The 119,185-nt window shown below is 36.6% G+C and overlaps 9 protein-coding genes and 2 long non-coding RNA genes across 30 annotated transcripts; 5 read left to right on the top strand and 6 right to left on the bottom strand.

Moving 5' to 3' along the window:
* Window positions 1-1,799: 1,799 nt before the first annotated feature.
* On the bottom strand, window positions 1,800-2,906 carry LOC137734175 (uncharacterized). Its single transcript, XM_068473484.2, has one exon. It carries the CDS (start codon window positions 2,583-2,585, stop codon window positions 1,995-1,997), a length of 591 nt encoding a protein of 196 aa, XP_068329585.1. The 5' UTR covers window positions 2,586-2,906; the 3' UTR covers window positions 1,800-1,994.
* A 28,739-nt stretch (window positions 2,907-31,645) lies between these two features.
* On the top strand, window positions 31,646-37,526 carry LOC137734658 (acyl-CoA-binding domain-containing protein 6). 3 transcript variants are annotated; one of them, XM_088697745.1, is made up of 15 exons: window positions 31,683-31,957; window positions 32,447-32,534; window positions 33,017-33,142; window positions 33,598-33,675; window positions 33,758-33,871; window positions 34,030-34,096; window positions 34,215-34,276; window positions 34,365-34,504; window positions 34,588-34,714; window positions 35,561-35,675; window positions 35,803-35,891; window positions 36,178-36,261; window positions 36,368-36,685; window positions 36,765-36,824; window positions 36,949-37,526. In XM_088697745.1, the coding sequence occupies exons 3-15, from the start codon at window positions 33,026-33,028 to the stop codon at window positions 37,120-37,122; spliced, it is 1,545 nt and encodes a 514-aa protein (XP_088553871.1). In that variant the 5' UTR covers window positions 31,683-31,957; window positions 32,447-32,534; window positions 33,017-33,025; the 3' UTR covers window positions 37,123-37,526. The 3 variants fall into 3 exon arrangements, with proteins under 3 accessions (XP_068330015.2, XP_088553871.1, XP_088553873.1); XM_088697747.1 differs by having other exon boundaries at window positions 31,757-31,957; window positions 32,447-32,545; XM_068473914.2 differs by lacking the exon at window positions 32,447-32,534 and having other exon boundaries at window positions 31,646-31,957.
* Window positions 37,527-38,487: 961 nt separating this feature from the next.
* Window positions 38,488-42,757, top strand: LOC137735621 (protein ROOT PRIMORDIUM DEFECTIVE 1). Of its 3 annotated transcripts, none has more exons than XM_068475066.2 (3): window positions 38,488-38,660; window positions 39,350-40,994; window positions 42,276-42,757. In XM_068475066.2, the coding sequence occupies exon 2, from the start codon at window positions 39,523-39,525 to the stop codon at window positions 40,783-40,785; it is 1,263 nt and encodes a 420-aa protein (XP_068331167.2). In that variant the 5' UTR covers window positions 38,488-38,660; window positions 39,350-39,522; the 3' UTR covers window positions 40,786-40,994; window positions 42,276-42,757. The 3 variants fall into 3 exon arrangements, with proteins under 3 accessions (XP_068331167.2, XP_088552372.1, XP_088552371.1); XM_088696246.1 differs by having other exon boundaries at window positions 38,512-38,660; window positions 39,347-40,994; XM_088696245.1 differs by having other exon boundaries at window positions 38,512-38,660; window positions 39,295-40,994.
* A 916-nt stretch (window positions 42,758-43,673) lies between these two features.
* LOC137733656 (beta-phenylalanine coenzyme A ligase-like) lies at window positions 43,674-45,901 on the bottom strand. The gene is made up of 3 exons (XM_068472802.2): window positions 44,395-45,901; window positions 44,188-44,293; window positions 43,674-44,098 (listed from the first exon to the last, which is right to left on the bottom strand). Exons 1-3 carry the CDS (start codon window positions 45,867-45,869, stop codon window positions 43,970-43,972), a joined length of 1,710 nt encoding a protein of 569 aa, XP_068328903.2. The 5' UTR covers window positions 45,870-45,901; the 3' UTR covers window positions 43,674-43,969.
* A 1,150-nt stretch (window positions 45,902-47,051) lies between these two features.
* LOC137734676 (disease resistance protein RPV1-like) lies at window positions 47,052-52,097 on the top strand. 2 transcript variants are annotated; one of them, XM_088697742.1, is made up of 6 exons: window positions 47,052-47,704; window positions 48,557-49,655; window positions 49,739-50,038; window positions 50,167-50,952; window positions 51,045-51,657; window positions 51,766-52,097. In XM_088697742.1, exons 1-6 carry the CDS (start codon window positions 47,202-47,204, stop codon window positions 51,963-51,965), a joined length of 3,501 nt encoding a protein of 1,166 aa, XP_088553868.1. In that variant the 5' UTR covers window positions 47,052-47,201; the 3' UTR covers window positions 51,966-52,097. The 2 variants fall into 2 exon arrangements, with proteins under 2 accessions (XP_088553868.1, XP_088553867.1); XM_088697741.1 differs by having other exon boundaries at window positions 51,045-52,097.
* LOC137734677 (uncharacterized) lies at window positions 51,229-81,105 on the bottom strand. 11 transcript variants are annotated; one of them, XR_015964591.1, is made up of 9 exons: window positions 78,334-81,105; window positions 77,547-77,613; window positions 77,297-77,396; window positions 76,545-76,647; window positions 76,343-76,438; window positions 76,151-76,183; window positions 75,538-75,655; window positions 51,793-51,917; window positions 51,229-51,716 (listed from the first exon to the last, which is right to left on the bottom strand). It is a non-coding gene; the product is annotated as an uncharacterized LOC137734677 (long non-coding RNA). The 11 variants fall into 11 exon arrangements; XR_015964589.1 differs by lacking the exons at window positions 51,229-51,716; window positions 51,793-51,917 and adding exons at window positions 73,682-74,424; window positions 77,695-77,836 and having other exon boundaries at window positions 74,502-75,655; XR_015964588.1 differs by lacking the exons at window positions 51,229-51,716; window positions 51,793-51,917 and adding exons at window positions 73,682-74,424; window positions 77,695-77,787 and having other exon boundaries at window positions 74,502-75,655.
* On the bottom strand, window positions 53,698-54,444 carry LOC148695495 (uncharacterized). Its single transcript, XR_015964595.1, has 3 exons — window positions 54,195-54,444; window positions 54,014-54,086; window positions 53,698-53,772 (listed from the first exon to the last, which is right to left on the bottom strand). It is a non-coding gene; the product is annotated as an uncharacterized LOC148695495 (long non-coding RNA).
* LOC137734675 (TMV resistance protein N) lies at window positions 67,322-74,921 on the top strand. Of its 4 annotated transcripts, none has more exons than XR_015964583.1 (7): window positions 70,156-70,667; window positions 71,139-72,237; window positions 72,318-72,617; window positions 72,743-73,588; window positions 73,699-74,073; window positions 74,114-74,365; window positions 74,475-74,921. XR_015964583.1 is itself a non-coding variant. In XM_088697739.1 (7 exons), exons 1-7 carry the CDS (start codon window positions 70,156-70,158, stop codon window positions 74,672-74,674), a joined length of 3,588 nt encoding a protein of 1,195 aa, XP_088553865.1. In that variant the 3' UTR covers window positions 74,675-74,921. The 4 variants fall into 4 exon arrangements, 3 of the variants coding, with proteins under 3 accessions (XP_088553866.1, XP_088553865.1, XP_088553864.1); XM_088697739.1 differs by having other exon boundaries at window positions 74,110-74,365; XM_088697740.1 differs by lacking the exon at window positions 70,156-70,667 and adding an exon at window positions 67,322-67,833 and having other exon boundaries at window positions 73,699-74,365.
* Window positions 81,106-82,060: 955 nt separating the features above from the next.
* Window positions 82,061-87,035, top strand: LOC137733353 (malate dehydrogenase [NADP], chloroplastic). The gene is made up of 14 exons (XM_068472505.2): window positions 82,061-82,444; window positions 82,570-82,675; window positions 83,212-83,298; window positions 83,811-83,895; window positions 84,797-84,978; window positions 85,061-85,131; window positions 85,234-85,324; window positions 85,427-85,501; window positions 85,585-85,686; window positions 85,779-85,901; window positions 86,274-86,342; window positions 86,426-86,494; window positions 86,629-86,682; window positions 86,762-87,035. Exons 1-14 carry the CDS (start codon window positions 82,281-82,283, stop codon window positions 86,813-86,815), a joined length of 1,332 nt encoding a protein of 443 aa, XP_068328606.2. The 5' UTR covers window positions 82,061-82,280; the 3' UTR covers window positions 86,816-87,035.
* Window positions 87,036-87,329: 294 nt separating this feature from the next.
* On the bottom strand, window positions 87,330-92,407 carry LOC137733352 (NAC domain-containing protein 78). Of its 2 annotated transcripts, XM_088697743.1 has the most exons (7): window positions 91,827-92,254; window positions 91,422-91,699; window positions 91,097-91,324; window positions 88,400-88,969; window positions 88,283-88,319; window positions 88,166-88,243; window positions 87,330-87,966 (listed from the first exon to the last, which is right to left on the bottom strand). In XM_088697743.1, exons 1-7 carry the CDS (start codon window positions 91,990-91,992, stop codon window positions 87,554-87,556), a joined length of 1,770 nt encoding a protein of 589 aa, XP_088553869.1. In that variant the 5' UTR covers window positions 91,993-92,254; the 3' UTR covers window positions 87,330-87,553. The 2 variants fall into 2 exon arrangements, with proteins under 2 accessions (XP_088553869.1, XP_068328605.2); XM_068472504.2 differs by having other exon boundaries at window positions 88,166-88,319; window positions 91,827-92,407.
* A 3,630-nt stretch (window positions 92,408-96,037) lies between these two features.
* LOC137734795 (uncharacterized) lies at window positions 96,038-102,347 on the bottom strand. The gene is made up of 4 exons (XM_068474077.2): window positions 101,813-102,347; window positions 101,291-101,574; window positions 100,224-100,994; window positions 96,038-96,958 (listed from the first exon to the last, which is right to left on the bottom strand). The coding sequence occupies exons 1-4, from the start codon at window positions 102,054-102,056 to the stop codon at window positions 96,320-96,322; spliced, it is 1,938 nt and encodes a 645-aa protein (XP_068330178.2). The 5' UTR covers window positions 102,057-102,347; the 3' UTR covers window positions 96,038-96,319.
* Window positions 102,348-119,185: the final 16,838 nt, after the last annotated feature.

Raw genomic sequence — 119,185 nt, 5'->3', positions numbered from 1 at the left:
CAATATACTTTCTTTTTGCCATTACTATCTTCAAGGCTTAATTAATAGTTTCAATATTATGAAAAGTTTGGAGAGTGTTGAATTGATGATCAAAGTAATTCTGTAGGCAAGAATAATATATGAAATTGTGTACTATTCACTCAAATAGAAGAACTCCAGCACCTTGATATATTATGTAGAGTGTTTGATTTGTAGGTTTAAGAAATAAAATTATCCATGTTAAAGTGGAATTCAGTGAGATAGTAGAAGTAGATCAGGTGAAGTTATCCTAGGATTTATGTAAGATTTTAATCCTTGAAAATTAGTATGGGTTGACATTGTTAGTTAGTAGAGGATTAGAAAAGTGATAATTTGAAATATTGGTTCTTCAGTGGCATCGTGAAATTAGTTTCAAACTGACGTCATAAAGCGATAAAATAAGTTTTAGCTTCTTGGTATGTGATTAGTGGTTCACAAAGAGTTTAAATATTTTGGACAACAATGCGTGTATGAATTTACGAAATTACTTGGAAGAGTATTAAAATTAAGTTGAAATCCTTTGAGAATGTGGAAAAAAAAAATATTGATGACATAATATTTGAAAGATTTTTCTGCCTCGAACTAGTACTATTGTGACAGACTGCGTAAGATAAAATATTTTATGGTTGATATATATAAAGTGAGTAATGCATTTGTAGAAAAATTTGACATTAAAAATGGGGATTGTTGATGTCGAAGAATTTCCTTGAGCTTACCCTAGTTGGGGATTTTTGATAACTATTGCATTGGTGGAAATTGAGAAGATTACTTGAGCAACCAAGTCAGTTTTGGAAGATAACTGATCTTTCATGGTTTGTAGTATTACTCTGTAAGATCGGTATCTACTAGAATTGCCCATTATAAAAGTCATTTATTTAGATTTTAGTGAAGAGAATACAATCAAATTTAAGGTCATGTTAATTACTATATAAATCCCATGAATTCATGTGTGAGCATGATCATAGATAGAAAAGAGTATTGTCAGATGTTGAAGTTCTGCATATTAAGATAGGGTGAACTGTTAGAAAGTTTAATGTCACGTTTGAAATTAGAATACAAGACCTAACAAATTCCTAGGACGAAATTTCTTTAAGGAGGAGAGATTGTGAAACCTCATATACTTAAGTTATTGTTATTATTATTATTATTATTATTATTATTATTGTTTTGTTTTATTATGGAAACCATGCTTATGCGTGGTCGTAAGTTTATAAGGTGGACGTCGAGTGGGTCTTGTGCGTTTTTATGTTTTGGTTCCACAATGGTTTTGGTGAGATTTTGATTTTTGAGTGCATGTAGAGGTGACCTACGGCTGTTTCGTTGGCAGCAAATCATTCTCAGTTATTCAAGCTATCCTGGGTAAGAGTTAGGTCGAGAGAAAAAATTCACTCGTGATACGCAAGTTTTTTTCCGACAAATATATTGTGTACACATTTCTACGAAGGAGGTGCTTTATTATTGTATTTTTAAATTATTTTGTCGTTGCATGGTTTGTGCTTTACGCATTTTAAAGTGTGTATCTAATAGGGTAGGCAGTGGCACCAATCCAACTTACCAATCAAACGGTCTCAAAACCTAACCAAACGTTTCATGCATAATGTATGACAAAGAGTATTTTCACTCAGGGTGGAATGGAGTTGAAGAGAAATACCCTATTAAACAGGAATATTCTATCCATTAGAACAATCTACCACTTAAATAAATATGTTTACAATAGTGAAATGTAGTTTTACTCTAAAACAACAAAAACGTTCAAGAAAAGTCGAACCTAGTCTAATAAGTTTAACAAAAGAAAATTGAGCTTTTGTATTAGTAGTATAGTAGGAGTAACAATGTGATTAATATCGAAGGGTGACATATCCACCACCGCGTATGCATAGTGGTGTTGAAGCTGAGCATTTTATTTCAATCACGAATGGACAAAGATGATGAATTATCTAACAATGGAATAGTTCACGTAATTAATGTGATCATGTTCATGGTGAATCATCCCCACCTCCTTCACCATATCCAGACCCATAACCCTCCCCGTAACCAGAGCCACTACCACCACGATGGCCACTTCCACCACCACCGCCGCCACTGCCTCCTCCACCGCCCCCACCACCACCGTCCTTGCCACCTCCGCTACCGTAGCCACTTCCACTTCCATAACCTGACCCACTTCCTGTACTTGAGCCTCCACCACCTCCTCCCCCACCACCACCACCGCCGCCTCCTCCACCTCCACCTCCACCTCTTCCTTTCCCACCACCAGATCCATAACCAGAGCCACCACCAGACCCATATCCAGACCCAAAACCACCGTATCCACCACCACCACCGCCTCCTTCACCTCCACCGCCTCCGCCTCCACCTTCAGTACCATACCCTGAACCACTCCCATACCCATGCCCCGAACCATACCCAGACCCGGACCCAAAGACTGAACCACCCCCTCCACCACCTCCACCGCCACCACCACCGCCGCTACCACCCCCAGTGGCCTTTAACGGTCTAGAAGCAAAGGAGAGCTCCACAAGCAGCAAAACCAAGAATGCAGCACCAATGACCCTAGTCCTGGCCATATTCAAACTTGAAAAACTTAATGTCCGTTGGTTAAGATTGTTTTTGAGATCAATGTGATTCTTTAGTGTAATGTGTTGGTTGAGACTTGTGAGTGAAGTATCTTGAGAAACCAAATACTTTGTGAGTAGACAAGGTTAAGGGTTAGTGTCTATATATAGGCATCAGAAAGCTAAGGGCACTATCCGAACTTTGTTGACATTAATATTCTACTACCTTCCTTTTGCACTTACTAAATTATAATCAAAACGTGTATGTGTACGGTTTTTTATTAGTGGCATTGGCGGTGGTGGTGGCTGGTGGGTGTGACGGTGGTGGTATTGTGGGTGATACCTTTGTTCCTGTCCTCATGCAATTCCTTGCTGTTGAATATAAGTCCACTTCCACTTTTGACTCCAATGGTCCTAAAGATATACCTAGAAAAAATGGGACCATGCCAATAAGATGCAATCACACTTCAATTCTGTGCTGGATCGATACACGAATGCCACAACGAGTACATGAGTTTTCTATTAATATAATGAATCAAATAGTAGTGTTAGTTTGTGGTGATGAGTTTTACATGTGTCTTCTTAAGCAACATTTTCACTTGAGAGAACCAATCATAATAGCAAAAGATATGACACCTTACGCGGTGGGAATTCTATAGCCATGCAACAGTTTTGAAAATTAAAAAAATATATGTAGAACACCACTATTGGCATAAACTATTATTCCAAATTTTTAATGCCAATTGATTAATGTGATGATGTATTTAGATAAGGCTAAGCTATACCGAATAATAGTTTATCCATTAACTCATCTGTTGGTTACCATATTGACTAACTTGGTGTTTTCTATATTCAACAATTTATGGAGTATTTGTTAGTCTTATAAGGTTATACAATTAAACTACAAACGAAGGAGTGACTGACCTGATTCCAATGGCGGGCATGGAAGTCGAACACAAAAGTAGTAGAGCACGGCAACACCAAGATCTTCTATAAACACCTAGCCGAATACAACTACTCTATGGGAAGCATTATGTTTTGTGTTCTAGGGCTTATAGGGGCCGGTGTGTTTATATAGGCTAAAGGCTAGGGTTTCCATCCATAAAGGAAACCTAAACTTACTTTATTAGCCTCCAAGTGAAGTATCATAATCATATTCAATTAAGGATTCCATCAATCCTATTTCCAATATAAGACACCTTATTAGGATTGATATCTTTAAGAGATCAAATCACAATTAACATTATTCTCCAATATTACATTCCTATTACATGTAGTAGACCATTTAAAGGTTGATTTATATTGGATAAATCCAACATTCTCCCACTCGGTCTACAAAATGTAATATTCACGTTTATACTTGAGATTGTATATTAATGTCACTTTAGTGGCCATGTAATAGTGATTACATCTCGTCCTTAATGTAGCTTCTGTCAAATGCATTTCTTAACATGGAACTAACAAGGTTGTAGGATTGACACAACCCAGAACCTTCATAATCACACATGCTAAGATCCTCATTCACATGAAACACAAATTACGATCAAGAGATGAAACTTTAAATTAACCAAAATGTCTTACTTTATATCATCTCAGGTCCACCTTATTGTAACTCACAAGTTACACCTTATGCTTCTTCGAAGCCTTAAATCTGCCAATGCAGATATCTTTCATCTAATGAAACCACCATAACCTACAAATGTGAATACATCTCCAAAACAATCATGCATCATTTTCATTAGACCAATAACAATACAAACAATGTTTATAACCAACGAACACAACTGAAAATACCAAATAGGCACATGTCCAAGTAAAATATCCCAAAACTTCATAAAACAAATTAATTCAACACTTGTGAGCAAGATGAATTAATATGTTTTTGACACTGATCTATGCACCATACAAGTTACTTTCATAGTGATTTCCAACACCTGCGGGCAAGATGGAAATCCTCACAACTGAGCCAGTGCACAAACCATGCCATGCCATTTAATATGCAATTTGATAACAACTTGATATCTGATATATATTTCATCAGATGATTGATTAGTACACGAAAAATATGACTTAATGAATCAAACTGGAGATTAAAATGAATACATGGATTCTATACATACCTTATAGGTCATCTGCAAATGTAATGCATTGCTAACACGAAACTCAAACTCCCACTGGTTTGCAACATCGTTACTTAATTTGCAAATCAATACTTAAATCATATTTTTGAAAATATGCCTTTGGGAATAGCCTTACTCAGTCAATGAATGCATATTACCTCAATGAAAGGTAAAACCAAGCACGAAAGCATTCACCACTGTTACACAAAACATGCATCCAACAACCATCTTATATGTATTAATAAGTCCACATTTATGCTGAGTCCTTATGAGCCTCAAAACAAATGATCAACCAAGAAATCCAAATGATTGCAAATAACAGAAAAATGTACGCATATATCAAGTATCCATTCGTGCAACTTAAACATATTATAGACATTCGAGTAACACAAATTCATGAAAGATAGAATAATGCTTTAATAGATTCACGCAAGTCGACTTAATGCTCAAAATTTTAGAACAACTCCTACTAAGTTTTCAGAGTTTATACTTGCAAATAAGTTAATGATTGTGAAGTCCAATTTTCGTTCACTAATTCTCCCACTTGGGCAAACACTCTTTCAAAGATGTACCTAAATAAAACTGCTTTATATTTTGGACATAATAAAATAGACATTACAACCAACATAAAATTGTCAAACAGAATTTCAGCAATGAGTTACACTTACTTTAGAATTTATCATAATTAATTTACATGCTTGATTGCTACCAATGTTATACTGATCAAAATACACATACTAATCTTCATAAAATAAAAATATAGAGCCGTTTTGGTTCAAAATAGTAGTCTAAAGTCACATCTCAAAAAGACCAACACAATCTGCCAGTAAAACTGCCTACACGAGCATGGGTTACTAGTAAATTCACCATAATTAAAATACATGGAAATTTTTTTTGAAAATTTGCAGACACATATTAGACATCTGTATGTTAAACATATCCAATTGGTGACCATTAGACATGTCATTCACCCGATTTCAATCAAGATACGCAATCTACCAGAAACAATTATGTGCATCTATCATGAATTTATGCATCCATAACAAATTCAATTTCATATCATTTCAATTTCGATGTCCAAAGGAAACTTTAGTAGTCAAATTTCATCCTCTAAACCGACATCATAGTTCAAATTGAAAAGATTTACAAGCATAAGATTAAAACAATGCGTATCTTAGCAATCTTTGATTAACCTTCATGGGTCCAATACTTTGCATCAACAAGTCTCATGAAGAGATACAAAATACGTCATGATGCAACTGATTTCCATGCCTTCAAACCACAACCTTTTATAGGGCTCATTGTGGAAATATTTGTCACTAATGGCATGGAACTTTATCCCAATAAACTTCATGAAACTAAATTAATTTACACCTGTAGGCAAGAAAATTAACTAGTTTCTAGTTCTAGATTTTATGTCACAAAAGTACCTTCATGAAAAACTTCAACACATGTAGGCAAGATGAAGATTTTCACAACTTCGGTGAAATAAAACCCATACGCTGCCATCTTAATTAAACTAAAAGAAGTAATCCGCACCTGTAGGCAAGAAGATTATCCCTTTTATTCTAATTAAGATGCAAAGTTGACTGAAGTAACTCAAAAACATAGTCCCATCGTCAACTAAGCCATTGCGTCTTGCTTAGTTGAAAAGGCATTGGTCAACTCCACCCTGAAACAATACAAGAAGTCACATGGATTAATTAATTGTAAGTGACAAAATTATGATAACTTGATTCGAGCTTCGAGTCTTGCCAACAAACGGCACTAATTCCTTCATGACTCCCTTTGACATTAAATTAATCTCAAAAACCTGACAACATACTTGAAGGAGATTAATCACATATAGAACAAGTTTTCACCACAAGAATGTCAATACTTATCATTATGGAGTCAATTACTTAATAGAAATACTTTATGTAATGGGAAAGAACAATACATTCCTTTAATTTAAAAGTTAAATCGCTCAAATGTTTTCTTAAATCAAACATGTTCCTTTCCTTTTATATATTTCTTTCTGTAACACAAAACTACTAAACATAGCATTAAAATCATGCATTAGCTTTGTAAATATCAAATTAAATAAAAGGAACAACCAAAATTATTTTCTTCCATAGAAAACATCTCCAATATGTGCCGTACATTAGCCTTGAGAAGTTTCTTTTCTTCTCCCCTCATGACACATAAAAATTTACTAATCAAAGCACTGTTTAAATTCTTTAGGCATAGGAAAAACCACAAACAATAATACATGTTTGAAATTCATGCTTATCAATTAAGTCACATATTTTGAATGGATTACATACCTCATGCCTTCATATGTTCACCACTTCTTTGTAAACATATATATAATCACACGACCAACCATAATTCTTATATAAAAATAGATAAAAATACAAATGAGAATTGTCACATTACTACAAACCTTATTCATTTGTATAATACCCTTGTTCTTGTCACTAGATGCTTTCTGTCATTCTCAGTCAATCCATAAGTTATGCATCAATATCATGTACAATTAAATGACTATACTGAGATAGGAAAGCAAAATTGTAGACAAACCTAATTGATTAGTCACACATATTTCTTGTGCTATTAATGGCATAAAAGTTTATTCACATATCGTGAATATTAGTGGAAACAAAACTACAATTCATTATAGTCCAAAACCCACGGCAATATTAAAAATATGTCATCTCATGACACACCCTGACCAAAATCAGGGCGTGTTGGCCGTCACATGAGAGTGACGTAACCATGTGCACAGTGCGGAAGCTAAGAATAAAAATAAAAGTACGAACAAATAAAAACCAAGCTACACACAAGGTAGTTAACATACATGTGCAAGCGTAAGTATGAAAAATAATATTCAGAACACAGAAAACCTAGTGCAGTCCAGGGGAACAAACACTAACAAAACACACCCAGAGGTGGTCCTACACTGGTGATAATCTGTCAGATATGCCGTGAATCCCTCGAGAGCCACCAAAAGAGCAATCCAAACTAGAACCTGGAGGGGCGCAAAACAGAAAGTGTGAGTGGACAAAAATAAAGCTTTTCAAATCATTTCATTAACAAAAGTTCTAACCTTTCGCCATAAAATCTGTATAGTTTCCCAGAAATAGAATATACACATATATCCAAAACATGCTCAGAAATATGCCATGTCGAATGCCTCTACATAAATTGTAAATAACCTAGGTAATGTCAATCAATGCAATGTAATCTGTCAGCTGGAGTCACCTAACGTGACCTGTACGGCTGAATCTAGAGCTCAAATCTCCAACTTACTAACTATACCTGCACACGAGTCGGAACCACCTATAGTGGTCTGTACGACAGGACTGGGTGTAAATAAGTATGCTCAAGTGCTACGATCACGTGAAGACTGGGCGAATAATCGTGGGTCACCTACGAGTCGGAACCATCTATAGTGGTCTGTATGACAGGACTGTGCACCTAACTTGGATCCAAGATGAGCGTGTGGTGCAGGAGATAAACATCACGTGAAGAACTGTGCCTACTTTGGGCAGGAGCACTAACACCGGGGGTACAGGTTATGAGCTCTCTATGTATCTCACATCACTACTAATCACAACATAAACCATAACTTACCTGGCACTTACCTGTGCGTCCGCAGCACCAAACATACATATATGCAACTACTAATGCATAATTAAATAGGCAAACGCAATGCATGACATTTAAAACATATAAACGTTTCATTTCATTTTCTATGAAAATCACAAGTATATAGGTATATACGGAAAACCAAAAGCCCACTCACTGGTAAGTAGAAGGGTCGTAACCCCCTTGCCTTGAGTGACTGCGCTCGTCCTCGCGATAAGTCTCACCTATATGCGAAACAACTATAAAAACATTAATTTAAAGCACATAACCAAAACTAGGTAATAACTTCTCATACAATGCTCAAATGGGGTGTATGAATACACCAACGTGATCTACTCAACCTCATGAACATCCCCATATTTTTAAAATAATTTTTCGACGTCACAAGCGCCCCACGCGCCGGCCAAGGCACGGCCACATGTGCTGCCCACACGCAGGCGCGTGCCTGGCACACTGACGGCGTCCATTAATGCCGTTAGGAATATTTCGTTAAAACTAACAGATTCTGTTAAAGTTAACCTAACGCCATTAGGAATATTCCGTCCAAACTGACGGAATATTCCATCGTCTTCTCCGGCCAACCTCTGGCGCCGTCGCCGTCGCCGGAAAACTGGAAAATTTTCTAATCTTTGTTTGTCACTCGTTTTTCAACCAAATTCCACAAAATTGGTACCAAAATGAAGCTTACAACAAATAAAACAAAACCTTACCACTTTCAAGCCCTGAAACCAACGAAATCTCGCTGGAGAAACTTCGCAAAATCCTGCCAAACCTGCAACTCACCAATCCTGACGTCCAAAACCTTCAAACGAACCACCCCGAGCTTCCTAAGGACCTCACCAAGCTTCCTATAACCCTGAATTGAACATCTCGGGTTTGACGTGAAAACAAAGGTTTCCTTACCTGAAATGGGTATGGTTGAACTCGTATGAACCTCACGAACACAAAGGCAAAGTTCTTTACTTCGATCTGTAATGTTTTCGAGTGTTTTGATCCTTGTCCGTACGAAAAACGTAGAAGGGAGAAAGAGAGAGACACGGGACAGAAAGAAGATAAGGATGAAGGTGTGGGTGTGTGTGTGTGGTCCAAATGCTGCCAACCAAAACACCAAAAACCAACACACACGAAACATAACCACTAGGGGCAAAACCGTCATTTTATCCCTACGGTACGAAAAATCCAGGACGAGCTGTCACATCTCATGCTTGAACCAAATTAACCATACAAGCAACACTATACGCGCCATTTGCTTAACAAATGTTGCCAAAATATGTATGACTTACTTTCATGTATAGGAATTTTATCAAATTCATTAACAGACATGTACATAATTGACATGTATAAAACTTAGCGTATGCTTCCCTGCAACACAACTGTAATATATGTTATTACAATCATAGGCATAACATATCCCAATAGTATTGATAAATTATAGGATATGACTAATTCTGTCTCCTACAATCAGAAAGACGTCACGACATGGTTGGATTTTGCAAGAACAATATAACACTTCATGAATCCAACATAACCATTCCTTATATAATTTATCATGAAGACCAAAAGGAAAGATCGTACCAGAATTTCATATACCGATGTAATACTAACCTCTTCTTTGGCCTTGTTCGACTGAGGGATCTTAAGAAATTCTCCAATGCAAGGTTAGAACAAATGTAAATACATACACAAGCTATGCGAACTGTAGATACATAATTGGCTTTAGAAAATTATGTATACTTGCTTGATCAAACAATTACTAGCACTTATGCAATTGTTTCTTGTCACATTAACGTATCACCCGTAGCAATTCATGGAAAATAATATTAGTTCTTAATCAATAAGCATATGCCCATGTAGATACGTATTGCCAAAATATATAAAAATTGGATCCATATTCATGACATACTTAACCAATACATTGTAATCAATGTATGTACATGCTCTACAATAATTAGCACATCACTCATTCAATTATATCTTTATCTTATTACCAATTTAAGCTTTCAGGGATCAACCCAAATATATATAAACCAAAATACCATAAACCATTATGGAAATCAAAAGTCAATGAAACAAACCATTTTGCTTGGTAGATGACTTCGTTCTGCTTGCTAATCGGGGGGACCTCTTCAGTAAGGTCAGAACAAATATAGCATGCTTACAAAAATTGAGATCATCAGTGGCACATAGTAAATCAATTCAACCAAAACATTAGCATGAAGATTGAAATAGAACAAAACTGTTATTCTTCTCAGTGCCATGGTTTCCACTGTAAAATACATAATATAATATCACGCCTTACATATATGCTTCTTTACGTTCCTATATGAATATAGGATCCAATTCCTATATGGTTTTTTAAATTTCATGCTTCAATACTATAAGAATATTATATAAATTCTATGCTTCAATTCCATAATTTAATTCATGCTTGATCAAAAGCGCCTCTAAGCGTAGTCCAATTTCCAATTGGCAAGCAAAGCTATGTGGTTATATGTAATACAACCGCATACAATATTGTGGATTCGTGTGCTATAATCAGGCAACTTGTCTTGCTGATAATAATCAGGGTATCAATTAGCATAGTTCTTAATAAATTTCCCTTGACTGCAACCATAATATTAGTGAAAATTATTCTTGATTAAAACTGAATAATTATGCAACCTGATCATAATCAACAATTGAACTGATTCAAATAGCATGGTGATGTTGCCGAGTATATGCAATGACAATTTGGATTAAACACGCAGTTCAAGAGAATATTATATAATCCAACATTAAACCTAATAGGTTTTAATTATATAAACAGTGGCTCTAATACCAACTGTTAGCCTTATAAGGTTATACAATTAAAACACAAACGAATGAGCGACTGACCTGATTTCAATGGCGGGCATGGAAGTCGAACACCAAGATCTTCTATAAACATCTAGCCGAATACAACTACTCTATGGGAAGTATTATGTAGTGTGTTCTAGGGCTTATAGGGACCCTTGTTTTTATATAGGCTAAAGGTTAGGGTTTCCATCCATAAAGGAAACCTAAACTTACTTTATTAGCCTCCAAGTGAAGTATCATAATCATTTTCAATTAAGGATTCCATCAATCCTATTTCCAATATAAGACACCTTATATAGGATTGATATCTTTAAGAGATCAAATCACAATCAACATTATTCTCTAATATTACATTCCTATTACATGTAATAGACCACTTAAAGGTTGATTTATATTGGATAAATCCAACAATATTCTTTTGAGATGATTAGATTGTTAAAAAAAAAGCATAAATTGTGAATTGTTTTAACAGATAAAGTCTTCTTCTTCAATCAACTGTATTCAATATTAATCATTTTCTCACTCTTCTTAGTATAGATTAAAGTGGTACTATTAGTTGTAATAAAACAATTCAAATGACCAAAAAAAAGAGAACAACCTCATTACAAATGCTGACTATTATTTTATTGATTGAAAATAAATAAGAGCACTTCATATTTGTCAAGAAGGCTACATAATTTGCCAAAATTTCTTCTTACACAAAGAATGAATCCTAAACAAACAAGAAAGCAATCGTAAACCTAGTAAATAGTAGGAAAATAATCATTATTCGTATCCTTATCAGATAAAAAAGCAATCATAGCTATATTGAGTTGAATTATGCTCGGAGCCATGTCAACTAACAAATTAACATAAAGATATAAGCAATTACAACGACATCATACTCTGACTTTGCTTTGCAAGCTATAAGCAATTACAACGACATCATACTCTGACTTTGCTTTGCAAGCTATAAGCAATTACAACGACGTATCATGCTTTTGGAAGATGCTGAAAATCTCAGGCCACAAAATCCCACTACAAGATTCATTCACCTACCCCAAAACATTTTCCTTCTAAATCGATTGATATTGATCTCTCGTGTGTTAGTGGGGCAAGAGGCTTTGTCATCTTTCTTCAAATATACGCTTCGAGTGACAAATGGAGTAATTCCTACATATACATATAATCAATCATATATGCATGCTTCCCTGTCTACTTTGTGTGAGTGACCATTTAGAGCTTAGCTTGCATGCACTATGGCTCCCTTAATCATATCAATCTCAGGAAATTGGATCACGAACACGAAGACAAAAAGAAGAAGACAAAGTGGTTCAATTTATGAGAGAGAAGAAGAGAAGCAGTAGAAGAAGGTAAACATGTAAAAAGTATGACTGGACATTTTTATCACATTTTTATCCTTGCATCTAACAAATCTGGAAGTTTCACTTTGGATTAAATTTGCTAACAGTATGTTACCACGAGGGTTTAAATCTTAATTTTTTAACACAGATAATCTTGCGAATTCTCTATTACCATGAGGATCATTAATCCGATTTAACCTATACATATAATCAATCATACATGCTTCCCTGTCTACTTCGCGTGAGTGACCATTTAGAGATTAGCTTGCATGCACTTTGGCTCCCTCAATCATATCAATGTAGGTGTGACGATCTCATCTTACCGAAGCAGCATCAGCATGGGATCTCTCTTTGTGTTACGTGCATATCTTTTTTTGTTTTGTGACAACAAATTTTTTCATTTTATGCAACGATATATTTACGTTAAAGGTGGAGGAATAAATTGGTATAAATTTGTCATCCACAAGATTTAAACTTAAGGTCTCTCCCTTTCAAGGTGAAGACATATACTAGTTTCAGATAGGGCCAATGTTCCTATTAATCGAGTCAGTATTGTTTCAACTTAACTGCTTGCATAGCTCGTTAGGTGTTCACAAAATGCATCAATGTTATTAGTAGTAGAATCATATATTTATAAGTAGTAATACATTATGTCAAGTTTCCGAGCTGAGTTTACATTTTTAAACGAATACAACTAGAATGTAGGATTAAATGGCTTACAAAACGATATTTTAAACAATTTTAATTTATTAAAAGGATGATTTTAATTTGTGTTAAAGAGAAAAGACGTTGTTCTGATCAACTAACATAATTTACGTGTTATTTGCATTAGCTGGACACATGGCATATTTAAAATGTAATGATTATGACATATGACTAAATGTTATACTTATATATGTAGTTAGTGCACTCATATGAAGGATGCAAAATAGACGGTGGAAAACTTCGTGCGTGGCTAGGCCTTACTTAGTGCTATACGCCTAATCATCAATCAATCATATGATTCATTAGTGTGTGACGTTCAAAATACGTGGCATGCTAATACATTCTTATTAATCCAGATGCAGAAATATAGGTTGCCATTTGGAAACGTTTTGGGCATGAGTTGCAGGGAGCTTAAATTCCACTCAAACTGTAATTCTGGTTAAATAACGACTCTAATTTGTAAGTACGAGGACTTCAACTTGAGTGCATACCATCCTAAACTACTCAACTAACCATTTATAAGTGCGTAACTTAATCAATGATCTTTCTGTGTGATCGATGTGCAGTGGAAATCAACATCAACAAGAACATACTCTGGCGAATAAGCAGCGAATATGCTGCGACTGGCTAGCTAGAGCAACTTGTTTTTAACAGTGCTGAAAGTATCTATAATACATATTTCGAAGGTTACCACACGCACAAATTTCTTGATAGGCTTTTTATCACATGCGCAAAAGGGTTTAAAATACCTATAATACTAGCAAGAATGATAAGGATGTTGCAGTATAAATAGTTCTAGCTAGTAAGGTCGTTCTCCATAAAGATTATTAAATAATTCGTATCAAACCAAATTTCAGTTAGGACTCGTTTGGATGTACTTTTAAAATGATTGAAAGTGTTTTTAGAGAAAATATTTTGACGTTCCAAAAGCACTTTAAGTGTTTTTTACACGAAGCACCAATTATGTGCTTCTTCTAGGAAGCACTTTAAGTGCTTTTCTAGGGTTTGTTTACTAACATTTTTACTAAGGATTGTTTTCAAAAATATTTTCACCAAACATGCTTTCAGTCATTTTAAAAGCACATCCAAACAAGCTCTTAATTATTGTAAAACAAAGATTTAGGATGATTGATTTTATGACCTAATTAAATAAAAAACGAATTTAATAACAGAGACTAGAACAATCTACAATGTTAAAGATGAGGAAAAAGAAACAGTCTTTAGAAACCAAATTGAGAAAGCACTAGGAATCCGCCGTCACCTTAACAATCCTATATAGTTCTTCTAATTACTTATGACCTATACATGCATATTTCGAAGGTTAGGTTTTCCTAATATATGCCTACTTGGACCTCAAATATAGAGTGTATATCAAACATGCAATCCGTCTGTAGTATTCAGATCAAATCTAAACATGCATGACTCATTAAGTTTTGTGAAACCTTTTGAAAAACCATGCAACCCTTAAGACGTGGTATTCATCCTAAGTGAATTTGCACATATTAACCACAAGAAGCCTTTGTCAATTTCAGGGACCGACCTCCGACCAAAATTGCATCAAATTACTTTTCTAAATATCCTAATGGTCGCGAATCATCAAGACACTTAGATAGTTTAGACTGATGATTAATAATTCAAAGACGTGCATGCACATAATCATAAGCAATTGAAAAGAAACTACATATTCATGCCAAGACTCGTGGCCTCACCCTAGCAAAAAGAGAATTAGTTACACATATTCATAACTAAAATCAACATAAATTGTATTGAAATAATAAAAGATCGAAAACACCTTGAATGTAATAGTCTGAAAAATCTCTACGCTAGGCCAATTTCCTCTCTCAAAATTGCACGGAGAAGAAGTCCAAGAAAAATAAGGCCGGCCAAGCTGATTTAACCTACTAATTAAATTAAATCCTCCTAATAAAAGGTCTTCCAACAAGACTAGGAAACCAAATAAATAAAATAAAATAAGAAACATAACCCTAAATTAAATGGTAAAATTCACTTGAAAATTTGCATACCCACATTTTGGCCCAAAATTCGCCTAAAATTCGCCTGAATATCTGCTCCAAAAATGGCCCAAAATAGCTAGATTTAAAGTTTGGAATATTCTGAACACTTCTCCAGAAGGCCACGAACCCAGAGGTCATCTTGGGTTCCAAAAATTGCAATTTAGCCCAGAAACGTCACTTTACAATACCATGCATTGCTTCTTTATTCCATCGTCAGGAAATAACCATTTGGGAGAAAAATCTTAAATTTTGACATGAACAGGCCAAGAGACACATGAACGTCCACCAATTTGAATCATTCTAAAATTCGTCCATTTGATCACGTTTTGCTCTAAAGAAAGTCGAATATTCTATATTGAAAATATAAAGTAAAATATCAAAATTCTACCAAAATAATTACCAAAACATACTAAAAATAGAGTGAAATATATAATATGAAATTACTCATCACTGGCTAAGCTAGTTTAGACAGAAGCCAGAACATAGGCAGTGGAGTGGTTGACTGGACAGGGTATATGTTTGGGACTCAAAACAAAAACCAGTTACCTACAAGCTCTCTACACTTGTGTTCCTTGTATGCATGCAACACTTACATTTTTCTTTCTCTGAAATTATTAGTCTTAAACATGAAAATTAACTTATTGAAATCACCAACACAACTCAAACTGCATTCTGACCGCACATCGTTAAATTCCAAATATTGAGTTCCACGTAGATACTTAACTAACAAAAATGACCGTGTGGTGCTGTTAGTTTTAAGACCTTTTATATAGTTGATATCAAATCCCATTTAACAAAAGGATAACAAAGTAGCTAATTTATGATAAAAAAAAGAAACGGTATCTAGACCCAAATGAGAATACATGTTGCTGCCAAAAAGTGTTAGAATACTCAATTGTATTCATAGATAGCATAGATGACAGAAGTAGATGAAAATTAGTGCATGCATAAAAACTGTTGTAGCAGTTGTTGATCATTTCTAGTTGTCACAGCGCAATACATTCAAGTATCCAGTCATTTATTTCTTCTCCCATTACCCAACTGGGCTTTAACATTTTCACGTCCACATGTATCTACGCAAACATGGCCTGAAACAATCATCTGCTGCGAATCAAAAAGGAAACAGTGGACAACTAAATCCAATCGGACATCCGGAGACGGAAGGCGGAAGAAGAGCAAAAAAGTGTTATATTATATGACAGGACATGTATGCACGTTCGAGTTATTTGTGCTGACTACAACTTTCTGCATGTTGTGTTATACATATCACCCTTTAAGTTACATAAAAATAAGATTATACTTATTCCTCAGCCTAGAAATCATGGAAATCCTGCAACAAACTCTTCTAGTAAAAATTTTGACTCTCTCCAATCTTTCATAGATGGTTATGGATTGATTAATGGTAGACAGTGCACGATGATCCAAGGTCTGACTAACAGTAAACTTTCTTTACTCATAAGTTTTCAAGAGAAAATGCAGTGAATCAAAATCATATGGATTTTTCAGAAATCCAAATCGTAACCTAAATCCCAAATCACAGCCCCCAATCCAGATTGAAATCCAACTCAATAGAATGAAAGTTCAAAGTAGATATTCGAACTCAAAATCGAGCTCAAATCGAAATCAAAAGAAAATTCAATGTATAAATAAATAAATAAATAAAGTCACATTAATCATAGTTCAAGAAGTCAAGTTTAGGTCATTAAAGGCTACTAACTGAGCTTAGTGACCTGTTAGCAAAATGGTCACTAGATTCATAGCATTAGTGACCTTTTTCATATGCTAAGAAATTAGTCACTACAGGCCTGTTTTCTTGTTGTGATTGGGTTCTTCTCTATGCACATGACTTGACATAAATTTCATGCCCTAATAATGTGATTGAGTGTATTGATTTAGAGAATAATGTATTGCATTGTAATACCAACTAAACAAGTTCTCCGCCTTTTCTACTTAGCTTGGGTAGTCATGACATACCGTTAAGTGTTGTGGAGTCTAAAATAATTCTAAAAATTCTAGAGGCGACATGTGGACTTTTACTCTAGAAAGACAAGATTGCCTTCATTAAATGGGCAGACTCCTCAGATACTCCCATGTGCAACTCACACCCTTGAATATCCATACAATTGAATATGACTGCTCATACCTGCCCTTGGCAAGAAAAAATCAAAGCATTAATATAATTTTTAATTACTCAAATCCTATCTTTAATATATTCCCGATTGAATATTGACTCCATTCAAGTAATCCATATTTAAATCAATTAGGGATATTTACTCCATTATCTCAAGATATTATTTCTTATTTAATATCTTGAGAATGTTTCTCCATACACCTTGGCCAATAAAATGCCTCCATCTCTACCAAATTTCGTTAAGCTTTTGCTACCCCTAAAAGCCCTAAACACTTACTTTTTCAGAGAACTAACTTAGGCATCAAAGATCCATCAGCCTAACTCCCCCCACCCCACCACCTCGTGGGCGCTTAAGGCTTGGGTTTTTGATCAAAGGTGTTGATTGTTTTGCAGGTGCATTTTCTTCAAGACTGAAGATGGTGGAAATTTGCATCGACATATGTCACTCAGGATTTGTGGAAGCCCTAAGGATTAACAATGATTAATCCTCATTAAAGGGAGTATTAAAAAAGGGTTTTATTTCATAAATTGATTACTAAAAGCTCAAATCGCTCACTATCTCGCTAAGAACTTAATGGATCGCAGACTGATAAGCTTAAGTTTTGAGAAAATGGTGACATCAATTAAATTAGTTAATTGAGCATGTTCAAATTAATTAAGTTAGTTAGTTAGTTATACGCACATAAGACATCATACTGGGTCTTAAAAGGGAGTTTTAGGTTCCTAGGTCCATTAGGCCTTGACACTTTGGGCTTATAACTCAAATTGTGCATGACAACTTAAGTCACTACAAGAAAAGTTAACGCTAGTCACTAACATTAGTTGTACAAAATGAGGTGGTTTAAGTCTTTACCAACTCATTATGTACAACTAATGTTAGTGATTATTACCAACTTGTAGTGAGTGAGAAATCGCGAAGAGGCTACCCACAGTATAAGGCCGGTTATGGTATCACACGTGTAGTCACCTATTAAGCCACTTTATGGCTCTATATAACCGAAGAGTTTTTAAAGAGCAAAGAGTGATGAATAACCACCATTCTCTTTGTTCTCCCAACAAAACTTGGCCACCATGGTGAGAGATGTTAGCACTCATCTCTCTCTCCATAGTTATTCATCATCCCAAATCAAGCTTGGTAAAGAGATTTAAAGATCACCTCTCTGATGACTTTTGGAGAAAACATTCAAAGGTGTAGACTTAGGCTCCATGAACCAAAGTGGAACTTCAAGGGTAATAATCTATTTCCGTTTCTCTTTTGTTTTGGAACACAATATTGGTTTAGCAGCACTTAGGCTTTGAAGATTTTGGAATCCAAAAGTTTAGAATTAGGATTTTAAATCGACACATAAGATATGACAATGAGGGATGAACATAGACTAAATGGGTTTGTGGAGAAATTCAGTTTTTCATTTCCTTCCCCGATGAACTCCGACAACCTTGTGATTTTTCCGACTAGGTAGGGACTCGCACCACTTCGTCTCGTTTCAGTTTTGTTTTCTAGCTCATTGTTAAGCTTAAATGTGAGTTTTGGATGACGTTTTGTGACAGAAGACACCTTGAGGAGACTTCCCTAGTTTTAAGCGAGAACCCGAGCCTTCCAGGCCATTTTCCGACCAACTCCAGCCACGACACATCTCCAAATTGGTACAAACTTCTTCGTCTCACTCTAAGCTTCATTTCCATAGCTAGAACGTTGAAAATGGTGAAGAAATGAGCTCAAACGGAGCTCTAGAACCTCTGCCCAAATTTCGACCGGCCCACGACCAAAAACCGGGTCGACCCGACCTGCAACCTAGTAATCGGGTCCAACCCAATAACCTGGCCCAACCTAACAAATCAAGCCCAACCCAATAACCCCGTCCAACCTAGCAACCCAGATCTGACCCGACCCAGACCCAATTCCCAATTTCCATGGTTGGTACGTGGATGCGCGTGGAAGACTGTCATGGCCGACGCGTGGAGCACATGCGCCTCCGCCAGAAGTACTATGCTCTGCCACCATGTCGGCGAATTTTCCGCCACGTGGACATCTTGAATCTGTTTACGACGTCCGTTTTCCTAAATTCAATCATTTTAGTTGAGTTTTATTAATTGTTCCCTTTATGTGCTTAGGTGCGTTTGTTAGTGGCGTTTCCGTCCACCCTAGTTCGAACGGCTCTTCGGCGACAGAGTATTTATGAATGGACCCCTTCCAAAATGCATGTTTTAATTACTAGAAATGCATACATGAAAAACATGATTTTATGACTACGTTTTATGAAAACTTTTATGAGTAAATTGGATTTACGCTTTATGAATTATCATGCTTTATCGAATTTATATTTACTGAGATATTTATGATTATGATTTATGATATGATGTTTGAGCTATTGAGCTCCAATGAGATATATTTTGGAAAGATTATGTTCATGATTTTCTGTGCTTACTTAGTGGTTATCATACGATGTTCTTACAGGTGAATGATACTTATATATAACCCTCGTGCGGGCGATGTAATGCCTTCGGGTGGAAGATACTTATATATGACCTTTGGGCGAGCGATGTAGTGCCTTTGGCGGAAGATATTTATATATGACTTTTGGGCGGGGCGATGTAGTGCTTTTGGGGGATTGTGATACCACTATTAAGTACACTTTATATGATATATGGTTTACAAAGGTTTTATAGCATGCTAGGGGTTTCGGAAAACCTATTACTTATTATGCTATATGAGTTTTCTAAACTGGGGGTTAGTACATTGAAGAATAACTATATTAGCATTACATATATATAAACTTGGTCTACTCATGTTTTGTTTTGTGCCCCCTCAGGACCTAGGAACGAGGCATATGACCCGAGCAAAGAGGCATTCCCATATCAGTGAACTTGTGTCATTCTTTCTGCGTAAGACATCTCTTGTAATACTTTCTAATATTGCTTCCGCTTGTACTTCGAATTAGTTGCATGCTCTGAACATGTCATGCATTATGACTTTTAAATTGTTGGCAGTTGAATATTATATTTTATTAAGGTTTGTACGTGATTTCTATATTGCGTTGTTACATGCGAAATTTTATATGCATGTTTGACATATTCTTAGCATATGTATTCATTAAATGGCTCGTCACCCTCAGGTGTCGGCCAGCACATGGTCATCCGTTGTTATTCGGACACCGGGATTGGGGCGTGTCAACATTATTGCATCTACCAAGCATTTTGTTGGAGAAATGGGTACAGATAAATGTGTAGATGATGGGAATGCTATATTACCCTGTGACGATTTAGAAAAGGATTCATATGTTTCGTAATCTGGGGAGATACCCATGTCTTGGATAGATAATGCCGTTGAAAGAATACTGAGAGTGAAGTTTGTTGCAAGTGTTTTCAAACATCCCTTCACTGATAAATCTTTATAGGACGCAGTTGGTTGCAAGGTAGTTTTCTAAGTTCAGCACATCTTACATTCGACTTTTTCTAAATTTGACATTCCTTGCATGTTATTAATTGAAAGTGCACGATCAATGAAAATCTAATAGTACCAGTTGAATCATGTTATATTACTACTTAATTACTTTTTACTTCAATGATTCTTGTGTACAGTTGCACAGAGATCTAGCGAGTGAAGCAGTCCGCAGATTGTTAGTTATTTTGAAGAATGGAAAGCACTCGACGAAACCTTTTCTTCAATAAGAAAGAAATGTCAAAGGAATACTTGTTGCTGGAACTCATGTTGATGATATTGGACATCAGTGTGGAGGATGGCAACTACAAATACAGTTGCAGTGGTAGGATAACAATCAGTATAGAATTATATCACTATTTCCATTTTTTTTACAATAGATAGACTGATTGGACATCAGTGTGAACTCTTTTTTTTTGAATTTTTTTTTTCAATTATTATTATTAAATAGAGGGGGAGAGTTTCGAACCATAATTCTCCAATCTTTTCGAAAACCATTAGAACAAGCTTTATAAATGTTTTCTTGTGCTTGAAGAAATCTAGCTTTTACTAATCGGATACTATACTCTTGTGCAGAAATTTGGTTCGAAACTTTAAACTGATAGATGGTAAACCAGCATTGTGATATCTTTTTAAAGCCTTCATTGCCCTAATTAATTAGATCATGTACATATTTAGGGATAACCATCTTGGAAGTTATTAAGAAGGCAGTTGGAGATGATACAGAAAAATTTTATGAGAAATATCCCTCAGCAGACGCTTTAGCAGCTTAGCGCGTCAAGATTTCTCTTTCGCAATTTATGGCTGTTGGTGGAGTACCATACGCATAAGGCAGGGGTGACAATTTGGAACTTGTGATCCCATTGAATGAAACTAATGTCATATGCTTGGTTGCTGATAGAATTTCTGTTTTGGCGATTATGATTTCCGAAAAACCTTAGGTCATCTCTAATTGAAGGAGGGCCAGAGGGCTCCCTTTAGCCCTATAGCCCTCCAAGAAATTAATATTTTAATGAATAGTGACAGGACATATTTCTTACCATCTATAACTGAGGGGCCAAAGGGTCATAGGTCAAACATAGCCCTGTGACAAAAAACCATCTCCAACTGAGGGGGCCAAAGGGCCATAGGCCAAACATAATTTATTATTTCAATTTAAAGACTACGACAACTTAAATTTAAAAACTACTATAACTTAAATTTAAAAATTACAACTTAAATTTAAAGTCTATAATCATCATCATCATCATCATCCGCCATTGTAGGATTATAGTCGGATGTAAACAACTCTTGTCGGGCCATAATTTCCCTCATTTTCCTATCAAAATATGCCTTACTCATTAGAGTGTAATCCGAGATGATCCTTTGCATGTTCCTATCATCCATCTCTTCTTGAATTTGTTTTGCCCGTTCTTCATGCCTATGGCTCCTTTCTTCCGTGGCAAATGCATTTTGCTCTGCCATTAATCGCAATAAGGACGCCATTTCTTGTTGAAAGGCGTAATTATCCTTTGTCTTGCCCTTTTCCTTCAATTTTCGAGCCTTATTTCATCCCATAGCACTAGATATGGAACCTTCACCCGAAGACAGATTTTCTACCCTTGTTTCTTGAAAGGTAGGAGATCCATGTTCATCCCCAACTGCATTTGAGGATGCATTTCCAAACACCGGAGTAGGACCAACTCTTTCTTGAGGTGGATCTTTAAATAACACCTACCCTTTAAAAATTTCCCAACAACTGTGATGATTAAAGGGTTTTGAGTTGCTGTCCATGTACAATTCCTCCGCTTGACATACCTAGAAAATATAATTACAAAAATTAAAGGAAATTAATTTATGAAATTAAATGTAATATAATTAAATATTTAAAATAACTTGTGAAAACACTTACTTCGTTGCAGTAATTGGCTCTGCTTTCATGTCTACTTTCAGCCTTTATCACTGCTTGATGCCGTTTATTCAAACTTGGATGAAGATGGTTTTTCCATCTTGAAGAACAACTCTCGTGGTTTCAGGAATTCGATGAAGTGGTGTTTTTGTAGAACTCATAGTACTTTTTGGATGTACGAGTCCAAACACCTTCACTTGTTTGAGAACTCCCCCTCACACTATATTCCGAGGCCCATCTATAAGCCCTGCAAAGAGTTTCATCTTCTTTTTTAGTCCAAGCCCTACCTTTCATTGCAGATACGACCATTTGAAAATTCTTGAAAAAATTGAAGGAAAGATTATTGGAATAGGTAAGAGAATAGAATGTGAAGAATTGAAATAAAATGAAGTAAGATAGTATAGAATGGTGAAAATTATGTGAGAAATGGTGTGGGAAAGATAAATGCTCTTATTGTTGCTTGGTTCTCTGGTACACAAGGAGAGGGAATTGTAGATGCAACCTTTGAGATTTCGACTTCGAGGACCAACTCCTAGTGACATGGTTTAAAAGGGTTGAACTGCTGCCTATGCGTGCTGTAGACACTTTATGTCCTCTTGGCTTTAGGATGACATACAATAAGGTGTAGTCTTTGCGCCAAGGAATTTGAAGACAAGACTGTTTTTGTTTTTTGAATATGAGTTTATTGAACCGGTTTTAGTATAATATTTACTCATGAATGCATCCTCTCTGATGTGAATGTGTCCATAAATGTAACATTAAGGGAATCTGTATTATGAGCACTATGTGGTTAGACTTGTAAGGCAGTCCAATAAGTCATCACTATTTGAAGTATCATTGTTTTCTTCCCCAGGCCCTTTCTCTGTCATGAGGATAACAGTGAGGTAAAATCATTTGTCATGTTAGGGACTCTTACATGTAATTGGTACTCTGCCATATATATGTTTTAATCTCCCCACAAGGCATAGTGTGATTGATTTGATATACTGCCAACTTGGCATCTCAACTGCATGCAAGTTTTTCTTCTCAAGAAGAAATGACCACAATGAACTGAGATCCCATTTAATTTACCTTATTCTCTTTAATTTCTTTTTGTAATTTCATATTTTATGTTACACAAACCTCCTAAGAGTTAAGATTGTGCATCAAACTTGAAATTGACCCTATAGTTCAGGGGATTCAACGAGCTTATTGCTATTTATAAGTAAATCATTACAGGACACTTCATATCTTTATCCACACGACATTATGTAACAAATTCGTTTGCCTAAAGAGAAGGTTTTGTCCGGTCAAAAATTTTCAAGTGCGCCTACAAACACACATGGAATAAGGAGTAGTTCTACATTACAAGCTTGATGCAACTCTGAGCAATGACAAAAACCCCTGCAGCATATTCTATTGCATGTTTAAGTTTCAAATACATTAGTGTGCGCCTTTGTCGGACGAAAACTTGATGCACAATGAATCTCTTGCTTTGAGAGACATATTTTTTCTTTTATTGATAATGAGTCTATTATGCGACATTTTCATGACATGAAATATTGCCAACAACAATTGTAACTTGATTCTATTGCTAAATTATGAACGATATCAACATTGTCTACTGCCTAAAATGATTTGGTTGTTTATTTATTTTTATTTTTATTTTTTTTTGTATGTCACTATGTATTTTATTTGGGGTTCATTAGTAAATCATGTCCCAATTCTAAATTAGGGCTGAAAGAGAAACGAAAATATTTTAGGAGGTGAATGGGATAACATGGATGAGTACATAATTATTTGGTGTAGGAGTAAAATGAGATTAAATGTAGAGCATATAGTAAAATAAAAATATATTTTTTTTCTCTAAAGCATATCTTTGAAATGGTTAGATCTTCGTAAAATCACACAATTGAAGCCGGAACCCTAAAATAAGGGACATGTTATAGGCATAATTTATTGAACAATGATGGAGGTCATGGAGAGAGAGAGGCGCGGCACATAGAGAGAGAAGAGAGAGATGTGTAATTGTGAGGTGTGTTCTATTCCACCCCATTGTGCCTTTATTCATAGTAGTAGAGAAGATTAATTCCTTACCCTAAAAGGATTACAACTCTAATAGGATAATATCTAACCCTAGATAATATTCCAAGATATCCTTAGATACACTAGGATTTACACAATCACGTTCTTAATCTAATAGGACTGCAACACTCCCCTTTAAGTGTGTAAATACTCAAACAAATGGAGCATCAAGTCTTCAGCAATGAAGCAAGTACAGTTGATGAAGTCGGCGGCACAATGAGCAAATGTTAATCTCAAATCAACAGAAGAATGCATAAAAGGTAAAACTCACAAAACCTTGTTATGGTGAAACCCAAGGTAGGAGAAAAACCCATAGACTAAGAAGAAAAGTGAGAACTTGCATTAAGTCAAAACTATACGTCTTTTGGACACAAGTAGAAAAGCTCGTAAGGGTAAGGATGGGTGTCTTGTCAAAACCTAGTTAGGTAGCAAAAACCCAGTGGGAAAAATGCTCCTAATCGTAGGGAAAAAAAGTACATTAAGATCAAGTGAGTATACTTCTGGACACTCCCCCTGAGTTTGACAAATCTTCCAAATGAGAACTACAAGCATTGCATACGAATAGTTAGGCATACCAATTCCTTGAACAAGCTTCTGGTAGGTTGACTTTAGCAGTGACATCGTGTAGAGGTCGGCAAGGTTGTCTAGGATCGGCTTGCATGACTTCAATTTCCTGATGCTTTACTGATGTAGATGTAGACGCAATATGTCTTGGCGTTAACTTTGTTAATGTATCATGTCTTGGTCAGGTTGATACATGCAGCATAATCTTCATGGATCGTTGTTGGGACTCAACGATGGATAAAAACACAGCAAGTACTTCGAATATACTCAACAATAACTCATAACCATGTCTTACGTGTGGTGTAGTGATGTGAGGTAAGTCTTGGATCGATTCAAAGATTTCGCAATTAAGGTCATATCGTGGACCTCCAAGATATTGCGATATCCCTTAACGATAAATACATAACCATTCAGGGATTTGCCTTGTGTGGGTTTGATAAGTAACCAACATCAACATAAAAATCAAGGCAAGATTCATTCTGAGGATCAGGGGGTCGAATTTGCTCAAGATACATTAGGATTAACCCAAATCCAAAGTACCATTCAGGGTAGCGAAAAAACGTCTTTAATACCAATTTAGTGGTTGCGTGTAAACGCGGTGCTTCATCTTTACCTATATCAATAGCAAAGGAGATGTCCTGTCTAATACAATAAGCTAAGTACAACGAAGCACAACGTTGAACTCAGACATGGAATTTCGGATTCCATAACCTTTTCAAGGGTCTCATCTACATATAACATATGGAAGATCATACATATACTCAAAGGTAACATCTTCAGGGTATAGTTTGACTGGTAAACCAAAGTACCGTCAGAACAATGCTTCAACTTCAAGTTAAGGCATAAACGAGTTTTCCTAAGATCCTTCATCTCAAATTCCGTCTTCAGGTGTGAGACAATTTTCTCAAGTTCTTCTAAAGTCTTAGTGAGATTCATGTCAGCGACATAAACTGTAACTCTAGCAATTCAAAATAAGACTTTAGAATTTAACACACAAGGGCATTTATTCATATGCTTGATTGATCAAATAATCACTTATGGGTATTTCACATCCGTCAGATTGCTTCAATCCATAAGTGAACACCTTAAGCTAGTTGAGAGGGTGTTCCGTGGTTTGGAACTATTTGAACTAGTCCATGTAATTCTTCGGGAACTTACATGTAAATCTCCATATCAATATCCCCATGGAGAAAACACTAACCACATTTCATAATGCTGCTATTAATCATAGGGTGTTTGAGAGAAACCTTGCGCCGTAAGGCATGCATTATATTGCATTATTTCATTCATCTCATTACGCTTAATCAGTTGTCCAATCACACTAAACCAAAACACATTTTCGTAAGGACTTTGACCTGGATTGTAATTTCAGTTGTCCAATCAGTTCTACATTGTCACTTTATCAACGGAACACGATTTGATATCGTTACTTCTCATTTATGTCAGTAGCTACCATATAAATGAAAGCATCATCGATGGTAATCTCATTTCAATTCCATTAACTCATCCAAACTAGTATACTAAACCAAGAACTTTAAGTCTCGGAAGTAATCTGGATTAATCTTATGAGATGGAAATGATTTGAGATAGCAATTAGTATGGATTCATTGTTGTGTCGTGTCTTTCTCTTCTAGGGAACTAAATCCTATGAACCGAGTGATCTATCGTGTTCCAGGCCAAGACAGATTAATTAGCTATTTGCCAGTGTACCGAACCGTCCAACAGGGGCAGCACACCTTCCAGGGACATTGACTCGACATCCGTTAAATATGTCTATCCTTGCAGGCATGTTTGCAGCTGGTATATGATCTTGTCATTTTAGCTAAATCAGAGGAACAACATTCTGAAAGTTAGAATTCATTGCACTTGCTTAAGACACTTGTGCGGTACGGGGATTGAGATGAGACATAGTGGGCAACGACCACGCAAATTTGCGTTATTCTACAGGAACGTTAACGTTCTTATCTCCCCCTAATGGCAGGAAGATTGCCTCATTGAAGTGACAATTCGCAAATGAGCGGTAAATAGATCGTATGTAAGGACTCTAAGAGAGCTAGTGTGAAGGAAAATCATAATCAACAAAGATTCACTTCCTTTATTTGAGGACTTATATTGGTATGTTGCGGCAGCGCAACTCAGCACATGGAATACACACCCAAATGAGTAAATACGAAATGTTAGGTTCGTAGCCAGTAACCTACTATAATGTCTAAATGGTTGGGTGGCAATGGGCCTCAAGGCGGACCAACATAACTACGTATAAGATTGCATAGCCCTAGGCAGAAACCGAAAGCTTGGTGCATTCACCAAGGTCTGAGCGATTATTGAAATTGCGTTTTATGATCATTATGTGAAGCTATTTGGGGTGAACATGGGAATTCAATATCTAATTATAAACCCAAAAGACATGCAATACCTATCGAAAACTGTCGATATAGACTCTCCAGCATTATCCAGTCTCCCAGACTTTATAGGATAAGTAAGGTGGTGAACCCTTAAAATAGGCCAAGAGGTTTAGCAGCAATGTGTGTAGACAAACATGTGACCAGTTTGTTGATTCATTAACCAAAACCATAAGTATTTTTATGGTCTGCATTTTGGTTGGATTAGTCCACATATATTCCCTTGAATCCACTGTGAAAAAAGGTGATTTCGTATCTTTGCGAGGGATGATTTAGAAAATCAATTTCCCCAATAAGCAGGCTTGGCAAAGTGTGCTTGTCGGCACAAGGTCCTTACTTCGGGTAAGGAGATGCGTCGTGACATCATTGTTCGACCAAAGTGTCCCAAAAGGTCGTGCCAAAGCAAGTAAACTGCTCGAATCACCAGGCTTTAGGTCGACCACATGTGGCGTGTTCCCGATTGGGAGACAACCTATTGGCCCCAAAGCAAAGCTTCAGGCTCATTTGTGGAGGTGGTGCAAAGATATTTCACTTTATTTTCTTCAGTGGTTTCATTCATGATCATTGTCATCTTGAATATTGTTTAAACTCAATGACATTCTTCCGAAACGGGGAGAATATAAGGTCTCTGACATGGTAATTCAGTACCATTCATTTAATAAGAAGCGTGGCAATGCTTTTAATCAGGTTGGATAGACCTAAAGTCTTTACTAGAGATTGGATTTAGGCATAAAGTTTGTGTGCGTAGTATCGCATTCATCTAGATAACTAACTTTCCCACGTTTGTACCTAATCACGTGTTTAATTGAATTCAATAACATGTATACAAGAAACATGATTCAATTAACTCATATTCAAGGACAATATCAATAAGATTATCTATAATGAAAACAAACACCAAATGTGAATCCAAGAGCATTAAAAAAATGTTCACAAAGTAAATGGTTTAGTGAGGGGATTCGGCTAACAAGGCCATCTATGTCAAAATTCTGCTCTTCCAATGGTATTCAGTGGAGCAAAATCAATCTCACTTATTAACTACGAGACTGATAATCCTCAATGACATTGGTAAGGGCACGAATATATGAATAACCAATGATCTATTCCATCAAGACGGAAGTAGATTCTGCAAGGTTAAGGTTTGAGAATATTATCCCTTATTCTTGAAGTTTTAGGTCTTAGGTGCCAAGGATCACGCTTCAAGCATGATGCCACACCTTGGCAGGCCTTAATTCTACCATATGTTGTAAAAACAAACTTGAAATTGGATTGTGAAAGAGATAGACAGATCCAGACTTGGGTTCAGTAGGCTCTAACCGAAGCTGGAGGGGTCTATTCAGTAGGCCTCTGCCAAAACAAAGTAATACCATTCAGTGCATTTCTGCCGAAGTAGAGAATGCCTTTTGGTGCATCCCTGCTAAAGCAGGGTATCACCATTCGATAGGCTCTGACTGAACTGGGTTAAGCCATTTGGTATATTCCAGCCGAACTAGGTCTATACCATTTGGTAGACTTTAACCGAAGCTGGGTATATACCTTTCTATCACGTTTGTGGTAGTAATCAGATTCGAGAATTTGGTAAACTTCTGCTTTCTACACTGCTACTTCAAGAGTGAGTAAGAAACATGGAAGGCTGAGAAAAGTATTCTCCAGTCAAAATTCGATCGGATTTATAAGCCTTAGAATTGTACTTATTCATGGACGTAATCATGGTGTACTTCACGCAATGTCTCACATGATTAGACAGTCTGTAGGAATGAGCCAAAGAGCCACGGAATCCTCGTTCAGGAGGTACTTCTGTTTGTAATGCTTCAGGCATAAGTCTTCGAATGAAGATCATGGCAGGGGCTTATTCAACTCTTCTATGCCATTGTTGGTTTCAATGGTTTCTCAGCTACTTGATAGTCAAGTGGAGATTCACGTCTTATACCACACATAAAGTGGTTTCTATTAGAAACGTCCAAATCAGGAAAATCGAACTTATGATGTTTCGACAATCCACTAAATTGGAGGGACCAAGATTGTGATTGGTGTTATAGGAATGAATCATCCATAAGCATCAAAATCAGAACATTCGGTTCTAAGACATGGTATTGATGAAAACTTAAGCATCAAAATCAGAACATTCGGGTTCTAAGACATGGTATTCATGGGTGTATTGTTTTATGAAAACTTCGGGTTCAAAGGCACTAATTTTGAAACTACAGGTTCAACTTAGTTTACGAACATTTAGTTCATAAAATAAAGGCTCCCGCAAGAACACATAATACAATATGCTGATTTAAGTGTAGTGGATTTGAGTTGCTTCGGGAACTCAAGTGTGAGCATTTCGAGACTACGAAATGAGGTCAACGGTTCAAAGAAGAGAATTAAAATATTGAATCGTTAATGTGCAAAAGTGAGATTTAGGCTAACAATTTTGGATTTCTTGTCAGATTAATAGACAGCTGGTCACTTTTAATTAATTCAATAAATCAGGACCATTCGGGTCGATCGTAAAAGCAAAGAAATATAAAGATTTAGGCCACATTTTGGCTAGATGGCCACAGGCCATGCAAAAGAAAAGCCCTAAAAGTTAGTTAAGGCCGTGAAATCGGGCACCAAAATAATATGGGTGTGGGTTGAAAAAAAAACAAGCCGAAAATGGCTTTGGGCCGAGAACAAAAGGCAGAATAGCAAAGGATTGCTGGCTGCTATCCAGAACAGGGCCCTGCAGCAAAGGCTGCAGACTTAGACTCAGGCCAGGCTGCACGAGGCAGCCCATGCAAGTAGGCAAATTGCAATTGCAGCAGGGAAGTAGGCGAAAGGGAAAAGATGGGACCAGCAACACATAAGGCTGTAGAAGGCAGGCCAAAACGTGGGAGCAGAACCCAGAAGCTCGAAGGTTGCTGTTTGGTGGGCCGTGGCTCAGGATAAGCCCAACGTATGATGTCTTTGGTTTAGAGCGAAAAGCCCAACGACGTGTTGGCTTCTTGGGATGAGACGCGGGCGTGAAGCCCAACAAAAAAGACTTAGGCAATCAGGCCTAGTCTAAGAGCAGCAAGCCCAAATAGAGGCAGTTGATGCAGGACTGAAGTTGGCCGTGTCACTGGCTCAAGCTACCAGGCTTGGTGTGGCTGAGAGCCGCGGCTTTATCGTAATTTTCCCCAAAAATAATTTTTTTTTTCTTTTTTTTTTTCTTTGAATTCTAGGGTTTGGAAAACCCAAAAGTGCTTCTAATTTCTTTTGATTCTTTGACTCACAAATTTCACATAGCAAAAATTGTGTAATGCATGAAACATATATATATATATATATATTGGAAGGTAAATATAAATGTACGGAATTCATGCATCATGAGGAATATTTTCATACTTCATGGTCGTTTCAAATATCTTCTTTTATTTTAAGCGTATCTAATTGGCAAAAAACGATAAAAGCCTTTGAATTTGTAGAAGATCCTTCTCGGAAAGCCAAAATTGCATCTCCAATGCGTTGTATCACTTTTAACAAAGAAAAATTAAATTGAATCAATAGCATGTAGATTAATTTAAAATAATAAATTAATCATAAAAAGAATGATGAAAACGTAATATTCCCCTGATTGAAGAATAAACTCTCTTTAGCGCAACGTCAAAAGTGTGCTGATAACGTGTTGTAGGCATAATTTATTGAACAATTATGAAGGTCATAGAGAGAGGGGTGCGACATATAGAGAGAAGAGAGAGATGTATAATTGTGATGTGTGTTTTATTTCACCTCATTGTGCCTTTATTTATAGTAGTAGTAAATGTTAATTTATTACCCTTTAGGATTACAACTATAATAAGATACTATCTAACCCTATAGAATATTCCAATGTATCCTTAGATACATTAGGATTTATATAATCACATTCTTAATTTAATAGGACCGTAGCAGGGCAAATATTGTATTATTTTTTCAATTTTTAATTTTGTTCTGCTTTAGGAAGAAATCTTCATTAAGTCCAAAAGTCGACTTTAATTCGACAAAAAAAAAAAAAAAAAAAACGTCGACTTTAATCTTCTACTGATTCCGTCGGTCAGTACGGAGACACTGACAAAGCCAGCCAAATGATCGCCTGACGATACAGAAACAGATCTTAACGGTGGTATTCGACTCTTCCCTACGAATCAATTAATCGCCACCGTCCGATCTCCTCCACATTTTCCTTCAGATCCAACTCTCCGGCCGCCCATCTCCTCCCTGATCTCCTCTCGATAATTGTATTTCCCTCGCAATTTCAAGGTGCATAATCCTCTCTTCCCCTCATTTTTATGTCAAAATATGAACTCATTTCATTAATTTGGTTCTCAGTTTACCCCGTCGATTGAATTGTCTGTTTGTTGACTTATGGATGAATGTGGACATTTTTGTTTGGTTGCTGAGGTTCTCGAGAGAGAGATTGGAAATTCAATCTTCATCTGAGGTGAATTATGATGGATTTTTTTTGGAATTCAGAAATGTGAAATGGGCAATTGCAATTTTGTCACAGGATTGAGTCTTAGTCCTTTTCTTTTGATTGGGGTTAAAAACAAAGATTATGTCATGCTTAATGGTAACTGAATTCAATAAATATTCAAATTCAGTGTTAGATAAATTCTTCGTATCAACCGAATTTGTTCGCTGTTTCTGTTAACTAAATCGAAATGTTTCACATTCCTTTTCCTTCTCTGGGGTCTTCATACTGTTTATTGTAAATCCTTTTAATGAGAAATGGAATTGGATTAATTTTAGAAAACAGTACGATAGGATATTACTGAAGACAAGGTGGGCACTGAAGCGATTCGGAAGGCTGGTAAAGGAGCCCTCTAATCTTGGGAAGGTAGCAAGCAAGTAAAGGATTTTAAATAGAAAATGAAAAATAAACCTGCAAACTGTAATAGATCTTTGTTGTTCATGAACAAACCACTGTAATTGCTTTGCGTCATTCTCTCCACAGCTGTGCTCTGGGTTTCGCAGGATTTTTTGTTTTTTCATCTAGTACTAGTAATTTTTATGTTGCACATTTCAAATTGCTCTGCTATTTACTAGCTAGCTACATTATAGTTGATTCCTTCCGGTAGGCTACAATTTCAAGTGGGTTTTTATCATAGTATTTCTGAAATGATACATAGTGGTGATTTTTTTATTTTTTATTTTTTTTAAGTTTATGCTTTTTAAGTTTATGCTCTCAAACAGGGACTTTGTTTATCCTGAAATGTTGGTGGAAGTAATGTCTGTTTATTTTTCTAGTTCTTTACTCTTTTGGTCATTTAATATTTTTAATATTTTAAAGCGAAGTTAAATCAATTGGTTCACCTGCAGACAGCTTCTATGGGAAACGAAGGGATTGTGAAAAATGTTGATACCAGCAGTTGGCAAACAGATTTGGCCTGTGACCAGTGGATAGCACTCCCTGTTTCTGGTCCACGACCACCTGCTCGCTATAAGGTACGCATATATTTTTATTTTAGATAAGCTTAGATTAAAACCAAAGAGAAATGTCTTGTTAAGTTCACATTTTTTCTCCTTTTGTGATTCCTAAAGTCACTTTTTTGTTACAGTAAGTGCAAAATCAAACTCTTTGTTTATATTTTTGTTTTTTTTTTTTAATACATAATGATATTATCTACATTAAGGGGTGGGGGAGTGGGCTAAGGCTCAAAATGGGCTAGCCATAATTATTTGGTTCGAATTTGCCTTTGGCAAGAATTAAACCTAAGACCTCTCACTTACACGTGAAGAGGAATACCACTAGAACGTAGTACTAAGTGGCTGAAAAATACTTTTTGTTTATATTTAATTTAATACTTTAATTATCTGTCAGCAATATTTTCTTATATTTTTTCAAGAAAAGGAAATTGATCAACCAAAGACTTACCATGCTATTTCTATTTTAACTGTAGCATGCTGCTGTAGTAGTGGATGAAAAATTATACATTGTTGGTGGGAGTCGTAATGGTCGGCACCTATCTGATATTCAGGTATTGTACATGCTCATGTACTTTTTGACTTTGAGGTTCTTCTTTTTTGTGTAATGTATGTAGTACTGGACTCTTCTTGCAGGTCTTTGACTTTAGAAATTTGTTGTGGTCTAAAATTAAACTGAAATCCAATTCCGATAAATTTGAAGACAGTGGCTCACAGGAAGTTCTTCCAGGAATTTCTGCTCACAATATGGTAAAATTTCATGAGACCAGTAAATCTTTGCGTTTATACGTGCATATTATTTGTTTGTATATGTCCAATTCGCTTTTTGTCTTGGCTTTCGTCCCCTTCATTTATGATTCGACATGGTTTTCATATCCAACTGAACACTTTTGTCTATATCTTGGCAGGTTAGGTGGGGAGACAAACTTCTTCTTCTTGGTGGGAATTCGAAGAAATCGTCTGATAGTATAATAGGTTTGTTACTAGAACAACCATCTTGTTAGTTCATGGACAATGTAGATCTATCATGAGACATATGATAGTGCACTTTAATTGGTGTTTAAAACCTTTTGCAATGTTAATGGACTTGTAGTTTGGTTCATCGATTTGGAAACACACCACTGTGGCATCATTGAGACCTCAGGAAATGTACCGGTATGATGGCTGAATCCTTGTTTTTCCTTGTGCTATGTGCTTTCAACTGTAATTAACCTGTTTGGTATGCATGCAAATTATTTTTCAGGTAGCTCGTGGGGGGCAGTCCATGACATTAGTCGGTTCTAGACTGATAATGTTCGGTGGAGAAGACAGGACCAGAAGATTGTTGAATGATGTTAATGTTCTTGATCTAGAGACAATGACTTGGGATATGATGAAAGTAACGTAAGTATCCATACACTTTTATTTTGAAACTTTTGTGCCATGCTTTTAGAAGAGTTCTGCATTACTTTTTTATGTTATGATAGGCAGACACCTCCAGCTCCTAGATTCGATCACGCAGCTGCAGTAAATGCTGAACGCTACCTTCTAATTTTCGGTGGTTGTTCTCATGCTACTTTCTTCAATGATCTTCATGTACTTGACTTGGAAGCAGTAAGTGCTTTACTGATTACATCAGATCTAGTCTACAAATTCTGCAGTCTGTTCAAACACACATGACATAGATGTGCATTACTTAAATGATTTAATTTATTAATTTACTGTTTAAAAGATGATTTCTGAGTTATAAGCGTACTGAAGTGATTATTGAAAACTTACGCAGAAGAATATAGTTGGAATTAATATGTTCTTTTGTAATGAAGGCAACAACTATTATCAACAAATATGAGTTTCTGAGAACATATTTCATTTTATATTTATAAAATTAAATAGATCCCTCTTTCACATTTTTAGATTTGTACCAAAAGTGCTATTCATTGTAAGAGCTCCTTTTTGTAAATTAATGAGTATCTTGTGTTTTTTACTTCCATCCTGCTGTATGCCTAGAGGCCTGAATTGAGTGAGCTAGGAACATCTTTATTTGTTTTATTTTTTATTTTTAAATTCTTTTATTGTTTGTATTTGTATACTCTCCTTCGGTCTTGAGATCAGAAAATTCATACTTCATTTGAATCAGTAGAGGACTGCATGCATCAAATTTATGATGTGTGGTCCACTTGCCATCATGGAATGTTAAAGAGTTTTTGGTGAACTTTAGACATTATATGGTTTCGGGAGCATAACTTTTGAAAGTTTTTTGTATACCTTGAAAGATAATTATGCCATCCTATACCAACAATAAGAATAGGTTGAATGAAAAATTACTGTTAGTTGTAACCGAAAAATGAATCATTAGTAATAGTATGATATTCCATGCTTTTTAAGCTGTACAGTTTTCCAGTTAATTGCCGTATTTTCTCTTTTTATGTTTCTTGCCCACAATTTGCCATTACTTTTCAGATGGAGTGGTCCCAACCACAAATTCAGGGTGATCTTGTTGCTCCTAGGGCAGGTCATGCTGGTATAACCATTGATGAGAACTGGTATATAGTTGGTGGTGGAGATAACAAAAATGGTATACATAATTATTGCTTACTGAATCTTACTATGAAACTATGCCCACTAAATATGGAACCGTGGCTTTTACCTACTGTAAATGTACTTTTCTAGCTTTTTATGACATAGACTATAAAATTATACAGGTTGCCCCGAAACTCTGGTGTTAAATATGTCTAAGCTAGTCTGGTCAGTCTCAACCAGTGTTAAGCAAAGGGATGCACTCGCTAGTGAGGTCTGTTCATTTCTTTGATTATATATGTTTCTCCGAGAAGTTTCAATCCGAAAGAAATTTGGTTGACTGCATCCATTGACATACAGTTCCATAGAAATACTAAAAGAAAATATACTTGTGACGTTTGGTCATTACTCTAGTATGACTTGTGCACCACGTTGTTCCATAAAAGGTTTTTTGCTCCAGGTGTAACTGAATATCGTTTATGGGTCATGCCTTTTATGACTAAACATAAAATTCTAGTTTATTGGTTTGTACTTGAGCTATGAATGTGATTTGGAAATAGGGACTCACTGTCTGCTCAGTGACCATAGATGGAAAGAAGCATTTGGTTGCCTTTGGTGGGTATAATGGGAATTATAGCAATGAGGTATGTTATTCAATGACATATTTCATGTTCATTATTTACAAGCCTATGTTGCATGAGGTATCTTGTGCATTCCCTTATATGGTTCTTTGCCTTTCTTTTCTTACAGGTTTTTGTAATGATGCCCAAACCGAGGGACTCATCACAACCCAAGATATTCCAGTCACCAGCAGCAGCTGCAGCGGCAGCTTCTGTTACTGCTGCATATGCCTTATCTAAAATAGAAAATTTTGATTCCAAAACAGCAGAGCTGAACTCCAAGGGACCTGAAAACCATCATTATGAACAAGATTTAACGGTTGAGGTAGAGGCCCTTACAGAGGAGAAAAGTATGCTGGAGTTGTCACTTGTGGAAGTCAAGGCAGAAAATTCCAGGATCGGGCAGAATATTGAAGAAGTCAACAGTACTCATGCTGAGTTGTCCAAGGTATACTTCTTAGAGACACTGGTTACTAGGGTGATTATTGTGTTTTGGAGTTTCTCATCCTTGCAACCTTCCCTTTCAGGAACTTCTTTCAGTCCAAGGACAACTAGTAGCTGAGAGATCAAGATGTTTTAAATTGGAGGTTTCTCCTTTCATAATTTGTTTTAACTTATTTGGGTTGGGTTGGGTTGTTTATTGACATGCCCTGTAACGAATGTAATGTGTTCTATGTAGCAGCTGATTTTGTTCTTACATTGTTTTCCTAGGCTCAAATCAGTGAACTTCAAAAGAAATTAGAATTGGTGCAGTCCATTGAGGATGAGGTGCAAGCACTTCGGGGTCAAAAATCTGCATTGGAACGGGATGAGCTCTCCTCATCTGCTCAGAGACAAGGTTCTGGTGGGGTTTGGCGGTGGATTGCTGGGGGTGGTGGCAACTGAAAAGGGTCGCAAGGTCAGTTCAGGAAAACATGACAAAAAGAGAAAATGATAGAAGTCAGTGACGAAAGATTTAAATGGAGCTCATACACCTGGTTATCTGTCCTAGCTCCGTCAAGAAGGTGAGGCAGATCCCAGCAGCGGCCAACTGGAAGCGGTGGCCTACAGAAAGCGTTCTTATTACGATAGCCAGTAAAAGGATGAAAATTTAGTCTTAAGCTACAGGATTTTTACAGACCATGTTTGATTGTAATTCATGAACATCCATTTGATCATTTTTTTTTTCATCTTTCTATTTATATTCATGTTTAAATCGGTAGAGCCGTTGGATTTGTATTGTGTATGTACGACACAGTTCAAAATCTTTATGTTCTAGTGGTCTCAGAAAAAAATTGATTGATATTTAATTTTCTTGGCCAACAAGTTACTTGTACCTCAGCCAACCTCAATCATGCGGATCTACTTTCACACCGTCAAAACCAAGGAGGCCCACAAACACTTCAAGGACAAAAGATCAATTCCACGGCAGATCTTACTCAAATCCAGTACTAAGACTCGGTGTTTGTTTGCCCTTGTTTAGTTCCAATGGAATGGATTGCCTTAGCTAAGACCGCTAGTCTGTGTTTGGTGCGATCACGGACCAACTTAAATAAGATTAAGTTGGACTCGCTCTGACTAAAGGCTTTGCTAGGTCAGTTTGGTACAATCACAAACCAACTTAAATGAGATTAAGTTGGACTCGCTCTGACTAAAGGCTTTGCTAGGTTAGTTTAGTGAGACCTCCAAAAGGTATGAGATTGCTAATTCTAGATTCACTCGAATTGGCTCGAATTGCAAAACCCATATTCGAAAATGACCAAAACACCATGATTTTGTACCTAGCATTACTCTTCACGAAACTGACCAAAACACCATGCAAGAGTAAGGACCGTACACAATGTCAAATTCGGGACGAAAATGAAACAGGAGGTGAAGTTGGGGACCAATAAAACATTACATCTCTCTACTAAGTATTAGAGCCATGTGGTATTTCACTTTTTGCAAGTGAGAGGTTCTAGGTTCGATTCTCGTCAAAGATGAATTTGAACCACATTATTGTTAGTCTATTGCGAGGCTAAGCCACCCCTCCCACTTGAAATTTTTTTCAATGTGATCGGAACACAGGTTGGTATACTACGTATCACTATATAAATAATGATGTGATTTGTGTGCTAAAAAATTAATAACTTAAATAAAATTTCTTATCACTTACATAAAAACACGTGATGTACCCCGTGTTCCCGTCACAATGAAAATTTATCTTTTCACTTAGTGTACGTGATATCGTTTGGTTAAAAAATAAAAAAAATAAACGTTTCGATCTCTTTCATTGGGTTGGAAAGTGCGAGCTTCTCTCTTGTATTTGCACTGCCGAGGTTTTCATGCTCCTCTTTTGACTGCAACTTCAAACATGAATGCATCAATTTGCAGAGCTTCTCCATAAATACACAAGCGTCGTCCGTCTTCCAAGCTCACAACGACGATGAACGCTCCTATAACCGGTCAGTCTCTCTCTCTTGACAGCTCTCTTTGTATGGTAGAATTAAGGGTGTAATTAATTGTACTCGGTATTTCTCCCAAGTGATTAGTGATAGGGAAGTATTTGGAAGATTGGGTTATGAATTGCATCCCCTTCGATTTTTTTTTTGTTTTTGTTTTTCTTTTGCATTAGTGAAGAAAGTTTATCTGCATTTCATCAACAAACAAGAACGCATTTGGCTAATTATAATATTCTCTGGGCACCCGATAAATCTCGGCCGATAAACTGCAGAATGGGGAGGTTTTAAGGACATAGAAAGAGGAGAAGAAACGCAGAGAAAGGGGAGGAAAAGTTGTATTATTAGGGTCTAATTTATCCTTTACCGCGGCGGGTGCCATTGAAGCATGGTAACAAATCTTTGGGGGGATATTGATGCAGTTGAAGGTTTTGGGTTTAATTTGATTATCGGGCAATAGTTTTAGGGGGATGGTAATTTATAAGATAGATGAGGTTTTTAATTTCGGTTGGAATCAGCCAATATGGAGTTAACTCTTTCAAAACCGAAGGCCAAACTCGATTATTCTTTATTTCACATGTTACTCAGATTCTTGTATCGTTTGTTATGATTATTCAGATTATTGTAATTTCTCATACAGTTAGGTGGCGTGTTTCTGATTGATTCGTTGCATTTTGTGCCTTTGAGAATAGCAGGCAGTGGCAGATGTACAAGCCAACCAGAACCTTTGATGAGGGCTGTGTAAGTTGGTCATCACTAAATATACAGAAAATGAATTTTTTTTAGGTTCAAAGAGTTTGATTCTTGTGGGACTTGAGATGAAGAAAGTCAAACAAATTTGGAAGCTTAACCCACCAAATTAGACCCCATGAGAATATTCGAAAGCTCCAAACTCAGCCTCTTCAAGTTCAGAGCTTCTATATTAAGCTCACAAGTGACCCCTTTTGGCCCCTTCAATTCCTTTGTACAAAAAAGATGGCTAAAGCCTGTAATTTCAGCCCGAACACGATTAGAAGACCGAACCAGGGACTCAAAGCTAGACAAACTCACAACCCACCTCAAGAAGCTCGATATCATCCTAAAACTCCACGACCTCATGTCCAATCGGAAACGTGGACCCTTTGTGTCCTTGCAACTAATGTCTCGATGGAGGAACCTTGTGGGGCTTAATGTAGGCATTGGTGCCTTTGTTCACAAATACCCACATATTTTTGAGGTGTTTACGCATCCGGTGCGGCGCAGTTTGTGTTGCAGGATCAGTAAGAAAATGAGGGGTTTAATAGAGGAAGAGGTAATGGCTATGAAACAATGGGAATTCGAAGTTGTTCATCATGTAAAGAAGTTGTTGATGATGTCTGTGAGTGGCACTCTGCATGTCCACGCTTTGAGGCTGGTCAGGAAAGAATTTGGATTGCCCGAGGATTTCAGAGAATCCATCCTTGGTAAATATTCAAAGGATTTTAGGTTGATTGATTTAGAGGTTGTAGAACTGATTAGTAGAGATGAGAATTTGGATGTTGCTGAAGTTGAGAAATGGCGAGAGAAGGAATTTAGAGAGAAGTGGTTGAGTGAGTTTGAGACAAAGTATGCATTCCCTATAAATTTCCCAACAGGGTATGAAATCCAGGCAGGATTTAGAGATAAGTTGAAGAATTGGCAAAGGCTTCCTTACGTGAAGCCTTATGACAGGAAAGAGGTTGTCAGCATTCGTAGTTGTGGAGGGATAGAGAGGTATGAGAAACGGGCGGTTGGTATTCTTCATGAGTTCTTGAGTTTGTCAGTAGAGAAGATGGTTGAGGTTGAAAGATTAGCTCATTTTCGGAAAGATTTTGCTATGGTCGTTAATGTGCGGGAGCTTATCTTGAAGCACCCTGGAATTTTTTACATATCAACCAGACGTAATACTCAAACCGTTTTTCTTAGAGAGGCATATAGTAAAGGGTGCTTAATTGAGTCTAATCCGATATATGATGTTCGGAGGAAAACTTTAGACCTTGTTTTCCTTGGGTGTCGAAATACTAGAGGAATGCCAGCTCCAGAGGAAATTAAGGCGTTCAAAGTAGATGGGGATGCCAAAATGGATGGTGACTGGGTTATTCCAATGTTAGAGAACTTGGACAATGGAAGTTGAAATTGGTAATTCAAGGTTTCATAAATACAATGCGACTTGAAATTAGTGAAATGGATATAATTATTGAGCGATGGAAAATGTTAACCCCTTGATGATGATCCATATTTTTCAGCATGTGTCATCTGCAAAATAACTTAAGTTGAACCCTTCAATGAAGACTGCTTGCCCCCAACAGACCACTCTAGCTGACTCAACCTGCCGACGATGTGGTAATGACACTTCCCTCTTAAGAAATATCTGTTGATATTTATTTTATCGCAGATGATCTTAAACATATGATTATTTTTGTGTTCAAAAAAAGGATCTTCTACTTGGTCTGATAAATTTTACTATTTAGTTTACAATGCCGCATCATTGTTTATTCGTATACTTAATTTTGTTCTAGTAATGGCTCGCTAACCACCAATATAACTTTTAGAGGATTATTTATACCATATTCACTATCCATCTCATAATTTGATCTAGTGCTGAAACCAGTATATGTGAGAACATGAAAACCTCAGCTGGTCTTGAACTTTAAGAAAGTCTGGAATACTTGCACATGCCATATTAACCTTTATTTGTATGCTGGAGAGTCGTATCTTCTTTCTTGGGAAATACTCTGTCCTTTCATGTTTACTTTATGCATAGATCCATATGAAATTTTTGTTGGTCCAGATGCCAAACTAAGATAGTGAGCGAGGAAAAGAGGTTCAGAGTTAGTAATTTTCCGTTTTATAATATCTTAAGAATGGGGAAGAAATTTCTTCAATAAATTTTGTAGAAATATTACATTTCCACATAGCAGATACAACCCAAATGCTGAAAGTACATTCTTCAATAATTGCATTCTCCAATAAAGACATGATGTGGTTTCTTTTCTTTTTTGGTAATTCGAATGATACAACAGGATGGTGGTCTCACTCTATGGACGAGTTTTGTTGCCTTTTTTTCTCCTTCTAACATTAAGTGATTAACACTGTCCATCTGGTTAAATAGTTGGAAAAACTAATTCTCAGAAAGGTTGGAAAGAGATGATAAAAGAGGTCCAAAATGTTGTGGTTGATACTTTTAGTTTTGTACTGCAAACTCTCTTTGTACTCATATCCCTTCATGGATGAATTGTTTGATATTAGAATTGCCTCATGTATGCCGAAAAAGACTTCTTGCCTTAAACGACGATGCCTTTGTATCTTTCATAAAAGCTTAATGACTTTTGCTGACCAGATGAATCCTAGGGGGAGGGGCTAGGTGTTTGGAGGACGACTTGATATTTTACTATATCTTGTTGAAATGAGTTTTTACTTTGTGTGTTTCTTGCTTAGTCTTTGTGACTTGTCTGATCTGTTTACTGACGGATCTGTCATCTGTTCTACACATATAACTCCATTTTGCTATGTTGTGAAAACAATGATGTGGTCATATTTTTATATATTTTTATCATGTATTTCCTTTGGATTTTGCATATTTGAATGGGTTACATGCATCAATTTTATTGTTTCAATTTGTAGGCATTCGATACTGGAGTTAGATGAAAAAAAAGTGGAAAATTAGATTTTCGGATATCTAGAGTAATTCCAATGGAGCAAGAGGCTAATTCACTGCGCAAAGACATATGCATTACAATAAGAAGATGAAACTACATAGGTTTTGGAGATCAAATTGACATGGGAATGCTATCAATTGACTTCAGGAGAGACTTAATAGCTTGCCGTGGGTTTATATTAAGGAGATTCATTCTCCTTGTGAAGACTATATTGCCACCAAAACTATCATATTCACAAGGGCATAGGGCTTTTTGGCACAACAAGGAGGAAGAGCCTTTTTCTTTTCTAGGGGTACAATGTAGCTCTGTCATGAATATTTAATTTCCTTTTGGCATTGTTATTATCAAGTTTTTCTTCCTTACTATCTTTTGCTATTTGTAATGTGCTTAATTTTTATTTAGATGCTTGATCACCATCGAGGTTTTAATTTAGTTGATTTGATGCCAGTGAGAGTAGATATCATACTTAACTTGGGTTTTAGCTTCTTGCAATTAGGATTTATGTGATTTTCCAACGATTTCCATATAGCTAAATGGATTCTTGTTTAAACTCGTCTAGATGTCATAGAAAGTTAACATGTAAGGATACTTTTGATGAAACTAGATACCATGTCCATTAAATAATTTAGGGAAATCGATCACCAATATTAGAGAATTACTTGTTGATTACATATTAAGAGGAAAGAAGTAGAATTGGTTACGGTGAATTCAGATGCCTTGGGTCTTGTTTTCCATGTTTTCAATTCATTATTTCAATGCGTTTATTTTTCAAGCTTAATTTAAACTTTCAGTTTAATTAAAATTTTCTCTACTTTCCGTTAAAGCTTCTCAATTGTAATTTGTTTCAGTTTAGTTAGTAAAACTTTTAGAATCAATTCGATCTCTGGTGGGACGATATTCGTGCTTATTTGCCATACTATCATCCTATTCATATACTTTCGGGCATTAAAATTCGAGACTTAATGAGGCTAATTTTGGTCATCTAATTTTCGCAATGAACAACTTTGCAAGAATGCCTTGTTTTTGGTGGATGAGAGAGAAGTTAGGCTAGAAGTCTGCTTGCCCGATATATGAGGACAGATTTCAATGGCTCATTCAGGTCATTAATCATCAGGACCTCTCATCGAATTACTTCAACTCCCATAGTTGGGTCACCATTCATTTTCATTTGTAAGTGAGAGGTCTTTAAGTTCAATTCTTGTCAAATGAGAATTTAAACCACATTGATTGCCCATTGTGAGGCTAAATTATGGAGGTTTTATTTTTTTATTTTTTTTATTTTTTTTTAACAAACGATATTATCTACACTAAAAAGTGAGGAAGTTGGTTAAGCCTTGCTATAATAATTTGGTTCGAATTCACCTTTGACAATAATTGAACTCAAAACCTTTAACTGACAAGAGATGCATATCACTAGACTACAGTACTAAGTGACTAAAAACTCCCATAGGTGGGTGTAAAACATATGATGAGTGAGCAATACATGCTAGAAAAACATGGGTTGGTTCTTGGAATGGAGAACATGGATCGTTCTTGAATGGAAAAAACACAAATGTACAATTCTAACGACAATTACGTGCTTCGTAATCTCCAACTCCTTCCACCTGAAACTTTATTTTTTGATAACTCGATTATCCCAGAATGGTAGATAAAAAGGCATTACAATCTAGAGACTATTTGCTGTTTGTTTTGTAAAGTAACCAGTTCCTTCCTTAAGATTTTACTTGCTGGTGACCGAGGAATGGCAGAGATGAAGTGCACTCTTCTTACTTTTTTGTAGGGAGCCACCTGAAATTTTCAAGTACAAAAGTTACAAGACTGTTTCTCAAGATTAATGGCTACTGAAAAAACATGCAGAATCAAGCTTTAAGACCGACCTGGCCGGCAACAAATTGGATGACTTGGTCTTCAGTGAGTCCATCTGGAGTAGCTGCTCTCACCACATATGCCATCGGTATTTGTCCTGCTTCTTCGTCTTCAACACTGCATTCTTTAATCATATTATATACACAGATAGATATATAGATATGGATACAGATAAGCCTGCTCATGAGCATACAGAAAGAGGGAGGTAAGTTACGCACGGTATAACAGCTGCATCCAGAATTTGAGGATGACTCAATAGTATGGCCTCCAGTTCCGCCGGAGCAACCTGGTATCCGTTATGCTTGATGAGCTCCTTGATCCGATCGACGATGTAAAGAAGTCCTTCCTCATCAAAGTAACAAAGATCACCAGTTTTGAGCCAGCCATCTGAGTCGATAGTTGCAAGTGTTGCTTCCACATTCCCCAAATACTCTTTCATAATAGTAGGGCTCTTCAGCCACAGCTCTCCTTCCTTATAGGGCGGCAAGGCCTCCCCAGTTTCGACATCCACTATCTTAGCCAAAAAACCCGGCAGCAGCTCCCCACAAGAGGCGGAGTGAGCCTTAGCCTGCTTGTCTGAAATGAAAAAAGTTGCTGCACCACAGCTTTCCGTTAGGCCATAGCCTGGTCTCATCTCAACCCAAGGAAACCGCTTTCTAAACTCATCAATCAATTCTTTACTCAACGGTGCAGCCCCTGAGCCCACCCTCCTCAGAGACGACAAGTCGCAGGCAGTTTTGCTCGCATGCTTTACTAGTCCAAGAATCACTGGAGGCACAGCTGGTATGTTGCTCACTTTGTGAGTTTTTATAGCATCCAACATGTTGTTGAGCTCAAACCTTTGCATCAAAACAGTGGTGGTTCCTCCGCAAAACAATCCAAGGCCGAAGAAAGCGAGCCCGTAGATGTGGAACATAGGAATGAAGCACAAAAATACATCGTCTTGCGCTGATGTTTTGTCCACCGTCCATCTGAGCATTGCGATAATGGCAATGAAATTTGCATGTGTTAGAACTACACCTTTACTTATCCCAGTAGTCCCAGAGGAGTACAAAATAGCAGCAGTGTCCGACTGAGTTGGACGGGCTTGCATCAAGTCGGTCGGAATGGGATCACACCCTTCAATCAACTCTTCAATGGTGAGTGAGGTATCATCACTCAACGGCCTCGATGTTAAGATTGTAGGCACCCCAGTTGGGACCAATTTGTGAAGCTCCTCAGGAGATGAAATAGCAAGCTTGGCGCCCGAATCGCGAACTTGCTTGCCGATTTCTGACTGGGTGTTGACCGGATTTGCCGTTGTTAAAATTGCACCAATTGACAACACTGCCATGCATATGGTTGGGTACAAAAGTGAGTTAGGGGACAAGAGAAAAACCACATCCCCTTTTCGAACACCAAGTCCGTGGTACAATCCTGAAGCGAGAGCATGAACTGAATGACGAAGCTGTTCATAGGTAACTCGCCCGTTGGTGGCCGAGTCAATGAGTGCAACTCTTGTCTCGGCCTGATGACGGGGTGGAAACTGCGACAAAACAAATGTGGCCGTGTCGAGGTTATGCCTGGTGGGGACTTTGTAACGGTGACCAAGGTTGAGAACGGAGTGATATATTCCGGTTTTTGGATCGAAACCATTTGTAGTATCTCCGGCAACGTAGACTCGATCCCCGCCGGAGAACTCTTCGAGAGACATTATGCTGTTGGAAATTGATGTGTTTGCAAATGTGGTACATTAAAGTTTGGTGTAGCATAATGCAAATAAATAGGACAGTAATTAGAGTTAAATTAATGTTTTTCGAAGATGACAAGATCGAGGCTTAACATTGTTTAAAACGTCAATCAAAGTTGGGATTATAGTTAATTGCTTCAAAAATTCATATGTTCTTACACTATCTCTAATCATTGTGCTAAAAACTAAAAATTTTAGCCCAAAAAATTTAGGTTTTTTCCAATCCTTCTGGCCTAAAATTTAGCCCACAGATTATTAAATAATGAATTTAGGCTAATTGTTTTTCTTCTTAAAGTAACTTTTTTACAAGAAAAAATAATGTAAACTATCATAATTAACATTTTAACCTAAAAATATTTAGATTCTGACATTTATTGAAAAATCACAAACCGACACCATGAAACTCGTTAAACACTATGAAAAAAAATATGAAACACATAAAAGATTTTTTTTTTAATTACTTTAGCCGTTAGATTTAAATTTGGTCCGTTAAATTTTTTTTTTTTTTTACTGTTGAATTTAATGAATTTATAAATATAAAACTAAATAAAATACACATATATAATGGCCCAGCCCCACTAATCCTGAGCTAAATCTGGCTTTTTTTTAGTTTTTAGCATTTAGTCTACACATTTAGCATGAATTAGGTTGGATTTGGGAGGAGTAAAACCTAAAAAATAGCATTTAGCCCAGGTTGGATTTGGTTTTAGTGGCCGGCAAAAGAATTCAAGGGAATCTTCATTGAATTTATGTTTTATGTTTTTGCCTTAAACGATACGTAACATGCTTGGTTGTGTTGGACATGGACTAAATCCAATTAGCTTCCATATACCTGCCGGCTGCCGTACACAAGAAACAAAAAACTTGGTATTTAAAGGGTTGATGGACCATAATCCCTGTTATAAATCGTAAATTACTAGTTGGTGGGTTGACGATTGGTAGAAATGGCTCCAACATTTCAAGGACGAGAAATCAGTATAGAACAACTATCAAAGCGTGTTGTATTTTATCACAAAAAAACTGAATGCAATTAGAAGTGTATTTTATCGCAAAAAAGCAAGCAACCATCAATATAAATTGTAATTTATAAAATCACATATAAAACAAGAAGTACTCTTTATTTTTTCTTTTCATCTCTACCACCAGTGGCCGACCATGACTTAAAGAAACGCTTTTTGGGTCAATGCTTGTGGCCATTCCTGGAAGTGGATAGGAATGACCCTATTAAATATTTCCCCTGCACAGAGACATTTGCAATGCACCTAGCAAAGACTGTTTGTCCATCGATCCGCATCAATGGCTCTTGTGAGAACATCTCAAGGAACCTCCTCTGATTCCAACACTTTTCGGGGTTATCGCTACGACGTGTTCTTGAGCTTCAGAGGCGAAGACACTCGCAAGACTTTTACTGACCACCTCTACACAGCCTTGAACAACGAAGGATTTCTCACGTTCCGAGACGACAATGAACTTGAAAGAGGAGAAGCTATAAAGCCAGGACTGCAGAAAGCGATCCAGCTGTCACGAACTTCTGTTGTCGTGTTTTCGAAAGATTACGCCTCATCCAGATGGTGCCTCGATGAGCTTGTGGTGATCCTTGAACACAAGAGGACTTCAACTGATCATGTAGTTTTACCAGTCTTCTACGATGTCGATCCGTCCCACTTAAGGAAGCAGACGGGAAGTATTGAAAAAGCATTTGCTGAACACCAGAGAACTCAGTCGTCGAAAAAGGTGAAGGGATGGAGAGAGGCACTTGCAAAGGTTGCAAATCTAGCAGGCATGGTCTTAGCTGATGGGTAACTTTCATTTTCTCCGTTTCTCCTCTTTCTTCGGTCAATTTGATAATATGATTTGTAGGTACTAGACTTAGCATCCGTCTCGTATTTTTTGTGTTCGTGTCGTTTTCTTGACATACTTGTTATTTTAATCGGATGTCATGTGTTGACACCGATTAAAGTAAACAGGTAATTTGACCCAATCCTGAATCATACAATATTATCAAGTAATATCACCTGATCCGACCCACTCCCCATTACAAAGTATATATTTAAATCATTATTTATTCATCCAATACTTCGGTGAGGATTTGGATCCTCTTCTGAGCCAATGGAAAGGATTTTCCTGACTAACCATCGTGGGCCGTTGGATGAAAATCTCACGGCTACAAACAGAGAGTTCCTTTAAAGTTATAATAATTATAGCCGTTGAATTTTCATCCAACGATTCATGATGGTTGGTCAGGAAGATCCTCTTCATTGGCTCAAGAAAGGATCCAAATCCCTTCGGTGAGACATGATGTCACATCCCAACATTTACAACCTTCTGCTGAAGCTCGCATTAATTCCAATTTAACTCATGTTATACTTACAAAAGTACTTGATTAGAACTCCAATAACTATATTACACTGCATAAACTTGCCTTTTTTTCTTAATATACGATAATGTGAAACTTCAAAAATATTTAACAGTCACATCATGTAGAAAAATTTACAAACCAAAAGAAACAAATTTAGCAAAACTAACATATCAAACACTAGAGAGAGAACATCTACCAATTTCCAGTTGAAGAAAAATAACTAGTCACATTAAGATGGTTTATTGCACATGACATGTTTGATTTATCTTTCATTTTGTTTGCAAATTCTTAGGTACGAGTCAAGGTTTATTGAAAAAATTGTTAAAGTGATTGAAGATAAGTTAAGTCGCATGCCATTGAGTGTTGAACCAAAATTGATTGGAATCCATTCTCGAGTCAAGGGCATCAATTTATGGTTACAAGACAGATTTACTGATGTTGGTATACTTGTTGTTTATGGGATGCCTGGAATGGGGAAGACAACAATTGCAAAACATGTTTACAATTCAAACTTTAGAAGCTTTGAAAGAAGTAGTTTCATTGAAAATATCAATAAAACAGCAGATCGACCAAATGGCTTAGTTCAAATACAAATGCAACTTCTTTATGATCTTTCGAACAGCAAAGAAGTGAAAATACATGGTGTTGGTGAGGGACTAAATAAGATTGAAAGAGTCATAAGCTCTAGAAGAGTTCTTCTTGTTCTTGATGATGTGGACCATATGGACCAATTAGATGCAGTACTAAAGATGAAAGATCGGTTTTATCCGGGAAGTAAGATACTTATAACAACCAGGCGTGCAAGGTTGCTAAAGGCACATCAAGTTACAAAGGTGCATAAAGTTGGAACTTTGTATTACGATGAGTCATTAGAGCTTTTCAGTTGGCATGCTTTTCGCCAAGACCATCCCCTTAGAGGTTACATGGAATGTTCAAAAAAGGTTGTACACTATTGCGACGGACTTCCATTAGCTCTAAAAGTTTTGGGTTCTTCTTTATCAGGGGAAAGTACAGATGTATGGGAAAGTACATTGGAGAAGCTAAAAGTTATCCCTAATGGTGAAATCATGAATAAACTAAGAATAAGCTATGACAGTTTACAAGATGACCATGATCGGAAATTATTCCTCCACATTGCTTGTTTCCTAATAGGAATGAACAAAAGCCACATTGTTAGAATACTCGATGGATGTGATTTCTATACAATCGTTGGCATTCAAAATCTCATTGATAGATGCTTGGTGACAATTGATGCATGCAACAAAGTGCAAATGCATGACATGATCCGTGACATGGGAAGAGAAATTGTTCGCCACGAATCAGAAGAGCCTGGAAAACGTAGTAGATTATGGCGCTATAAGGATTCTTTCGAAGTACTGAGGGAAAAGAATGTAAGAAACATACATTTTATGTCTATATATGTATTTCTTATTGTGAAAATTATCCATACTAATGTTTCCGTTTTTTCCTTTAGGGTACAAAAAAAATCCAAGGTCTTGTCCTGAATATGCGTATGCATCCTGCAAACAGTCCAATAAACACAAATGAGACAATCTTGGAAACCAATGCATTTGAAAGGATGAGCAAATTACAACTACTACATCTTAGTCATGTACAACTAGATGGATGTTATGCAGATTTGCCTACAGGATTAAGATGGTTGTGTTGGCTTCAATTTCCTTTGGATTCTATACCTATTGAGTTTCCTTTGGGGTGTCTAATTGTTCTTGAAATGCAATACAGTAGCTTGAGACAAGTCTGGAAAGGAACAAAAGTATGTTACTCCACGCATTTCAATTCAGTTTTTTTTTTTTTTTTTTTTTTTTTTTTTGACCAATTGCATTTGTTAAAATTAAACCCCTACACATTTTTTTTTTCTTTCTTTGTTTTTATTTTACACAGTTTCTTCCATCATTGAAGATCCTTGACGTCAGCCATTCCCATGCCCTTAGTGAAATCATTGACTTCTCACTTTGCCCCAAACTAGAGGAATTGATTCTTGTGGATTGCACCAGCCTGATTGATGTTCATGAATCCATTGAAAACCTGGAGAGACTCGTGTACTTGAATATGAAAGATTGCAAGAATCTTAGGATGCTTCCGAAGAACATGTGCATGCTTAAATCACTTGAAACAGTCATTTTATCTGGTTGCTCAAATCTTGGTGAGTTTCCATTAAGGCCAGAAAGAAGTTCAACTATCTTGAGTTCTTTTCCATGCTCTTTAGTAGAGTTGAGTCTGAAGGGATGCAATCTTTCTGACGATGTCTTTCCTACGGATTTAAGTAATCTATCCTACTTGCGAAGCCTACATTTAGATGAGAATCCAATTTGCAGTCTGCCAATTTTCATCAAAGGTCTGAGAAGGCTCGATCATCTATCTTTCCAGGATTGTAACAGGCTCGAATCGCTTGTGGGGTTGCCGAAAGTACACCAAACGACAACTATAGCCGGATGCATATCATTAAGAAAAATAAAATATCTTCCCAATGAGCAACGGTCTGGAATGTACTATGTGCATGACAACTACAATCTAGTTGAGTGGGAGCTTGGATACAAGATAGAGCCTATTGATAGCGTTGATGTGGAAATAATCAAACTTTTGGGCTTATGCAACTTGGAATCCATGCCAGCTGTTCGAATGCATCATCCATACACAAGCAGGGATCCAAAAGAGGTCCCCGTCCAGGTGCGCCTCTCTTTCTCTCTCTCGTAAGTCTTAAATATATAATGGGAAAGAAATGACTGAGTAATGTTGTGATGATTATGGCAAATACATAGGGACTGTATCAATATGGTATATTCAGCACATTTTTTGCTGGGAATGAGGTTCCAGGCCGGTTTAGTTATAAAACTACCAAGTCCTCCATATCTTTTATAGTCCCTTTACTACTTGCTAGTCACAGAATTCGAGGCTTGAACATCTTTGCTACCTATGGAAAGAAGGGGAATTATAATGCTCCCTCACTACTGACTAAAGTGAGTAACACGAGCAAGGGTCTGAAGTGGATCTATCGCCCAGCTTTCTATGGAATTCCAGGAGAGGGAGAAGATATGATATGGTTGAGCCATTGGAAGATGGAGAACGAAACAATATTACAATGTGGAGATCAAGTGGTGGTTTCTGTAGTGGCCGTGCCACATAAGTTGATTATAAAGGAGTTTGGTGTCGAGCTTGTGCAAGAACACCAGAATAATAAAATGATAAGTACCCAACACAACACCAAATCAGATCCTAATTATCCATTTGTCATCGGTGGAGATTTGTCCATGTGGGAGCATATACCAGGAATATACTTCCTTGGTTACAATAAAGGCTATGTTGAACAGACTATGAAATTTCCGGGGAGTATTTTGTATCGCCTCATCATGGACACGGATGAAGAAGACACAGGTATGCTATGTCATTGTATTGCAATGAATTATACTCCATCCAAACACTTCCAAGTCCGTCTGTATTCAATTCAAAAACATAAATTTTATGTTATTTGTATGTTTTCAGATAAAGAAGAAGGGCAGGAGGATGAACCTGATTACACAATTGGAAGGACGAGGGATGCCAGTAACAATTGCAGCCGCAGAAGCTGGAAGGTGCTCCTCACAGCTGCCGGCTTATTTTTCATGCTTGCCCTAGTAGTTCTGTCCTCCATCTCCCTGAAAACAGAAGCGACAGTAGTCCACAAGCGATCCATGAGTTTGTAATTTTACTTGACACAGACATCTTTGGATTACCTCCTTGTTTTCAAGATGTTTTCTGCCTTTTAAAAACTTCGGGTTCACAGCTAAGCGCTTAACCGCTTGAGATATAAAAGCCCCTAGCAATTAGATATCGAAGTTCAAATATGTTCAACATCATCAAATATTGCATAGCTCAAATGTTCTCAACATCATCAAATACTGAAATACATCCAGCATTGGCGATGCTATTTCGGCACTGTGGAAAGCAAAAACATCCTATTTGCTTATAAATGTCAAAGTTACAGATCTTAATTCTCATTTACAACAAAATCATGCTTCTTAAAGACTCAACTCCCATTGAAAAATTGTGTATAGAAGTATAACAAATACAAGATTGAATAATATATCAAGTAAATAAACAGTAGACAATTGCATCGCTACTACACGACGAAGCTGGTTTCTGCTTCTTCAACTTGAATTATTAGGGTCAGGAAGCATTAGGAGGAACATCTGGCTCTGAGGCAGATAATCAAATAGAAGTTCAAGATTGATGAGGTTCCAAGCCCACTACAAGCTGCCGAGACAATGCAGTGTCATTGACTTCAATAGACGCAGATACAGATTGTTTGAATGGAACTTCCCTCATGAGTTCAAATTGTTTGAAAATCATTAACGAGGATACCGGGCATCACACGGGAGGATAAAATCATTAAGAATTTCAAAAGCCACAATTTTTAAATGCAATCTGATTGCATGTGTTTTGAACTACATGAAATATTATACATTGGGTAAACAGTATTAGTATATCACATTCAAATGCAATCATTCATGTATGAAGTATGAGATGCCCTGATAGTTTTACCAGAAGATGATGAGTCAATTGTCTCAAAAAATTATTTCAGTAATGTCTGGTATAACTCAGAGTCATCCAAAAGTTCGGGGTCACCATCAGATTGTGTCACCTATCAAAGTGAAAGAATAAAATTACTCAATTTGTGCAAATAGAAATATAACTTTTTATAACACATCAACAAGGTAATTAAAGCGGAGCCCACAGGCTGCACATCGAAGTGGCAAACAAATCAAAATTTTAAATAAAAGATAGGATTAAAGTTAATGGCGAATGAAGTGTACTGAAACAATCACAGCCCTCGCACACTGGTTGCATGATTTATTCTTATAGCAATAAAAGGCACAAATTCGTCAAGTCACATCGGGGCCATCCAAAAAGAAAATTGAAGCAAACACCACAAACAACCCAAAATTTGCTCAAACGCCGTATCAAATTAATTATAAACAGCATCCATCCGAAACAATGAATTTGTACCTCATTTGGGAGTTAAAATAGCACATGGGAAAATTGTAAATTCCATGGGACATTTAATTCCAATGAATTTATAAATGGGTCCTCAGATTAGTATAGAATTATAGTTAACCACAATTATATGCAATCAGTACCTTTCCCTTTGCAGTGTTATCCCCCACAGGAACCTGCACATCAATAACTTGTGTTCAAATTACTAAATGTTGAAAACCAATCTTGTTATGATGTTAAAAATATGAAGCACAAATGTTTCTGAGCATGCGTGTGAGACCTTGGGAACTCTGAAATTTTCATTTTTACAAAACCACCTTCTAGCAAAACAGAGTTCATTATCTACATAGATTTCAAATTTCAATTCAATAGATTACGTAAAATACTCGAAACCAAAATCGGATAGCATTCATAAGGTATAACTACTTACTTCATGAGAATGTCCAAAGAAGAAAACATTGCATCCACATCTTTAATAGACATGATAGCTCTATGCACCATTATCCAATTTGCAGACTACAAAACTCAAAATATAAAAAAAATAAATCTCATCACTTTCTTTTCATTCCACACCAAACAGGACACTTAAGATTATAATTAAACACAGGGGAACAATTCCGATTGGTACCCAAGAAAACCACTGGAAAAACAATAAGAAAAGAAGAATAAAGTTCTAAACTTGCAATTCAATTTTCTATTCCATCGATTGATTTTCTCGGCAACCAAACAGAAGATTAGCAAAAGAGAAAAGACAAACCTTGCAGCGCTCGTCTTTGGTGTTGAGAGGCGAGCCTTCAAGAGCAGTTTTTAGAGCTTCAACTGTCTTGTACCTAGATGAAAAACGGATCAAACAGTTAAGGTTTTTGGGGAATTACGAAATCATTAAGGGGTTTTACAGAAAATTGAATGCACAAAGGGGTAAGGATTTGGAGTGATACAGTTTGAGTAAGCTCTCGATCTTTCAAGATTTTTGTTCGATTCTGTTGATTATGGCCTCTGCATTATATGCTTCCACAAATTCCTCTGTTCCTGCCATCCCTCTCTCCCTCTCCCTCTCCCTCTCTCTTACTTGTTTCACTATTTAGCTATTCAATTTAATTTTTTTTAATCTCCAATAACATTGTTTATTTTAACAAATTTAAATATTTTATTATTAACAATTCAAATTCAACCCATTCTTTTTCTATACGAGTCTTATCTCTCTTTATGTTCTTCTTGCTCAATGTTCCACTTTTGAGTTTTACTATTTTCTTAATATTTAGCTGATGGATAGTTGTTCTGTAAATCATTTTTCTATAATATAAACTCTTTTATAGAATATGTTGGAGATGTGTCTTTTATTTATACAAATAAATAAAAAATAAAAAATAAAAAAAAATAAAAAAAATAAAAAGGCTTAAAAAACATATGGGAAAAATTCTTCGGTCAAATGGCCTCCAAGCCCCAACAGATAAGAATCATAAGATCACCACTCCACAAAATCCCGTAAATCAAAGCAAAACACAAGGTCAATATCGTCATTCCAACCAAACGGTGATAATTAATAGCTCAAATGAAGCTATTTTAATAGCTCTGAATTTGGGTGCTATAAATTTAGAACAGAAGTTCAATGAAGCTGCTGCATCACCATCCCCGGTTCATTGGCGTTCGCGTTCTGCAAGGATGGAAAGGGGGAAAAGAGTAGGTAGTAATGCTCGTCCTTCACGTTTGAGGCCACTCTCAGTTGATGAAACTCAGTATGAATCCATGAAAACTCGGTCTTTCCAGTCCACATTGTCCTTTACATCCAAGTCTTTTACTCAAACTAGTTCTATGTCTTCTTCCCCAAAAGAAGACTCTTTCACGCACTCCATGTCTTCGGAGGTGCTTAACTCTGAAGGTGGAGAATGTGAAGAAAAGAAAGAGTACTCATTCTCAAGGGTCTTCTTCTCCTTCAGGATTTACATCATCACCACCAAAACCGTTGAATGAAAAAGCCTCAGTGAGTGCATTGCATTCGCGGGGGTATAGCATTGGTTCTTTCCATGAGGAGGACATGATGAGAAGAAAGAGTCATCCTCTTCCTGCTCCGTCTACATCACTAACACTCAGCTAATCGCTGTCGAAATCGCCATCGTCAAGAGCCTTCCTCTCCATTGTGACGTCTGAGCCCCTAATTCAAACACCCAAATATTATATGTTACATAAGCACTTGTTCGTTTCAAGACTAGCACACTTGCATGACCACCCAACCTATCTAGAAGTATACAGGAGAATTTAAGCAGCACACGTGTGTCTTCCTGGAGATTGTTGTTTGCATTTTCTTGGTTCTACTCAATTCTTTGAGATCAAATAACCACTCTTTGATTTTATATAAGTGAGTTTTAATGGAATTTTTTCACACAACAAAATTTTCAATGAAAAACACATTAATGATTTTTAATGAAAATTTTGAAAAAGCTTCTGTTTTATGAGAAAACGATTGCTGGTGTCAACTTTAACTTAATTGTGATACTGTCACTCCACTTAAACTTTAACTTGTTTACAATATTGTCATCGTCTTTTGTTATTGTAATTAAAGAAAATTCATTGTATGTTTTTGGATTAAGATTTGAGGTTCTTTTCATTAGTTTTTCTTTATGCAAATTGTGTTAAAAGAAGAGCAAAAATGGAAAAGGAAAAGAGTTGTTCCAACCGTATACATCTTTGTATGTCACTCCCTACACTATAAATAAGAATTAGGACCAAAGTCGTCCTTTTGCAAATTGATGTTTAAAACTAGAATGAATGAGGATTTCGTAACGTAATACTTTAATATAATTCTTTTCACCAAACGAGCGAAATTAGAAAACTTTCCGATCCAATTTACCAATCATCTCCATGTCAATATGAATTTGAGAGTCTATATTTCTTTTTCTTTTCTTTTACTGATGTAGTCTTTTAGTATCAACCCCCATACATTTTTACATGTCCTCTCCTTGTACTTGACCGGTTTGAGATAGTATTTTATTCTTTTAATATTAACAAAAAAAATGTGAAATTAAAATTGAAGATCTCTCCCAAAATTGAAAAGATAAGTGTTAATAGACCAAAAGCTAATTCTTTTGATAAAGAGATTCTTAACGTGAAGCTCAAACATTTAACTGAGAACAATGTTTAAAAACTCTACTTGTATAGCTAACAAGCACCCGTTTATGTTAAAAATACGCGTGATGCGATCTTATGAACATTACTTTCAATAGAACTATATATAAAATGAAAAAAGTGCATAATGACATGTGGGTCATGTGATGATTATCAACATTTAGAGATGGATGATTTAATTTATCTAATATGTTTTACGAGTTGATTATTAAGGATTAGAGACTTAGTTAACCTCCCTATATTTGATTAATTAAGTAGCATTGCATTTACTTTGGACAAAAAATAAATAAATAAAAAGAAGGGGCGTTTAGATATTGGCGCCTCGTTTTTTTTCTTTTTTTTAGACTAAACATACACTTCTTTTGAAAATTTGATCAAACATTTTCCTAAAATTTTGGTAATTAATTTCACTTTTTCACATAAGTTTATTTTGTTTAGAATTTTAGTTTTTCACGACTTTTCCTAGACTTTTTTTTTTCTTTTCCTTTTATCCCTATATTTATGCATTTATTATCCATCTCTATGCATTTTTGTTATTGTTTGTTATAATTTTACTTTTTTTTTGTGAATATAGTAGAATATTTATAAATAAAAAAATTGTCAGATTTTATTATTTAGAAGAACCAACACATAATAAAGATTTGTTTGATTATATAACTACATCTGGTTACCTATAATATGGACACATTTAGTTTTATAGTGGATTTGATTTTTTGTATTTCTCGGTACATTTGGAATGTAAATATACCAAAAGAGTTATTAGATAGAGATATTTGGCTTTGTGGTACATTTGTGATTTTTTTTGTTCATTTGGTACATTTGGAATTTAAACATACCAAAAGGGTTACCTGACAATGGGCACATGACACACCCCGACCCAGAAAGTCCACTTGGACCCTGAATCGAGCTGTGCTGGCCGACACCTGGAAGGTGACGAAGCCATAAAATGTGATAGTGTATAAAAAGTGAATAAATTTGAATCTAAAAGTGTCTAAATACCAGAGTGCGCTACGAGTGGGAGCGAACCCATTTCACACGCGATGTTAGAGCATAAGTAAGGTACGGTAGTGTGGGTAAGAATCATACTCTTAAAAGTAGCCACCAATACTAAGATTAGTTATATATCCTCGTCGATACGAACTCAGCAGTTAAAACCTGAAGGGGTACAAAACAGAAAGTGTGAGTAAGCTATAAAACCAAGTTTCCCAAAACTATTACCTTTCAAATAGTAATAACCCATCACTGTAATTCCCTTATCGTTTTCTATAGGACAGTACAACATATATACATATATCCAAACCATACTCAGAAATGACCAAAATCACGGCTTGCCATCAACTCCACCATGCATTAATAAGTAGGTCAAATGAACTTAAGCAATACAAAATGATATGTCAGTCAGAGTCATCTAAAATGACATGTACAACTAATCCATATCTCATCAATCATGGCTAGCATATAAGTCGGAGTCAACTATAGTGACCTGTACGACTTATCCATATCTCATCAATCATGGCTAGCATATAAGTCGGAGTCACCTATAGTGACCTGTACGACTTATCCATATCTCATCAATCATGGCTAGCATATAAGTCGGAGTCACCTATAGTGACATGTACGACTTATCCATATCTCATCAATCATGGCTAACCAATAACTCAATAAGTATACCTGCACACGAGTCGGAACCACCTAAAGTGGTCTGTACGACATGACTGGGTGTAAATAAATACGCTCAAGTGCTACGATCACATGAAGAATGTGCGAATAATCGCGGGTCACCTACGAGTCGGAACCACCTAAAGTGGTCTGTACGACAGGACTGTGCACCTACCTTGGATCCAAGGTGAGCGTAAGGTACGGGAGGTGAACATCACGTGAAGGACTGTGCCCTGGCCACGGGCGGGAGCACTAACACCGGGGTGCAGGTTTATGAGCTATATTATATCTCAACACAATTATACTCACTAACATCACTAACATCAACATGTACTCACCTGAAACTTACCTAGGCATCCGCGGCGTCATATAGCACTTCAAAGCATTCATAATAGTCAGGTCAAGGTAATATCCATATGAATATGTCATGATGCAATCTAATACTCAACCATGTTGTAGTATTTTCAATTATAAACAATACGGTGTGAAATGTACAATCAATAACGCCCTACTCCTGAACTACTTATTTTCAGGGATAATTATCCATGACAACCCAATTAACACTAATTAACTAACTAATTCACAAAACTAAAACTTGCCTTTACCAATTTCCTTCGCATTACTCAATTTCCCAAATAAGGCTTTTGTCTCAAATATATTATGGCTGCATCTAACGTCTCGTTAGACTGCCTATGTATCTTAAACAGGGATCAAGCCATTCGTAGTTCATATAGTACTTCAAGCATTCACAAGAATTATATATGAAAGTAATATACCTAATCAATTTAAAAGTGTCGATAGAACTCTCAATAATATGTACGATAAAAAGGAAAAGATGCACTCACCGGGAGTCCACGCTATGATTCTCTAGTGCACGCATCGAGGCGTCCTGAATGATTGGTCCCTATGACCAATTATCAAATCACATCTCAGAATTCTTATTCGTAGAATACGTAATTCACATAAAACACAACCTCAAGGGCATTCCAAAATAGTTTGAGACCCATTGACCACATGTCAACAGTCGATCAAAGATCGACGGTAGGGTCTACAACCCTGTATAACTCAACCCGGAAGATCCGCATATCAGATTTCCAATCCGTAACTCCCAAAGATCCACAATATGTTTCTAGAACAACATATTAAAATTTTATTACGATCCAACGGTCGGATCTCCGCCAATTGCCTAAAACAAATGGCCATGAACATTTCTTTTACTAACTTACAAATCCAATTCAGGAAGATCCGTAAGTCGGATTCCCAATCCATAAATTCCTATGATCTTTAAATATTACGTATTATAATGTATCCAATTTTGGTGACGATCCAACGGTCGGATCGTCGATTCACATTTTTATCAAGTAACGTATCGTAACAAATTTAGGTTCCAATGATCAACCTATGTCATTCAAATAACAAAACTGAATTCAAGACATTCGACATAGCCTAAAAATAGCATTGGAGGCCCACTGGCCACGCGCCGCCGTGGGTGGCGGTCGGCCACCCCGACTCACCGGAAAATCCAACTATTTCCAAAGATTCTCAAACTTCATAGAAATGAATATCTCAGTGAGTGGAGCACCTTTCATACCTGACATGAAGTCCAAAAGTGGACAAAAGATGGTCAATTTTGCCCACAAAGCCGGCGGGTGCCTAAAACTTCCCGGTGTCGATTCGTCTTCTAAAGTGGTCCAACGGGGTCAAGGTTGGTTGGGTTTTGCTCCTGGGATCATGGGCTACAATGCTCAAGTGGTGGCATCGGCCATCACTTTGACTATTTGCCGGAAAATCAAAAAGGGTGCCCGGAGCACCGTGAGAACCGCCAACTTTCGTGGCCTCAAACCGCCACATATCGTGGTTAATCAAGGTGGTTCTTGGGTGGGTTTTGTAGAGGGGAATGAGAGCTTCAATATGGTGGTGGTGGCATCGAAAAACTACACCGGAGTTGGCCGGAATCGACCTTGGAAAATGGTGGTCGCGAGTTAGAAAAACCCACGGGAAAGCTGGGATTTTTTTTTTTTTTTTCTTTTCTTCTTTCTATTTCTGATTGGGTCTCACCCTCTCCCTCTAATTTAATTGGTTCCTTCCTATTTGTGCCTAAAATCAGATTGGCCACTTTCCCACAAGGTGGGAATTCAAATAATTTATAACAAAACTTTAAATAGCCATTTTCAAACGTCCATAACTATACTGTTATAATCCGGACTCGCAAACGGCTTTCGCCTATGTGTTCACATCCACGAGTACTAAGAGAATATGTTAAAAGAATAAGTCATACGTCCCTCTAGACGATGGTCAACATAAGTCAAAGTCCTTACCTCTAGGACAATTTCGTAAATTCACGCTTTTAAAATAAAATAAAAATGTAAAATTTGGAATGGGTTGTCACATCACATTTGGTTTTATGGTACATTTGGTTTATCTGTACATTTGAAATTTAAACGTACCAAAAGGGTTACATAACAATGAGTACATTTGGTTTTATGATACATTTGAATTTTTGATACATTTGGTTTCTCGGTACATTTGAAATCTAAACGTACCAAAAGTCAATACTTTTGTTCTCAAATGTACCATAAGTTTTAAGTATATTTTTTATATATCTATGCGTGAAAAAATATGTATTGAAGACTTTTTATTGAGACATTTTTAATAGAAAGAGATTTTTTTTCTTTTTTTAAATACTGATAATAAGGTACTGAGGAATTAGTTAATTAATTTTTTTTTTATTTTATTAAAAAATTTCATTTAATGTGTAGAAGGGGATTGACGAAATTAAATTCCTATATTATAGGCACTTAGTTGCTAAGTTACCTTGTGCCTCTATATAAATGCATTTAAATTAATGACATGGAAATTAAATAAATAGAAACTTATTGAGGTGGCAATTGATCAAAGCACCTTAATCAAATCTTTAAAAAGGATGAATGTTTAATCTAACAACTATAAAAAAGATGTAGGGACTCAAAACTGACCAAACTGACTCAAAACAGCGCAAAACAAACAAATTGACTCAAAACAGGAACTAAAGAGTGATTTGGACGAAAATTGAAGTAAATTGACACGAAATACTAAAGTGGGGTTTGTTTGGACGAATTTTAAACTAAAACCAAGTAGGTTGCAGAAAACAAACTAATTGATACTAAATTGGGGTGAATGAAAGGGGTGAAAGGCTAGCTTGAGGGTCCTTCACCACACATGACACATATGCAACACATATCGATCTCCAATTACTATTCCTATAAACCATAAATGACAATGTCCCAAGTTAACCGTGAACTACACAAATCAACCATCAGATTTTCCTAAATTCATTGAATTGGACTCAGCAACGCAACCAAATTATTCTTATCAAATTCGCTATATGACAATTGGACGATTACACGTGCGGCAGCTAACATGCACGTGGGGAAGCATAATAATAGCCGACCAAGACCCTCATTTGCTAATCATAGTGCTTAAAAATTTCATGACCGACTTGGTTTTACGAGAGACCTATCAAAGTATCTGTAATGTAAAGACTCAATCTTAGACAATATTTTTATATTTGGATCTTAAAAGGTGATGTATTTGGATCTTAAAAACTCAAATTCTAGAACTCGTTTTGAGTTTTAAAATTTGAATCCTTGCACTGGAAATTCATATTTGAATTCTAACAATTTGGTTGTGTATTGGAGATGATTGGATTCAAATCTCATTATTCTTGGTTGAGTAACAATTTTCTTAGTTGGCATGGGCTCCACTTTCAACTCAAATCACATATTGAAACTCAAATTGGGTCTTCAATCCGCCAGAGACATAAATATGAGTTTGGAGAACCCTTAGACTCGTATTTAGACTCAAATATAAGATTTGAGTCCAAATTTTCTAATACATCGGAAATGCTTAGTGTGCTCGAAATATAAGGTGGTCAAGATTGAATTGAGAAATGAATGAGACATAAACGATCAAGATTGAATTGAGAAAATACTATTTTTATTTACTTTCCCATCTAATGGACATAAAGTCGGATTACCCAGTAATTCTAATTATTGAAGACTTACCTATATCGAACTACCTAGTAATTCAAACTAATGAAGATTTACCCATAAAATGAGACATATTAATCTTGTCGTCCTTGGAGTACTTGTAAAAATTTATAGGGTAGTGCTATCACACACCTATTTTTACTTTTCACACACCCCTCTCAATTTTCAGACATCGGATATAATGAATTGAAAAAGAACAATGGCGAAAAATTATTATGTGTGAGAAGTAAAAATTGGTGTGTGAACATATTCCAATTTCTAATGATTTAACTCTTTGATTTGAACCATGAGATAAGCCCTTGGTCTTCTTCAAGGTAATGGAGTGACGCGTGAGGATCGTGACAAGATTGAAAACGAAGAAACGAGAGAGTATCAAATGATTGAGAGAAGTGCGTGTGAGGTTAGGATAACGATCTTTTATATTGACAAATCTTTCCAAGCAACCACCCATAAATTTGAGGGGAAGTGACTATAAATTCTTGACCATCATGTCACCAAGCAATCAAAATTCGTTATTTTAAATGGAGTTGCACAGATAATTCAGGTGATTGTAGAGAGATGTCTCAAAATAATCTGAAAGATTTAAGAATACTCATGTGGTGGAATTAATTTTTTCAGTTCAAATTGAGACAATTGTGATGTTGAAGGTTGGTAATGGACAAACGGGAAAAGGAGGAGAGGCCGATGGGCACGTCGACGACTCAATGCACAATAAAGAGAAAGATCGGTTTTGTTCAATTCCAATCAATTTTTGTTAAAATTGAGATTTTCTTAAAGTTCCTAGCTTTATATGTAGCTTTCTGACAAAACTTGAGCGAAGATTGATATGAAAACAAATTTTCACCGTCTCTTCCTTTAACAAAAATGCACTTGTAAAATAATAATGCATAAGATTAAGGTCAAATGTCTCTCCCGCTCACGATGCCAAAGTTAAAATTCGGAAATGAATGTATTTAGGAGTTCGTGGGTAGCAAATGACTTAGTATTTTAGTGGGATGCGAGGGGTATTTATAGGAGGGTGTCCAGCACTTTGGGTGGAGAGTGGTTAGCCATATATGGTGGTAATTAGAGAACAATTGCAAGATATTATGTGAAATAATATCTTGCAATTAACATGGCAATTATTCCTAAGGGATGAAGAGTTGATTGTTGCTTATAATCAAGTAATTCACTTCCAGAAGATCGCTGATAAGCTTGAACCCCAAGTGTTGAAACTCCAAGGTGTGTTAAAGATCAACGAAAGTCTTAAGAAGGAAGTGGATGAGTTGCAGCGCATCCGTGTTCGTTTACTCGGGGCTTTGCTTGTTCAGGGTCAGACTGATTTTAGTTTAACTTTGTCTCTTGTGCTCTCGATCACAAAAATACCAAGCGTTTTAGAGACGTCCACTCAGGTATGGTCGTCAATGCATATGCATTAGCACACCACCGAGTGCATTAGAATATGGTTTTCATTTTTGGGTGCTGCATGCATTAAAAGTTTGTGTGGTTATGGTTATTGTTGTCGCTGAGCATGAGTGGTTTTCTGTAGCTGCTGAGATTTATATTGTAAGCAGAATTCATATAGTAGCTTTCATATACGGCACATGGTAGTCGGCAGTACTGCATTTAGAAAGAGAAAGTTATATTTTCTTCACTGTTTATTCAAAACTTATATGTTGCATGCTCTAGGTTTTAAAGTGAGTTGGCATAGAGTTTTTATTTGAGAAAAATCAATTTTGTGTCCATGTGTTTTCAAAGAGAATATTTTAGTTTTTAATCACTGATTTTTCATTGTGTTTCAATTGGAAATTAATTATGAAAATGTGCCTTGTGATTTTCGTAATTGGTGGATTTTAAAAAATTATTACATTTTGCATGATCGCGTTAGTATTTTGCAAAGTTCGAGGAGACAGTGATTGGCGACTGCATTAGTGTCGTGCCACTTTCACTTGAAGGCTGAAGAGAGATCGGGTAGCAAAGCGTAGTGAAAAAATTGTCTACTAGTATGTGGGTCTAGTTGATGAGTTTTGTAAGTCTTTCTATACTCATTTCTCTTAATGTTTGTTTTGGCTTAAGAGTCTGAAGATTTTCTCAATGGTGAGTTTTACCCCGTTAAATCCTACATCATGTGTACAATGTTATTTGTCTTTTTAATTGCAAATGTGTAGGATAAACTTCCACTTATTTTCTTGTAGTGAACTCTATATTAGACATTCATCAACATATAGAGTCCACGACAGAGGACTTTGCAACTATATTATTCAGTGCATTGTTTAATTTGTAAAGCTCTCATTTATCCTAATAATAAAATATAATCTGTACAAGACATTAAAAAAATCAAAGTGTCTTTCAACATTTTGGATGTCATGTATGGCCATATCCTTTATTTCCACCATCCTTATCAACCGGATGGGGAGATATGTCTTTATTTTACAAATCCATAATGTGGCAATCGTCTATTGGAAGGGTAAAGTATGTTTTGAAATCGTGGTAAATATTGATTGAGTAATGACGCCTCTAAAAGTAAAATTTGGTTATCTGAAAGAATCTCTTATAAAATAAAGTAACAAATAATCAACAAAAGTAACAGCACACAAAGTTGGACCTTTTCCAACGTTGAAATGAAATATGAAAGTAGATCAAGTTGCTATTATTCATCTACTCTTTTCTTTTTTCTTTTTTAACAAACGATATTATTTACACAGTTACACTAAGGAAAGGGAATGGGCCAAACCTCACAATGGGCTAGCAATAATATGGTTCAAATTCGCATTTAACGAGAATCAAACTTAAGACCTCTCACTTACAAGTGAAGATGAATACTATTAGACTGTAGTATTAAATGACATTATTCATCCACTTTTAAATAATGAATAATCAAGAAAAACATTGCACGGGGTCCCTCTCTCGTCACTGGAATTGTATCCTCTCCTGAGCTTGGGCTTAGGAACCTCCTAACCAACACACAAAAGCCGTTGGATTTAGATCCAACAGCTATAATTATTACAACTTTTAAAAAGTCCCCTGTTTGTAGTCGTTGGATCAAAATTCAACAATCCTTGTGTGTTGGTCAGGAGGCTCACTCAGGAGAGGATCCAATTCCCTCGTCACTTACCACTAGTGGCCATCACTTCCCTGAGCAAAAGACATCTTTCCAATTGCTTGACCAAAACAAGCATTGCCTTGGTTGTCTGTCCATCAATAACAGGTCCACATCTCAACCCAAATATAATGACGTCAAAGGAGAGGGGAAAATGAGAAGGAAACTCCGGAGGGTAGAGAGAAGGAAAAGAAGAAAAGGAGAAAAGGAAAAGGGAAAAGTAGAAAAGGAAGGAGGAAAATGAGAGGAAATATCGGAGAATAGAGAAAAGGAGAAGGGAAAAGAAGAAAAGCAGAAAAGAAGGGAAAAGGGGAAAGGAGAGTAAAGGAAGAGAGGGAAAAGCATAAAAACAAAAAATAAAAAAATAAAAATCGTCTTCATCATTATGTCTACTAACGGAAAAGAGCAAAATGCTCCCAACTTCCCCTGTTTCTTACATTGTAAATTGTATTTCGTATAATGAGAAATCAATATTCTTATCCTATGAACATAGACACAACTTGCCAAATCTCGTAACCATATGACAAATCTATAACTACATAACAATTCAATCAACCACTTTAAGTTCAACCATACATGTACCCAGATTCAAGTTTTTCTAAACTTTCCTTATGAAACTATCTGAACATTAAAAGTGCCACATTATTATATGGTTCTATCAAGTTTTAGTTTTTGTCTAATTACCTCATCATCTTTAGGACAATCAATCTTGTAGTTGAATATATAAACCTTCGAGATGGTGATATTGGAAACACTAGTTGGTAGGTTGATTGGTAGAAATGGTTCCAACAATTCAAGGATGAGAAATAAATATGAAGCAACGATCAAAATGTGTTGTATTTTATCACAAAAAATCTTTGTGCAACTAGAAGTGCATTTTATAACAAAAAGGTGAGCAACGATCAAAATAATTGTGATTTAGAAAATCACATGTAACACAAGAAGTAAAATTTTCTTTTTCCTTTCATCTCTACAACTAGGGCCGACCATGACTTAAAGAAACACTTTTTGGGTCAGTGCATTTGGAACGACCCATTTTATAATTGTTTGTTAATTTTCCTGGAAGTAGATAAGAATGACCTAATTAAATATCTCCCCTGCACACAGACATTTGCATTGCACCTAACAAAGACCAGGTTTTTTGTTTGTCCACCGAACCACATCAATGGCTCTTGTGAGAATAACTCAAGGAACATCCTCTAATTCCAATACTCAGTCTTAAAGTAATGAATTTAGGTTAATTTTTTTTTCTTCTTAAAGTAACTTTTTTAAAAGAAAAAATTATGTAAACTATCATAATTAACATTTTAACTTAAAAATATTTAGATTCTGACAAATATTGAAAAATCGCAAACCGACACTATGAAACTCGTTAAACATTATAAAAAAAATATGAAACACATAAGAGATTTTTTTTTAATTACTTTAGTCATTAGATTTAAATTTGGACCGTTAATTTTTTTTTAACTGTTGAATTTCATCAAATTAGATCTTAACCGTTAAATTTAATGAATTTATAAATATAAAACTAAATAAAATACACATATATAATGGGTCAGCCCCATTAATCTTGGGCTAAATCTGGCTTTTTTTTAGTTTTTAGCATTTAGCCTACACATTTAGCATGGATTAGGTTAGGTTTAGGAGGAGTAAAACCTAAAAAATAGCATTTAGTCCAGGATTTGGTCTTAGTGGCCGGCAAAAGAATTCAAAGGAATCTTCATTAAATTTATGTTTTATGTTTTTTCCTTAAACGATACGTAATATGCTAGGTTGTGTAGGACATGGACTAAATCCAATTAGCTTCCATATACCTGCCGGCTGCCGTCCACAAGAAACAAAAAAATTGGTATTTAAAGGGTTGATGGATCATAATCCGTGTTATAAATCCTAAATTACTAGTTGGTGGGTTGACGATTGGTAGAAATGACCCCAACATTTCAAGGACGAGAAATCAGTATAGAACAACTATCAAAGCGTGTTGTATTTTATTACAAAAAAACCGAATGCAATTAAAAGTGTATTTTATCACAAAAAAAGCAAGCAACCATCAATATAAATTGTAATTTATAAAATCACATATAAAACAAGAAGTACTCTTTATTTTTTCTATTCATCTCCACCACTAGTGGCCGACCATGACTAAAGAAACGCTTTTTGGGTCAATGCTTGTGGCCATTCCTGGAAGTGGATAGGAATGACCCTATTAAATATTTCCCCTGCACAGAGATATTGGCAATGCACCTAGCAAAGATTGTTTGGCAATGCACCTAGCAAAGACACTCGCAAGACTTTTACCGACCACCTCTACACAGCCTTGAACAACGAAGGATTTCTCACGTTCTGAGACGCCAATGAACTTAAAAGAGGAGAAGCTATAAAGCCAGGACTGCAGAAAGCGATCCAGCTGTCACGAACTTCTGTTGTCGTGTTTTCGAAAGATTACGCCTCATCCAGATGGTGCCTCGATGAGCTTGTGGTGATCCTTGAACACAAGAGGACTTCAATTGATCATGTAGTTTTACCAGTCTTCTACGATGTCGATCCGTCCCACTTGAGGAAGCAGACGGGAAGTATTGAAAAAGCATTTGCTGAACACCAGAGAACTCAGTCGTCGAAAAAGGTGAAGGGATGGAGAGAGGCACTTGCAGAGGTTGTAAATCTAGCAGGCATGGTCTTAGCTGATGGGTAACTTTCATTTTCTCCGTTTCTCTTCTCTTTCTTCGGTCAATTTGATAATATGATTTGTAGGTACTAGACTTAGCATCCGTCTCGTATTTTTTGTGTTCGTGTCGTTTTCTTGACATACTTGTTATTTTAATCGGGTGTCATTGTTATTTTAATCGGGTGTCATGTGTTGACACCGATAAAAGTAAACAGGTAATTTGACCCAATCCTGAATCGTACAATATTATCAAGTAATATCATCTGATCCAACCCACTCCCCATTACAAAGTATATATTTAAATCAATATTTATTCATCCAATACTTAGGTGAGGATTTGGATCCTCTTCTAAGCCAATGGAGAGGATCTTCCTGACCAATCATCGTGGGCCGTTAGATGAAAATCTCACAGCTACAAACAAGGAGTTACTTTAAAGTTATAATAATTATAGCCATTAGATTTTCATCCAACGATTCACGATGATTGATCAGGAGGATCCTCTTCATTGGCTCAAGAGAGGATCCAAATCCCTTCGGTGAGACAAGATGTCACATCCCAACATTTACAACCTTCTGCTGAAGCTCACATTAATTCCAATTTAACTCATGTTATACTTACAAAAGTACTTGATTAGAACTCCAATAACTATATTACACTGCATAAACTTGCCTTTTTTTCTTAACATACGATAATGTGAAACTTCAAAAATATTTAACAGTCACATCATGTAGAAAAATTTACAAACCAAAAGAAACAAATTTAGCAAAACTAACATGTCAAACACTAGAGAGAGAACATCTACCAATTTCCAGTTGAAGAAAAATAACTAGTCACATTAAGATGGTTTATTGCACATGACATGTTTGATTTATCTTTCATTTTGTTTGCAATAATATGGTTCAAATTCGTATTTGACGATAATCAAACTTAAGACCTCTCACTTACAAGTGAAGATGAATACTATTAGATTGTAGTATAAAATATCATTATTCATCCACTTTTAAATAAGGAATAATCAAGAAAAAAATTGCACGGGGTCCCCCTCTCGTCATTGGAATTGGATCCTTTCCTGAGCTTGGGCTCAGAGCCTCCTGACCAATACACAAAGGCCATTGGATTTTGATCCAACAATTATAATTATTACAACTTTTAAAGGGTCCCCTGTATGTAGTCGTTGGATCAGAATCCAACAACTCTTGTGTGTTGGTCAGAAGGCTCCTAAGCCCAAGCTCAGGAGATGATCCAATTCCCTCGTCACTTGCCACTAGTCACCATCACTTCCCTGAGCAAAAGACATCTTTCCAATAATAGGTCCACATCTCAATCCAAATATAATGACGTCAAAGGAGAGGGGAAAATGAGAAGGAAACTCCGAAGGGTAGAGAAAAGGAAAGGAAGAAAAGGAGAAAAGGAAGGAGGAAAATGAGAGGAAATATCGGAGAATAGAGAAAAGGAGAAGGAAGCTTAGGAGAGTAGAGGAAGAGAGGGAAAAGCATAAAAACAAAAAATAAAAAAGGAAAGTCATCTTCATCATTATGTCTACTAACGGAAAATAGCAAAATGCTCCCAACTTCCCTTGTTTCTTACATTGTAAATTGTATTTCGTACAATGAGAAATTAGTATTCTTATCCTGAGAACGTAGATATAATTTGCCAAATCTCATAACTACAGGACAAATCTATAACTACATAACAATTCAATCAACCACCTTAAGTTTGACCGTAAATGTACCTAAATTCAAGTTTTTCTAAACTTTCCTTAAGAAACTACCTGAACATTAAAAGTGCCACATTATTATGCGGTTCTATCAAGTTTTAATTTTTGTCTAATTACCTCATCATCTTTAGGACAATCAATCATGTAGTTGAATATATAAACCTTCGAGATGGTGATATTGGAAACAATAGTTGGTGGGTTGATCGGTAGAAATGGTTCCAACAATTCAAGGACGATAAATGAATATGGAGCAACAATCAAACAAGAAATGAGTATACAGCAACGATCAAAATGTGTTGTATTTTATCACAAAATTTTTTTGTGCAACTAGAAGTGCATTTTATCACTAAAAGGTGAGCAACGATCTATATAATTGTAATTTAGAAAATCACATATAAAACAAGAAGTAATCTTTTCTTATTCTTTTCATCTCTATCACTAGTGGCCGACCATGACTTAAACAAATACTTTTTGGGTCAATGCATGGGAATGACCCATTTTATAATTGTTTGTTAATTTTCCTGGAAGGAGATAAGAATGACCTAATTAAATATCTCCCCTGCACACAGACATTTGCATTGCACCTAACAAAGACCAGGTTTTTTGTTTGTCCACCGATCCACATCAATGGCTCTTGTGAGAACAACTCAAGGAACATCCTCCAATTCCAACACTCGTTGGGGTTATCATTACGACGTGTTCTTGAGCTTTAGAGGTAAAGACACTCGCAAGACGTTTACCGACCACCTCTACACAGCTTTGATAAGCGCAGGATATCGCACATTTCGAGACGACGATGAACTCGAGACGGGAGAAGATATCAAGTCAGGACTGAAGCAAGCAATCCAAATGTCCCGAACTTCTGTCATTGTGTTTTCGAAAGATTACGCGTCATCCAGATGGTGCCTTAACGAGCTTGTCGAGATCGTTGACCACAAGAGGACTAGCTCGGACCATGTGGTTATACCGGTCTTCTACGATGTTGATCCATCCCATGTGAGGAAGCAGACAGGAAGCATTGCCGAGGCATTTGCTAGACACCGGAAAACTGAACCCCACGACATGATGGAGAGATGGAGGAAGGCACTTGCAGAGGTTGCAGATCTAGCTGGGAAGGTTTTACAAAATCAAGCTTATGGGTAACTTTCATTTCTTCCTTTGTCTTCTCTTTGTTGTTGTTGTTGACCTGTCCAATAAAATAACAAAATATTGATTTACTCAACACAAATGTTCATATGACTTAAGGCAAATTGCTCCAGTAAGAATCCCATTTAAGGTCAATTAAGTTGTTATGATCTGTACCATGTAGCTGCATGGAGTAGCTATTAAGAATTATTAATCGAACCTTAGTATAATTTTCTCTTGTGAATTCCATGATGATTAGACTTCGTATAATTGATTGATATCGAGTGCACGACATTTTGATTCAGCTTTCATTTTATTTGCAAATTGTTAGGTACGAGTCAAAGTTTATCAAGGATATTGTTAATTAATCGAACCTTAGTATAATTTTCTCTTGTGAATTCCATGATGATCAGACTTCGTATAATTGATTGATATCGAGTGCACGACATTTTGATTCATCTTTCATTTTATTTGCAAATTATTAGGTACGAGTCAAAGTTTATCAAGGATATTGTTAAAGTGATTCGTGATAAGCTAAGTCGCACACACTTGAGCATTGAATCAAAACTGGTTGGAATCCATTCTCGAGTTGAACACATCAATTTATGGTTACAAGATCCATCACATGATGTTGGTATACTTGTTGTTTATGGGCTGCCTGGAATAGGGAAGACAACCATTGCAAAATGTGTTTACAATTCAAACTTTGAAAGTTTTGAAGGAAGCAGCTATGTTGAAAGTATCAGAGAAACTGCAAGTCATCCAGACGGCTTAGTTCAAATACAAAAGCAAATTCTTTATGATATTTTAGATGGGAAAAAGGAGAAAATACACAATGTTAGTGAGGGCATAATTAAGATTGGAAGAGCCATAAGCTTCAGAAGAGTTCTTCTTGTTCTTGATGATGTGGACCATATGGACCAATTTGATGCAGTACTGAGAATGAAAGATCAGCTTTATCCTGGAAGTAAAATAATCATAACAACTAGGCGTAAAAGGTTGCTAAAGGCACATGAAGGTATTACGGTGCATGAAGTTGGACCTTTGGGTTTCGATGAATCATTGGAGCTCTTAAGCCAGCATGCTTTTGGCCAGGATCATCCCCTTGAAGGTTATGAGAAATATTCTGAGGAAGTCGTACAACACAGCGGAAGACTTCCATTAGCTCTCAAAGTTTTGGGTTCTTCTCTTTTCGGGGTACCTAAGCGTGTATGGAAAAGTACATTGGAGAAGTTAAAAGTTATTCCAAATGGTGAAATCATGAATAAATTGAGAATAAGCTACGACTCTTTACAAGATGACCATGACCAAAAATTATTCCTCCATATTGCTTGTTTCTTTATTGGAAAGGATGAAGATTACATTGTCAGAATACTAGATGGATGCGATTTCAAGACAATCTGTGGCATTCAAAATCTCAGAGATATGTGCTTGGTGACAATTGATAGGGACAACAAGTTGTCTATGCATGACATGATTCGTGACATGGGACGAGAAATTGTTCGCCGAGAATCATATGAGCCTAAGAATCGTAGTAGATTGTGGCGCTCTCAGGATTCTTTCGAAGTATTGAGAGAAAAGAATGTAAGAAATGTTCATTGTGTGTGTGTTTTTCTTTCTCTCTTGTACTAATTAACCAATTGTTTTTCCGATTTCTTTTATAGGGTACGCAAGCAATTGAAGGTCTTATGCTGGACATGCATGAACAGCTTACGAACAGCCCCATAAACTCAAACGAGAACGTCTTGGAAACCAATTCATTTGCAAGGATGCACAAACTGAAACTGCTCTGTCTTAGACATGTACGACTGGACGGATGTTATGCAAAACTTCCGACAAGGTTAAGATGGTTGTGCTGGCTCGAATTTCCTTTGGATTCAATTCCTGTTGATTTTTCTTTGGAGAAATTGGTAGTTCTTGAAATGCAATATAGCAACTTGAGACAACTCTGCAAAAAAGCAAACGTATGTTACCCTACGCTTTTCAATCTATTTTCCTTCTTTCTTTAGGTTTTAATTCTTTAATTAATTTCATATGTTGGAATCAACTCCTAGTTATTTTTTTGTTTTTTTTTTTTATTTGTTTCCAGTTTCTTCCTTCGTTGAAGATCCTTGACGTCAGCCATTCCCATGGCCTTACTGAAATCATTGACTTCTCACTTTGCCCCAAACTAGAGGAATTGATTCTTGTGGATTGCACCAGCCTGATTGATGTTCATGAATCCATTGGAAACCTGGAGAGACTCGTGTACTTGAATATGAAAGATTGCAAAAATCTTAGGATGCTTCCGAAGAACATGTGCATGCTTAAATCACTTGAAACACTCATTTTATCTGGTTGCTCAAATCTTGATGAGTTTCGAGTGGAGATGATGAAGGAGATGGAGTCTCTAGAGGTTCTTGCAACAGATGGAATTCCATTAAGGCCAGAAAGAAGTTCAACTATCTTGAGTTCTTTTCCATGCTCTTTAGTAGAGTTGAGTCTGAAGGGATGCAATCTTTCTGACGATGTCTTTCCTACGGATTTAAGTAATCTATCCTACTTGCGAAGCCTACATTTAGATGAGAATCCAATTTGCAATATGCCAGTTTTCATCAAAGGTTTGAGAAGGCTCAATCATCTATCTTTCAAGGATTGTAATAGGCTCGAATCGCTTGTGGGGTTGCCGAAAGTACACCAAATAACAAGTATAGAAGGATGCATATCATTAAGAAAAATAAAATATCTTCCCCATGAGCAATGGTCTAGCTGGTACCAGGTGGGTAACAACGACAATCTAGTTGAGTGGGAGCATGGATACAAGATAGAGCCTATTGATAGAGTTGATGTGGAAATAATCAAACTTTTGGGCTTGTGCAACTTGGAATCCATGCCAGCTGTTCGAATGCTTCATCCATTCGCAAGGAGGGGTACAAAAGAGGTCCAGCCGGTCCAGGTGCGCCTCTCTCTCTCTCTCTCTCTCTCTCTCGCGAACTCATAAGTCTTAAATATATAATGGGAAAGAAATGACTGAGTAATGTTGTGATGATTATGGCAAATACATAGGGACTGTATCAATATGGTATATTCAGCACATTTTTTGCTGGGAATGAGGTTCCAGGCCGGTTCAGTTATAAAAGTACCAAGTCCTCCATATCTTTTATAGTCCCTTCACTACTTGCTGGTCACAGAATTCGAGGCTTGAACATCTTTGCTACCTATGCAAACAAGGGGAATTGGAATGATACACCGCCCTTATTACATCCAATGCTACTGACTAAAGTGAGTAACAAGAGCAAGGGTCTGAAGTGGATCTATCACCCATATTTCTATGGAATTCCAGGAGAGGGAGAAGATATGATATGGTTGAGCCATTGGAAGATGGACAACAAAACAATATTACAATGTGGAGATCAAGTGGTGGTTTCTATAGTGGCGGGGGTAGATGAGTTGATTATAAAGGAGTTTGGTGTCAAGCTAGATGAGTTTATTATAAAGGAGTTTGGTGTCGAGCTTGTGCAAGAACACCAGAATAATATGATGATAAGTACCCAACACAACACCAAATCAGATCCTAATTATCCATATGTCATCGGTGGAGATTTGTCCAGGTGGGAGCATATACCAGGAATATACTTCCTTGGTGCCAGTAAAAAATATGTTGAAGACAATGATATGTTTCCGCGGACACTTTTATATCGCCTCATCATGAACACTGATGAAGAAGACACAGGTATGCTATGTCGTTGTATTGCAATGAATTATACTCCATTCAAACACTTCCAAGTCCGTCTGTATTCAATTCAAAAACATAAATTTTATGTTATTTGTATGTTTTTCAGATAAAGAAGAAGGGCAAGAGGATGAACCTGATTACACAATTGGAAGGACGAGGGATGCCAGTAACAATTGCAGCCGCAGAAGCTGGAAGGTGCTCCTCACAGCTGCCGGCTTATTTTTCATGCTTGCCCTAGTAGTTCTGTCCGCCATCTCCCTGAAAAAAGAAGCGACAGTAGTCCACAAGCGATCCATGAGTTTGTAATTTTACTTGACACAGACATCTTTGGATTCCCTCCTTGTTTTCAAGATGTTTTCTGCCTTTAAAAACTTCGGGTTCAAAGCTAAGCGCTTAACCGCTTGAGATATAAAAACCCCTAGCAATTAGATATCGAAGTTCAAATATGTTCAACATCATCAAATATTGCATAGCTCAAATGTGTTCAACATCATCAAATACTGAAATACATCCAGCATTAGCGATGCTATTTCGGCACCGTGGAAAGCAAAAACATCCTATTTGCTTATAAATGTCAAAGTTACAGATCTTAATTGTCATTTACAACAAAATCATGCTTCTCAAGGACTCGACTCCCATTGAAAAATTGTGTAAATAAGTATAACAGATACAAGATTGAATACTATATCAAATAAATAAACAGCAGACAATTGCATCGCTACTACACTACGGAGCTGGTTTCTGCTTCTTCAACCTGAATTATTAGGGTCAGGAAGCATTAGGAGGAACATCTGTCTCTGAGGCAGATAATCAAATAGTGCAAAATTAGAATAAAAAACAATAGAAGTTCAGGATTGATGAGGTTCCAAGCCCACTACAAGCTGCCGAGACAATGCAGTGTCATTGACTTCAATAGAAGCAGATACAGATTGTTTGAATGAAACTTCCCTCATGAGTCCAAATTGTTTGAAAATCATTAATGAGGATACCCGGCATCACATGGGAGGATAAAATCATTAAGAATTTCAAAAGCCACAACTTTTAAATGCAATCTGATTGCATGTGTTTTGAACTACATGAAATATTATACATTGGGTAAACAGTATTAGTACATCACATTCAAATGCAATCATTCATGTATGAAGTATGAGATGCCCTGATAGTTTTACCAGAAGATGATGGGTCAATTGTCTCAAAAAATTATTTCAGTAATGTCTGGTATAACTCAGAGTCATCCAAAAGTTCGGGGTCACCATCAGCTTGTGCACCAGCATCAGATTGTGTCACCTATCGAAGTGAAAGAATAAAATTACTCAATTTGTGCAGATGGAAATATAACTTTTTATAACACATCAACAAGGTAATTAAAGCGGACCCCACAGGCTGCACATCGAAGTGGCAAACAAATCAAAATTTTAAATAAAAGATAGGATTAAAGTTAATGGCGAATAAAGAGTACTGAAATAATCACAGCCCTCGCACACTGGTTGCATGATTTATTCTTATAGCAATAAAAGGCACAAATTCGTCAAGTCACATCGGGGCCATCCAAGAAGAAAATTGAAGCAAACATCACAAACAACCCAAAATTTGCTCAAACGTCGTATCAAATTAATTATAAACAGCATCCATCCAAAACAATGAATTTGTACCTCATTTGGGAGTTAAAATAGCACATGGGCAAATTGTAAATTCCATGGGACATTTAATTCCAATGAATTTATAAATGGGTCCTCAGATTAGCATAGAATATAGTTAACCACAATTATATGCAATCAGTACCTTTCCTTTTGCAGTGTTCTCCCCCACAGGAGCCTGCACATCAATAACTCGTGTTTAAATTACTAAATGTTAAAAACCAATCTTGTTATGATGTTAAAAATATGAAGCACAAATATATCTGAGCATGCGCGTGAGACCTTAGGAACTGTGAAATTCATTTTTTCAATTTAGATATAAGAGTTAATGTCTTACAGTGCCAAATACAGCAACTGCTAATTTCCACATCTGCATCTGCCCAACCATTCTGCTTGGGTCTTTTATACAAGAAGCAACGTGCTCACTAATATTCTGCAATTGGAAAAAGAAAAATGAATTCTTAGTGATATCTGGCAAAGCATGGCACAAGTCAGTCATAGGGAAAGGCATGTTTACAAGTTCAATTATTGAACCAGACCTGATTAAAAGCATGCGGCTTGCTTTTAATATCAGCAGCACCTGTGGTCACCTCCGTCTTCCTCTGCCATTTGTCTATCAATTTGTTTCTGAAAGTAGCTATTCTATAAGATACAACGTGACAGGCCTTAGTTAGACCAAGTAACCCTCATGGAAATGCACACACTAATGAAAAGTTGAACCTAGTAGAATAAATTCCTAAAATTTATGCAAGAGAAGTTATCGGAGCATGAAAGAATTTATACAGAACTACCCAAGAGTATACTTAAAGTAAACATACGGCAACATAGATTTTTACAAGTATAATGTACAAATGAATTTCTTGGTTCTCTGCCGGCCCCTTTAGATAACAAACTAATTTAATTTAGTACCTAATGGAATTTAAAGGTCAGAAAACTATCGTCTGGTACATTTCATATTGAACAGTTGAGACAAACTTAATAACATAATAGCCTGATGTATTAACTGATAAGAACTATGTATTGAAATATAACAAAAGTTAGACACTAAGGTATTGAAATACGGCAATAATAGTAAGGTACCTGAATCCACCATTTACAAGAATTTTAGACAGTAAAACAACAAAATTCCAAAGTTCTTTTTGCTGCTCCAAATGGATCAGCGAAGTATGGCATGAACAATAATGTTAAACAATATTTCAGTTTTATAGATAGGCTTCAATATAACAAGAGCATATCTAAATAGTAGAATATGATTCTTCTTTTCAGAATATCCAAATTATGATCTGAGTACCTCGACAGCAACTAAGAAATTCATGACCAATCCTCATCACCATTACCATCACGATCAATGTTCTTAGATGACTGTGACTTCTTAGATTGTCCAGATTTACCTGCAGAACAGGATATGTATTAGGAGAAGCAATACATGAACATATGCAGTATGTAGTTAATGAGAATGCAAACAGTACACACTAGGACAGCCAATTAGACCATGGTAGCCCAAAAGCCAATTTTTTTTGCTTAATCAGGCTAAGGCTTACATGAGATCAAGCAGGAAAGATTTGTGCTGACATCCTTGGGCAGATTTGAAATCCGGCTTCATCTTGGCTATCCTCAGATAAGAAAACAAGACTCAACTGATTTACCTTCTATGCCAACATTATGCTTTTGACAACAACAATTACCTACCTCTAGAGCGGTTATTTAATTGATGTTTCCTTGAAAGCTGTAATCAAAATCACAACGTGTGTAATTTTTGTTGATCTACTCTGAACTTCCCACCTAATACGCGTAAACCATCACATAGTTGGACTGGCTTGTTTTCAATAACCTAATCATTAAAATTCTAAATAAGAAAAACTTCCAACTATTTCTAAAAAAGAACATTTCAGACTCCAGTTAATTTAGGCAGGACTGAGGAGATAAAGATGAGTATTTTCTTCCTTGACCAACCAAATAATGAATGAGAAGGAATTTCTCCCCTTCTTTTTCCCCTCCTTGCAGACTACACACGCCATTCAGAAAGGAAGAAATCTCATTCGTGCATTGTCAACTCAATAGCAATCCACATATTTAATTCCTCTTGTAGCCATATCTTCTAACCCAACCCAACCCAAATTATATGCAGTTTATTTAATAATGCAATCATCTTCCAAGAATAAGGTCCAAATATGTGACCCTTCCATCCTGGATGTCTATATTTCTATCGAATGGAACAATTTGCAAACATTATGTTTGCTAGTACTTAACATAAATACTTACACCAACAACAACAACAATAAAAGATTGGCACAGAAAACATAGGTCCATAAAACACGTAGTACTTACCACATGCAATGAATGACACCCTCAGAAGCTGATGCTTCTAGGTTATCATATACGTAACCGCAAACTTGGTTTCTTCAAGGACAATGAAGCGAAGTTCCCAATCTAAATACATTATAAACTCCAGCACAAAATAAAATCCATGTCTCCTTTAGCACTAAAGCTCAGTTCATGTGGATTTTGGGTAATAAAAAAAAGGTCCAAAACTTAACAATCCAGATTAGGGGAAACAATTAAAATGTAAAATTAACAACAATTAAACAAATTAACAAACTGTAAACCCACCAAAAAAAAACCCGAAAAAAAAAGCAACTGACCTTAAAACAAAGAACAAACAGACAGAACAGAGAGATGAATCCCCAAAATGAGAGAAAATGAAACAAATAAGGGAGTAAACAGACAGAACAGAGAGATGAATCCCCCAAAACCTGACCTAACGTACTAAAAAATTCAAAAATCTAAGCTAACAGTAAAGAATCCCATTAAAAACAGGAACTTATCAGTTGCCTCTGTTCATGACCCCTACCCCTCTCCTGAAATCCTGACGACCCATATGGTTTTCTCTGACCATCCTCACTCTCCCACTTGTGAAATCCATCTGCAGCAACAGCGCTGAGACCCCTACCCCTCCCCCTCGCTCTTTCTCCCTCTCCCTCTCTCTCTCTCTCTCTCTCTCAGCCTCCAACCCCGAAACCCTCATTGAATGACAACAAATGCAAACCTACCAGCTACCCCCTAATTCGCTCAAAACCGAGAGGACACAATTGCCCTTCCTAATACACCATCCCCACCATCGGATTGTAATCATCGATGGGCAGAACTGTAATTAAATCATTGAGAGCCTGACTGAGGGCCGGGCTTCTTACCCAAAACCAACAGAAGGCTTATGAAGAGTAAGAGAGAGCCCAAACCCCAGCCCAACACAGATTCGGTGGCAGCATTGTGTAAATAAAGCAAAATCAAGGGGCAACAATTTGACAGTAGCTAAGCTACGGTCAAATTACTCCTCAAACTTTAGAATAGATAATGAGAAGGTTTTGAACTTAAGATGCAGCTGGGAAAGTAGGCCGCTCTAGCCATTTCGAACTTGAGTGCTGCGAAAAGAGTACACTGCTCTAGTCAACTTAGCTAAGATTTAGTCCGCTAAACAAGATATTGATCATTTAGGTTTCCAGATTGTCATGGCATTCGTCTACAATTTGTATCCATAACCAAGTAGTTTTCAGGTTTCAACTAGCATTATAAATTTAAGGGAGATGTTAAAAAGTCGTTGCAGTCTCGTATATAGAAATTGTTTAATCTTGCGTAATGAATCGATAACAATACCTTTGTAACCAACTTAAACTATGAATATTTTGTATTCCTTGTTTTCTTTTTGGGAACAAACAATGTGATAGTTTACTCTAAATTATAGCAAGTGTAAAAAGTTTGAGCTCTAGAAGGAGTGAGTTAAGGAAGAGAAAGACATCATCCAATAAGGCAATCCACTGCTCGTTTGTATATATAAGAGCCTAAGCACTAAACAGTTAATACTAATATGTTAATTCAATTGACATTTAACATAATAAGAATATTTCGTCACAGGGAGGACTTCCCCTCAAAAAGAGACCCTTTTTGGATCTCTCCCTCCAAAGCCTAAGGATCAAGTGATCCGAGCTTTTGAAATTTGATCCAACGGCTAATAATTATTATAGCTTTTAAAATTTTTTACTAACTTCTCTGTTTTTAACCATTGAATCAAATTTCAAGGTCCCGGATCACTTCATCCTTGAGCTTTGGAGGGAGAGATATGGAGATGATTTTTTCCCCTTCCCCTCTAATCCTATGATCTTCAGTCCTAGTATTTCTTTCCTTTATAGCCAAGACTTGGGCCTTTATAGACCCTTTTTTTAAGGGACCAGTTGATGGCTTTTCCACAACAATTCACTTTTTTCAGTGATTGAAAAAACTCATAGAGGTATTTTAGCCTCTCACTAACCACCATCATGCAATTCACCAACCCCAAATAAGGATGGACAAAACACCTGCGGGTATGAGTAACCGCGGTTACGGGCCCATTTAAAATTCATGGTTACTGTTATGAGTAACCATTTAAATAACGGGTAATGTTAGGGAGACCAAAATTTAAACAAAATTTGCAAACCAAATGATGTGTCACCAATAGGAAATAACCACGTTAATCAACAGTTAAGTAATAATTCAATCAGTAGCAACCACATCATTTGATAACCAGACAACTTTAAATATAGTTGCTAATCCGGATTTTTATGAAAAAAAAAAAAAACAAGATATATAGAGATTGATTGTTAGTTTATTACAAATAGTGAAAAATTGTTGGATCGTTACAAAGTACGTTGCTCAACCAAACCAAATAGCAGATTTGTTCACAAAAGCATAGGGAAAGGATTCTTTCTCAGTTATATTATACAAATTGGGAGTTTTTGATATTCACTCTCACTAGAAAGAAAGTATTGAGACGTCAATTACATTCTATGCAATTAAGAGTCAGATTGTCATCCAAATTCTGACTAATTAATTTTTTTAAAATTTTTTTTACATACCAACCATGTGTGGATTTTTCCTATTACTATTATTATTAGCCATTAATTGTGAAATGCATGGCTGTAGAATCTCATGGATTTTATCTCTTTACTTGTAAGTGAAGGTTTTAAGTTCGAATCTCATAGATGATAAATTTCATACCAAATTAAATTGCGTATTGTGTGACTAATGTAAAATATATCGTTGTACTCAAAACAAAACAAAAAGAAAAAAACAAAATTATGGAACCTATGGTGTGGTCTTGTCTTGTCTTGTCTTGGTGCGGTGTGGGATGTCGAAAACACAAGCAACAAAAGTAGTGGTGGTACCGAAACAGAGAGAGACCCCTTTGGGTTTCTGCTCCCTTTTTCCATTCTTTTGGGTCCAATTGTGCACTTTACGTTCATGAAATTCCGACCACAAACTAAATTAACGAAATATCAAGCCCAATAAAATAAAGCCTTAAGAGGAAATAAGTCTATCACTCATTGCCCGGGCTAGTTAGCTGTTGCAATGCTATCGTAGGAGCCATATTACTAGTTGATGCCAAAATCTTGGACTTTCGATGTTGGATGCGACTAATGTCCAAATACTTGTATTCAATCTCTAATGTCCCAACGAAGCTAAGTTGTCATAAAAGTTTGATGATGGAGGTTTCGCTTGTTCATACTCACTATGTTTTGTGTGAAACCAATATGGCGAGTACAAACAAGCCGAACATTCATCATCAAACTTTTGATATCTTCAACCAGTGAAAGAATACACTAAAGTCATGGTTTATCTCTATTGAAGTAGGTTGATTAAAACTTGAAAAATATTTGTAAGACCTAAGTGTTTAGCTCAAAACTAATCCAGATTTCAATCCTAAATTAAACTTTTGCTTCAATCACATAAGTAATAGCAAAAGGGATTCTTGTTATTCCATTTGTGTCGAATAATAAAACAAACTGCAACTTGTCCTAAATTATGGACGCAACCATCAAAATTTAATGGAAGCAACTACAAGTAATTCTTTAAGGACTTGCTACAGTACTTACAAATACTTAGTGCCATTACAATTATGATCATGAATGCTTATCGAATATCATTGCAGCATATCTAATATCTAATTTTCAAATGAAGTTAGTACCAAGTACGTGTTGGTATCACTTATAAAATTTAAGAAAGAAAACAGATAATTTCTTATGGATGAGGGAATATTGACAAGTGTCATTTACATGGCCTTAGACTAATATTTCAAAATCCGTCTTTTCCTACACGCTCTCTCTCTTCCTACCTTCATCTCCCTCCCTCTCTTCCCCTCCCTCCAAGCCAATCTCTGTCTCTGTCTTCAAACAGACCTTCTCTTCAAAACCCCCTTTCCCATCTCTCTCCCTCTCATCTTTTGTCTCTGCTACCACGCCAACACCATGGCAGTAGCTGAGCTATCAACACCTTCATACACCAAGACTCACCTTTTTCAATTATCCCAGCTCTCACCCTTATCGACCCATCTCCACTTTCACCGTCGTGTCGCCTTTCGGCCGCTCCCTCACACTCGAAATGCCAGAATCTGTTGCTCTGTTGCACCCAAGTAAGCTTTAATATCTTCACATATCTCCACCATTTCTTTTTCTCTTTTTTTTGTTTTTTTTTTTTTTTGGGTTTTTGTTTTGTTTTGTTTTGTGGTAGTAGTAATTTTCTTGTTCCTGATGTCAGTCAAGTTCAAGCTCCAGCAGCTCCAGCAGCTCCAGCGCAAACCGAAGACCCGAAGAACAAGCCTGAGTGCTTCGGCGTGTTCTGCCTCACCTATGATCTCCAAGCTGTAACCTTTCTTCGTTTTGTTATCTGGGTTTATGTTGATTCTGTGAACTTTGGTATAGATTTGTGGGCTTTTCACCTTGTCTTAGTAGGGAAACTCTGGAGCTTCAGTTTGTCATATAAGTGTACATATGGTGTCTGTCAATTTGTCTGGTCGAGCTGTTCTAGTATATTTAGACTTTCATTACCAAAAGTAGAATGTTCTCTGTTTTGTTGAGTAGTTACTGCATAAGACTCATTTGTTATGTACTGTAATCTATGTTTTACAATTTTGTTGCATAAATAGTGAATCAGACAAAAACCGTCAATTTTGGGGTTTTTTTTTTTTTTTTTTTTTTCTGTTTGTTGCTGGTGAAAGACTTTCTGCTGAAGATACATGCAGTTTTAAAGTATCCAAACTGGGCTTGTAATGTGTGTTTGTGTGTGTGTGTCTGAGAGAGAGAGAGAGAGAGAGAGAGAGCATATCTGATTATTGACCTGCAGTTGCTTTTCCTTTGCAATGAATTAAGTAATGTATCTAATAAGGTCCAAAATTCACAGGAAGAAGAGACAAAATCATGGAAGAAATTAATTAATATTGCAGTCTCAGGTGCAGCTGGGATGATATCTAATCATCTACTATTTAAAGTAAGTCTTTCTTGCATCCTAAACCTCTTGCACTTTGTCCTTTTCATTAATGGTGGCTTTGCTTTTTGGAACTTATTGACTAGCAATTACCTATTTTGTTAAATTGTTAATACTTTCAAAACATTATATTTCTATACCTGTAATTAGGAGTTCTATTCCCATTGGGTCCTGCAACCATCCAGTCCCTGCCTACATGTTATCTTAGTCTTAGACTACAGTCTTTCCGATAACCTGCAACAATCTAAACCATATCAGGTTAAACTGGAAAATAGAGCTTGTAGAGACATTTAGTACTCTCAACTGACAAGAAACTGGATTATGCTTTAATTTGCTGAGCATGTAGAAATTCATGCAATTGTGGGATGGCGCCTTTACTTGATATGCTACAGTGTGTGAGCATAAAAGAGAGGAAAAAAATATTCTAACCCTCTCTAGTTTTTAGAATATAATCGCATTTTTGTTATTAGAATTTAACAAGTTCAACATTTTCAACGTGCTTTCTTACCGTCCAGCTTGCGTCAGGCGAGGTTTTTGGGCCAGACCAACCTATTGCGTTGAAACTATTGGGATCTGAAAGGTCCTTCCAAGTTCTTGAAGGTATGGTTCTGACATAGACATAATTTAGTGTAGATTTACATACATGTGCTGTCCAAAGCAGCATTTTCATATCGCCTACACAAATAATATAATTAGTAAACAAATCTTTGTGACCCTTAATTGATTTCTACTGGTAATAGTTATTTATTCATACAAATCAAGTAATCGCATTGTTGACTTCCTAATTATCTGATAACTAGAAGGATTAAGTTAAGTTGGTCGGCAAAATCTGAGATTCCCCAGTTTCTTAGTAGTTGTTGAGAATGAATCCAACATTGATGAGAGGAGGGACCTTGCATGTGCTTGTATGTGGTTGGGTGACTCCCCATATTGCCAATTGGTTTTATGGTGGAACCTCAACGGCCACACGTGCTCCACTTCCCCCAAGTTGTGTTGCTCACGTGTTAGGCTTGAAAATTTGCCACATGTGAGGGGGCGTGTTGAGAATGAATCCCACATTGATGAGAGGATGGACCTTGCATGTGCTTATAAGTGGTTGGGCTACTCCCCATATTGCCAGTTGGTTTTATGGTGGAACCTCAACTTTCTTCAATACTACTGTTCCCTATGTTTAAAAGAGGAACTGAACAATGTCAATTGTCGTCTGTCTCACTTGAGGAAGAAGGTTCAGCATCCAGATATCGTGGACAGGATACATTGCAGATTATATTTTATCACCGTCAGATACAATGTTACCTCTAGTTGTGGGTGTGCCTGTGTTTCTGCAGTGTTATTAGGGCAGTTAGCTAGAATTACAGTGGAAGAAAAGTTAATTAGTGAATGATGTATCTATTGGAGTTGCACAAGTTTTGAATTCAATAACTTAATGTGTTCACCAAAAGTGAAGCCTTCTAAGTTATGTATATGTGCGGCTCATTAAGAGAACAGTTTCTGCGTTCAGGAGTTGCTATGGAATTGGAGGATTCTCTTTTTCCGTTGTTGCGGGAGGTGAGCATTGGCATTGACCCATATGAGGTTTTCCAAGATGTAGAATGGGCTCTTTTAATAGGAGCAAAGCCTCGAGGTCCTGGAATGGAAAGAGCAGACTTGTTGGATCTGAATGGGCAGATTTTTGTCGAGCAGGTTCTGTTAGATTTTATATGATATCACTATCACACATTGGCTCAATAGTTTTTGATCATATATGTTTTGTTTCAAAAATCAGGGAAAAGCTCTTAATGCTGTTGCATCACATAACGTCAAAGTGATTGTAGTTGGAAACCCTTGTAACACAAAGTAAGTAATTGTCTTCCTCGTCTTTTCAATTTTTTGGGATGGAAGGATGCACAGGTTGCGGAGATATGCCCATCACTTTTACTTATATTCTTCCTGATGCAGTGCACTCATCTGTTTGAAAAATGCTCCAAACATACCTGCAAAGAATTTTCATGCTTTAACACGGCTGGATGAAAATAGAGCAAAATGTCAGGTACATATACCTCGCAAACATTAGTAGAATAGACAATAATCAATATTAGGTCATGACCAAAAGGAATAATCATTTAACATAGTTGGCTCATGATTTATTCAGCTAGCCCTCAAAGCAGGTGTCTTCTATGATAAAGTGTCAAACGTGACCATCTGGGGAAACCACTCAACCACCCAGGTCATTTAATCATTCTCTTTTAAAAGCGTGGATTATTTTTACTAGCTTCTCGTTTTGAAGAAGATTTGCATAATTCTTATCAGGTGCCAGACTTCTTAAATGCTAGAATTAATGGCTTGCCGGTCAAAGAGGTCATCAAGGATCACAAATGGTTAGAGGAAGAATTTACCGAACTTATCCAGAAGGTAAGACCGAACGTATATTTCCATAATTCAACATTGTCTAAAACCATATCTGCTCCTCATTTTTAATTACTGAAGACGTATCCAATTCACAGAGAGGAGGTGTGCTCATCAAGAAATGGGGAAGATCGTCAGCTGCATCAACTGCCATGTCAATTGCAGATGCCATAAAGTCTTTGGTTACTCCTACCCCAGAGGGCGATTGGTTTTCATCTGCAGTAAGTTTGTGTTTGTTTGATATGATGCACGTTATGTAAGCCTATATATACTGTCTGTCTTCTGTAACAACCAGACCATCTTGAGAATCCATATGATCAGAACTCCATTAGTTTCGATGGAGAAACATTTGACTTTGATGCCCAACTCTCTGAGAAACAAAAGGAATTAAGTAGAATTTTCTTTGTGTTTCCTTCTCTAGTTTTTGGTTGCCACTGAAAGTCTCTGCATATTATTGCATGCATATAAAACGCCCCAGATCAATATTAAACTGAACATCATAAATGCGAATGTTAAGTTATTCTGCATTCATTCAACGCCACAAAAGTTCATGATGAGTTGCCCTTCGTCCCTTGTGTACCATCCCATTGCAGGTTTACACAAATGGAAATCCCTATGGTATAGCAGAGGATTTAGTATTCAGTATGCCATGCAGATCTAAAGTAAGTCTATACAAGAGATTTTCCTATCCTTGTGTTTATGTTTGTGATATAGGCACTTCTAATAAGTTATTCACAACCTCCAGGGAGACGGCGACTATGAACTTGTAAAGGACATACAATTTGATGACTATCTTCGCAAGCGAATAAAAAGGGTATGCATTGTTGACTGGATTGAAGTACTATACTGGCACGAAAATTAGTAGTGTATTGTAGGCATTGACTGAACTAGTGTGGACTTTGTAGTAGTTTTGGACTAATTGTCTCATTTGACGTGATAATCTTTCAGAGCGAAGCTGAGTTACTAGCTGAGAAAAGATGCGTCGCTCACCTTACTGGGCAGGTACGTTTTTCACTCTTACACTATTGCTACCTGCTGACACCACTCGCGCATCTTAATCTCCATGTTCATTCTTTTCCAGGGTATCGCTGTGTGTGATTTACCCGAGGATACTATGCTTCCTGGAGAGATGTAATCCTCAGCAGACAAGTTCCACGTCTCGAGAACTTTTACAAAGGATACGATACCACATAGAGCACATGAGGCAAATAATGGAGCATCATTTATGTAGTAAGAGCATGAAAATAAACCAGAGGGAGTAATGTAAAAGTCATTAAATTTTGAGGTTTCTGCTGTGCAGCCTAGATCCTGAACATTTATGTCTAAATTTATATTTGTGTTTGAGTTGCAAATAACCGTAATCCTGAACATTTACCTCAAATGCTTTGTGATTCTTATCTCCTTGATTAAAAAAGATGTGCATTATCTGTCACATACGAAGTTACACAAGTTTCACACAGGTCTTCACGGTTCCAGCAGATCAAACTCGACCCTACACAAGTTAGTAAACCCATGCAAGCATTTCTGCTGAATTTTCAGGTTGACAGCAAGGCAAGCAAGAACTGTCTTAAAATCGACCCTACATTCTACATTATACCCTGTCAAGCCTTCAATTACAACGAAATTGTATATAGAACGAAATAAGGTACTGAAACAAAAATTCAGTATTACATTCATTCAGTATGTAGCTATTCCAAATATAACATGCTTTACGGTATCTTAAAACGGTTTGCGTAAATAATTAGTTCTGCAGTCAGTGTAACAATTAACTAAAATATCGAGTCTGCAAGAACATGCATCTTCTCCTAGTCACCAGGGGAAGTTTACTACAACATCCTGAGACAGGCTCGAAACCACCATTACTGTCGAAGCATCACCTGGTACAGATGTAGCTCCCGATTTTGATACTCATAGAAAGAAACAGAACCCAGAGAAACATAAACAAAAACCATCCCCGCATCACCACACATCCTGTCTTTCCAGAGAGTGAGCCACCGACCGGCACCAGATTGCCAGAGTTTCCGTCATTCTGCGACAGCTGAACAGAAAACACAAGGTTGACCACCCCATCCTTTCCAAAAGACCAGTCCATCCTGTTGTCACTTGAAGTTATGTCTCTAATTCTAATCATGGCTGCAGTAACATGAACCGAACTGGAAGACGATGCACCAGAATTTAACCGAAGCATTGCTTCTTTAGCAGGGAACTCTGAAGCAAATGCAGGTGGAGCAGGTATGCTGCCCAACATCATGTGACTCGCCTTTTTGATGAAGGGATAGTTACCATCTGCACCACCATAATCGCACACAACCCAGAAGGTGAGGAAAACATGACCAGTGATGGAATACAAAAATTATTAAATATCATGTAAAAAACCTAAACCCGTACTCCTTATAATGATAGGTACACATTAAGAGAATCTAAAGGATAAGTTACCAAAAAGGGTATGATAGTGCATTTAATAGCTGAAATTAAGATACTATACCTGATTCAAACTTGCACTCGGGCATTTTCTTTGACAAAGATGCATCATCAGTATCCTCTGGTTGTACAAGATGTTCGCCTCCCATTGGTTGTGGCTCTGGTTGTACAAGATGATCGCCTCCCATTGGTTGTAGCTCAGTTTCACCATTCAGAAGCTGATATACAACAGTTTATTAATTGAAAGATGCTACTTAAAATCCGAAATACAAAAGGAAAATGAAACTTGAGAATGTACCTTCTGGTCAGATGGACCTTGGTCAGGAACATAGCCACAAGAATCAAAATCAATATACTGAGAGATGTCATCATTGGCATCAAAGTATGTAAGGTACTCATCAAGCATGTCAAAGCCTGCAGTTGACTCGACTGGATTTGAAAGATCATTAGTTTCAAGGAACAGCCCATCACCAAATGGCTTATTCTCAGTAGCATCCAAATATGGTTCATTAAGTGAATAATTGACGACAGATGGATTTGCACCATCGCTTGGTTCAAGAAAGCATTCATCTTTGACTGGTTTTGCATCAGCCTCATAGTGCTCTGTCAAGTCAACAAACTTCAAGTCCTCGGGATTTTGTGAGGTTATATATTCATTTTTGACTGGGTTCCCAACCGTCTCATAATGCTCTGGGTATCCAAAGAACATCTGGTGTTCGCAGTATTCCGAAGTTTCCCCAGTGCCCATCACAGCCTTTGTATCATCTTCAACAAAGTCCCCATAATGCTCAATGTAGTTGCTCGTCTCCCCATGGTAGAAGTTCAAAGGAGGTGGTGCACTTTCAGACAGAATTCCTGTGTCAAGATTCTGGGAAAAGAAAGTATTTATAAATGTACAGTATCCAAGCATGGCTTAGCTGAATCATGTGAAAAACTTTAGAAGAAACTGACGGAAAATGAAGGCCCCTGGCATCTCATATATGTGTTTTATATACCTAAACAATCTACATACTATTATTTATGAAAACCCTCTTGTCAACCAAAGAGGATAAATGTCAATTATGCCCTCTTTAAATTAAATAGTTGAATAATACGTATGAATATAGTCATTTAGTCACACCAATATCTTATCTCTACCACACCTTAACTCTCTCTGTCCCAACCTTAAATTTTCTATCTACACTAGTTTTTCCAAGTTAAAATGATTAAGATGCCCTAGACCAGATGGAAAAAGGATGCAGATGTTTTCCATTTCTAATTTCCAGTCACATAAAGGTTCAGATGTGAAGATTAATCATCAAAATATCATGCATAATGCATTATTCTAGAACACAATGATCTTTTCAATCTCACTACTACGGCATCATCTCAGTTCCTTCAATTTGAAGACGCTTCTCGTGGCACCGGCCAGGACCAAGAATATTTCGAAATCCATCAAATAATACCTATTGTCTTATTCTACAATCTGGTCCTAATTTGAATTTGTCCCCGTTAGCAGATCAGATCTAAGAACTAGTTAACGGTATCACGTGACAAGAACAAACAAAAATTACAGCGTAGTTTGAACTTACAATACAAGGGACATCTAAATGGTTAGAAGACGTAGCATCAAAGATCAACAAATCCCAAGGTCAGATTGCAACAATTCGGGGTTGAGGTAAAGGGTGACAGAGCATCAGAGAGAGAGGACACAAAGAAATATCATCCAGATCCATTTTAAAAGGACACCAAGATTCTGCCAACTTTCAGAAAATTGTACACTGTAAAAAATTACCAACACATTAAGGTATGGCAATTATGAATGATATCAATGCAACATTAACTTGTAATACTGCATTTATAGTTCATTTGATGGAAAGTTCTGCTGAGTGAACATTATTTGTTTCAGTATTCTAGGCTAGACAGTTACACACCTTTATGATGCTCTTTGAATAATAATTGAAACGTAAAAGAATTCCTGATATACATACTTAAAATGCAATAAATGGTTTCACAAATACATAAGCCCAGTTCAACAGAGAAAAAACTGTTTGTAACAGAAAAGGCAGAAAACTGCACTCCAGAGAAATTTAGGGAACTATTATTAACACTCCAAAAATCTCATTCTACACTCCCCACAAGTGTATTTTTCTTTCCAATTATAGAAAGTTCGGGGTCCAAAATGAGATTTTTGGAGTGCCAATAACAGTTCCCTAAATTTAAGAATGCAAATAAAATTTTAAGAAACAATGCAAAGCTGGCAAAACTTACATAAAGTCTCGCCAAGTTTCAACCTTAAGGGGGAGACCATTTTCATAAGTTAAAAGAAAAGATAACCAAAATTCTGATATGAAAAAGAAGATTGGAAAGCTAATGAGGTAGTTGTTCTGAACACACTGTTATCCAGAACAAAAGAAGAGCAGCATAATAAGCAAAAATAAGAACAAAAATCTTATTAGAGTAACTATAGAGGCTGTATTAGTCATTCTTCTGAATAAGTGGTGAAATTTAAATAAGTGATCCCGGAGTACAAAGCTTCAAATATTTTTAACAGGAACCGATGTATAAATTCAAATAAGATACTCCCATATTAGTAACATACACAAATACTCTTTGTTGTTTCCTTTCATCTCATTATAATCATTTCTTTATGAAGAAAAAAAAAACACTAAGCTCCTAAAGCAAGGGCATAACAAGTCCATTTGCTGACATTGGGTTACTTATATATGTACAGCTACAACAGAGACCTTTCAGCATAGTCATGTACAGGATAGCCAGATCAAGTTAAAATCATTTGCCCGACCAACTAGGAGCCCTCAGCCATACTTAAGCTCCAATAGCTGGACACAGTCAAAATATCTACTTTTGATTTATCATAGCACATCCAGGGGTTTCCCACAACTGGGGGAGTTATCTTTAAATTCAATAAATTCCGGCCAAATCTACTCATCCCCATTTCAGACAATTTGAATTCGCCTACAAAACACGAAATGAAAAGGGTGAATGAATAAAGAACCTGATCAAGGTCAAATGCTTCAACATATGCCCCATTGTTGACATCCATTGCTTCATTATCAGGCTCTTCGCTGACTGCCACTACATTAGCAGCCGCCTCTTCCCCAGGTACACAAGTCACGTCATCATCGTCCCATTCCTCCTCCATAACTGGGGCGCCGTACTTCTCCCCATTCTTCGGTCCCGTGCCACTCTTCTGGAATATCCTACAAAGCACATACGGATCCTTCTGTACCCATCCGCCACGACAAACCCAACAATCAATTCCAATTCCATAACATCATAAAATGCCAACAGAACAATAGCAACGTCAACAAAAATCCAACCTGTTGAATTCCAGCTTTTTCCAATTCCTCGTTGGAAAGGCGATACTCATGCATAACCCAATTGGTTCTTGCACCGGTGGGGGCTCGCCCGCTATGGAAAACCAAAGTCTTCTTCATCCCAACATCCCGGGAATTATGTTTAATGGGGCGATCCTTACCCGTAGTCTTCCAGTACCCTTTTTCAGTAGCCCGATTCGTCCTCGACGAATTTCCATACTTCTTATCCAGAAAACTGAAAAAGTACCACTCCAAGTCCCTAGTCTTCAGCTTTGACTTGCCTAATAAACCAGAAAACGAAAACCCAACAAAAATAAAACACAAATATAACCGCAATCAACGATATGATTCACGTATGTATACTTATGAATGTATTGAAAAGCATAAGAAAAGGTTAGGATTTTTGACCAGGGAGGTCCCAAGGCTCGGTCTTGTAGATATCGACGACCGATATGGGGTCAAATCGGAAATTCTTGCCGGAGACCTTACGCTTCAGATAGTACCAGACTAGTTCTTCATCGGTTGGGTGGAATCGGAACCCAGGAGCGAGTGAATTCTCTTTGCCGCGGGCCATGAATTAATCAAATCCAGCACACAAAAAAAAAATGAGAATCTTTCTTTAGGGCTTCGAAACAGAAAGGAATCGAAAGAACTGAGAATTGGGAATCGGGAATTGGAAATTAGGTTAGATTAGGGTTTGGATTGTAACGAAATCGGAGAGCTGAATAGTCATTGGGTAGGTGTGCCAAGTACGATCCAGTTCGTCGTTTCGGTAAATATATAGCGTCGTTAGCCTCACGGAAAACTTCTCCGCGAAGAAATGGAGGTGATTTTTTTGGGTCACAGGTGGGTAGTTTTATGCCGCTTTACGGACATCGCAAAGGTGACTCATGTGGGACGCTGCACAGGTGCCACGTGGCGTGGGTGATGATATGGGCTGATGTAATTGCGTCCGTCGAGTTACTTGGAACGACACCAGATTGACGTACGAAGAAATATAAATCTGTACGAAAAAATTAATTGAAATTTATTTTTCTCTCCATTCACCTCTTAAAAGAATTTTCATTTATCTTTGGTCCCTAAATTGAATTTAGAGGCTCAAATTGTTGATGAAAGTCTAACTAAAATACATAAAGATTAGGGTGCTGGCTTTGTATATATATACATAAAGATTAGGGTGCTGGCTTTGTATATATATATATAGAGAGAGAGAGAGAGAGAGAGAGAGAGTATTAATTATTGTAACTAAGTCGTTATGGAAAGCTTATAAGCGTAAATAGAGAAGAAATGATGATGATAATGAATGTAAATTTTAAAAAAAGTTTGAATAGGCCATTTAGTATAACAGTTTAGAGGTTTTTTTCTTTACTTGTAAGTGAATGTTTTAAGTTCGATTCTCGTTAAAGACAAATTTGAACCACGTTATTGTTAATCCACTGAGAGGTTTAGCTCACTTCTTCTCTCTTAAAAAATTTTAAATAGAAGGTCGAAAAGAAATACCAACTTTTTAGGAGTTATTGGGATAAAGAAATATTCTGGTTCATACCAAAAAATATATATATTAATACATTTTAATCTACTCTAGTTAGCCAACAAAAAATAATATTACATCTCTTTAAAATAATTTTTTGAGCAAGTGATCCTTTACCACAGTGGTGGAAAAGGAGTTGAGTCATTGGATGACGACGTGGGTTTGAGCCCGTCTGTGGCTAATTTAACATTTAATCTAACAAAATCTATTGTTTGACAAAAAAAAAATATTTGAAAGAAAGATGATTTAAACTTAGATACAAGAGCGTGAGTGCACTACTTTAGTCAACTGAATTAATTCACATATGCCATATATACTAATTATTTAAAAGAAATTTATTTATGATAAATGATGGATTGCCTTAGCGAATATGGTCTACCTCTGCGACCTTCCCTCTTCCCTTTCTCTTGTTTAGACTAACAATGTCGCATGTAACAAAAATTATTACTAATAATATATTAATTAAAAATAGTAAATATACCTAGATAAATTATAAAACAATCTTGAGGACAAACTCACATTTGGTATAACCAATTTTAAAATACGCATTGAATTACTTTCGTAGAATCTTACACATAATGATTTCTGAAATTCATTCAATTAACTCATTCTTCATGTGTGCTTCGTGTGATCAAATATTAAAATGCTTAACACATTGTTTCTGATGCTCCACGCACATCGTGTGTTGTCGAATTTCTAACATTTTACCAAATTAAATGTATGACGCATTGTTTGTGATGCTCCACACATATCGCGTGTTGTCGAGTTTCTAACATTATATGCACCAGCCTCAACCTCTGACTTCCATTTTTTAATATATTTGACGAAATAATTTATTGGGTTGTTTTACTTTCAAATTAACATCATTTACAACTGTGCGGTATAAACTATTAAAGTGTCTAATATTTAGTTCAGACGAGTTGTGTACAAGGAGATACATGTTTCATGAGATATATACTAAATTTATTAGAAGAGCACTGTAGTGTGTCGTTGTGTGTAGATATATTTTTGTGTTTATGCAAAGATAATGAAACGTGTAATGTAATTATAAACAATTAGATACCTTTAGTTTTCACAAAAAAAAAAAAAAAAAAAAAAAAAAAAATTAGATACCTTTATTTCCTTTGATATTTTGCTACTCAACCTTGCTTATTTACCTTATCTTTGTAGATCACAGTGTTATGGCTCGTTGGTGCTTTTAAAATGACTGAAAACATTTCTAGTAAAATTGACTTTGGTCTCTAAAAGGACTTTAAGTGCTTTTTGGAGAAAGCACCAGATATGTGATTCTTGCAGTAAGCACTTTGAGTGCTTTTCCATGACTCACTTGAATTTTTACTAAGGATTGATTTTTAAAACATTTTCATCAAAAGTGCTTTTCAATTATCTTAAAAGTACTTTCAAACGAGCCATTAGACAACAGGGCAATATGCCTTGTAGAAGAGAGCTTAGGTGCTCCTTATCGTTTAGTTTAATTTGATGCTTAATTTGTGTATGAACTAGTGTTTAATTATTAGGAAAACTAATGAAAATGACTTGAAAATTTTGAGTTTTAACGATAAGGACAAAATAAAGGGTAAAGTGAATAGTACTAGGTTTGACTTTTTAATGTATAAATACGATTTTTTGTTAAAGTAAACAGTACCATAGGCTTTTCTTTTCGTTAAAACTCCTATTATTATTTCAAAGTGTTACTTTACTAATTCTTTGATGTATTTAAAAAATCAATGTTCAATTGTTTTCTGGGCTGTGTTGCTCGTGATCCGCGCGTTATATTTATAAAAAGTTCCTACAAAAATGTACAAACAGTAACATAACCTAAAAACAAGAAGAAAAAGAAAACTCTTAAGGGGTGTTGTACATGGAGTTTGACGAACTTGACTCGACTTTAAAATCCAAATGTATTCTATATAAATTTTTAAGGAGTCAATAAAAGTTAATGTATTAAATGTAGATTTTTTATGACTTCTGAAAAATCTATGAAAATTTGGTGGTATTCAATTATAATTTTTTTGTGAGTCTACAAAAATCAGATGTATTCAAAATTTCACTTATTTTAAAAGATTTTAAAAAGTCATGGATTTTGATGGACTTTGAGTGCTTTTATAGTTATTTTTGTCATAGCAAACCAAGCCTCTCCCCATCAGATTCTAATGGATTTTATTTTTCTTTCTCTATTCTTTGGTGAGATATTTCACCACTACTATAATGCAACGACTACATTTATCACCACTTTCACTATTGTTATCACCATTTTCACCATCACGTCGCCACCACCACCTACACCATCATGACCATCACCTATGCCACCATCATCACCACCCCATCACCACCTCCCCCATCCTTACTCCTCTACCACCCCAACACCACCCCGCCACCACAATCATCCCGTGACACTTCCACCACCTTTGTTGCTACCACCACTTCATAAGATCATGATTGCCATTTCAATAATGAAGACATATAAATAATAATGCTTATTAATAAATTGGTGATTAAAAAGTTCATGAATATCGGTAAAATTTAAAAAAAATCTAGCATCAAACTGTCTAGAATCCTGCGAAAGTATCATTTAACTCCTTTCTTTTCTGCCAAAGTACATAAATTAAAATCTATAGAATTATATGAAGTTTATAATAATCCGTAAAAGTCCACCATATTTGTGAAAGTCTGTAAATTTAAAAACTCAACAAAAGTCCGTATAAATCTTGATACACAACACCACCCCCTTTAAACTAAGGAACATCGAACATTGGTATGATTCTTACTAAAAATGGTTCCGATGCGTAATTTTTTGTCATCGAAATTGAGTTTTTCATTGCTGCATAAAACAGAGTACAAGGAGCTTGTGGGAGCTAGATGGGGGTCTGTAAAATAACCTCCAAGAATGAAGGAGAAAGAGCGCCTAAACCATCTTGCTCAACAGTCACAATCAATTGTCATTCTCCAAATCACTTTCAATGAAGGGAGATAACCAAAGTGGTTCCCTGAAATTGATGCATTTGCTCACTAGTCCTCTGGGAATTGCAGTCCCAGCATTCAAGTAACCACTGTCTAAGCAATTACTTTGGTTAACTAACAAGGGCAATAAGCTCGAAAATTATAATAATTAGGGTCTAAAACTGCCGATTTCGATGACAGGTACAACACAGTTCAGCTTGCTACACGTACAGCAAGCTTCCTACACGGTTACAACATCGTTCGATTAACAACAGAGACAGCTCTTACCCTAATAGAGAAAACATAGACAGCACTTACTCTAATAGAGAAAACATACTCACTGTAGATAGTTCGACGAGGCCCCTAAGGGGCCGATAACTCATACAATGAACACCAAGGAGTACATACCACTACGAATCCACTAGGCGACTCAGACCTTCTTCTTCAAATCCTCGTTCTCCTTGTTTAGGAGATCAATTCGGGCTTGAAGAATGTTGATCATGGCTTGGGCACTCATCATTTCAAACTTCAATGTCTCCCTCTCAATTGAGATTTTGTGGATCTCAGTTTGCAAAGTCTCTATGTATTTCAAGCAGCTGGTAGGCACAGAAGATTCCATCAAAGCAGCATTGAGTTCAGGAGGAGGTGCTGGGGTAGTATCTTTGGGTTCAAGGGATTCTAACAGCTGATACTCCACCAGTGCAGACAGAAAATTTCTGGTAGTCGTCATCGATGCCTCAGTTGACGCTGTTGTTGTTGTAGACGAGCAAGGGTCATGTGTCATCCCACTTGAAATCTCAGAAGCATTTGAATGGTTAGAACTTGAGTCGTTATGCCGCCTTCTTTTATACTGGCGTAGTTGCCCAGGTTGTCGATTAAACAAAGTTAGCAAGGGTTGTGCATCATCTGGACCTGGTGACGGAAAGTCATCTAATCTCTCTTCTCTATTAACCACACATGTCATAGGATAATCGTCAGTTTTCTCCGTCTTGCATGGTGGTAAAACAGTTTGATTCTCTGCTGGAAGTTCAGGAACAACAACAATAGCCTTGCTGATTGCCTGAGTATCCTGAAATGAGCAACCAAGATAAAGCAAATTGTGGATATAAGGAGAATTGAAAATACAAAGAAAAAAAATGAAAGAAGCTACGACACGCAATCTAAAGTATCGAATATGATGAACAAAGACAATATAAATGGGAATGTCTCAAACAGGTCAGGTTGGTTGTTCACAATATACCATGATATCAACTTTGATTGTTTACAGTAGCACATCATTGTCTACTTCTTTAAGTGTATATTCACTTACATAAGTTCCATGACATGCGGTTGATATTATGCATACAAAACATAGCAACAATGATAATAGATATGCGGTTGATAGTATCCACACAAAACGTAGCAACAATCATAATAACATGTAAATCAAAATCCAAATTGCACCACCATGGATAGTTTCAGCATATATTTAGAATTAAAACCTCAAGTATGAAAATAAGAAATTGAGATATTTATAATGATTCACAAGTCAAGAAATACAGTTACAATCCCCAACACAAGACCGATGCTGCAGCCTACGCTAATAAGAGAACAACTTTTTTGGCAATGATAAAAAGAAGGCCTTAGATGCATGGTCAGGTAGTTTGGTTCTATGAAAGGCGTGTGCGTCTTTCATTTCAGATTTTTTGAATCCATGGTTTCAATATACAAAATGGTCAAAAAGAGTCATCTGTAGCACCAGTGCCAGAAAGTAGCACTACGAACAAGTAGCTTTTTAATTTCAAATTTATGTATCTTGGTTTCATTTTAGCTAGAATTTAAAGAGTGATTGTGATTTATATTATCCCGAGATTTCTAGGTGTTACAAATATATGTATGGCAGATCACAAATATACGGCAGGTCAACAGACTACGCAATAAAACAAAACTCAAGGCACATTTAACTACCATGTGGTAAAATCTACCTTTTAATAAGTTACTTTCTTTTTAAGCAGTTCTATCTGTTATTTTTATCCACAAGATAACTCTTGCATGTAACAACTATCAATTAATACTAGCAAAACAGCCATACTAAAACCCAAACGTAAAGCATTGGTGGGGGGATAATGGCGAAACTTCATTAGAAGACTGAGAACCAGGTCACTCATTCAAATTAATATCAGGATTCTGGAGTGTAATGAAATCCTGATGTTTCTACTCATTACAAGGGGCTAATGACAACCCTTAAAATATTCTTTTAAACTCCAGAAGGATCTATAAATTAACCTGAACAATGCCTATAGCTCTGCAAATCTCCGTAATAAAAAGAAAAGGAGAGCACAAATAATGGAAACACTGTTGTCATGACTTGCCTACTTCAGTTTCATAATTTTTCTATAGGGTGTTGTTCTTATCCAGATCCTAGGCTTTTCTTCAGGTCTAGCTCTCCCCTAGTTTAACCATTTTTCTTATGCAAAACACAACCTTTTTTTTTTTTTTGGAAGAACAGAAAAACATAGATTGGCAAGTCGAGTATATATAAAGAGGGTGAGAAGGGAGAGAGAGCCAGTTAAACTAGTATAACAGTGACCTAAATAATCACCTGGTTAAGTTCCTTTCTGTACCATTCATAAGTTGACCTCAGTGTTAACAATAATAATTGTTTGACACAACAAGAAAATCTTAGGAACTGCAAAACTTGAATGTTTACAACTTAACCTGCTTAGGAATCAAGAAGGTAAATTGTTTTGCAAAAGCCTCGTATATCCCCCACTTATGGTAAAAGATCATTAACAAACATATCATGACAACCAACAAAATCCACTTTCATCACATTTGAACCTAAATCATTGTTACCATTTGGATTCTTCAAGACTTCTCCTTCACCTCCTGGTCTTTCAAACAGTTCAAACATACTTCAGTCCATGTCACTATAATCGTTTTTATCACCTTAAGCAAGAAAAATTGTCAACTTTCTTGTAAAACCTTATCTCAAATTTCAACAATTGAATACCTTATCTCAAACTTCAACAAATGAACCTTCCAATTGTGCAGATGCTCTCTACAGACCAAGCAACATCACTGCTCTTTATCCTAACTCTCATAAAATACAACAAAATAAACAGGTGCTTAGCTTCTTTCTCAAGGTACTTCATCATGGCTTATCAAAACTTTGAGAAACAGGTACTTTATGTGGCGCCTTATCACATGAGCCACTGATCTACGACAAAACCTTGATAACAAAGAAAGGTTCTTTATCACATAAGCCACTGATATCAACTATTCCACCGTCTGATATCTTTTTCTCAAGGTAATTTATCCCTAATCTCAAAAATCATCCTATGCAACCTCAAGAGGGTCCACCATGTTTCCTATGAATCCTCAGAGACGCCAGTTTTAGGCCACATGTTAATAGAACAGAATGATTCTCCGAGCCACATGTTCACTGAAGCACAATTCATTTATAGCCTAGAGGAAAAATGTCAAGGTCAAACAGTTTAAAACAGTACTGGATTATTAGACCGTACAATATAATAGAAAACCTCTATTGCATAATTGTAAGACGTTCTCAGAGATGACATGTTCTAATCCAAAATCAAGGACAAAGAAGACTAACCATCCTTTCAAAAGTACCTTTTCATTATAATGTCATCCACCAGTCAATGCGGACCTCCTTTCACACAGGGAAGGCTCCTTAAATTGTCTTTCAAAGGTTGATTTCAACAATTATGTATACTTTTAGTTTATAAGCATATCATGATGACACCTATAAAATACTAATGCACATATGATAGAGATACAGAGGGTCATATGCTATCATCCAAAATATATAGTCACTAATTTGTGCAGACCTCTTCAAAGAACGAAAGAGTATATGGAAGAAAAAGAAAATGGTTTGAATTAGAAAATTCCAACCCACCAGAATATTGAAAGTTAAGTTGGTGTCAGTGAGTTCAGTCCACAAAACAAAAACAATGAAAACTCACATGTCCAAGAATACAATATACAAACTCGCCGTTGGTGCATATTGGATGTTATGCAAGGAATCCTTACTTTATTATTTCTGTGATTCATCAGATATTTGTTAATACCTAGAGACGATGAATTACCCCGAATGCCTCAATAATGGACCTTAAGGTGCATGCTTCACTAGTTTGCTTGGATCCTTTGATTAGGTTATTCTAAAAAAATGTTGTCATATAATGGGACACAGTCATCACGATATTAACTAAAAAGAAAGTGGGGAAACCATTATTTGCATTATGGATGAGCAAATCCAGCCTACACGATAATAAAGAACAAAACTTTATGTGAATAGATTTAAGAATATAGATAAATAAACTGAAAGCACAAACCTGCTCAATATTATTTTCTGCACTGGGCACACTGTGACCATTTCCTGCAGTACAAGTTTCATGACAGTCACCTTCATTAGTGGTTCCATTGTCATCTACTACAATTATAGCACCATGACCAATTCCTTCAACAATATTTCCTTCGACAGAAATGCCATGACCATTTTCTTCGACAGAAGTGTGATGACCACTTCCTTCGACAGAAGTGCCATGACCATTACGTTCGACATAAGTGCCACGACCACCTCCTTCGACAGAAGTGCTGCGACCACTCCCTTTGACAGAAGTTCCATGACCAGTTCCTTCAACGGAAGTTCCATGAGCAATTCCTTCCATGGAACTTCCATGACCATTTCCTTCAACAGAAGTTCCATGACCATTTTCTCCATTATATGCAGCTTGACCATTTCCTCCAATACATACAGCATGCCCATTTCCTCCAATATGTGCAGCATGTCCATTTCCTCCAGTATATGCAGCATGTCCATTTCCTCTAATGTATGCAGCAAGTCCATTTTGTTCACTACGAGCAGCATGTACCTTTTGTTCACTACCATCAGCATAATCATTTTGTTCACTACATGCAGCATGACCATTTCCTACCACAAATGCATCACGACTAACTACAGCTACAGTCCGGGTCTCTTGACCAGGAACCAAAGTTAACTTATCATCATCGTCCCACTCCTCCTCAACAAAAGGCGCATACCGATGCCCATTTGGTGGTCCTATATTGCTTTTGTGAAATACTCGACATAGCACAAACGCATCCTCCAGCAGCCAAAGCAAATGGGAAACAACAAAAATAATAAATCAGTCTCCAGATGATTGCAAAACCCAACACTTAAAAATACTAGTCCGATGCTTTCGTAAATGTAGATAATGATCTCAGTATTTCACATTATTGTAACACACTAAACCAAGTTAAGTAGTTCACCAAAATCAACTATTCAGCTCATATGCGAAAACTTTCCGCAATCATCAAACAAAAAATAGCATAAGTACAAAACCAGCATTTCTCTCATTTCCTAGTGATTAGCTCATTAAACATAAGTGCAAAACCTCACCTGAATGGCGCCGAGCCCAGCCTTCTCAAAAACTTCATCAACAAGTCTGTACTCATGCATAACCCAATTGGTCCTTTTCCCATCTGGAGCTCGGCCGCTATGGAACACCAAGGTTTTCTTCATCCCCACGACGATATCGTTGTGCTTGACGGCCCGGTCATTTCCGGTGGCCTTCCAGTACCCTTGGTTGGTAGCCCTATTCATCCTTGCCCCATTTCCGTACTTCCTATCCAATGCACTGAAAAAGTAGTACTCCTGGTCCCTGCTCTTCAAGCTCGACTTGTCTAAAAAGACCCATTTAAAATTAGACAAAATCACAACCCCTAATCTTAAAAAGCCCAAAATTATCCAGCTTTATCTCAGCCGAAAAATCAGGCACATACATCATACGGCGAGTTACCTTATAAAATACATTAAGGAAAGAAAAAAAAACCACAAAAATACAAAATTTTCACAAAAAATTAAGAAACCCAGCCACGAAAAATGAAGGAAAATTGAGAAATCGGAGGTGTGGGTATTTACCAGCGAGGTCCCAGGGCTCACTCTTGTAGATGTCGACCTCGGAGATCGCGTTAAATTTGAAGGGTTTGCGACAGACCTTGCGCTTGAGGTAGTAAATGACGAGTTCCTCGTCTGTTGGGTGGAACCTGAAGCCGGGAGCGAGGGCAGTCGGGGCCGGTGGCAGTGTCGGCGGCACTAAGGGGGCGGCTACGGCGACGTCGGCGGCGGCTGATGCTATTATCTGAAGGTCCGCTTCTCGACCCATGAGTCCGAAAAGCTGAGAGAAGGGGAGAGATTGTGTGGTTGATAGGAAGGAGTCTTCTGGAGATTTGGTGGAGGGAAAAAGCAAAGGTAGGGGCTTGATTGGTGGTGAAGAAATGATGGGAATGCCTTAGATTACAAGAAACTGTTTTCTTTTTTCGATTTAATTTTTATTGTGATCTGCTGCTGCTGCTGCTGTTGCTGTTGCTGCTGTTCCTTTTATTTGTGTCATGCTTTTGCCTTCGGGGTTTGGGTGGAGTGAGAAATGGGAGAAAATGAAGCCTACTTATACCGCAAGCACCGCAGGTTGGAAATATCAGCATAATAATAAAAGTCATATAAATATTATTCCACTCTTTTTAATTATTTTTCATTTTCATTTATTTTGTTTTGTTTTCTTTTGGAGCGTGAAAGGGAAAAGTTTTAAGAATTTGGTGATATTTTTCCAAGTTTGAGCCTACTTTTTTTTTTTTAAATATTAAATTAAATCGGATTCATACGAAGCTCTTAGGGTTAGCCAAAGTGGTCAGAGTGAGAGTGAGGGTAATGGGTTACGACTAGAATTCCGAAAACAAACATATTCTTATGAGTGAGAACTAGTGAGATTCGAAAGAATAATATTATTTGTTTTGATTTATTTAGAAATTAATATAATAGTGAAAATCGGTATTGTGCAATTTACGTTATTTTACGCTAATAATAATAGACGTTTAAACCATTACAATCAGATAATAATTTTTTATTATCGAAAATCAAATAATAGTGGGAGGAATGCATGGTTGTGGGACGGACGGTTGCAGTCCCCTCCCTCCAATCTAGCCCTACTTCGCCTCGCTCGCCGATGTCTGCCGGCTCAATAAGAGAATGAGGGAGCTACTCTGCTTGCTTGTGCAGGCGATGACTGCTTTGGCCAAGGCGCGCCAAAGGAGCCTCGTTTATGCTTGAAAAAATAATTTTAATTTATATATATTGACCTTAATCATATGAAAAATACAACATATATTTTTGAACAATACTTGGCTACTCAAAGATGAGTAGAAATTCCTACTCAAAATTTCTCAAAATTGTTCGTTGTCAATTTTATAGAAATTCGTGTTTATAATCAAAACCGTTCATATTATAAATTACCTTATAAAGATCGCCTAAGCAAAAAATCATTTAAAACTAAGGTCGTTTAGTCATCAAATTGTTTAAAAACAAATGAACGGTATTGGAAAAAACATTACGAACCGTCTATGTATTTGCTACAATAAATTGACTAAACGACCTTAATTTTAATTTATTTTTTGTGGAGATGATCTTTACAGTGTGATTCATAGTATGAATGGTTTTGATCATAAACACAAAACTCTGTGATTAAAACACTAAGAATTTTGAGTAAGAGTTCATACTCATCCTTCAGTAGCCAAATTGTGACATCCCACATCGCTCAGGGGAGTGATCCTTATATGTATATTCTCATCCTTACCTAGCACGAAGCCTTTTGGGAGCTCATTGGTTTCGGGTTCCATGGGAACTCCGAAGTTAAGCGAGTAGCGCGCGAGAGCATTCCCAGGATGGGTGACCTATCGGGAAGTTTTCGTGTGAGTTCCCAGAAACAAAACCGTGAGGGCGTGGTCGGAGCCCAAAACGGACAATATCATGCTACGGTGGTGGAGCGGGCCCGGGAAGTGGTTCCCCCCCCCTAGGCGGGGATGTGACACAAATACTATTCAATATTTTTCTTCTTATGTCTTAGAAGAAAACTACAACACAAACTCTTAAAAGTCAGCATAACTAGACAAGTCAATTATGTCATGTGAATTAAGTGTCACAACAAATTTAGTAACAATTTATTTCATATCTATATGGATGCCAAATAAATATTTCTATATATGAAAATTTAATGCTATAATTGATTTTAAATTTTAATTGTAAAAGCTAAAAAAATTGTGTGCTTTATTATTATTTTCTAAAACAAACGATAATATCTACATTAAGCCATATGATGAGTATGCCCTAATAATGTGGTTCAACCTTGCCTTTGGCAAGAATTGAACCTAAGACGTCTCACTTACAAATGAAGATGAATACTACTAAACCATATTACTAAGTAGCAGTCACTGTATTTTAAATTGACAAATTCTACCTTCATTTTTTCTAACTTTGTTTTTCAAAGGAATAACTCAATTTTTTTTTGACATTTTTCTTTGCAATGTAATTAGGGTAGAAAAAGCTGAGACTTAAAAGCGACGCAACTAGCTAGTCACCGTTTTTAAGGAAAAAAAAAAAAAACCATCCATGATACTCGTCCATTTGGCACCAGATACCTTCATAGCAATCTGTGTCAGTTACACAGGACCTTGTGCACATATTCAAAGTTAAAAAAACCATTTCAGATTTTCAAAGAATTAGTTCTTAATCATCCTTGTAAAATAATTACATATATTTTTTTCCCTAAAAGAAATAATTCTTACTCAAATTATGGTAAGGAATCTAACACTTTAATCCTTATATGGAAACCAGTCCCAAATAGAAAATGGTCAAAAGTTGCTGGATATGCTCTGAAAGATGCACGTATGCTAATTAATTATCAAATTTATTTACATATTTTACCAAAAAAAATAATTTAAATATCCTCTAAACAATGAATTTATTAAATAGCAGAATCCGAAGCTGGAAGGAACACCTGGGTTGTACAATTTATCATATTACGCATAAAAATGGATAGTGTTATTCACACACTTCGTTTTACATTTTACATATTTTTGTTAATTTATTGTCATTGATCTTCGTCAATTCATTATATCTGATTGGTAGAAATTGAACAAAATATGTGAAAAGTAAGAATTAGTGCGTAGATAACATGACCATATTTTTTACGTAAAAGTCAAAAAAAAGTATTTTTACTAATTAAATTTTCCAAGGGAGCAGAAAATTAAGAAATGGTACAAAAAAAAAAAATTTATAGAAAAAGATAGAGTGAAGCAGACGTTATCATGATTTACTTCGCCTACAAGGCAAGTAAAAGCTTGACCAACTTTAGTCAATGCAGCTGCAGAATAATGATAACCCTAATTGGGTTTTGGAATTTCCATGTTTCCAACTACAAATTAAAGCCATCATTTTTCAATATAATTACAACCCTAATTGGGTCTAGGCAATGAAGTGAATATTTGTTTTCGTTTTCTTTTTCTTTTTTATTTTCTTTTCTTTTTTTTTTTGAACTTTTTCGTTTTTGGGGTTTTTTTTGGGCCATGAGACTAATTGGGCCTTGGCCTTGCACAACCACTGTGATGTTTTTGGTTTTTTTACTATTTATTTAAAAAAAAACAACAAAGAGTTTTACATTGAATTGTTTTGAAAGTTATTTTGGATTACCGCGATATCATTATCAGGAGTATCTGTTAGGTTGTAGGAGATGACAACGATATTAGTTTTTGAGCTTTTAACTGGGCCATGGATAAGCCCTTTAGCTTCTTGTCCTAGTTATCACGATTTTCATAATTTTGATTGGTGTTTATGCAAGTGGTGAATTGTTCTGGTGGATATAATCTTTCTCTTCAACATGCTACATCCTAATTTCAAAAGGCATAGCTTGAAAACTTTGAGTTTTAATTAAAATGACAAAAAGGTGTTATAAGTGAATAGTACCAGGAGTAACTTTTTATAGTAAAAATGTCATTTTTCGTTAAAGTGAACAGTACCGGAAGTGTTTCGTTAAAACTCCCAATTTCAAATCGTCCTCCCTCCCCTTAGTGTAAATTGTGTAAAATATCATTTGTACTAGAAAAAAAAGGTCCCTTGGTCCCTTATAGTTCACAATGAGATTAGTTAGTAACTGGAATATTGCCAAGATTCATAATTTAGTTTCTCCAATGCTTATTGGTGTTATTGAAAATGTCTCTTTGCCTATAAATTCCAGAAAAATACTTCTTTATTTAGGGTCTGAATCTGACTGGTAAGTTTACAATTAAGTCTGCAACTCCAACCATCTATAAGAATTCAAATTCTTATGAGAGTTCCCCTTGTAGGAATTGATCTTAGAGAAGTAGATAAACCTTGGAAGCTCTGTTTTCCAACTAAGGTTAAAATCTTTGTGTGGCTTCTTCTGCGGAAGAAGACATCATTTTATGCGTTGGTTGATAGGTTACCGCTTTGCCAAAGAGGGTTCTAAATTAGGATCTATGATCCTTCTTAAAGTTATTAACAATGCTATTTCCATTCCTTAGCATTGTCACACCTTGGTGGACAATATCAAGAAGATTGCTTGCCTATGATATTTTCTTTCGTCATATTTATCGGGAAGCCAACTGCGTAGTGGATGAGTTGGTGGATGTGAGACGCTCTTCTTTTAGTAAGCTTATTTGAATGCACACCCTTCCTAATGAGGTGGGATCATCGTGACTGTGATACGATTTTAGTGTAGGTTGCCTAAGAGGCTTCTCCTTGCAATTTATATTTTTGTGTAAAAAAAGTACAAAAGAAAATTGAAAATCCAGCTGAAATAATAAATTCAAGGTGCATTTAGATATGGGTCTAAAAAATCAACATGGTTATTAGGTTAAGTCTAGTATTATCTTTTCTCCAGTTTTATTTCTTTTATACTTTTTTTTTTTTTTAAATATTAGAGAAATTAAAATATTTGAATTTCATGCATCTTCTAGGCTTCTAGCCCATTAAATTTAAATTTATTTAATATCTTATAATAAAAACCTAATATACTACCACCAATCTATTTGCAGAATATACGATCCTAACTCAAGTAACAAATATATGAATGTATATTATACCTATAAGCGACGTATGAAACCCAACTAAAAAGGACAAAAAATAATATACCTACAATTAAGACACATTAATTTGTGATACATGTCGATTATAAAAAAGAATTTGTATGTAGGTAGTTAAATACAATTGACCTATAATATAGGTTAATTATTGTGATATCCCGTCCCGAAAATATCGAAAACTCACGTGTGAAATGACTACTTTGCCCCTAGTTAGTTTCTTTTACGTTTATTGGTCGTTTTGTGTGGTGTTGGCATGTGCTGGGCCACACACTCACACTGTCACTCTCCCTCACCCTCTGTCTTTTACCCTGTCTCTCTCCCGAGTCCCCTCTTCTCCCATTTCTCTTGAAAACGTACGGACATACACACAAAACCCCTCAAACCTTTACAGATCGAGGGAACCAAGACCACAGTCGAGCTCGTGAAGCTGGGAGGAGTCCAGTCGTACCATTTTCAGGTGAGAACTCCGTCGTTTTCACGTCGATTTCGACGATGTCCGTTTTGAGTACTATTCATGCAAACGTAAATTATCACGTTTTAGGGATTTTGAAGCTCGTAGGTAGCTTGGTGAGGTCCCAAGGAGTCTCGGAGTAGTTCGTTTAAAGAGAGTGGACGTCGGAATCGCCGTATTCGAAGTTGGCCGGATTTGGAGTTTGGTGACAGGTAAGATCTCATAGTTTTTGACTCTTAAAAGTTGTATGGTTGTGTTCTCCTAGTCTTAGGCTTCATTTTGGTGCAAAAATCACGAAAATTGGTTGAAAAACGAGAGAGAAATCGAAGTTTGCAGGTTTTGCGATTTTTCGGCGCCGGCGACGGCACCGGAGGTTCGCCTGGGAAGGAGACGGAATATTCCTGACGCTGTTAACGAAATCCGTTAGAACTAACGGAATATTCCTTACGGCGTCAGTTGACGCCATCAGTGTGCCAGGCACGTGCCTGCGCGTGGCCGGCGCGTGGCCGGCGCGTGAGGGCGCGTGCGGCGGTGAAAATTTTTTCTAAAAATTTGGGTGTGATCCTGATGTTGTGTAGAGCACGTTGGTATATTCATTTGTCCAATTTGAGCAATGTATGAGAAGTTATTACAAGAAGTTGGTTAGGTGCTTTAAAATTAACGTTTTTATAGTTGTTTCGCATATAGGCGATACGTATCTCGAGGACGAGCGTGGTTACTCGAGACAGGGGGGCTACGACCCTTCCACTTACCAGTGAGTGGGCTTTTGGTTTTCCGTATATACCTATATACATTTATTTTCCCAGAAATTGTTTGAAAAGGGTTATTTGTTTTATGCCATGCACCATATTATCATTCTTTATGCATCATCACATGCATTAGTAGTGGCATACATATATATATATATATATATATATATATATATATATATATATATATACATATTTGGTGTTGTGGACGCACAGGTAAGTACCAGGTAAGTGTTATTCATGTTTATATTCAGTAGTGGTTTGAGATGCTTAGATAGCTCATAACCTGCACCCCCGGTGTTAGTGCTCCCGCCCAGAGTAGGGCACAGTCCTTCACGTGATGTTCACCTCCCGCACCACACGCTCAGCTTGGATCCAAGTTAGGTGCACAGTCCTGTCGTACAGACCACTTTAGGTGGTTCCGACTCGTAGGTGACCCGCGATTATTCGCACAGCCTTCACGTGATCGTAGCACTAGAGCGTATATATATGTTACACCCAGGCCTGTCGTACAGACCACTTTAGGTGGTTCCGACTCGTGGGCAGGTTCAGTTATTGAGTTTGAGATTTGAGCTCTATATGCAGCCGTACAGGTAACGTTAGGTGACTCTGGCTGCCAGATTATATGTTATTGATATGATTTATACCTGAGCACTTGCATTTCATTATGAGACTTTGACATGGCATATTCTTGAGTATGATTGGCATATCTATACATACGTATATATGTTTATTTTTTGGGAAGTATACAGGTTTTACGGCAAGGGGTTAGAATGTATTTTACTAAATGGTTTTCGAAAAGCTTTGTTTTTGCCCACTCACGCTTTTGTTTTGCGCCCCTCCAGGTTCTAGTTGCTTAGCAGGTTTGGTGGTTTCCCAGAGGGTTTTCTCGGCATTTCTGACAGACACTCACCAGCGTAGGGTCACCTTCGGGTGTACTGTTGTGGCATCTTTTCTTTTGGACTGCTGTAGACTTATTGCTCTGAACTTAGCGTCTCACTTACGCTAGCACTTGTTTTTAGTACTTTGTATGCTAGTTTTTAATTATTCGTACTTTTTCTATTACTATTTTATTAGCTTCTGCACGTGCACATGGTTACGTCACCTCCGTGTGACGGTCAGCACGCCCTAATCTCGGTCGGGGTGTGTCAATTATAATAACTAAAAATAAAATCTAAAAATGGAGTTTAGAGTAGGAATAAGAACAAATAAAATTTTATTTAAAAACATAACTAGAAATTCAATTTTTATAATAAATCTTATCATTAAAAAGAAATACTTATTGATAATAAAATAGTACTAACGTAGACTTCTTTTAATAAAATGGACTATTTCTAATATTAACGACCTACCCATAAACTTATTGGCGTATCGATCACATGCAGGAAATTAATCATTTTAATAATTGTGATGGTGTATATTGTTTTAGAGCATGCCCAAGAAAAAAATTGTTCTGCAGCTTGTAATTTTGTTTTTTACATAAAAGATTACTAGCCCCTTGCACACACTATAGGCTAGTTTGGGGTTGCTATTTTTTTTTTTTTTAAAGCAGCTTCTTAGAAAAGTTGAAGCTAAAATTTTGTTTGATCAAAGAAGAGCAAGTGTTTTTTTTTTTTTTTTGGAAGATTATGAGTCTAAAACAGCAGAAACAGAAGTAGATATAATCATGCTTCTTAAAAAAAACGTCATTTTCATAAGAGGCGGGTGAACAGTAACATTTAATGAAACTTTCATATTGACAAATACTATCCCGTCTTTTGTTTTTTTTTTTTTTTGCGCTAAAAGCAATTTTAGTACTATAGTTTACCAAATATTTATCTGTTTTTTTTCACATATGTTTATTCTCACAGAGCAATGAACAAGTTTTGAAAAAAATACAATTCCAAACTAGCTCTACGTGTGTGCGATTGACATTTTGCAGTTTTGTTATTTATAAATTTATTTTTTTTATTTTTAAAAGCTGCAAGAAACTAATAAAAATAATCACCCCAAATTCAATGTTCACGACGAAAGTTCAGTTACTATTTTGTTATTTTCAAATTAAATATTTTTTCTTTGAAAATCTTAATTAGAAAAAAATTATTTTAAATATTTTAAAATCTGTGTCTGCTGATTTTATATATATATATGAGATAAGTGCACAAATTAGTGCCAATTTTTAAACTCTTATTTTTCTTAGTTTTTGGGTATAAAAATTGAAGGTGGTTTTCATTTGCCAATGCGTAGTCTTTGCCCCAAACGCAAGTCACATCTGTCACCATAAAGTAAACTTAATTTAAAGGAATTATTGTTGACTTTGTCGTCGGGGCGCTTCTTCTTTAGCTACTTCCGCTCCCACAACCCTAATCTTTTTATTTTTTTTAATTTTTTTTATCTAGAAATAATCATTGTTGGTAAATAGTTCAGCTATCCAGTCAGTCAACGACCTGACATGACGAGATAAAGCTCACTATCTTTTTTTTTTTTTGAACTGTGCTCACCATCTTCGGACTTTGGTGAAAGACAACCTCGTGGACCCCACCCTCAACTTCATCTCGTCCACATGCCGGTAAGCCTTGCCAGACTAGAGCTTCGACGACTGTGTATACTTGCAGTCTTTTCTTTGTTCCCAAATACAGTGTGGTATACTAAATGTATAATATAAGTGTGTATGTTAAAATTATTATTTTTTTTTTTAACAAACGATATTATCCATCATAAAGGAGTAGGAGAGTGACCTAAACTTCACAATGGGCTAGCAATAATGCGGTTTTATTCGTTTTTAGCGAGAATCGAACTTAAAATCTCTCACTTGCTAATGAAGAAGAATATCATAAAGTACCATGTGATGTGGAAGGTACAGTTTTGCTCTAAAGTAAATAATAAAAAATATAATACATACCTTAAGTGGTGATTTGTTGTAGTGTTACAAGTTGTTAGGTCTTGGGTTTCAAACGTAATTGAAGACATTTTTGGGTGGCTGGAAGAGCTGGTTGTCTGGTTGCCGGAATATTGGTCGGTTGCTTGGTCATCAATTGCCGGAAATTTTTCCAACCAGTCACCGAAAAGTCTCGTTGGAATAGTTGTTGGTCGCCCGAAAATTTGGTAAGGTTGAGTGGAAAACATGTATAATTTAAATATAGGGAACTTTAACGAAAAGCACATGGTACTGTTCACTTTAATGAAAAACCACAATTTTACACTGAAAAGTCAATCTTGATACTATTCATTTTACCCTTTATTTTGTCCTTATCGTTAAAACTCAAAGTTTTCAAGTCATTTTCATTAGTTTTCCTTCAAATATAGGGTTATTCTCAGTTTACTATCCTAAAGTTTAATGGTTTTCAACATATGTAAGATCTCACATCGACCAACGGAGAGGGGGTGATGTGCCTTATATGTACATGATCCCCTCCCTATAGCACGAGGCCTTTCGGGGACTCACTTGCGTTGGGTTCGATCGGAACTCCGAAGTTAAGTGAGTTCGGGAGAGAGCATTCCCAAGATGGGTGACCTACTGGGAAGTTCTCGTGTAAGTTCTCAGAAATAGAACCGTGAAGGCGTGGCCCAAAGCGGACAATATCGTGTTACGGTGGAGCCGGTCTAGGATGTGACAAAATGGTATTAGAGCCACTCTGCTGTGTAGTGTAAGTTTGTCGACAAAAACATCAAGCCCCTAAGGGGGATGGATTGTAACATCACACATCGACCAACAGAGAGGGGTGATGTGCCTTATATGTACATGCCTACCTCCATATAGCACGAGGCCTTTTGGGAATTCACTAAAACCGTGAGGGAATGGTAAACCCAAAACAGACAATATCATGACAGCGGAGCTGATTTAGGATGTGACAGAATGGTATCAGAGCCACTCTGCTGTTGTGTGAGGATGTGCTGGCGAGGACGCTGGGTTCCCTTAAGTGGTGTGGATTGTAAGATCCCACACCGACCAATGGAGAGGGGGTGATGTGCCTTATATGTACATGTTCCCCTCCTTATAACACGAGGCTTTTTGGGGACTCACTGGCTTCGGGTTCCATCGGAACTCCGAAGTTAAGTGAGTTCGGGCGAGAGCATTCCCAAGATGGGTGACCCACTGGAAAGTTCTCGTGTGAGTTCCCAGAAACAAAACCATAAGGGCGTGGCCTAAAGCGAACAATATTGTGCTACGGCAGAGCCAGTCTGGGATGTGACAACATATCTTAGAGTGGTACATAAAGTCATAATCTTGGGACACTTTCATACATTCGTTAAGGTTGCTGTTAAATCAACCGTTAACTAATGATGTGACGCCCAAGTGGACAATGACTGAGCGTCACGTGGATATTAATAAACTAAAAATAAAAAAATAAAAAAAATATTAAGAAAAACCCCTAAAAATACACTCTAATCTACATCCACCCTTTCAATCCCCATCCAAAAATCCTGCAATCTACTCTCACCGCTAGCCACCCTCCAATCCAACCCTATCACCACCCCTGTTTACTTGAACTAAACTTCCCGTCGTCATCGGGTCCTGAGAATCACTCAAACTCTCTCCTCTACAACCTCTCAGTCCTCAAAGAATGAATCATAACATCAATGGGTTTTGCTCAGCGCCGAACCCTCCCTTCCTTCAACTTCGACTTCTTCGGTATGCGAATTCAAAGTCGATTTCCTCCCTTCTCTCTTCTGAATAGGACTTCGACTTTGATTTCCTCAGCGGCACCATGACCTACTCCTGCTGCTCTACGAATTCGAAGTCTTTTTGTGTTTTTATTCTATGTTTGACGAAATCGAAGCCGAATTCAAACCGGTTAGAAAGATTTTGGGGATTAAGGATTTCATGTTGGGTTTGCTTAATTTTTTTTTTAAAACTCAAAAGATTTTGTGAGTTAGGGTTTTTGCAAAGGGTGGATGAGAGAGAATGGAGGGGTGGTGAAGAGGGTGGAGGAAAGGGAGATGGGACGGGTATAGAGGGGTTTGGTAGGCATAGAGGAGAGAAGGGAAGAGGGGGTTGGATGGGAGCGACAGTGGCGATGGGATTGGATTAAAGGGTGGTTGGCAATGAGGGCTGTTTGCTTTTTCACTTTTAACTGTTCCCATTCTAAATTTTGAATTTTGAAATTTTGGTTTTTTGTTTTTGGATTTTTAGTTTTCCTTAATGACATATGGTGCCCAGTCATTGTTCATATGGGCACCACATCATCAGTTAACGGGAGACTTAACAGCCATACTAACGGATGTATGAGACTGCTCCAAAATTAACACTTTAGGTATGACTCTAGGACTAAAAAAACTTCATGTACTAAATGTTGAAAACCACAAAATTTGAGGGTAGTAAATTGAGATTTATCCTTAAATATAATAGCATTTCTAAAAGAAATTTGGTTGACTTTTTCGTTGGTAATTAAACTAAAAATATGGTATTTTGTCTAAATTTTTTTCCTAGAAAAGGTATTTGATATAAAAAGCCCATTTTCCTTTTTTTGTTGTTGTTATTAACACAAAAAAATTACCTTGCACTCCAAACATATAAAAATATAGTTGAAGTGAGTACACAACGACATTTTTAGAGTACTAATAACAACACCCTTCATCTCTTTTCATGGTCATTCATCCTTACCACATAGATTAGATATTAAGTGTTGGATTTAAATATTAAAACCGCATTGATTAATTCTTCTTCCTTAATATTGGTGTAGCATAATTTGGGTCACTACTTAACCCATGAGGTATGTAAGATGAGAGGAAACTCTTGTCTAATAAAAGGAATTCCCACCCTCACTTTTGAGAGAGTCTCTTCATCCAAACCCTAGCCACTTTACCCTTTCAACGCAACAAACATCTTGTCTTTTACAACGTAACCTACATTTACATAGTAGAGACGGAAACTACACCAATGTGGACATAGCCCCATCTTAGGATGAACCACGAAACAATACATTATTGTATTTTTGTGTGTTTGTGTGATTTGCAGTCGAATTTAAGTTGGTCCAAGATTAATTTAATTTTGTGCATCAACCATATCAAATCCAAAGGTAAATGAGCATATATTCTTTACTCACCAAATGACCTAGTATACATTTTCTGTAATGTAAAAAAATCACTTTAACCAAAAATAAAAAAACTGCAAATCATCTATGAAATAAAGCAATTTGGCACTTGATAGACTATTAAAACTGATGCTTTGACAACAACAAAAACAAAGCATTTTCCCACCAAGTGTGGTCGGCTATATGAATCCTAGAACATTATTTCCCTCGTTTCTGTGTCACGTCTTCCGATAGATCCAAGTACTCTAAGTCTTTTCTTAGAGTCTTTTCCAAAGTCCTTCTAAGTCTTCATCTACCCTTTTCAGCCCTGAACCTATGTCCCGTAATCGCATCTTATAACTGGAGTGTCAGTAGGCATTCGTTTCACATGTCTAAACCATTGTAACCGATTTTCGCTCATCCTTCCTTCAATTTCGGTTACTTCTACTTTACCTCAGGTAATCTTATTCCTAATCTTATCATTTCTCGTGTGCCCACACATCCAACGAAGCATAATGTGAAACCTCATACCACATGGATTGAACTTTATGCCAACACGAATTTGATCCATGAAGTTTATGATCCATATGGATTAAAGATTATGAATTGATTACTCAAATGACCTTAACCAGTATTTTAGACACTAAGAGTGATCATTTATCTTCATGAGGGCAAAGATAAATTGATATTTGGTCCAGAAGTACCACATCTTAGTGAAGTATATGCCTTATTGTAATCATCACAATACACTGAATGAAATAGAGCTTATTTATTGATATCTCTGATAAATTACAGACATGTACATACACATAAGTTAAACAAACAAATAGGAGCGAGTCTTCACAACGGTTGCTCATATGAAACCTCAGTACTAATTAGAACCCCAGAAGGGGGAATCACTAAAGATGGTTCATGTGACGCCTCAGTACTTGGCATAACTTCAGGAAGAAGATGCAGAAGAGGTTGATTATTTGGTGCACCAGTACTTGGTAAAACTCTAAAAGACGAAGGCAATTGGTGTCTTTGGAATAAAGCCACAAAGTTTTGATGGTTACTTTGAATCTGATTTTCGGATTCCTGCAGCTGGTCAAACTTTCTTTTCATGCTCGTTGAGTAATTATTTGCAAACATGTGCAACTTTCTATTTTCAAACTTGAACACTCTGATCTCTTGTCTAAGACTTGCCACATCAGCCATCAATGATTTGACTTGATGAGTTTGAGCAAGTAGACGTTGGCCCGTATTGGATACCAAGCATGCACACTAAACACTGAAAGCCAAAGACTCTTAAACAACCAATTCATCGAACCATTTTGAGAGTATCCTGTTATCCTTGGGAGTGAGAAGATTTCTAACTACCATTATAGAGGTTATGTTATTCCTCATCACAGAGTCCCCAACTGTAAGAGGACCATCAACGGATAAGAAGGATAAGTGCCATATGTTGTCTTGAGGAGACATGTTTGCATCCTCCACAACATTCAAATAAAAAATGACGATTAGATGGGTAAGCCATTTTTTGAAATGATGAAGGAAAATGAAGTAAGATAGATTGAAATCTTAGAAGTGCCAAAAGGGAAATTTCTACTGGCAGCAATTATCTGAGTGTGCTTTTGAATATAATTGATGTCTCTATAAAAAGAAGAGGCAGCATGACCACTTGTTTAAAGATCAAAGAGACACCGATATTTGAATTATAAAAATCGGATTTTCTAGAATAAAATTTGTTGTCACTTTTCAGACGAAATCTCAGCTTTTTGGATATCATGGGAAACTTTGTCACATATTTTTGACAAAGTTGAAATGCGTAGATTTTACTGTTCCAATTACACCGTTGCTAACAAGCGTAAAGGAACAGTAAATAAAAGGCAACGTGGCCACTTGTTTAAAGGTCGAAGTGACGCTGCTCTTCGAATTTCAAAAGCCAGATTTTATGGAATATAGCTCGTTGTCACTTTTTAGGCGAAATCTCAGCTTTTGGATATCACGGGCAACTTTGTGAAAGATTTATAACAAAGTTGAAACACGTGAATTTTACTATTCTAATTACACCGTTGCTAATAAGCATAAAGGAACAACAAAGAAGAGGCAGCGTGGCCACTTGTTTGAAGATCGAAGCGACACCGTTAGTTGATTGACACTTTTCAGACACAATCTCAGCTTTTTGGATATCACGGGTAACTTTGTCAAAGGTTTTTGACAAAGTTGAAACGCGTGAATTTTACTGTTCCAATTGCACCGTTGCTAACAAGTGTACAGGAAAAGCAAAGAAGAGGCAACGTGGCCACTTGTTCGAAGATCGAAGTGACACCACTCTTCGAATTTCAAAAGCCGAATTTTATGGAATATAGTTCGTTGTCACTTTTCAAACAAAATATCAGCTTTTTTGGATATCACAGGCAACTTTGTCAAAAAATTCTTGACAAAGTTGAAACACGTGAATTTTACTGTTCCAATTACACTGTTGCTAACAAGCATAAAGGAACAACAAAGAAGAGGCAACGTGGCCACTTGTTCGAGAGCCGGATTTTATGGAATATAGTTCGTTGTCACTTTTCAAATACAATCTCAGCTTTTTAGATATCACGAGCAACTTTGTCAAAAATTTCTGACAAAGTTGAAAAGCATGAATTTATTGGTTCTAATTACACCGTTACTAACAAGCGTAAAGGAACAACAAAGAAGAGGCAGCGTGACCACGTGTTCTAAGATCGAAGTGACACCGATCTTATATTTCAAAAGCTGGTTTTTATGGAATATAGTTCGTTGTCACTTTTCAGACACAATCTTAGATTTTTGGATATCATGGGCAACTTTGCCAAAGATTTCTAACAACGTTGAAATGTGTGAATTTTATTGTTCTAATTGCACCGTTGCAAACAAGTGTAAAGGAACAGCAAAGAAGAGGCAACATGGCCACTTGTTTGAAGATTGAAGCGACACCGCTCTTCGAATTTCAAAAGCCGAATTTTATGGAAGATGGTTCGTTGTCACTTTTCAAACGAAATCTCAGCTTTTTGAATATCATGAGCAACTTTGTCAAAGATTTCTGACAAAGTTGAAACACGTGAATTTTACTGTTCCAATTGCATAGTTGCTAACAAGTGTAAAGGAACAACAAAGAAGAGGCAACGTGGCCACTTGTTCGAAGATCGAGGTGACACCGCTCTTCGAATTTCAAAAGCCTGATTTTATGGAATATAGTTCGCTGTCACTATTTAGATACAATCTCAGCTTTTTGGATATCACAGGCAATTTTGTCAAAAATTTCTAACAAAATTGAAATGCGTGAATTTCACTATAATAATTACACTACCGTTGCTGACAAAAGTAAAAGAATAGCACCACAACTTGTTATTGGGCAATCCCTATATAAGTCGATTTATGTCCTCTATGACAAGACAGACCTGCAAGAATGCCTAACTCTTTTCTCTTCTCTCAGAGAATGCATCTTTAACAAAACATCTTCAAATGCTCTACTTTCCTTTTTTTCCAAGAATACATTTTCAACCAAGTCCATCAAAATGCTCAACTCATTTCCTCAACAAGAAAATAGTTTTGATCCATAAGTTTTACATTAGCATCAAAATCTTCTACCATTTTCTTCAAGAACAAAAGTATCTCATATCATGCATTTTCCTTGTCCTTTTTCTTTGTCCTTGTTCTTACCTGCAAGACAAAGAGAAAGAGAGCAATCAGTCGGAACCTGAAATCAAACTTCTGATCTGGAATTGATTGCCTGTAACCCATTTTCCCTCATTACTTGCCTTGCATTGCACGCGAGTACTCATCTTCAACTGTTGTAGGTCACGAATTTCCTCAGCAAATACAACAGTTGATATAATGTTGGCTCTTTACACTGAAGCTACCAAACAAGGATGAGTCACTGATTGATGTTTTGAAGAATCATTCAAGGGAAAGTTAAAATGATACATCATCTTGGGGGAAACCATCATCCTGAAGGATTTGAAATCAGAGGGAGTTACTCATCAGGAAGAGCATCCAAAACATATCAAAATTTTAACGATTCAATAGAAGATTTGTAATTTTAATGATTCAATTGAAGATTTGTAACCATCAAAGGGAGAATGTTGTAATATAATATATAGAAAATCCTCCAAAGAATGTCTCTTGGGACCCTATCATATGCTTTTTCTGAATCTATAAAGACCATGTGCGAATCATTTTTCATTACTATATCTTTCCATCCATCGTCGTAAAAGATAAATTGCCTCCATGGTTGAACAATTAAGTGTAGAGGAACTACAATAAAGCCTTTTCTTACTAAGTAGGGTCGGCTACATGAATTCTAGAATGCCATTGTGCTCGATTTTTTGTCACGTCTTCTGTTAGGTCCAAGTATCTTAAGTTTTTTCTTAGAATCTCTTCCAAGGTCTTCATGTACCTCTTTGTCCCTCAACCCCTATTTCGTAATCGCATCTTCTAACCGGAGCATTAGTAAGCCTCCGTTTCACATGTCCAAACCACCGTAACCGGTTTTCACTCATCTTTCCTTCAATTTCGGCTATTCCTACTTTACCTCAGATATCCTCATTCCTAATCTTATCTTTTCCCGTGTACCCACACATTCAACGAAGCATTCTCATCTCCGCTACACTCATTTTATGTACGTGTTGATGCTTCACCGCCCAACATTTCGTGCCATAAAGCATTGCTGGCCTTATTGTCGTCCTATAAAAAATTTCAGTGAGCTTCAGTGGCATACAACGGTCACACAACACGCCGGATGCACTCTTCCACTTCATTCATCTAGCCTATATTCTACGGTTGAAGTCTTTATCCAACTCTCCGTTCTTTTGCAAGATAGATCCTAGGTAGCGAAAGTTGTTGCTATTTGGTACTTCCTGATCTTCAATCCTTGATCTCCAATCCTTACCCCTAACTCATTTAAGCATCCGTTTGCACTGAACTTGCACTCCATATACTTTGTCTTTGACCGACTTAGGCGAAAATCTTTAGATGCCAACACTTTCTCCAAAGGTTAAGCTTCACATTTACTCCTTCCTGAGTTTCATCTATCAACACTATATCGTCTGCGAAAAGTATACACCAAGGAATATTATCTTGAATATGTCTTGTTAACTCATCTATTACCAATGCAAAAAGTAAGGACTTTAAGATGAGCCTTGATGTAACCCTACAGTTAT

Source organism: Pyrus communis, chromosome 7 (genome assembly GCF_041283825.1).
Source record: "Pyrus communis isolate YQ-2024b chromosome 7, ASM4128382v1, whole genome shotgun sequence".
Classification (NCBI taxonomy): domain Eukaryota; kingdom Viridiplantae; phylum Streptophyta; class Magnoliopsida; order Rosales; family Rosaceae; genus Pyrus; species Pyrus communis.
This window is presented reverse-complemented; position numbering and strand designations above follow the sequence as displayed.

Excerpts from the sequence above, each read along its gene's own strand:
- LOC137733352 (XM_068472504.2), bottom strand. The coding sequence starts at position 91,992 with ATGGCCCGCGGCAAAGAGAATTCACTCGCTCCTGGGTTCCGATTCCAC. Across the intron at positions 91,325-91,421 it reads AAAAAGCTGGAATTCAACAG|AAGGATCCGTATGTGCTTTG; the intron begins GTTGGATTTTTG and ends GGATGGGTACAG. Across the intron at positions 87,967-88,165 it reads CGAGTGCAAGTTTGAATCAG|ATGGTAACTATCCCTTCATC; the intron begins GTATAGTATCTT and ends ATGGTGGTGCAG.
- LOC137734675 (XM_088697738.1), top strand. The coding sequence starts at position 70,156 with ATGGCTCTTGTGAGAACAACTCAAGGAACATCCTCCAATTCCAACACT. Across the intron at positions 72,618-72,742 it reads AACTCTGCAAAAAAGCAAAC|TTTCTTCCTTCGTTGAAGAT; the intron begins GTATGTTACCCT and ends ATTTGTTTCCAG. Across the intron at positions 73,589-73,698 it reads AAGAGGTCCAGCCGGTCCAG|GGACTGTATCAATATGGTAT; the intron begins GTGCGCCTCTCT and ends GCAAATACATAG.
- LOC137734795 (XM_068474077.2), bottom strand. The coding sequence starts at position 102,056 with ATGGGTCGAGAAGCGGACCTTCAGATAATAGCATCAGCCGCCGCCGAC. Across the intron at positions 100,995-101,290 it reads CTGGGCTCGGCGCCATTCAG|GATGCGTTTGTGCTATGTCG; the intron begins GTGAGGTTTTGC and ends TGGCTGCTGGAG. Across the intron at positions 96,959-100,223 it reads CAGAAAATAATATTGAGCAG|GATACTCAGGCAATCAGCAA; the intron begins GTTTGTGCTTTC and ends TGCTCATTTCAG.
- LOC137733353 (XM_068472505.2), top strand. The coding sequence starts at position 82,281 with ATGGCAGTAGCTGAGCTATCAACACCTTCATACACCAAGACTCACCTT. Across the intron at positions 83,896-84,796 it reads GTCCTTCCAAGTTCTTGAAG|GAGTTGCTATGGAATTGGAG; the intron begins GTATGGTTCTGA and ends TTCTGCGTTCAG. Across the intron at positions 85,502-85,584 it reads GAAACCACTCAACCACCCAG|GTGCCAGACTTCTTAAATGC; the intron begins GTCATTTAATCA and ends AATTCTTATCAG.
- LOC137735621 (XM_068475066.2), top strand. The coding sequence starts at position 39,523 with ATGAGAATATTCGAAAGCTCCAAACTCAGCCTCTTCAAGTTCAGAGCT.
- LOC137734676 (XM_088697741.1), top strand. The coding sequence starts at position 47,202 with ATGGCTCTTGTGAGAACATCTCAAGGAACCTCCTCTGATTCCAACACT. Across the intron at positions 49,656-49,738 it reads AAGTACTGAGGGAAAAGAAT|GGTACAAAAAAAATCCAAGG; the intron begins GTAAGAAACATA and ends TTTTTCCTTTAG. Across the intron at positions 50,953-51,044 it reads CAAAAGAGGTCCCCGTCCAG|GGACTGTATCAATATGGTAT; the intron begins GTGCGCCTCTCT and ends GCAAATACATAG.
- LOC137733656 (XM_068472802.2), bottom strand. The coding sequence starts at position 45,869 with ATGTCTCTCGAAGAGTTCTCCGGCGGGGATCGAGTCTACGTTGCCGGA. Across the intron at positions 44,294-44,394 it reads CTGGATGCAGCTGTTATACC|TGTTGAAGACGAAGAAGCAG; the intron begins GTGCGTAACTTA and ends TAAAGAATGCAG. Across the intron at positions 44,099-44,187 it reads TCCAATTTGTTGCCGGCCAG|GTGGCTCCCTACAAAAAAGT; the intron begins GTCGGTCTTAAA and ends TGAAAATTTCAG.
- LOC137734175 (XM_068473484.2), bottom strand. The coding sequence starts at position 2,585 with ATGGCCAGGACTAGGGTCATTGGTGCTGCATTCTTGGTTTTGCTGCTT.
- LOC137734658 (XM_068473914.2), top strand. The coding sequence starts at position 33,026 with ATGGGAAACGAAGGGATTGTGAAAAATGTTGATACCAGCAGTTGGCAA. Across the intron at positions 34,277-34,364 it reads AGACCTCAGGAAATGTACCG|GTAGCTCGTGGGGGGCAGTC; the intron begins GTATGATGGCTG and ends ATTATTTTTCAG. Across the intron at positions 35,892-36,177 it reads GGGATGCACTCGCTAGTGAG|GGACTCACTGTCTGCTCAGT; the intron begins GTCTGTTCATTT and ends ATTTGGAAATAG.